Source organism: Chenopodium album, chromosome 6 (assembly GCF_948465745.1).
Source record: "Chenopodium album chromosome 6, dcCheAlbu1.1, whole genome shotgun sequence".
Taxonomy (NCBI): Eukaryota; Viridiplantae; Streptophyta; class Magnoliopsida; order Caryophyllales; family Amaranthaceae; genus Chenopodium; species Chenopodium album.
The window spans coordinates 18,850,517-18,994,695 of record NC_137839.1 but is presented as its reverse complement, the minus strand read 5'-3'; the positions used below and the strand labels follow the sequence as shown (position 1 = coordinate 18,994,695).

Sequence of the window (144,179 nt, the reverse complement as noted above, 5' to 3'; positions counted from 1 at the left end):
AAGTGATTAAAAGTGGCACAAAGGATTGTTTACACGAGGTACGTACATGTCTACTTCGTTGTAAGTAGTATCATGTTTAGGTACCAAAGAAAATAACTTAGTTTCATGATTAGAGAACACTTGGATGAAAATTGTTTGATTATACATTTAATTAATTCACGTGCTTATGTTTATGAGACATGTTTTGATGAATTGATTATGTTTGTATGAAATTATGGATGCAAACATGTTGAATTATATTGGATTAATTGTTTGTATGGAATGTTGATACAAGCATAATTTTATTGGATTGGTTTGTTAACCACATTTGGATTATTAAAGGATTGGAATTGAATGGTTTAAGTGGAATGAATTTATTAATTATTCCACAAGGTTGTTATTTATTTTATTTATTAATCAAGCATGACTTGTTAGTATGTTGAGTAAAAGTGGATTAAGCCGAAATGGCTAGGTGGGTTGACTATGTTCAACAGTTTGGATAATTTGGAAGTTTAATGAAATTAAAGGTCAATTTGTGATGTGATCACCATTGTCCTAAGATTAAAAGTAAATTGATAGATGTATGATTTTTATGTATGGTCTATTTGATTGAGTCGGCTATTAATTAAAATTGTAATCACGTAAAGTGAAACATGGATGAGCAATAAAACTCTAGAAAGCGTGCACTTCTAGAGTATTGACTATTATGGGTTGGGGTACACGGTGGTAGCCCGTGGCTTTTCGAGGCTTGTTTGATCAACATGTCCTCTTTTCTTTTGGTATTTACATTTTTATTTTATAATGAAAGTTAGATGGGATCCTAGACTAACTTTGGGAGAATGGAGTCGCGCCCATTCTTGCATTGCGCTAAACTTTTATTTTAAATGGTCATTTGGGACCAAAATGATTTGGTGGATTGGACAACCTCGTCTATTGCTTACTCTAAATTAAATTAATTAAATTAAATATAAAGAGTCAAGTGTTTGGAATTGATTAGCAAGTATGTTGAGTCGATTGAATTTTTTAAGTGTGGAGTCTTGATTAATGAATTCGTGTTGTATGTTTATTTACTTTAATTAGTTGAGTATGCTAGGTTTGGTACGTTGTAGCTTGTATGTACTCAGCTTTGCTGATTGCGTGCTTTTGTGTGTTTTCTTTTGGTCATGGCCTTCGCCTTTCAATGACCCTGTGATGATCCAATTATTACACTTGTATGATTGGGGAGCAGTATTGCACAGGTTAGCTTGATGATGTGAAGTTCGGGCATTTGACATACGCATTGTCAAGGGATTGGTGTGATTGAGAGTATTCGTTCTTTGTGTTGAACTTATTTATGCTTTAATATTTTAATTATGTTTTGGGATTTTGAATATTGGTTTGGTTTTAATAAGGGCCTTTATGGTTCCAATTTGTAAGCTTTGACTTATTGGTTTTCTAAATTATACTCCATTATTTTAAGATGTAAGTTGGATTTCCGCTGCAATACTTTGATAAAGCCTTAACGTTTTAACACGTGGCGGTAACATGCCAATGGTTCTTCTCTATTTTTATTTAAAGTAAGTGGTTTGGAAATGGGAGAATTATTGGGGTGTTACACCATTCGCCAAATGGGGCATGGACATTCTTGGGCCGTATACTCCGGCATCAGGTGGACGAAAGTACATCCTTGTTGCCGTGGATTATTTCACCAAATTGGTGGAGGCAGAGGTGGTAAAATATATCAAGGCAAAGGACGTCATCTCCTTCATTTGGAAGAACATCATCACCCGGTTTCGGGTGCTTATGGTTTTTTAAAATGGTCCTTAGTTTGAGACACCTCAACTCAAGACTTGGTTGGAGGATCAAGGGATCTCACACTGTTTTCCATCAATCGGCGGACCCCAATCAAACGGTCAGGTCGAAGCCTTCAATAAGCTAATCTCAGACAACATAAAAAATAAAATTAAAAGAGCTGGCGTCCTATGGGCGGATGAGTTACCTCACGTCCTATGGGCCATCAGAACAACAGCAAAAGGGGCAACTAGAGAGACCCAATTTCTCATGGTTTGCGACGCAGAGGCAGTCTTTCTCATTGAACACTTGAGCCGACTCTTCGAGTCATGCTATATGAAGAAGAGGCAAATTAAGAGGCCATGCGGCTAGCATTGGACTCCCTTCCCGAGCTTAGGGGAAACGCTGCCCTGCGGCATGAGATCTACCGTCTGAGAATGACTAGAGCCTACAACAAAAGAGTACACAAGAGGCCTTTAAAAGTAGAGGACTTTGTGTTACAAAAAATGGAGACAGTCGGTAGGGCGAATGAGCAAGGAAATATAATCCTTAATTAGGAAGGCCCCTACAAAATCTATGAAGAAGTAAAAGGCGGTACCTACTATTTGAAAACACCAGACGACAGACAGCTAGCCATAACTTGGAATGTAGATAACTTGAAAAAGTACTACTTCTAAAATTTTGTAAATTTTTGAATGAAAAACTTAATCAATGAAAAAGTTCCTTTTTATTTTTAATCCTGCTTATTTATTATATATGAGTACCGCATGCACAATGTGCAGGTGGCCTGCATTAACTTAACTAATACAGGTTGAGTTCAAAAACTCAATGGCTAAACCCTCGTTCAAAAAACGAGTTAATGAGGCTAATGGCCGAATATAATATAAAGACAATCAATTGTCTGCTCCAACATGAGTATGACTGTCTGCTCCAACATGAGTATGACAACCGGCGACACCCTTTCGGGTGAATTCATCGAAGAGAGCACCTCCTATTTGGGTGGTACATTGCTCTATAAACCAAAAAAAAACAAATGGACCTACCGACCATCTGGATTAAGATAACTGTAGGGAATATTTCAAGCATTACCCAAAACTTGAACCCCCACTGTGATCATACACTTGTGGTGGCGTCCAAAGGGAAAGAAGCTAGAGCAAAAGAGTCGCCAACAAGTTTTAGGAACTTGTAAGCCTTTCATAGGGTGAAGGTTACACCCCCTAACGATCCTCGAGATCTTTAACTCTAATAGGTTTGGAACCATGACTGGTGTTCGGGGATGAAGGTACAAATCCAATCTAAAAGAGAAAGAACCTGCCCTAATAATAGGCCTCTACTTTATTCTTCTCGTATTCATGTGCGCTTTCTGACTAACATGCAATCAATAGGTTTACCCTAAACCTGTTTATCTATGTTGGTTGAATATTAATGCACAAATAAATATATTATTGGCGATCACTTGAATCATAATCATATTAACCCTAAACTGGATTATTAATTATCTTATTAAATGTGACTACAAGTACAAATTCCCTGTAAACATGCATAAAAGGCGTGATAAAACAATAAAAATAATAATATCAAGCAACATAATAATAATCATAATCCAAATAATTATAATCGTCATCATAATAATAATCATAACAATTATAATTAAAACAATCATGTTAAAGCATAATATTAATAGCAAGATCCTAGACATGATACTAACATGATTAATAACGAACCCTAGCATGTCACTAAACATTAAAGATTTAGCCTTAACATGATACTAACATGAAATTAAGAAAGAAAATAGGAAGCATTCTTTTAATCATACTTGATATTAGGAATTTTTAGTTATTACCCTAAACATGATACTAGGAAGTAATAAAACATCCTAACATGATACTAGGAATCAAAATAATAATCTAAGCATGATTTATATATCATAATATCAATAAAGCAATTAAAGCACTTACTTGGATGCCTCGTACCTCTTTATAATAATAAAATACACACGTTAGTAACTTCAAGGAAAATATAATACAAACAATTAAATTAAACAATTAAAATAGAGATTTGGGACCAAACCCTCAGAAATACCAAACCTTTCACGTCTAGGGCGAAGGAAATTTCGAATTGGGCTAGGTGTATCTAGATCTTGTGAATGCGGAATTTTGTTTGTGAAAAGTTGGTTTAGAAAGAGAGAGAGAGAATATGAAGAATTTCTTGATGAGAGTTAGTGAGAATTCATGAGAAGAATTGATGATTAAAGACGGAGGTCTAAGGACGCTATTTATAATTAAAACAGTCTGGATTTGATAACAAAAGAATCGGAGTTTGAAGAGGAATAAAACACGCCTCTGTCGCCACAACATCCCCTGTCGCTAGGCGACAACCTGACGTTCGGCGCTGTAGGAGATTTTTCCACACATTTTCTATTTTTAATAAAATTAAATCGTAAAAGTCCGTATGAGGGGTAAAATCGTAATTTCATGTAAAACTCTTCTTTTATTCCAAATAAAGCTCAGAAAACTCAATTATCAATCATAATCCCATTAGGATTCAAAAGAACTTTCTAGAAGACTATAATCAATCCTTATTGCATTAGGAATGATAATTCATAATAGGCCCTCCTCTAGATCATTAGGCCACATATAAAGATCAAACCGGGCCTAGTTAAGTAATTTGGCCATAACTTCCTCATTATTCATCGGAATTGGGCTTATAATATATTGTTGGAAAGCTCTTTTTGAGCCCAATCCAACTACACCATTATTGGACCCTTATCCTGGATCAAACTAAACTGGATTGGCTATTTTTATAAAATAGGTTTTTGAAAACATAAAGGAGAGAATTTTAATAAAAACTAACCGTAACACTAGACTTTCCACACTTTTACTTCATTTGATTATGATTCGACGCGAAAGGTATTCATCACCGGGCTTGGTTTTGGGGAGACACAAATGGGTGTCTACAGAAGCCCCCACTTTGACTGAGTTTGGAGAAACGCAAGTTTCGAAAACAAAAGTCAAACAATTAATAAAGACGGAGAATGATTCAGAACATTCTGCGATCCCAAATCATTCTTGTAACACCGATACCTGCAAACTAGCGTTAGTTAAAACAGATAAAAGAGTTAAGAAACATGTATCTTGCACCGTCAAGCACACGTCTCTTGAGGTAACCGATTGTGTTGCATTTGCTGTTGTGACAACCCTCCACAAGCTAGGGAACGCCATTTTGCTGTTTTGATGTTCACTCATCTCTGAACAATGGAGCTTTTTTTATATGTCCACGCGTCTCTGAACAAAGAGCTTTGACGATCTTCCTCAAGCTAGGCGATACTGCCTGAAGACTGTTACGCTTGTAACTGCCTCCAATTTTCGCTGTGATAGTCTTCTGCAAGCTAGAGAACACTATCGAAGATTGCTTCGCTTGAAACGATCTTCTACCGCCTTATGACCATCTTCCGCAATCCCGGGAACATGATTGAAGATTGCTCCGCCTGAAGCCATCCTCAGTTTTTGCGATAATTTTCTAAAGAAAATTACTGAAGATCAACGCCCGTCGATCGTTAATGCTACTTGAATTTTGTTGTTGATGCTTTGGGTGATGACAATGCTCTTTTCTTCAGGAACAGTTGTCAACACAATTCTTGTATGATGTATGACAATCCGATTTAGGGAAAGTTGTCAATGCTTCGTAACAATCCATCCTTAGAAACGTTGCCACGATGAAGCGACAATCCGTATCTCGAAAAGTTTGCCAAAATCCAATTTTGGGAAAAGTTGCCAATGCTTCGTAACAATCTTTCATAAGAACTTTGCTATGATTGACAATCCACATCTTGGAGCATAACTCTTGAAAGCAATCCACCTTGGAATTTTTCTAATGCTATGTGACAATCCTTTTAGGAAAATATTGCCACAATTAACAATCCGTGTCTTGGAACATTTGCAAAAAAGAGTTGACCGACAATCCTCTTCGGGAAAATTTTCCACTCACTGAAATGAATGACAATCCAGGTTGAGGAACCTTTGGCGAAATTTATGATGAGTAGAAACCTACGACAATCCTTTGAGAAATTTTGCCATAGGGAACTGAGTGTATGACAATCCAATCTCAGAAAACTTGCCAATGAATCAATGAATGTATGACAATCCAAACATGGAAAAAATTTGCCAAACAGAGAAGGAGCACAACAATCCACGCTTGGAAACTTTGCCAGAAGTGACAATCCAATCTTGGAAAAATTGTCTTCGAAGAAGATGCGCGACAATCCACATTTGGAAATATTGTCAAATGGGGATGACAATCCAATCTTGGAAAAATTGTCGTATAAGTTCTTGCTTTTGAACCGATGCGTTGGTGCTTGTAATGAGCCAATGCTTAGGCGCTTAAGCTAAGTGAGACGATCGTCATCAGGTCAATCACTTACTGCGATTGTAATCGAGCCGACTACTAATCATGTCAATTTGCTTATAGGGGCTAATTGGGGTACCAAGGAACCCGAAATTGTTGTATAAAGTCCGCATAATCCAATAAGGGGCCATGTATCTCATCACCGCACCAACGCTTGCTGGAAGACTCTGTCGCCGCATCCTCGATCTGTCGCCAAGTGACAGATTTTGTCGCCAGGCGACAGCCTTGCCGTCTGACGCTGGAGTCAGGTTTTAATTTGCGATTTTTCAAAAATCCGGGAATGTTCTTGCTCGCTGGAATGTACTTGCAGTTATATTTTGGACTATAGGACTTTGCTTATCTTTCTTTAGGGTTGACCTAAGACTTAGTGTTGCTTAACTCATTGACTTGACATGACTCAAGGTATGACGACTCACTTCATATGACTTGTGTGTGCGTAGACTTAAGTCGATGTGATAACACGACATGACTCAATGTGTACATGACTCGAAATGCAAAAAACAAAATTTTCCGTCATTTTTGTGGAGGGTACCGACTTTCTCCCGAAAAAGAAAGACGCAAAAAAAGAAAGAAGCAAAGTTTTTAAAGGTGCATGTTGAATGAACTTTATCCGTTACCGTTGTCTCTCACAGTACAAGGATTATAACATCTTAACTATCCTAGTTGACTCGATAATGAAAGTATTTAGGTAACTCAGGCGCAGAGGCTAAGTACTTCATACTTTGTGATGCTATGATGATTGATCTTGATATGACAAGGCATGCTTCAGCGTTGTGTAAAGATTTCATGACAAAGGGTTCCTAAGGGAAGTATATTTGGTCATGTATTTGTGGTGTGTGTGAAAGTGACACTAAAGTTAGGCTGCAAGCCCGCAAGGGCTAAGTGTGTGGGAAAGTATATTGAAAAGAGTCAAATGATGGTGACTCTTAGGTTGGGTAGGATAATAATGTAAGGATCAAGCCCCCAAGTCTAGCTCTAAGTGAATAGGGATGAGAATTGGAGATCCTTTGATATGATCATGGTGTGAGTGTGTTAATGTGAATATGAATGCATGTTTATTACGGCCGAACCTCGAAGTGAGGTTGCCTACGTATTCGTTAGGAATCAGGCCGAACGTAGCTCTAACCGAACCTCGCACAAGTGTGTGTATATCTCAAAGAGGTCTTTTAAGGGTCGTAAAGTGGTTAGGCTAAAGTTTAAAGAAGAAAGGGATAAAGGCTCAAGAACCTCAAAAAGCCCCCAAGGTGTGCAACCTTGCTTTTAAATCTTTTTATGCTTGAGTTTTCTCACTTTTGAACTCTTTCTTTTGCATTTTGCTCTCTTTCTCTCTCTTTTTTTTTTCTTTTGCATTTTTTCATATTTGAATATTTTCTATAAGTGTGGGCAATCCCGATCATGCGGTCTATCACTCACTTGACATTCATGTTTCTCAGGCACGGTACTGAGCACTCGATAAGAGACGCAATCTGAGACGTGTTCATATCAAAGACATGTTCATGTCAAAGACATTGGAACACTTGCCTTTTTGTACGCTTTTATTTATTTTTTAGTGATTTTTTTTTTAAATCACTCAAGCTTTTGTTATTTGAAAATTGCATAAGTTACACACCATCCCATCCCAAGGTTAGGTAGATGTGGATCAAAAAATTAAAGGTATATCGTTAGACGAGGCTAAAAGTGTTTTATCAAAAAAGGATTGTATATTTGAAAATTGAAAGGATGATATAATGTGGCTACGAGGGGTGCCTCAAATAATTGGTATACCTGGTGCTGAATTCGGCGATTTTTTTTATGCAATGCAATGCAATGATCATATGTAAGGAAATAAATGCTCATTTTATTAAAAGGTAAAAAGGAAAAACCTACAAAATAAGATATAAGGAAAATAAAAAGTGCCTATGCTAGACTTTTTGGGGAAAGGAAAAAGAAAAAATAAAAAAAGAAGTCACAAAATCTTGTCGTTGAAGCCCGCCTCTTGTCTTGTGTTGTTTGCTTTATCATCACCCAGTCTTCTTGCTAGCTAGAGGCAATGGGATCTTGTTTGCCTCTATGAGATCTTGAATGAGATTTTGAAACCTGTAGCATTCATTAGTAGTATGACCATTTCCTTGATGGTACTTGCAATAAGAGTTGGGATTCCATCTCGAAGATCAATTTTCTGGTGTTGGATCTTTAGTAGGGCCAATAGGTTTGATTAATCCTTGATCATAGAGACGATAGAAAGAAACATCATAGGTCCTTCCAATGGGTGTGAATTCTCTTTTGGGTTTATTTTTAGATCCTTTATTATCCATAGCTAAGACACCGTTATGGTAAAAGGTACTAACATTATTACTAGAGTGGGTGTTTTCGGAAGAAGAAGGATTGTCGTTCTTCTTTCCTTTAATTTCCAGCCACTGTTATTACTATTGTTAGTAGCTTTTTGCTTTGCGAGGTCATCTTCGATTTCAATACCGATGTCATAGATGGCCTTGAAAGTATTCACATTATGTTAATATTTTAGATGCTTCAAATACTTCTCTTGGAGATTCTTGATAAACATCCTTACATATTCTTTTTCGGAGGGCACCTCAATCATCTTAGCGGAAGTTTCCCTCCACTTATTAAAGAAAGAAGTAAAGCCTTCATTTTCTTTTTGTCTTAGCATCTCAAGTTGTCTATAGTCAGTTTTGACTTGAATATTACACTTGTATCTTTCAATGAAAGCGTTTTTTTTATTCCATCCCAGCTAGAGTTTTTTTCTTTATCAAGAGAAAAGAACCAATGTTGACAAACGGTTTCTAAAGACATTGAGAATAAAGAGTGAAAAATATTCTTATCAATCCCCTTAATGTTCATTATAGTTTCAAAGGCCCTTGAGTGGAAGTAAGGATTATTTGTTGCCTTGAATTTAGGGATGTCATTGGCATTGAACTTCTGCGGAAGAAGCTCCTTGTCCACCGAGACCCCTTGTGAGCTTATGCCCTGGAACCTATAGTCATTGGATATTTTGCTCAAGCTTTCTTGCATGAGCTTCATTTGTTGTTGTTTCATAGGGTCATTGATTTGAAGGGTTAAATCCTTCAATACCTTAGTCACGTCAGCCATTTGCTTCTTAAGCTCATTGACTTCTTCTTGACTTGCCATTATCTTCTTAGCTTCTCTTTTTTGACCGACTGGTTTATCAAAAAGTTGAACTTGAACGAAGGTGTTGTCCTAGATTAATTGCCCTTCTCTCCTTGACCAAGTACTGTGGAATGGGAAATTAGGGATAAGGTTTTTTTTTATTATTTTTGGCTCAAGCTCAATTGAACATGAAATAGATTGAAAGCGGATATGGAAGAGAATAGAAATGGAGTGGACCCTCAACTCAAATGACGGAAAAATGACTCATACATGAACCTAAGACATGGTCATGGTGACATATACAAAGTGTGTGCTAAGACTAGTGAGTGTAGGTGACATGTTAAGACTTGTGTCAGGACCATGTGGCTAGACTATGTGACTAGACTCAATTAAGGACCAAATATAATTACAGCCATCAACAAAATAACCAAACTGATTAATAAACTGTTTAATTAGACTCGCCGTGATGACTCGAGCAAAAATCTGAAATGTCGCCAAAGAAACAGGACTGTCGCCGCACACTACAGTGCAGTATTAGATGAAAGAGTTGTCACACGGCGTTGCACAGTAGCGTTTGGCGCTGCAGCCCAGGTTTTTGAGCCATTACTGGAACATTAATCTGGCACTGCTTTTAGTATTTTTACTCTACGAGGACAGGCCTAAAGTCGTACTAAGTAAGTTTCGATTAATTTATTAACTTTAACTACTCAAATTAATTAATTAATTAATTAATTAGGCAAAGTCCTTTTAGTCATCAATCAGTTTATTTAGGCTTAAACACAAGTCAAACAAACAGTTAGGAAAAACACATAGAGTATGCACAACAAATAATGCACAAATAGTCAAGTAAGCACAATATGATGCACTGAGTTTGCAACCTAAACATGGCTCTAGTTCTCTAAAGTTCAGGATATGAGTTAGTCAAAGAGGGTCCATGGTTATGAGTCCGGATGTACCATGCGGAAGCCTTACCTTTGGAAGGTTTGGCGCGTCTGGATGGGACCCCACGAGTTAAACCTCGCTTCCATCGTTTGGGGAATTCAACATTCTCGGATGTACCCTTTGTTGCTCAGAGCGTTCAATCAGGTAGATGGAGCATGAATTCCCAGAGGGTTATGTCCATATGTAGAACACATATGGGCTTTAGAAAAGTGAGAAAAACTCAATCAAGAAGTAGAAACGAGCCAACAGTGCTAGATCTGGTCGAAACAAGAAGGCAGATTTCAGTCTCGGTATTGGAAGAACGAAGCGCCAGACAACAGAGTCTGTCGCCAGGATATAAGACTTATCGCCAAACGACAGAATTTTCTCCAGGCGACAGAGCCATATCATCGGCTACAAGCTCTGTTTTCTAGACGCTGGTTCCTACATGTTTTAGCAGCTTTTTGTGTTCTTAGAATTTTTCAGTTTTTGCAGTATTATTTCGATTCTAGTTGTGAAAGATATTCCCCAAATTTCCTACGTGTAAAAATCCTATGTTTTTGACTTATTACGGATGGTCTTTCCAACGAGAACCTTTTTTATGCATATGACAACAATGTTAATCAAAATTACTCATGTGAAATACTTAGAACTTTTTGAGTCTCATCCACTCATTCTAAATCATTGCCGAAATAAATTTCAAGAATTAAAATAGAAATCCTCCCCAGTGGAGTCGCCAAAAACTGTAGGGAATATTTCAAGCACTACCCCAAACTTGAACCCCACTGTGATCATACACTTAAGCATGGTGGCGTCCAAAGGAAAATAAGCTAGAGCAAAAGAGTCGCCAACAAGTTTTAAGAACTTGTAACCCGTTCACAGGGGGAAGGTTACACCCCTTAACTATCCAGGAGATCGTTAACTCCAATAGGTCTGGAACCATGACTGGTGTTCGTGGATGAAGGTACAAATCCAATCTAAAATAGAAAGAACCTGCCCTAATAATAGGTCTCTACTTTATTCTTCTCGTATTCATGTGCGCTTTCTGACTAACATGCAATCAATAGGTTTACCCTAAACCTGTTTATCCATGTTAGTTGAATATTAATGCACAAATAAATCTATTATTGGCAATCACTTGAATCATAATCATATTAACCCTAAACAAGATTATTAATTATCTTATTAAGCGTGACTACAAGTACAAATTCCCTTTAAACATGCATAAAAGGCGTGGTGAAGTAATAAATTAAATGTAATAATATCAAGCAACATAATAATAATTATAATCGTCATCATAATAATAATTATAACAATCATTATTAAAACAATCATGTTAAAGCATAATATTAATAGCAAGATCCTAGGCATGATACTAACAACATTAATAACGAACCCTAGCATGTCACTAAACATTAAAGATTTAGCCCTAACATGAAATTAAGAAAGAAAATAGGAAGCATTCTTTTAAGCATACTTGATATTAGGCATTTTTAGTTATTACCCTAAACATGATACTAGGAAGCAATAAAACATCCTAACATGATACTAGGAATCAAAATAATAATCTAAGCATGATTTATATATCATAATATCAATAAAGCAATTAAAGCACTTACTTGGATGCCTCGTACCTCTTTCTAATAACAAAATACATACGTTAGTAACTTCAAGGAAAATATAATACAAACAATTAAATTAAATAATTGAAATAGAGATTTGGGACCAAACCCTCAGAAATACCAAACCTTTCACGTTTAGGGCGAAGGCAACTTCGAATTGGGCTAGATGTGTTTAGATCTTGTGAATGCAGAATTTTGTTTGTGAAAAGTTGGTTTAGAAAGAGAGATAGAGAATAAGATTTAGCTTAGAGAGATAGAAGAATTAGAGAATTCTGGTTGAGAGTTGATGATAATTGATGATAAAAAATGGAGGTCTAAGGACGCTATTTATAGTGAAAATAGTCCGGATATGATAAAAACGAATCAGAGTTCGAAAAGAAAAAAAAAACACGCCGCTGTCGCCGTGTGACAGGGGCTGTCGCCGTGTGACAGGGTCTGTCGCGAGGCGAAAGAGTCTGTCGCTAGGTGACAACCTGGCGTTCGGCGCTGCAGGAGATTTTTCCACACGTTTTCAATTTTTTAATAAAATTAAATCGTAAAAGTCCGTACGAGGGGTAAAATTGTAATTTCATATAAAACACTTCTTTTATTCAAAATAAAACTCATAAACTTTAATTATCAATCCTAATCTCATTAGGATTCAAAAGAACCTTCTAGAAGATTCTAGAAAACTATAATCAATCTTGATTGCATTTGGAATCCAGTTTAGTAATTTGGCCATAACTTCCTCATTATTCATCGGAATTGGGCTTATAATATATCATTGGAAGGCTCTATTCGAGCCCAATCCAACTACACCATTATTGGACCCTTTTTATGGAACAAACTAAACTGGATTGACTATTTTCATGAAATAAGGTAGGTTTTCGAAAACAGAAAGAAGGATTTTTAATAAAAACATCCGCAACACTAGGCTTTCCACACTTTCACTTCATTCGATTATGATTCGACGTGAAAGGTACTCATCACCGGGTTTGGTTTTAGGGAGACACAAATGGGTGTTTATTGATGTTTAAAGGTTTTGATGATGAGGAACTTAAGTTACAGCAAACTCATCTCATAAAGACTTTTCAAGTGTTTGTGCAGCCTAGGTGAAATTGATCTTGGAGATGGAGGAAGTAACTAAAGCTGAGAAGACTTGAAGGAGTTCTTTATCAAGAAAGTTATTCAATATAAAAGAAAAGTTCCCTAATAGGAACTGAGTTCCCTCACAGGAACGTTCCTTCACAGGAACTTGAAGATTGCTAGCTAAGATCTTTGGAGGAACTTAGTAAGCGTGGAGTCCAAGTAAACCTACCAGAACAAGAGTACAGCGCAGCAATGTTTTAGTTAAGATTTTATCTTCTAGATTCATTGTTAAATATGTTAAGTAGGATATGCATGAAACTTATTAGAAGCATGACAGTTAGCTTGGCAAATAAATTAAAATCGGAAAAGATAAAAGATAGAAATCGGAAAAAGATTTTCTTTAAATATTTATCTTTTAAAATCAGTTTGTTAAAAAGATATTATGTTCAATATTTCTATCTTATTTTCTGAAAAGATTTTCTTCAAAGGATTTAATTAAAAAACCGTGTTTTAAGATAAGTTAAGTTTTACTTATTTATCTTTATGTAAACCTACTGTTTATACAGGTAATGCTCGTATAAATAGTAGAGAATAATATGAGCCTAGGTTTTTTGTGAGTTTTATGCGTGAAGAATTTACAGAGCTATAGTTGCGTAAGTTTGCCAAGCTTATAATACTGTCATATTAGTTTCGAGTTTCATGCATAGCTTGCCGATCATATACTAGGTGTTAATTCTTGTATTTGGTTTCGGGTTTATTAGGGTAAGAGTATTTTTTATCATTGCATACAGAGAGAGCTTCTGGTGAGAAGGGGGAAGATCTGTACTTAGGGAGTACGAGTGAGTTTGAGTGTGGGACTCAAACTGGGTAGAACAAGGTGTTGTTCTGTAGCAAGTTCATTCTGGAACTTGAGAGTAGTGGCTGAATTATAATAGGTTGTAACTTGGTGTTTGCCCTATTATAGTGGAATTATTTGTGTTTGAAATCCCTAAGGTAGGGTCGAGGTTTTACTTCTAGTTGGGCACTAGAAGGTTTCCTCGTAAACTCTGTGTGCATCGCAAGTTCCTATTTTGTTCTGTTTTATATTTGCAAAAATTACTAATAGGAACTCAACTACAATTCACCCCCCCCCCCTCTTGTAGTGTTCATCTCAATTAACAGTGTCTACAATAACGCTCATAGCTATTTGACTTAATATAATTTGAAACCTACAAAAGCTTAGCTTCTCAACTAATCTAATGCAGGCGGGAAACGACCACTATTTAATTTTAGAGGCTCCAACATATATACGTCACCGCCTTTTATTGCTCTGGGGCATTGCAGGCAGACATATTGTTCTTAAATAATTATAAGTCAAGTCCAAAGACTTAGCAGCTTAAAGTTTCATTATAAACAACTCATTAAGGCCTATGGCCGGATATTCCTAACACTTACCCGTCTACTCAAGATGACCGACTGTTCGCTTGGTTTGGGGCAAGCACCATAGTGATCAATTGACTTAGAAACCAATCATACTCTTTTAAGTAACAATAATTTCCAAGTCAATCAATCCACCCTTGAAACCAAGCGAACATCCGGCCAGGGGCAAAAACATCTAGTATTGCAAACAATCGCATAGCATACAGCAAAGTTAAATACTTAGCTTAAATCTATGCATACCTAGCAAATTCGAAAGCTTTAAAATTTTAAGGCAAAAAAAAAAAAAAAAAAATAATAAAACCTGGTTATATGACCAGGTGATTCATTAATTAAACTAGTCGTCCCTGCGGACGACTGCAAATGTTAACCGGTATAACCGACGATAATTATTGATTAACCCGACCCCTTGGTCGTTAAAGATACATAATTATATGGCACAGAGGCCGGCAGTGATTGAAAATGGTCATTCGGCCGTAGATAAATAGAAGAAAGCTTAAGTATTAGGAGTAGGGTTTTCAATGTTGGCAGCCACATCTTCCTTGTTGCCCTTAGGCGGCTGCTCATTATTTTCCTTTTCGTCCTCTTCCTCCAGACCATCATCCCCGGAGTTTGAGTCCTTTGTAGAGGCGGGCGCCTCAACATCATTGGCTGCCTCTTCCCCAGCTTGCTTCCGGAGATGGGCATTGAACTCATCGTTGGCCTCATCAAACTTGGCCTGGCAAGTTTTGTAGTCAGAGCCCGGATGAATAGCCTCCTAATTCATCCGCATGAGGGCATTGTAATCCTTCATCATTTGTTTAACCAGGGATTCCTTCTCTTCCTCAGCCTAGGACTTATATTTTGCCTTGAGCTAGGTCTCCTAGTTTTTTAGCCGGCCCTTGAGTTTGTCCACTTGCTCCTTTAGCCTATCAACCTTCTTATCCACCTCCTCGAGGGTCTCGAGTTTGGCCTTGAGGCCTTTGACCTCCTTTTAAAGCTCGGTTATCTGCCTCCTCGCTCCATCGAAGTCCTACTTGACCTGCAGATTAGCCGACACCTGGGAATACATAATATCAAGTGTCGGAAGCTCATTTTGAGCTATCTTAAAACTGGAAGTATCTAATGAGGAGGTGGCCCGAGCTTTCGCAGCCTTTACCTCTTTGGAATTCTCGTTAATGCGCAACATAGCCTATATTCGGCAAAAAGTGGGAACCGTTAGTATTAAGCGACCACACACATTAAGCAAGATAGAAATATTTTACAAGTATTGTACCAAGAAAAGAAGCGCCAAGATGGCGTCAAGATTGAGGGAGCTGACCCCTTGACGGATGCTTTGTCCTCCGGGGCAATCGCCCTCAGCATTGCCTTGGCCATGTGATGGACATTCGGCCTCTTAGGGGCATCTGCACATTCAACATTTTGTAAGTAGATGTTATAAATTCGGCCAAATGATCGGGTGTCTTCTGAGGTGCTAGACGACTATTTATTGAACTTTACTCTACAAGGATAGGGTAAAGGGTAAAAAACGGTTATACCTTCTGCAACCTTCTCAAGGGGAGCCTTGCTCCCACTCCCTGTTGGGCCAACAACAATGTTGAGTGGCTTGCCACTCTTCGATACTCCATGGGCGTCCGGCTTTGTTGGGGTCCTACCAGTTGTAGGGTGAGAGCCGTCTCCTGCCTTCTTCCTAGGCTTGTAGGGGATGTGTTTTCTAGACTTGCTAGACACATCACCCCTCGTCTTCTTTTGAAGCTTTGGGTCTGGCTTTGTAGAGGGGGAAGATTTGGACGAACTGCCCTGCACAAAACAGGCAAATTTAGAAAGCAAGCGGCAATAGAACTTCTATTCAAGTTGAAAAACCTTTTACCTTAGGTGATTTGCCTTCTTAGACTCCTCATTCTTCCGTTTTCCAAGAACAGACAAACGGTAATGCGTTGTTGAGCGGGCAATTGAGTTCTTAGAGGTCGAGAGCTTTTCCACGGCATTGTCTACACAAGGAAACAAGTGTTAGAAACAAATAAGTAAAGATCAAATTTCAGCAAGATTAAAAGAACAATCGGCCAGTTACCTCTTAACCTATCAGTGCTAAGACCGCAAGTGGCCAAATACATCCCGTCTGATAGCCACTCATGGAAGTGAATATAGCTTTATGAGGTAACCTTCTTCTCCCCATTCTTTTGTCGGATCGTACAACCACCGTGAATAGGACTCGATCTAATATTTTCTCTCTTGCCTTCCTCAGGACAGGCGATAAAGCCTCCTTACCAGAGTAAAGCATACAACTACTCCCTAAACTTAGCCAAATTTTGCACTTTACTCACTAAACTCTTAAAAGTTGCAATTTACTCACTACATAGGTGGCTGGAGGTCATTTTTCAGGTAGTCACCTGATATAGCAGGTTAACTCCCTAAACTTTGCCTAAACTATTATACTAATAGGTAAACTCCCTAAACTTTGATTTTTTTTTTTAAATATTATTTTAATTTAACAATCTAATTATACATTTGTAAGCTAATGGGAACTAACTAAATTTATGACTTGGAAAAAAAATATTTTTTCATTTTTTCCTTTGCACTAGTTTGGTTCGTTTTTTTTTAAAAAAAAAAGTAAAATTAGATGATCCAATTAACATCAGAGTACAAAGAATGATTTACCAAATCAAACAATTAGGAATCGTTGTTCTTCGAACAAAATGAGCATATTCATTGTGTGCCATTATATATCACATAATAATTACTTTGGTTGTCTTTTCTTCAAAAAAAAAATAAATTTGTTTGAATGTTTGATTTAATATACACATTATACTCAACAAAATTTATAATTAGCAGACTTGAGTAGAGAACCTAGTACTAAAAATCCCTTATCGCCTCCTTATAAAAAAAAAAAAAAACTCTCATTGTCGTATGAATTTGCAGTTGCGTGCGTTTATTAAAAAAAAATACTTAAAGTTCCAAATTTTTTGAAACAAACATGAACTAGAAAAAAAGTTTAAATTTTTTTGGAAAAATTGCTCCCATTAATCTGAACTTTGCCTCATCCGCCGAAAATAATCCCAACTTTCGTTTATTATCTATTGCACCGAACTTTGGGGGGTATTAATTTTCGTTGCACCCAACAAGTCATCCAACCTGATGTAGCAGGTTACCTAGACACGTGTCAACACGTGATAGGTCCAAAAAAAATAAAAACAAAAGAAAAAATAAATAAAAACAAAAATTAAAAAAAATAAAAATAACTCCCAAACCCAGCCACCACCCCCCATTCCCGGAAAACACTGCATCACCACCCCACCCCGCCGGAAATTCGCGCCCATCCTCGAAAACTCCTCCCCCGCTGCCGGAAACCACCGCCCAGCCACCCCTTCCCTTCCCCTACCCCCGAAAACCCCTCCCCAGCAGCCTAACCACCTCCTAAACCCCCTCCCCACCCCCGAAACCCCCTTTCCCAACAACGCCCAATCCTTACCCCTTCGACAATCAGCCACAAAATCGGCCACAAACGGCCGAAATCGGCCGGTGTAGGGTATTCAGCCCCAACATCAGCCAATTTCGGCCATTTGTGGCCAATCTACGTGGTCGATTTCAGGGAGGGGGTTGCGTTGTGGCCACTTTTGGTGCCCAATTTTGGTGGGGAAACGGCCGGTTAGGCCTTTGATGGGTTTTCCGGTAGTAATGGCTAGGAAGGGAGTGCGTCGGTGGTGGTGGTGTGGTGAGCAGGGCATTTGTCGATGGTAGTGGTGTGGTGGTGGTGTGGTGGTGGAGGTGCGGCAGCTGGGTTAGTTCTAGGATTTTTTTTTTTTTTACATTTTTCTTTTTTTTTTATTTTCTCTATTTTTTTCAACCAATTACATATTGACACGTGTGCAAAAAAAAATAATTCAGAAATGTTTACCTGATTGACCGGTTGCAAGTCATTTGGGTGCAACGAAAATTAATACCCCACAAAGTTCGGTGCAATAGATAATAAACGAAAGTTGGGATTATTTTCGGCGGATGAGGCAAAGTTCAGATTAATGGGAGCAATTTTTTCAAATTTTTTTGTGATGTTGAAATTAAGATTGCTTAATAGCGCGCGGTTGTTTACCTACATTAGTACGTGGCTATAAAATATTCAACTAAAACAAAAAAAAAAAAACAAATTAAGGAACCAAAAATATATATAAAAAAAAAACCAAAAATATTGAACTATAGTTGTTGGAGTATATATATAGCTGTTGTTAGAATTTTATTACATAATAATCGTTTTTTAATAACCTATTATTGACGGTCAAAACTCAAGTGAGTGAGTGATTTGCAACTTTTGAAAGTTTAGTGAGTGATCTGCAACTTTGTGCAAAGTTTGGGGAGTAGTTGTATAGCTTACTCCTCCTTACCAGCTAAGAGGGGGAGGGTTCCGGTTCCACCGGTTGTAATTTTTATTTCGCAGTCGGTCGGGGGAAGTAAATATGTAAAAATTCATCCTTCAGTCCTTCCATTTTGACTCTTTCCCAATAGTCATCATATACCCTGATGGCTAGTAAGGGTGAACCATCCTATCCCACTTGATTTTGGGGTTCGGCTGAGGTAGTGCATATAGGCAAACGCCTCAAAGCTCGGCTCTACCTCAAGAATTTCACAGGCGACAACATACCCCAGGATATTAACCTAGGAGTTTGGGGCAAGTTGCCATACACCTAGTTGGTATCCATCTAAGATCCTCTCCACAACCGGATGGAGAGGGAATCTGAGAACTACTTGAATAGATGCCTCATAGCAGCCAAAACATTCGTCTTGGTAGCTAGACCCTTCTGGCCAAAACTCCGTATCAATAGCGTCTGAGACGCTGAGAACAAAGCCATGTCCCATGACATGATCAAAGATAAATTTCCCAATGTTATCTTTCATCACCGTTTGTTTGCCTTTGGAACATGCTGATAGTAAGTGGTGAACTCCATTTGGCGTGAGGCAGATGGCTTGGCCCAGCCTTTGCCCCTGTCAACTGACAGGGACTCTCTTACTGCATCTAGCTTAGAGTGTGCCTCCTCGGAATCTTTGGAGGCGCTATCAAAATTAGACGACTCAGAGTCGCCGTCGGAACTCTCGGACTCCGAGTCTGAGTCAATGTCCTGATGGCTACGGCAAGTAATGTCCTCCCCATCTTCTTATCTGATGTTAGATCAATCAACTCGGAGACAGTTCGTTGAATCTCATCCTAAGACTCCTCCAAAATCGAAGAGCTCGGGGTACTAGGAGACTTAGGTAGATGGTTAAAAATTTCATCAACAGGAACCCTAATGGAGCCGTCTGAATAAACTGTAGAGCTTTTCGAATGGTACCAGGAACCATCCGAATTATACTTCCTACTTTTCTGCCTTGTTCTTGCCATGGTGTCCAGCACAAACACAGATACGGTCAGATTCGGAGAAACTCGCAAATGGGAGTCCAAGAATGAGCAATCGGCACTCCTAGTTCTAGATTCAGCCGTCCCCGGTACGGTGATCGGCAAATTGTTAACCTAAGTCGTGTCGTGCGTGTTTGGGAAACCATTTTTCAAAAGAAAATAAGACAAAAATAAAGTAAAAGAAAGGAAAACAGACGGTTACCTTACGAGTGAAGGTATGAGAGCCGCTTGAAAGGTATTGGACGTCTATTGACAGGCGGACTAGGTGACGAGCGGCGGATGCTTTCACAAAAAATGACAAACACTTAAAGTCAAAGATTCTCTCAATGATTTTTCACCAACATGTGAAAATGAATGAGGGGTCAACCACTATTTATAGAAGGGTGAAAACCTAGGGTAAAATCCTAATTTTAACCCCAGATAAACACTAAAAACATGCTCTAATGCATGTGTGACAAATCTCACATGTCCCACGGGACATGCCATGTCCTCCCTGTGAAGGGCAAATGATTTCTACTGGTCCACGTGTACCTATGAGAGACCAACACGTGTCACCCTAAGGAGAGCCCAAAGTGGATCAACTGGGAACGACACGTGGCAGACGGATATTTGGAGGGGAAATGGAGGCCTTCAAGGCCCAAATTCCTAGATAGTCGCAAAACGGCGCAGCCCAAATCCCTAGGTCATCAAACCCTAGGGAAGGGGCACACCTTTCAGGGACCCTATAAATAGGGAGATTCCCCTAATCATTGAGACACCTTACTGTAGGAGTCGTTCGAAGTGCGCCTACGTTAAAAGCATGTGATGAATATGCTTGGCACTCATAGGAAGAGGGATTTGACATTACAATTAGGGACAACGATTAGATACAAAGCAAAGTAGGGAGCCGCCAACAAGTTTTTAAGGAACTTGTAAACCGTTCACGGATCATAAAAAGGCAACCACGATTAAGGGACAACGATAGGCAACAACGATTGACCCGTGAAGGTTACACCCCATTCATAAACCATGAGATTACTAACTCCATATGGTTTGAAACGACGAAAGGAGGATCAGGGATGATGGTACGAAGTGAGTCATGGAGTCACATTCGCCCGTATTGACCTCTACTCGATTCTTATAGTGAAAAATGATTCCTGCGATCTCAAAGGCGTACAAACAGAATATTCAATTCGCTCTAGACTATTATTATGCTAATTTGGTTTAATATTAATGCAACATATAATTCTATAAAATTTGTGATCACTTGATTAAACAACAAGATTAAAAAGGAACCTAAACCGCTCGTCCAAATTATCTTATTAGGCGTGATTTTAAATTACATATTCCCTTTAAACATGCAATATGGTGATCAATAAAATATTATAGATTAAACACTAATATTTGAAGCAATTTAACAATAAATCCAACAATATAAAATCGTTAGAAAATTAATAGAAATAAAAGGAACATAATTCTTACTTTGATTCTGTTTGCTTGCAACTATATAAAATAATAAACGAGTTAGTAACTTCAAGGAAATAATAATAAAACAATAATTAAATTAAATAGATTTGATTTGGGGCCAAACCCTCAAACAGTTCTACCTTTCACGCCTTGGCTTAAGGACAGAACCACGAGTAAAGTATGGACTCCTTGGAGTGCTTGAAGAAGGAATTTTGAAAGAAGAAGGGTAAGGCTAGTGTTTATGCTATAGCATAAAGGAGATAAAAATAGATAATTAATTGATGCCCCGTACATCAGAAGTGAGGGGGTATTTATAGAAAAAAATGTGCTAAGGGAATACACGGAACCCTAAAAAGATAAAAACCCTAAAAAACTACACCACAACATGTAGGCGTCGTTCAAAGTGTGCCTATGTTAAAACATGTGGTGAATATGCTTGGCACTCATAGGAAGTGGGAATTGACATAATACGATTAGGGACAAGGAAAGTAGGGAGCCGCCAACAAGTTTTCAAGGAACTTGTAAACCGTTCACGGATCATAAAAGGTAACCACGAATAAAGGGACAACGAAGGCAACAACGATTGACCCGTAAAGGTTACACCCCATTCATAATCCATGAGATTACTAAATCGATATGGTTCGAAACCACGAAAGGAGGATCGGGGATGGTGGTACGAAGTGAGTCATGGAGTCACATTCGCCCGTATTGGCCTCTACTCGATTCTTATAGTGAAAAGTGATTCATGCGATCTCAAAAGCATGCAAACAAAGATTCAAGTTGCTCCAAGCTATTATTATGCTAAATTGGTTTAATATTAATGCAACATATAATTCTAAAATATTCGTTATCACTTGATTAAACAACAAGATTAAAAAGGATCCTAAACCGGTTGTCCAAATTATCTTATTAGGCGTGATTTTCAATTACATATTCCCTTTAAACATGCAATATGGTGATCAATAATAACAATAGAATAAACATTAAATTGGAAGCAATTTAACAATAATAGCGTTAGTCAAATCAAATATAAAATAACCCTAATCATGATACTAGCAACAAGAATAAAAATAAGAGTAATTAAGTGAGTCAATTACTCACTTTCCGCGTTTTCTTGAATTGCTACATCATGAATAAACCGTTAGTAACTTCAATAAAAATATATTAAATGGAAATTAAATTAAATAAATGTAGATTTTATTTGGTCCAAACCCTCAGTTAATTATACCTTACACGCCTTGGTTAAAGTATAGAACTTTGGGTATTGTATGAACTCCTTGGAGTGCTTAGGGGAAGTATTTTGAGAGAATAGGGTGGCTAGTGTTTAGGCTAAAGAGAGAGAAGAGAATGAATTGGATGATCAAGATTGTTAATGATTGAAAAAGGGGAGATATGACCTCTATGTATATGGAAAAAAGAGGGTCGAAGAATCAAGAAAAGATAAGAATTCGAATCGGATAAAACTCTTGCGATAGACAGCAGTTTTTGCGGTTTTTGTTTTAATCTTATCTTTTGATCCAGAAATTGGAATGAGATGAATAAGATATATTTGGAAAGATATTGAAGTCTACTTTCTAACCCAATTTTAATAAGATTAAAATATTATATATAATAAAAGATATGGCTGAAATAGTGAGACGGTGTCAGTTTTGGATAGAGTTTGACATTTTATTCATATCTTTTTCGTTATAGCTCGGCTATCCAACCATATAAGATTTGGATAAAAAAATATGAGGCACAAAAATAATATCTTTCTATCTTTGAATGTCTTTCAATTCGAATAGAATTAGGACTTTTAAAAAGAAAAGTTTTATTCAATTTCAAACTCTTTAATCTTATCTTTTCATAAAGGATAATTAAGATCTTTTTAAAAACTTATAGAAGCTTCCAATTAATCTTAATTGGTTTAGGAATGGGATTAAATCTTTTGGACCCTCCACATGATCATTGGGTCGTGGGTAAGGTGGGCTTAGGTTCGGTTTGGGCTCAGCTTAGTATTTGGCCATAACTTATTCATTATAACTTAGATTTGGGCTTATAATATATCGTTGGAAAAACTCTTTTAAATCCCAATCCAAATATTCAATCATTGAACCCAGATTATGGACCAAAATAAACTGGAGTAAACGTTTTTATAAAAAGGACACAAAATGAATTATTTTAAAGGACACGAAATGGATTATTTTGGATTTAAAGGCACGAAAAGAGGAAAATAATTTATGGTTTGGGAAAATGGGCTAGGAATTGGGTTGTTTTATGAAATGTATTGGGATTCAATGTGGATTTATGCACTCCAAAGATTAAATACTCAACCCGACCAATAATGGCGGTGAAAGGTTGTTCGTCATCGGGTTTAGTTTTGGGGATTCATTTTTTGGTGTCTACAGAAGCCCCCACTTTGACTGAGTTTGTAGAAACGTTAGTTCCAATATATATAGTCAAAGTAGTTGATAGGGACGGAGATTGATTTAAAACGTTCTGCGATCCTACATCATTCTATATACGCCGATACATGCAGAAAAGTGTTAGTTCTACAGATAAAAGAGTAAAGGGATAGAATGCTTATCTAACACCAGTGTATCGGTGGAAAATGAGCTTGGTAGCTTCCTATGCTTGAAGGAATCCACCGAATGACATTTTGTTGAAATACTTTCCATGCTCGACGAAAGTCGACTGTGGTAGCTTTCTAAGCCTCAAGAAATCTACCGGATGATACTTTCTATGCTTGAGGAAAGTCGACATATGAATTTGGTGTTTTTCTATGCTTAAAGAAACCCACCAATAATACTATCCATGCTTGAGGAAAGACTTGTCTGATGATGAGATTGCAAGTCTCTGTGTATCAAGAAACTTGCGCCTTGAACCGATGGTGGTTCGATTGTCCCCGAACATGGGCTGTAAATGGTTCGCTTGTGCACAAACGTGGGCTGTAGAGGGTCCGCTTGTCCCCGGACGTGGGTTGTAGATGGTTCGCTTGTCCCCGAACATGGGCTATAAATGGTTCGCTTATCCCCGAACGTGCGATGTAATTGGTTCGCTTGTCCCCAAATGTGGGTTGTAGATGGTACGCTTGTCCCCGGATGTGGGATGTAGATGGTCCGCTTGTCCCCGGACGTGGGCTGTAGATGGTTAGTTTGTCCCCGGACGTGGGCTGTAAATGATTCGTTTGTCCCCGGGCGTGGGCTATAGATGGTCCGCTTGTCCCTGGACGTGGACTGTAATTGAGACCTGCAAAATAAAATTTTCCAAGGGACTCGTATAGACTATGATTGACTTGACCAACTGACTTGACCAAGTTTGACTTGACACAACATGACATGACATGAGTATGACTTGTGATTGTGTGTGTATAGTTTGAGTGTGTGTGCACAGACACAAGCAGTCGAAAATGCAAAAGCAAAAAAATTCCGTGATTTGTTTCACGAGATGAGTGGAGGGTACCGACTCTCTCCTGAGAAAGACGTGAAATAAAAGTTTTATTTTCGAAATTCCCTCGATGAGAAAATTTTAAAAACGTTTTTTAAATTTCCCTAATAGAAAAGTTATGAGAAAGGGAAAAAGTTTTGAACTTCTTCATTGAGCAAGACGAAATGAATCGCATGGATTAAATTGCTTGTCTTGAAAATAATTTATGCATGATGCATGTTCTTAGGCCAGAAGGCTAAGGACAATTACATCATGTGACATGATAGATGAATGAACTTAGTTCATGTGGCTAAGCATCATATATGTGTAAAGAAGCGATCTTGAACGTCACTGAGGTTTAGAAGCTAAGCACGTATATAGATGAAGTGATTATTGCATTATAAACGCTGCTTAGGTTAAGGAGCTAAGCACGATATGCTTTGTATGATAAAAAAAATCATTGATGTTAAATGTTGTTCAACACATTATTCGATGTGTGAAACAATGAATATTGCTTAGGTCAGGAAGCTAAGCAAGTATACAATGTTTCTTTTAATGATTGTTGTCTTGAAAGATGATGAAGCATGCACAGTGTTGAAACAAGATTTCATGAAAAAGGGTTCTTAAAGGGAAAGATGATATGGCTATGTATGTGTGTAAGAAGTGTGTGAAAGTGATACTAAGGTAAGGCTGCAAAGGCTATGGTGAGGGAAATAGATGTGAGAAGAGTCGAGATGGTGACTCTTTAGGCTAGGTGGGCTAAATGATGTGGGTTCAAGCCCCCAAGTCTAGCTCTAGATGGATAGGGTCATAGGAATAAGCATTGGATATTCTTTGACTCGATCATGCATATGGATGTGGCCTCACCTCAATGTGAGGTTGCCTACGTATCCGTTAGGAGTCAGGCCAACATAGCTCTAGCCGAACTTTGCTTAAGTGTGTGTACACCTCAAAGAGGTCTTTCAAGGGTTGTAATGTGTTTAAGCTGAAGGTTTAAGGAAGAAATGGGTAAAATGCTCAAGACCCGAGAAAATCCCTAAGATGTATAATTGTGAATTTGAAAATTTTGAATTTTGCAAGTTTATTTTCATTCTTTTTTTTTTATTCTTTTGAATCAATGTAGGCAATTTGAGATCATGCGGTCCTTCACTCACTTAGCATTCATGTTTCTCAGGCACGGTACCAAGCACTCGATGAGAGACGCAATTTGAGACGTGTTCATATCAAAGACATTGGAAAACTTGCCTTTAGACATTGTTTTATTGTTGCTTTCCTGCCCTTTTTTTTTTTTTGCTTTCTTTTTTAATGTTATACAATTACACGTCTTCCAATCCCCAGGGTTGAGTGAATGTGGGTTGAAGAAATGAAGGCCAAACGTTAGACGAGGCTCAAAGTGGTTGATGAAGAAATGGAATGTGATTGAACGGTTAACAGGGAATGACAGGGTTGCAAAGGTGCCTCAAGTCATTGGTGTACCTTGTGTTTAGTTCGGCAATTGATTATTTTTTTCTTTTTTTTTTTTGGCGAATGACATGATTGAATACAAAGGAAAGAAATGTTCATTGATGGAAAAGGTAAGAAATATAAGGATAAGGAGAACCTATGCTAGACTTATTAGGGAAAAATGGTTGAAACGAAAGAAGAAAAAAACATGAAATCTTGATGAGAAGCTTGCATCGTGCTTTGTCTTCATGGCTGTTTATGAGTTACTTCTTGCCGCCTGGTGAGTAAAAAAGTTTGTTGTTGTTGATGCTTTGATTAGAAGGAAAGAAGGAAGGAGTGACGTTCCCCTTATTCTTCCAACTATTGCCTAGTGATTTTAGACACAAGTACTGTCTAATGACGAACTCATCTAATGCATTAACTCAATACTCGGGTTGGAAAGGAAGAGTGTATGAAACAATTTTGAAAACTTATGGGAAATACTCCACTCATTCTTATTACGACGGAAAGCGATGCATGCATGGTCCTAGTATACGATCATAAACAATATAGTGCATTACTTGAAGACAAAGTGTGTGCAATGACTCAACATGTGTATTAGGTGAGTTTATTAAGACTCATGGTATGATCGCATGGCTAGATATGAGGACGTTGTGAAAAAAAAGGACCTAATGACCAAATAGCACGGAAGACTAAAAGACAAACTAACTTGATTAATTTTGTCCAATTTTAATGTTTATGCTATTTACTAAGTGAAAACGGCCCATAGGCAATCGTTAGTCATAAATAAGATCAACCTTAATCAAAGTCAAAGAACACATGTTAAGTTTAGCACAAAAATCGATCACAAGAAACTAGGAAGATGACTAGAATTCTAGAAGAGTTAGGACTCAAGGGTATAAAAAAAATAAATAAAACTAAAAATCTATAATCCTATGTTTTATGAGTTCACACGGATTAAAGGACTTGGCTAAGACTAGCTTGACACAAAAAGATATAAAAAAAGAAAAAAGAAAAAAAAAAAAGAAAGTTGACGCTAAAAAGACACCTAAACTGGACAGGCTGTAGTATATCAGTTATAACTTTTGATCTGTGACTCTGATTGAGACGAAACTAACGCCAAATGAAAGATAAAACTCGGGGCTACAGATCCATAGGTGGCACGACACGTAACTTTTTATAGAACTCCGGATATGACCAAAACAATTTGACTCTTGTGCAGTATACGAGAATAAAAATCTGGGTTGACTCAAATTAAAAAAAAAAAAAAAAATCTATGACTCGACTCTAAAAATAAAAATAAAATAAAAATTCAAAAAATGTACATTTAAGCACATTGTCACAAATGATGCAATGAAGTTCGCAACCTAAAGTCAAGTTCTGTGTTCGACTATGGTCAAGCTTAAAAGGGTGTCAAAGGGTACCATGGTTAAGAGTTTGGACGCGTTATCAAGGCAGCCTCCCTTGAGGGTGTATGCCAACGGGCGGCTCCGCGAGTTCTTGATGAAATCGAACTCAACTCCATGGTTTGGGTGGATTTAAAAACTCGGATGAACCCTTATTGCCATGAGCGTTTTTGGGTTGATAGAGCTTAAATCCCCCGGGCTAGCCACATACGTAGAACACGTACTATTGTGGCAAAAAAAAAAGGTAACCTAAAAGACATATGCATGTGTGACAATGCCAATTAAATCGCAGGAATACAATTCAAGAATCTTTCAAGTCTCATCCACTCATCTCAAATAAATACCGATCACTAAAATCGATAAATAACCAAGAATCCTCCCCAGTGGAGTCGCCAAATTGTAGGCGTCGTTCGAAGTGCTCTTACGTTAAAGCATGTGGTGAATATGTTTGGCACTCATAGGAAGTGGGAATTGACATAATATGATTAGGGACAAGGAAAGTAGGGAGCCGCCAACAAGTTTTTAAGGAACTTGTAAACCGTTCACGGATAATAAAAGGTAACCACGAATAAAGGGACAACGAAGGCAACAACGATTTACCTGTGAAGGTTACACCCCATTCATAATCCATGAGATTACTAACTCCATATGGTTCAGAAACCCACGAAAGGAGGATCGAGGATGATGGTACGAAGTGAGTCATGGAGTCACATTCGCCCGTATTGGCCTCTACTCGATTCTTATATTGAAAAGTGATTCCTGCTATCTCAAAGGCATGCAAACAAAGATTCAATTTGCTCCAAGATATTATTATGCTAAATTGGTTTAATATTAATGCAACATATAATTCTAAAATATTTGTGATCACTTGATTAAACAACAAGATTAAAAAGGATCCTAAACCGGTTGTCCAAATTATCTTATTAGGCGTGATTTTCAATTACATATTCCCTTTAAACATGCAATATGGTGATCAATAATAACAATAGAATTAACATTAAATTGGAATCAATTTAACAATAATAGCGTTAGTCAAATAAAATATACAATAACCCTAATCATGATACTAACAACAAGAATAAAAATAAGAGTAATTAAGTGAATCAATTACTCACTTTCCGTGTTTCCTTGAGTTGCTACATCATGAATAGTAACTTCAATAAAAATGAATCAAATGGAAATTAAATCAAATAAATGTAGATTTTATTTGGTCCAAACCCTCAGTTAATTATACCTTACACGCCTTGGTTAAAGTATAGAACTTTGGGTATTGTATGAACTCCTTGGAGTGCTTAGGGGAAGTATTTTGAGAGAATAGGGTGGCTAGTGTTTAGGCTAAAGAGAGAGAAGAGAATGAATTTGATGATCAAGCTTGTTAATGATTGAAAAAGGGGAGATATGACCTCTATTTATAAGGAAAAAAGAGGGTCGAAGAATCAAGAAAAGATAAGAATTCGAATCGGATAAAACTCTTGCGATAGACAGCAGTTTTTGCGATTTTTGTTTTAATCATATCTTTTGATCCAGAAATCGGAATGAAATGAATAAGATATCTTTGGAAATATATTGAAGTCTAATTTCTAACCCAATTAGAATAAGATTAAAATATTTATAGAATAAAAGATATGGCCGAAATAGTGAGACGGTGTCAGTTTTGGATAAAGTTTGACATTTTATTCATATCTTTTTCGTTATAGCTCGGAATTGATATAATAATCAATCATTGGAAAGATAATTTTAAGGGATATCCAAACATATAATATTTGGATAAAAAATATGAGGCACAAAAATAATATCTCTCTATCTTTGATCGTCTTTCAATTCGAATAGAATTAGGACTTTCAAAAAGAAAAGTTTTATTCAATTTCAAACTCTTTAATCTTATCTTTTCATAAAGGATAATTAAGATCTTTTTACAAACTTATAGAAGCTTCCAATTAATCTTAATTGGTTTAGGAATGGGATTAAATCTTTTGGACCCTCCACATGATCATTGGGTCGTAGGTAAGGTGGGCTTAGGTTCGGTTTTGGCTCAGCTTAGTATTTTGGCCATAACTTATTCGTTATAACTCGGATTTGGGATTATAATATATCGTTGGAAAACTCTTTTAAAGCTCCATCCAAATATTCAATCATTGAACCCAGATAATGGACCAAAATAAAATGGACTAAACGTTTTTATAAAAAGGACACTAAATGAATGATTTTAAATGACACAAAATGAATTATTTTGGGTTTAAAGGCACGAAAAGAGGAAAATAAGTTATGGTTTTGGGGAAATGGGCTAGGAATTGGGTTGTTTTATGAAATGTATTGGGATTGAATGTGGATTTCAGCACTCCAAAGATTAAATACTCAACCCGACCAATAATGGCGGTGAAAGACTGTTCGCCATGGGGTTTTGTTTTGGGGAGACATTTTTAAGTGTCTACACAACACGACAAAGGGCACCGTGACATGTTGCCTGGCACCGTCAGACGGGAAAAGTCCCCATGACACGGTGGTCACTTGTGTGACGCAGGAAAGATTTAGGGTACGAGGAATAAAATGCGTGAAGGGTTTACACGGAAAGGACATGAAATTCCCTGTGTCACAGTAGGGCCACCGTGTCACGGGGAATCCCACCGTCAGACGGGGAAATTTCCCTTGAGACGGTGGACAAATGCCGTGACGCGGGGGTCTGTAGTCCGTTTTTCCGTCTAAATTCATTTTTAACCCTAATTTCGTTCAGCATTTTTAAGTGTCGATTGATAATTTTGGGCCATTTCTGATTTACTATTATTAATTGGGCTAAAATAAATAAATAAATAAATAAAATAAAATAAAATAAAAGATTTAGGCCAAAATAAATAATAAAAAAAATTAAAAAAGGTTTGGGCTGAAATTAAACTAAAAAAAAAGAACTATGCTTCGACTAAACATCAAGACTGATCCATGGACTATTCAAATATTGAATTTAATTAAATACAATTTATTTTTTTAAGCACTCTCGGGATTAAATATTGAACCCGGCCAATAGTGGCGGTGAAAGGTTGTTCATCATCGGGTTTGATTTTGGGGATACATTTTTAGGTGTCTACAGAAGCCCCCACTTTAACTGAGTTTGTAGAAACACCAGTTTCAAAAATGATAGTCAAAGTATTCGATAGGGACGGAGAATTATTTAAGACGTTCTGCGATTAGATTCGATTCCTCGACTTTATGGGATTATCACGAGGGATCCTGTTACGAACTCCTTGTGGGAATATGCTAGTTTAGTAGATTTTTATTCGGCGGTTGTAGGGTTTCGCAGCCCCCGGGGTTGTGGCCCGATAGTCGTTCGCGCGTTGTTGGAGTATTTTTGGGATACTACCAACACTTTTCACTTTGCTTGGGGGGAGATGACAGTGACCCCTTTGGATTTTAGCATGATTAGTGGTCTATGTTTCACCGACCAGGTCGTACAGCAGATGTCTGACCTTTCTTGGGGGCGGCTGAGGTAGCCGATTTGTGAGGTTCGATCGTTCAGTACATCAGGACTCACCCGGTGCCTCGAGGTGGTCCTAAGAGCGGGCGATCATAGTTGGCTTCTGTCCTGGCTCGTGGCTTTGATATGGATGAGACATCACCTGAGCAGCGAGTGCGGATCTTCATTTTGATTCTCATTTCCATGACTCTTTCTCCTGATAGGAATTCGCGTGCGCTCGTTTGCTACCTTCCTTCTTTGGTCAGGATCAGTGAGATAGGTTCCTTTAGTTGGGCCAGCCTTGGATATGCCGATCTTCTCTTGTCGCTACATCATGGCTGTAGGCAGCTGAATGACCAGGCCCCTGTCACTGTCTACGGTTTATGGAGAGTCGTAGAGGTGACGATCTTTCCTCTTCTTGTTTTGTTTTAATCTGTTTGACTCATGTGCTCAAAGATTACTTTTCATTGCAGCTATGGTTCTATGAGTACTTTCCGGGATTGGCCCCTTGAAGGCGTCGTGGAGCGGTTCATGACTTCCCTGTCGGAGCTAGCTGGCGTGACCGAGGCGAGTCACGAGTTGAGTCTGTCCCTACGCTACGCGGGCTGCTACGCCGAGGCACCTCTTCTGTTCGTGTAAGAATTAATTTTATATCCTGTTATTCTCTACCTTGACATCATTTTCGCCGTTTCATTGCAACTTTTTATGGTTTTCAGGTTGCTACTGATATCCAGTATCGGCCTTGGGCTGGGATGACTAATCTTCCCGAGGCCTTGCAGCTTTCGGCGCACCGCACTGTTTTTGTTGGTACCGGACGCTTTGTCTGGTATCTTGGAGAGCGTGTCGTTCGTCAGCACAGTGGTGATCGCTTTGTGGTGCCCTTGTCTCCAGCGGAGTCGATGCTGGACTCACGCTTGCTTAGGGAGTTGATAAACAGGGGAGAGCGCTACACTTTTCCTTAGCAGGAGCTTGTGCGTATGGAGGGCGATTATTCGTAGGACTTGCTTTCCTCCTTGGCTCCTCCACCCTGTCTTCCTGAGGTATGATTTCTTTTGAGAATTTTATTGCTAGTCTCTGTTTAAACCGTCGAATAACCTGATTATTCGATCGTATTTTCAGACGACTATTCGCCGTATGGGAAAGATTGAGATCCCGCCTCAATCCGTCCGCTACCCGGGGCCGATCGGTATTACTGAGGACCATATTGCTGACACGTGAGAGGGTTTCAGACAGGCGCAGGAGTCTTTGCCTGATGTGTTTGAGCCGGTAAGCTTTTTGATACATTATTCATCCTTTTTAATACCGCTTTTTACTGATTTTTTCTTTGCTTTGTTCTCAGCCTACTCACATGGAGATGATGGGCTTCATGAACCTTGTTGACGCTTTGAAGTACTGCATTATCAAGCTTCGGCGTGGTGCGAGTTGTCGGGGCGGTTCTGGCGATGTTCTTGAGGTATCACTAGTAGAAAATATAAAAAAGGCACCCCCTAATTGGCACCGGTTCAGTGCAAACCGGTGCCAAAAATGGCCTACAAAATTGGTGGGAAGCTGAACCAGAATAAAAGGCACCGGTTCACTTCAAACCGGTGCCTAAGTGAACCGGACCTTTTAATTATTAAAAAAAAACCGCCCTTACTCTCTCCCTTTAAATAAAACCCTAAAACTAAACCTTGCTCTCCTTCTCTCTCCTTTCACTCCGCCTCCTTCACTCTCTCCTCTCCCTTCTCGGATTTCTGCTCTCCCTTCTCTCTCCTCTAGCTCTCCTTCTCGATCTCTCCTTCCCAATCTCTTTTCTTTCTCTACAACAACAACAACAACACCGCAACAACAACAACACCGCAAAGCCACCACCACCATCGTAACATCACCACCACAAAGTTCGATTTCCTCATTTTTTTCGGCCATTTTTACCACCACCAGCGATTTCCTCATTGTTTTCGCACTTTCTCTCCCCCTCGTGATGAAATTAAAGGTTTTCAGGTCAAATTCGACCATGAAAACTCTAGATCTAGAGTTTTCATGGTCGAATTCGACCTTTATAACCCAAATTTAAGCTAATTTCGGGGGTTTTTGGTGTAATTCGAGGTAAATTCTCTTTTTTTCTCATTTTTATTTTTTGAGATTTTTGGTGGAATTCGAAGGTCTGAGGGTAGTATTTCTGGGTTATCTTTGCGTTTTGGGTTTAATTTGGTTGCCGGTGGTTGTGGTTTCATTTGGTTGCCGGTGGTTGTGAGTTTAATTTGAGGAGTTTTTTTTTTAATAGCCGAACACTATTTTTATTGGTTCCATATTACCAGATTTTTCGCTATTGTTTTTTGCTTTAATTTGGTTGCAATTGTTTTTTTTTAATTGTTCTATAATGTTTAAAAATTTCAGATTGTAGTTTATTGAGGATTTTTATTAATTTTGGTGTCTAAATTTGATGCAGGTTTTACACTCCACACAGAATAAGGATTCAAATATCAAGATGATATAGATTTTGGTGTTTTAATTTGATGTTGTAATGTAGTTTTTTTTTCTGAACTTTGATATATATATATATGTGTGTGTGTGTGTGTGTGTGTGCGCGTGCGTGCGTGCGTGCGTGCGTGCGTGCGTGCGTGCGTGTGTGTGTGTGTCATTATTAATATGTTTGATGAATGTGATTATTGTATGTATTTTGTTTTTAATATTATTTTCTGTTAATTTTTAAGTAAAAAAAAAATTATATTTTTTGGGAACTATTGGCAGCGGTTAACCGGTGCCAAAAACAAGCAAATAATTTTTTTTTGCCATTTTTGGCACCGGTTAACCGGTGCCAATTCTGAGTAAACCGGTGCCTTTTAAAACCACTTATTGGCACCCCCCACATTGGCACCGGTTCAAACCGGTGCCTTAGGCCGGGTTTGAACTGGTAACAAATTCATTAACACGTAGTGTATGTTCAATTTTTTCATTTTTACCATTTGTTCTATCTTTCACCATTGACATCTTTTGATTTTGTGTCTTTTAGGAGCGACGGAGGTCCCACTCGCGCTCGAGGCATAGAGGCTCGGACGAGGGGGAGCCCAGTCGTGGCAGACGATCTCCTGAGGTTCATCGGCATGCTTAGTCTCAGCGGGAGCCTCGGCTTTCTCACCCGTTTCAGGTGGCTCAATGGCAGCAGCCTCAGTCTTCCCAGCCATTCCAGCACTTTCAGGGTCACTGGCAGCGACATTCATTTTCACAGTCTGAGTTCAGGCCAGTCTACTCCTGTGGATCAAGGTTTATACTCAATTCCATTATCTGGGGCGCTTCCTCCACAGGTGCCTGGCTTGTTTTCAGTTCTAGTGTCTGGGACGATGCCTCCACCGACGCTTCCTACTTTCTGGAGTCAGTCTACGCCGTTTGCTAGTTGGACAGGTCCTGCTTTGAGCTTTACTACTATTGGAGCTACAGGGACTAGTAGGGATGCTACTCCTCGTACCCGGATGATGGCGGGACTCTTTGGCTCACCGCTCTCGTATTCACAAGCTGGAGATGACACTGATCCTCACTCTTCTAGTTCTATAGACTTTTGACCGAGGGTCTTTATTTGTACTTTGGTTGATGACACTTGACGTTGCTTATTTACTTCGTACATTATTCACAGTTTATGCATTTATTAGCGTGTATTAGTGTGTGCTTGAGAATCATTGTGTGTGATTGTGTATTTATTAATGACGCGAAAAAAAAAACGTAAGTGGAGGGTACCGACCTTCCCCAAAAGAAAAAAGAAATAAAAAGAAAAGAAAAAAGGGATAAGTTTTACAACTCCTCCAAAATAAGAAGGAAAAATAAAAATAAGCATGGAAATGGGACAAGTTTTACAACTTCCCCAAAGAAAAAAATACAATAATAATAAATAAATAATGGAAATAAAATAATAAATAATAGAAATAAGAATAAAGTAATAAAAAATAATAAAAAAAAAAATAATAAAGATAAAAATAACATAAAAAAAATTGAGAATTTTATTAGGAATGAAACTCTCGAAAACATAATTAAAAGATAAACGGCGAAGACAAAACAAAAAAAATCCGGATAAAAATAGGTAAAGGATAAAAAATGAAAACGCGTGGGCAGGCACCGCGACACGGCACAGTACACCGTGTCACGGCAAAAGCTGTCGTGTCGCGGCATAAATTCCCGTGTCACGGTGCGCGTATTATGCAACGGTGTGGTTTGCGCGTATAGAAAGATAGATTTTGAGTATTTCCAAGCGTTTTTGCCATAAAATAGGACCAGTATATTCGTGATATGCATAATTACGAAACACAAAATAATTAGAATTTCATATTTCAATAATAATGTTTCAGAATTTTGATAATACATTGCGCGACTGGTCTTATTCTTTGACCAATGATGACAAAAGAGAGCTGGAATTGTTCCATGTCAAAGGCTTATTAGCTTTGAGACATGTAGCGATTGAACATGACTTTCTTAGGGCAGCTCTAGATTATTGGAGTCCAGAAACACATTTTTTTAAATTTGATTACGATGAAATCTGTCCCCTGCCGGAGGAATTCGGTGCCATCTTTGGGTTTCCTGCCAGAAATCTCATTGCCATGCCTACCCTACGTGAGTATTATTACCAAGACTTTGAATGCCATCTGAATCTGACAGATCCTGATTTAAATAAAATTGTGTGGGGTAATGAGGTAGACTTAGAAAAACTTGCAAATTTGTATTTCAATCGCCCTGTCTTTGAGTCTCATCATGTATGCCGTAGAAGGGCTTATATTTTTTACACGTTTAGCAAGCTTTTATTTGCAAACGGTAGGGTAGGACATGCTTGTTTAGCGTTTGTGCTTGAACCTGTTGAATCTGGGAGATCTCCTATGCCTACGTGCCTTGGAGAAACTTTGTGCGGTCTTGACGAAGCAAAAGCTGACCGGAAAGACGTCGAGAAGGGCTCTCTAGTACTGTTGCAGGTAAAAACACTCTCTGAGAAGCCCTTGTGACACAAAACAAGCATCGTGTCATGGTGCACTTCTGCCGTGACACGGTACATTCTGCCGTGTCACGGTGGGTTCTGCAAAAAATTTATTTTATTTTTTTTTTTTTTTTGAAAATTCTTCGACTGATTTTTTATTTTTTTATTTTGCAGATTTGGTTGATGGAGCGTTTAGAACTTTTTGAAGCCCCCGACGATATTGAAAAATATGGTCCCAACGATCTAGTCCGCGGGAAGAAGAATTACTCTGTGAACATGTCGTATGAAGATTGGAAGAATTTCTTTGCAAAGAGAGAAATTTCCATTCGTTGGGTGGTGCCTTGGTGGAGGCTTACTAGGATGGTTGGTACGAATGATACTCCGTATTGTCGCGTTCCTAGTATCTCAAGGCTAACTTTTTATTGTCCTTCTCGATTGATCCGACAATATGGATTTGAACAAGTAGTTCCACGCTATAACGATAGTCCTCGTGACGTATCGTTGCATGAAAGTAACATTCACAAGTACGAGGCTTATTGGATTGGAAGACCTTTGTGGACCGTTTCTGCAAGTAACCAAGCTCCTCCTCCCTTATCTAGTGCATACAAGGAATAGTTGAATACTAGAAGTAGAAGGGATCGAATTGGATCACGCAACTTTGATGTGAAGGGCCGTCTTGGAAGTAAGAAAGCGCCTCCTAAAGATCGTCTAGGTTCGAGAACACCAGGAATTAAGTTTAAGACTCCCATAATGCCTAAAAAGAAGAATTATGTGAAAGAAAGGGTAAGGAGAAGATGGTTTATAGAGAGAAGCAATCAAAGAATTCTAAAAAAGGTGAAAGGGGTGAAAGTTCGACTAGGGGTGTGACGGTTCGGGCTACAAAAGACACATTATGGTGAAGGCCGACCTAATTGAAAAAGAGAAGGAGTTTCCTAAAGTGAAGAAGGATTAGATCAATATTGCTTTGCTTATATGGTTTATAATTTTTATTTTTAAAATAAGGCGCATGATGCCAATAATTGTAGTCACGTTTATTTCAATAATAAAAGCATATTTATGTTTGCCTTAAATAAAAATTACAATGACTTCTTTATATATATATATGTATATATATATCCAAGTCAAGAAGTCAGACGCAATGGAAGAAAAAAAACGTCGAACAATAGCAGAATTCGCAAAGTCTGCGTCACTGAAAAAAATCGCAAAGTCTGAGATTCCATTGTGCCACGGTGGAAAATGTCGTGACACGGTGGAGTTCCCCGTGGCGCGGCAATTTGTTTTTTTTTTTTGGAATTCCACCGTGCCACGGTGGAAACAGCCGTGACACAGTGCAGTTCCCCGTGGCGCGGCAACTTTTTTTTTGGTGCAATGCCACCGTGGCACGGTGGTAGCTGCCGTGACACGGTGGAACTGCCTGTGCCACGGTGGACCCTATATGCTGAACATGGCAAATATTCTTGATTTTAGCTCTATTTTGTCGTAGCGCAATGTTGAACAGACGCGTGTACTTACTCGACGGAGGAAGGATTTTTTTTTTTAAAGTGGTCGGGCCCCCTTGAGGGGTTGCCTACGTATCCTTAATAAGGAATCAGGCCAAACGTAGCTCTATTGGGTCATGAACCCATGCAACTAGGCATAAAATTTCTTGAGTTGATCCAAGTTGGTTAAATTGTGGAAACCGTTACCGTCCATGTCTACCAATTGTGCCGCTCCGCCAGACAAGATGGATTTAACAATGTACGGACCTGACCAATTTGGTCTAAATTTTCCTCTTCGATCCAACCCATTTTTGCGAAGTGCCTTAAGCACCAAGTCACCTTCCTTGATGTTCCTAGTCTTGACTTTTTTATTGAAATATCGCGCCATACGCCGTTGGTAGGTTTGGACATGATGCAAAGTTGCCAAGTGTTTTTCGTCAAGTAAGACTAGTTCATCATATCTTGCTCTAATCCAGTCGACTTCATCTAGTTGGCTTTCCAACGCGATTCGGAGAGAAGGGATTTCGAACTCTATTGGTTGTACAGCTTCAACTCCATAGACCAAAGAGAAAGGGGTAGCCCCCGTTGATGTACGAACAGAGATTTGATAACTCCAAAGGGAGAAATGTAGCTTACTTGGCCAATCTTTGTAATTTTCCGTCATCTTTTCGATGATAGTTTTCACATTTTTGTTGGCCGATTCGACTGCACCATTTGTTGGTGGCCTGTAGGGTGATGATCTGTGATGCTTGATATGATATTTCTCTAATAGTTCCGCGCACTCGTCTTGGAAATGCGTTCCATTATCACTGATCATCTCATAAGGTACCCTATAGCGGCATATGATATTTTTTTCAATGAATTGAGCTACATGTTTTGCTGTTAACTTAGCATATGAGGAAGCTTCGACCCATTTGATGAAATAGTCGATTGCTACGAGGATGAATTCATGCCCCCCTTGTCCTGGTGGTGTTATCTTTCCAATGATCTCGATACCCCAAGTAGAGAAAGGCCATGGAGAAGTATATGTATAGAGAAGCAAAGGTGGAACGTGCTGTAAATTTGCATAGATTTGACATTTCATACATTTCTTGACGTATTCATGACAATCTATCTCCATAGTAGTCCAATAATAACCTTGTCGTTGAATCTTCTAGACTAACATCTTAGCATTCATATGCGTTCCACATATGCCAGCATGAAGGTTTTCCATGGTTTTGTGTGCTTCTTTCTTGGCTATGCATAAGAGATTTCTCCCTAGTGCATTCCTCTTGTGGAGTTCTCCCCTGATGAGCACATACTGTGAGGCCAGGAGCCTGAAATCACGGCGTGCCCTTTTATCAGTATTAGGAGGGTATTCTCCCTTTGTCACATAATTAAGGATATCTGTATACCATGGTTCTTCATATTCTTCTTGTGTTTCTTGTTCATCATCAAGTGCATTAACATAAGCCGGCTCATATCTTCTTTCTATAGTCAATAGAATTCTGATTGTGTCTGTTGGGATTCGCACCATTGATGCTAATTTAGCCAGTGCGTCGGAAAACTGGTTTTCTTCTCTAGGCAAGTACGTATATTCCACTTCATCTATTTGCTCCGTGATAGTTTCCAGATGAGCTTGATACGTAGCGAGACTTTCACTTCTCACCTTCCATCTCTTAGAAATCTGGTTAATGATTAGTGATGAATCACTGTAGATTCTGAGCTTCTTAATTCCTAAGGCCACAGCTGTTTCTAATCCCAAGATGCATACCTCGTACTCTGCGGCATTTTTGGTGACATCAAAATTGAGCTTCATGGAAATTGGGATATGCTCTTCATTGGGTGATACGAGCAAGACCCCTACACCACAACCTTTTTGGTTTGAAGCTCCGTCAAAATAGAGCGTCCAACTATCATCCTCGGTCATGAGTAGATCTTCGTCAAGGAAATCATACTCATCTTCTTCTTTTTCAACTTCTTCTAGTGGAAAATCTGCTAGGAATTTAGAAACTGCAGAACCTTTGATGGCTTTTTGTGGTACAAATTTCAAGTCAAACTGAGCAAGGTTGACTATCCACCTTGATAATCTGCCATTGAGTGTTGCTTTTTCGAACAAGTACTTGAGAGGATCCATCTTGGACACGACATGCACTGTATGAGTGAACATGTAATGTCTTAATTTCTGTGCGGCCCACACAAGTGCGAGGCACAACTTTTCAAGCGGTGTGTATCGTGTCTCATATCCTTGAAGCTTCTTGCTCAAATAATAAATTGCATTCTCCTTTCTTTCTATCTCTTGTGCTAGCATTTCCCCCATCATTTCTCTTGCGACCGTAAGGTAGAGTCGAAGAGGAAAGTCAGGCATTGCCGGCGCTAGCACGGAAGGGTTTGCCAGGTACTCTTTGATTTTGTCGAAAGCTTTTTGGCAATCATAATCCCATGTGACTGGGACATTTTTCTTAAGCTTCTTGAATATAGGTTCACATATCGCCATGAGTTTTGATATGAACCTACTTATATATTGCATCCTTCCAATGAAGAATCGAATTTCTTTCTTATTCTTGGGTAGTGTCATGGCCATGATCGCTTTGACTTTTGTGGGATCTATTTCAATCCCTCGAGAACTGATCACATATCCAAGTAGTTTGCCTTACGTGACCTCAAATGCACACTTTGCTGGATTTAATCTCATGTTGTACTTGCGGAGTTCAAAGAACTTGCGAAGTGCAATGATGTGGCATGGGCAATCCTTTTGACTTGACGATCATATCATCAACATAGACCTCCACCTCCTTGTGCATAATATCATGTAACAATGTTGTGGCTGCTCTATGGTAGGTGGCACTCGCGTTTTTCAACCCGAATGGCATTACCGTGTAGCAATATGTACCCTATTGTGTGATGAATATGGTTTTCTCCATGTCTTCCTCAGCCATTAATACTTGATTATATTTGGCGTAACCATCCATGAACGATAGGAGTGCATGGTTTGGGCTTTGTTATCGACCAGAATGTCAATGTGAGGTAGAGGCAACCCATCTTTCGGGCTTACCTTATTGAGGTCCCTGTAATCAACCCACATTCTGACCCTTCCATCCTTCTTTGGAACTGGAACCACATTTGCTATCCACGCTGGATACTTTGATACTTTGATGAAACCTGCAGCCAATTGCTTTCTGATTTTTGCTTTGATTTTGAGAGCCACATCTTGTTTCATACGGCGCAACTTTTGTTTGACAGGCTTCATACCTGGAATGAGTGGTATCGTATGCTGAGCTATATCCCTGTCAATTCCTGGCATATCTTGGTATGACCAAGCAAATATATCAACAAATTCACTAAGCAATAATTATCTCTTTGCGTTCGTCTTGACTTAGTGTTAATCCAATTTTTACTTCTTTGATAGTCGTATCATTGGAAATATTAACTGTTTATGTATCTTTGATAATTGTTGTTTTATTTTCGTGTTCTTCCATTGCTTTTATTATTTCTTTGTCATTTTTATCATTAACAAAGCAATATTGATCATGGTTAGGGGAATGACACACATCGTAAGCAAAGGTAGTCATTTCATTGAATTCTTTGGTCATTACATCAAGGAGGGCAAGGTCAGCTGCGACCTCACCGGAATTATTTGGGATAGAAAGAGGAGACTCAACAAGAGACTCAGAATTGGACTCTATAACAGAAAGAGGGTCGGCCTCAGATCCTAAAGACTCGCCTACAGACTTAGACTCGAACTCGTACTCAGATCCAAACGACTCAGATTCATTAAACATAGGACCTTCGCCAGCGGTTACTTCCAACTTCTCTCCACTTGGCGTAGTGATTTTCACCGTCTTGCGCCATCCGTTTGAAACATTATCAGCCTGGACGATTAAGGCCGAAATCCTTGCTCGATATGACAGCTTGAATGAGCTCGGAATCACCATTGTAGACAGGCTTGGATTCATTCTTTTCTAGTCCAAAAAGAAGATTAATCTTCAAATCATTAGAGCTTGGACAAGCTCACTTGTGAAGATTTCATCACCTTCATCGACGAAGTCACAATCAAGGAACATCTCAAACCCTGGCTCACGCTTCCCATCGTGGACGAAAGGCTCGAGGAATTCATAGAATCGGAATTCTTCCCCTTCTTTGATATTCTGGCCATTGAGAATGAATGGATATGGGTCCATGGCCATTTTTGTCTTCATGATTCGAGAATTATTGCGAGCCTTCATTTTCAAGAGATCTTGTTTCACATCTTCCTTTGTTGGCTTGAATCCCAAGCCAAAGGTATCTTTCTTAAGTGCATCAGGATGGCCCCAAAGTTCAGCCATTTTCTTTTTGAGTCCGAGGGTCATTCCAGGGAAATGCCCTTGCTTCTTCATAATAGCATTAACATTGGTATTTGAATAAGTATCAAAGTCGAGGTGACACTTTTCCTCTTCTTCGATCATGAGAACATCATCCAGCGAAAACCCCCAGAGATCTTCATCTTCTTCGTCATGTTCGACATGGACGATGGGAGTATTGATAACTTGAATGCGCATGGAGGAGGCATCAATGGTGATTGGAACCCCTCCAACTATAGCTTTCACTTTTTGGTGCAATGACTATGGAATCGCCTTTAACTCATGAAGCCAAGGACGTTCTAACAACAGATTGAAAGAAGCCTTAATGTCCACCACCTGGAACTTGGTGCGTCGTTCAATGGCTCCAGTAGTTATGTTTAGCATGATAGTACCCACGGCTTGACGGCGAGTATTATCATAAGCACGAATCCCTTGAGTAGAGGGAGTCAATTTTTCATTTTTTATGCCCAACTTCTTTGCAGTGCGGAGTGGGCATACATTGATTACAGAGCCATTATCAACCAAGAACATAGGAACATTCATCTGCCTACACACCACAGTGAGATGTAAGGCCTTGTTATGTTGGTCCCCTTCCGGGGCAGATCCTTGTTAGAGAAGGAAATCAAATTGCTAGTACTTGGCAATTCAATAGTGAGAAAGTTGACCAGTCCTTGAGGAGTCATATTATCATCAACTCCTATTTTCACCAGAGCATTCATCACAGCCTTTCGATGCTCGTGAGAGGTGGCCAAAAGCTTCCATACATTCATTTTCACCTTGGTCTTTTGTAATTGTTTGACCACATCGTTGTTCACAGGGTCAATGGGATCAACTATTGGTTATGATTGCGGTGGAGGTGGAGGTGGACTAGGCTGTTGCAATCGTCCACTTCTGGTGAGAACCTTGACCTCAAGGTCTCCCCAAATATCTTCACTTGTGCCAAGAGACGAACAGGCTACATCTTTGAGATAGACATCTTCATCATCACTATCCCAAATTCCATTTACTTCTTCATAGTTCGAGATGAATACAACTTCTGGCAGAGGTTCATTCACAGGTTAAATGAGTATTGACAGATCAAAGGAGACTTCATCTCCCATGATAGCCAAAGCATCAGAAAGAGGACCTGTTTGAATGTTAAGCTTCTTGCCCCCTGGAGGGACAGCAAGTTGATTAGCATTAAGGTTATTTTAGAATTTAACACCTGCTAAAAACCCGAAAATGGTTTTTAACACCTCCAAAAAAAAAATTGATTTTAACACCACCCAAATTTCAAAAAATTGGGTATTACCACCACGTAACTGATTTCGTTTACAAATCCGTTAAGTAGGGCCATATAGACACGTGTCGCTTTGTTATTGGCCAAAAAAATAATAAAAAATAATAAAAAATTAAAAAACAAAAAATTAAAAATTAAAAAAAAAATTTAAAAAATAAAAAAACCTAAAAACTACCCCAGCCACCCCAGCCCCACCCACCGCGCCACCACCGGCGTCCCCAAACCCACCCCCTGCCGGCGTCCGGCGTCTCAGAGAATCGCCCGGCGCCGGCGACCCCACCCCCACCACCCTTTCCTCCACCTACGCACCCCACCCCTTCCCTTTCCCCATTTTCATTTCCCGACCACCACCCCGAAACCACCCTAAACGCCCCTCCCCCGGAAAACACCCCTCCTCCCCTTCCTCCTCCCCCGGAAACGCCCTCCCTCTCCTTTCCCCCTCCCTTAATCGATTCCCTACCACCCAAAACGAAACCCTAAAACCCGTGGTGGCGCGGTGGGTGGGGCTGGGGTAGTTTTAGGTTTTCAATTTTTTTTTTTAATTTTTTTTTATTTTTTTTAAACAAATAAAATAGTGACACGTGTCACTGTGGACCACATTTAACGGAATTTTTTAACGGAAACCGTTAAGTGGTGGTAATACCAATTTTTTGAAAATTTGTATGGTGTTAATACCCATTTTTTTTTTTTGGAGGTGTTAAAAACCATTTTTGTGTTTTTAGCAGGTGTTAAAATCTAAAAAACCTAGCATTAATCAAGTCTTGGATAACATCCTTCAACCTCCAACAGTTCTCAGTAGTATGACCCTTGCCTTAATGAAACTTGCAATGAGCATTGGGGTCATAGCTAGCAGTTATGTTCTCTGGTTGAGGTTCTGGAAAAGGTCCAATTGGCATAATCAGTCCTTGAATATGCAAACGATCAAAAGCAACATCATTAGTCATTCCCAAAGGCATGTAAACCCTCCTTTGCCTTTGGAATCTTTGAGGGGGAGCATTAAGAGCCAGCACATCATAGATATTGATATTGTTGGTAGCATTATTGGGCTTGGAAGACAAAGAAGAAGGAGTGTCGTTCTTCTTATTTTTCCAAGTGATGTTGTTATTATTGTTGCTACCAGCAGTCTTCATCAGTTCATCTTCCATATTGATTCCAATATCGTACACAGCTTCGAAGGTGCTCAAAGGCAGAAACTTCAAGTGTTGTTTGTACTTATGAGTCAAATTGGCAATAAACAGGCGAACCATCTCTTTCTCCTTGGGAGGATCCACTAGGAGCGCAACTGTTTCTCTCCACCTGCTTACGTAAGTAGTGAAGCCTTCATTCTCCTTCTGTTTGAGAATGGAAAGTTCCCGTTCAGAAGTCTTGGCCTGGATGTTACACTTGTAACGATTCATGAAGCTTTTAGTAACGTCCTCCTAGGTCGCAACATGTTTGGATTCCAGAGAGTAGAACCATTGTTGACAGGCATGCTCCAAGGAAAAAGGGAACACAATAGGGAAGAGTGTTACATCTACTCCCTTAAGAGCCATGGTCGCGGAAAAGGCCTTCAAGTGGAAAAGCGGTTTATCAGTAGGCTTGAACCTGGGAATGTCAGTAGTGGAAAACTTCTCAGAAAGTTTATCCCTTATGGACGAAGAGGTGACAGGTTGCTCCACATAAGTGAAATCTTCAGAGATCTTACTATTCTGTTCCTTGATCTTGTCCATTGCAGAGGCAGTGACATTGTTTTCATTGTCTTGTTTTACCGTGTTGACTCTAGTGGTGAGTGTTTGCATCATATTAGACAACATCTCAATTGTCTTGTTGATGTTCTCGGTATCTTCCTTAGTAGCCATTGGTTGAAATTAGACTGGAGATGGATCTTGTGGAGATGATTGCTGTGGTTTCCTTGTACGCCTCTTTGGTATAAGAGGTTGTTGAGGTATTGACTCGAACCGTAACAATCTACCCCTGCTTCTTGACCAAGTGTTGTGACACCGAAACAAACACACCTTTAATGACCAAACTTAACCTTAACCCATCCGAAAATAATTAAAAAAAATTATTTTGAATTTTGAAATTCACTATTTTTAAAAAAAATATATATATATATGGGAGGATACCATACGACTTAGGGGTGAACATGGTTTGGTATGGTGCGGTTTAGTCCAAACCAAACCAAACCGCAAAATACGGTTTGTGTAAATTTTTCAAACCAAACCAAACCATATTAGTATTAAAACATAACCAAACCGTAATAATATGGTTTGGTGCGGTTTGGTTTGCGGTTTATGATGAGATGACATTTTTTCCTAAAAATTGTCAAATAATACTTTATTAATTTATAATAAAGTTTAAATAATTAGCCTAAACGGACTAAATTGTACTACAAAGATAAAAAAAAAATAACAATCAAATAATCAAGTGCTAACATATAATAAAAATAATATATAACAATCATAAATTCATATACATTTGTCAAAAAAAAAATAATTCATATAGAGTACTACATTATACAAGTAGTCATTAATAATAGAGTATTGACCGTAAATTTTTCATTTTTTTATTTAATCTTTAATTTTTTTTAATATATAATAAATAATTTTTTTATTTAAAAATTATTAATATTAAAATACGGTTTATTGGTTTATGGTTTGGTTTATAATTTTTGCAAAACCAAACCAAACCATAAACCATATTTACAAAAAAATCGAAACCAAACCATAATTTTATAAATCGTAAACCAAACCAAACCGCTAAAATACGATTTGGTCTGGTTTGGTTACGGTCCAAACCAAACTGTGTACAGCCCTAATCCGACTTACCCCGAAAAAAAAACAAAAAAAACGACACTAGACTACCCTAAAATACGATCATGAAATGGTGCACGACTGACGGAAAAAGTGTGTGAACATGACATGTGAGTGATTAAGTTAAGGTTACGGACACGTGTTATGACCGTACAGCTAGACAGGACACCAAACCAGACATACGAACCACATAAGCATGCACGAAGACCAAAAAAAGCTGACTGGACAAACCTCCTGGGCACCGTGTCACGGTGCTGACTGTCCTGACACGGTACAGAGCACCGTCAGACGGGGCAATGCACCGTGCCACGGCATTGCACACTGTGGCGCGGCAGACTTGCCGTGACACGGTGCGCAATTCGAGGCCTAAATTCGGTCATGGGTTAAACAAAAAGAGCAAACACATGAGGGTTAGCACCAAATAAATCATGTAGCATTTAGTCACGATGAAGTAAAATAGTTCGCAACCTAAGGTCAAGATCTATGTTCAACTATTGGTCAAGATTTGGGTGTCAACGGAGTACCATGGTTAAAAGTTTGGACCCGTTAGCAAGGCATCCTCCCTTGAGGGTGTATGCCACCGGGCGGCTCCACTAGTTTGTGATGAAATCGAACTCGAATCCATGGTTTGGGTGGATTTAATAACTCGAATGAACCCTTATTGCCATGAGCGTTTTTGGGTTGATAGAGCTTAAATCCCCCGAGACTAAGACACATGTAGAACACATGCATTTTTTCATAAAAATCGAAGGAAGTTGACTGTGAGAAGAGAAAATAAGCCACCGGACTGATTTTAGGACTGTCGTCATACGGCAGATAGCACCGTAACACGGTGCAACCCACCGTCAGACGGTGGACTGCACCATGACACGGTTGATTCTGCCGTAGCACGGTAGTCAGAAAATCTGACTGGTGTCCTGTTTTCCTTCGTACGCAATCAACTTATTCAATTTTTCCTACGGGACATACCTAAATGCGACGTTAGAACGTCTATTGTAGACACATATTTGTGTCTCCCCAAAACCAAACCCAGTGATGAGTATCTTTCACGTCGAATCATAATCGAACGAAGTAAAAGTGTGGAAAGTTTAGTGTTGTGGATAGTTTTAATTTCTTTTCTCTTCTCTCTGTTTTTGAAAACCTATTTTAAGAAAACAGCCAATATAGTTTGGTTGGTCCATGATATGGGTCCAATAATAGTGTAGTTGGATAGGGCTTGAAAAGATTTTTCCGACGATATATTATAAGCCCAATTCCGATGAATATTGAGGAAGTTATGGCCAATTTACTGATCTGGGGCCGGTTTGAGCCTTATATGCGGCCCAATGATCTAGAGGAGGGCCTAACATGGATTTATCATTCCTAATGCAATTAGGAATGGTTTTAGTCTTCTAGATTCTTCTAGAAGGTTCTTTTCATTCCTAATTCAATTAGCATTGATAAATTGACTTTTGTTGACTTTTTAGAGTTTTAATCAGAATAAAAGAATGTTTTTGAGGAAAATACGATTTTATCCTCCTGTACGATTAAATTCTATCTGATTTTAGAAAACGCGTTAAAAACGGGATTAGCGCCTAACACCAGATATTAGCGTCTGGCGCTAATGTTAGCGTCTGGCGCCAATTGCCGGCGTCGGCGCTAATCAAGTTTTATCTGCGTCAGAACTCTGTTCTAATTTTTTTATCTTTTTGGTTGATTTTCTTTATAAATAGCGTTCTTAAAACTCAGTTTTAAATCATAAAAATATCATCAATTCTCCAATTCTCTCTATTCATTCACCAACTCTCATCAAGATTTTCTTGATTACTCTCTCTCTCTCTCTCTCTCTCTCTCTCTCTTTTCTAAACTAGCTTTTTCAAAAATATAAAAATTCCGCATTCATTAGAATTAGATACACCTAGCCAAATTCGAAGTTGCCTTCACCCTAGACATGAAACATTTTAATTTCTGAGGGTTTGGTCCCAAATCTATATTTCAATTATTTAATTTAATTGTTTTAATTATTATTTTCCTTGAAGTTACTAACGTGTGTATTTTGTTATTAGAAAGAGGTACGAGGCATCCAAGTAAGTACTTTAATGTTATGATGTAGAAATCATGCTTAGATTGTTATTTTGATTCCTAGTATCATGTCTAGGGTAACTTTAATACTTCCTCTGTTTTTATTTTATTGCACCATTAGGACTTTTACACTATTCACCTAATCTTCTTTGACCATCATTTGTGATTTATCCATTCGGAAAAATATAGTCATGCGGGATCTAGTTAGATTCGTCTCGAAATCTTCTTTTCAAATATAAATTTTTTATAATTTTTACAAAAGTATAATTGAAGATATTCATAGCTAAAAAAATGCATTGGCAAACGTGAAATCCCTCATGGTGCAATAAAAAAAGAACGGAGGAAGTATTAAGTATGATTAAAAGTATGATGCCTTTTATGTTCTTCCTAATATTTATGATCGTTAGTATCATGGTAGGGTTAAAGCTTTGATCTTTATTGTTTAGTGACATGCTAGGGTTTGTTATTAATCTTGTTAGTATCATGCCTAGGATTTTGCTATTATTATGCTTTATAATTATTATGATTATTTTTATGATTTATTATAATTGTTATAATTATTGTTATGATGATTATTTTTAAGTATGATTGTTATGGTTATAATTATTATTATGATGATTATGATTATTATTTTTATTTATTTTGATTATTATTATGTTGCTTGATTATATTTATTGTTATTGCTTGATCACACCTTTTATGCATGTTTAAAGGGAATTTGATACTTGTAATCACGCTTAATAAGATAATTTAATAATCTTGTTTAGGCTTAATGTGATTATAATTTAAGTGATCTCCAATAATAGATTTATTTGTGCATTAAAATTCAACCAACATAGATAAACAGGTTTAGGTTAACCTATTGATTGCATGTTAGTCAGAAAGCGCACATAAATACGATCAGAATAAAGTAGAGGTCTATTATTAGGGCAGGTTCAATCTCTTTTAGGTTGGATTTGTACCTTCATCCCCGAACACCAGTCATGGTTCAAGACCTATTGGAGTTGACGATCTCCTGGATCGTTAAGGGGTGTAACCTTCACCCTGTGAACGGTTTACAAGTTCTTAAAACTTGTTGGCGACTCTTTTGCTCTATCTTCTTTCCCTTTGGACGCCACCATACTTTAGTGTATGATCACAGTGGGGTTGAAGTTTGGGATAATGCTTGAAATATTCCCCACAGTTTTTAGCTACTCCACTGGGGAGGATTTCTATTTTAATTTCTGAAATTTATTTCGGCAATGATTTAGAATGAGTGGATGAGACTCGAAACGTTCTAAGTATTTCATGTGCGTAATTTTGATTACCATTATTGTCATATGCATAAAAAAGATCTCATTGGAAAGACCATCCGTAATGAGTTAAAACATAGGATTTTTACACGTAGGAAATTTGAGGAATATCTTTCACAACTAGGATCGAAATAATGTTGCACGAAACTGGAAAATTTTATCGAGCACAGAAAGCTGCTGAGGCATGTAGGAATTAGCGTCAGGGAACAAAGATTAGCGCTATAATTTTGACTGTAGCGCCAGATGACAGCTCTGTCGCCAGGCGCTACAGCCAAAAATCGGCGCCAACCTCTGTTTGTTGGCGCCAAATTCTTCCAATACCGAGCCAGAAATATGCGTTCTAATTTCGACCAGTTTTTAGCATTGTTTGCTCGATCCTACTTCCTGATTGAGTTTTTCTCACTTTTCTGAAACTCATATGTGTTCTACATATGGACATAACCCCCTGGGAATTCATGCTCCATCTACCTGATTGAACGCTCTGAGCAACAAAGGGTACATCCGAGAATGTTGAATTCACCAAACCATGAAAGCGAGTTTTTTCTAAAACTCGCGGTGTCCCATCCACTCGCGCCAACCCTTCACGGTTAGGCTTCCGCGCGGTGCATCCGGACAATTAACCATGGACCCTTTATTGACAAACCCATATCCCGAACTATAGAGAACTAGAGCCATGGTTAGGTTGCAAACTCATTGCATCATATTGTGCCTACTTGACTAATTGTGCATTATTTGTTGTGCATATGGTATATGTTTTTCTTAACCGTTTGTTTGACTTGTGCTAAGATTAAATAAATTAGTGACTAAAAGAACTTTGCCTAATTAATTAATTAATCAATTAATTTGAGTAAATCAAACCTAATATTTTAACCATAATTGACCTAGTACGACTTTAGGAATACCCCTGTTGATTAATAATACCGAAAACAGTTTCAGATCGAAGCTCCAGCAATGGCGCTAAGGTTTGAACTGTAGCGCCACTCTGTGGAGTGTGGCGCTTGGCGACAGTTCTGTCGTCTGGCGCTTGGCGACAGTTCTGTCGTCTGGCGCTACACTGCAAAGAGAGAACTAGAGTCATCACTTTGTGTCTAGTCACATAGGCTAGCCACATGGTCATGACACGAGTCTTAACATGTCACCTACACTCACTAGTCTTAGCACACACTTTGAGTATATATCACCATGAACATGTCTTAGGTTCATGCATGAGTCGGTTTTTTCCGTCATTTGAGTTGGGGGTACATTCTATTCCTAATTTTCCACATCCCTCCATCTACATCATCTTTCTTCACTTCCTCCATCCATTGCATTTTGAATAAAGTTTGAGTCAAATAATTAATAATGAATATCCCCAAATCCCTTTTCCACAGTACTTGGTCGAGGAGAGAAGGGCGATTAATCAAGGACAACCTCTTCATTCAAGTCTTACTTTTTGATAAACCAATTCGTCAAAAGAGGAAGGCTAAAAGGATAATGGCAAGTCAAGAAGAGGTCAATGAACTTAGGAATCAATTGACTGACGTGACTGAGACGTTAAAGGCTTTAACCCTCAAAATTGATGACCCTGTGAAGCAACAACAAATGAACCTCATGCAAGAAAGCTTGAGCAATCTATCTAGTGACTATAAATTTCAGGGCATTAGTTCACAAGGGGTCTCGCTGGACAAAGAACTTCTTCTTCACAAGTTCAATGCCACTGAAATCCCTAAATTCAAGGCAACAGATAACCCTTACTTTCATCTAAGAGCTTTTGAAACCATAATGAACATTAAGGGGATCGATAGGAAAGTCTTTCATTCCTTGTTTTCTTTATCTCTTGAGACCTTTTGTCAACAATGGCTCTTTTCCCTTGACAAAGAGAAAACCTCTTCTTGAGAGTCAATAACAAACTCTTTCATAAATAGATATAAGTGCAACATTCAAGACGAAACAGACCATACACAACTTGAGATGTTAAAACAAAAAGAAAACAAAGGGTTCACTTCTTTCTTCAACAAATGGAGGGAAACCTCCGCTAATATGGTCAAGGCTCCTACCGAAAAAGAATCTGTGAGGACATTTATCAAGAATCTCCAAGGGAAGTATTCGAAACACTTAAAATACCAACACAACTTGAATACTTTCAAGGCTGTGTATAATATAGGCATTGACATTGAAGATGACCTTCTGAAAGATAATAATGCGAGAGAAAATAAGAACGACCATTCGTTTTCTTCCTCTCCCATTAATGAGGTACATGCTACGAACGCCTCTAAATCGCGAATCCAAAGGTCAAAAAGAGTGTTCACTCCTCTTGGTATGAGTTATGAAACAACTTTTGAGAAGCTACATCACAAAGGACTAGTCATGCCCATAGGGCCCATCAAAGATCCAGTTCCAAAGGCCAGGCCACCCAAGTGGGACCCTAATAAGAACTGCAAATATCACCAAGGAAAGGATCACGATACTGAGGAGTGTTGGAAACTCAAAGAAGCTATCCAAGATTTGATCGATGACAATAAAACTTCCGAGGTTCTAGCCATTGAAGAAGATCAAACATCCTTCGATCCGTCACTTCTTATCACACCTGTAGGTGAGCCCATGATTGAGACAACTTATATAACCTCTCTCGATGAAGTGGCCATGATTGAGGAGGATGAAAGTCTTTTCCTAGATAATACCAGGGAAGACTCGTCAAGTCTAAAAGAGAACGTTCAAAAACTGCAAGATGTCGTTGCCCTGCTCTTGAATGTGGTAGAAGGACTAGCAAATCAGGTGATGGTTATCGAACAAAATTCTCGCCAAGGATTTAATGAAGAAATCAATGCTCCTAAGTTACGGGCAAAACGGACCATTAAAGAATACACACCAATAGGAATGCCTTACAATGAAACTTTTGAATGTCTTCACGATCAAGGTCTTATCCACCCCATTGGTCCCAGTCAAGACCCTCCACCTGAAAAACGGTTTTCCAATTGGGATCCAAATTTTTATTGTCGATACCATAGAGGTCGTGGTCACACCACCGAAGTATGTCTCGCCCTCAAAGATCGTGTTCAAGATCTCATTGATTCAAATCTCCTTCATGTTCCTCCGCGCAACAAGAAGGCCAAGATTAGTAACAATAAAAACAGTGGCTGTAAAGGAAAGAAGAACGACTATCCTTCTTCTTCCGAAAACACCTACTCTAGTAACGATGTTGGTACTTTCGACCTTGATGAAATCTTAGCCATGGATAATCGAAGATTTAGAAAGCAACCAAAAAAGGATTTCACCCCTATTGGGATTAGCTACGATGATGCTTTCAATCGAATCCATGCAAAGGGACTCATTACTCCTATTGGACCCATTCAAGATCCCCCACTTGAGAAGAGATTGCCTAGTTGGAACCCAAATGTACGCTGCAAGTACCATCAAGGGAGGGGTCATACTACTGAGAGCTGTTGGAAGCTAAAGGAAGCAATCCAATATTTGATCGACAATAACGGGCTTCCAATACCTCCAGTCGACAAGAACACCAAGTGATGATAAACACAAGGCAAGAGGTGAGCTGCAACGACAAGATTTCATGATCTCTCCTTTTTCTATTTCTTTTTCATTTTTTTTCCTCTCCCCAATAAGTCTAGCATAGTCACCCTTCTTTTCCCTTAGATTAATTTTGTAGATTCTTTCTTTTTCCCTATTAATAAAATGAGCATTTATTTCCTTGCATATAATCATTACATAGCGCAAAAAAAAAAAAAAAAAAAAAAAAATCCATGTCAAACTAAGCACAAGGTATACCAATGATTTGAGGCACCCTTTGTAGCCACATCATATCACCTTTCACCCTTCAAATATGCAATCCTTTTTTGATAAACCCCTTTGAGCCTCGTCTAACGATAGACCTTTCTTTCTTCAACCTACATCTACTAACCTTGGGATGGGATGGTGTGTAACTTATGCAATTTTCAATTTCATAAAAAGCTTGAGTAACTTCAAAAGATTAAAATAGCAAAATAAATAAATAATCAATAAAAAAATAATAAAAGTGTACAAAAGGGCAAGTGTTCCAATGTCTTTGACATGAAAATGTCTTTGATAAGAACACGTCTCGGATTGCGTTTCTTATCGAGTGCTCGGTACCGTGCCTGAGAAACATGAATGTCAAGTGAGTGATAGACCGCATGATCGGGATTGCCCACCTTGGGGGCTTATCGAGGGTTTTGAGCCTTTATCCCCTTCTTCTTCAAGCCTTTAGCCTGACCACGTTACAACCCTTAAAAAGACCTTTTTGAGGTATACATACACTTTTGCGAGGTTCGGCTAGAGCTACGTTCGGCCTGATTCCTAAAAGATACGTAGGTAACCTCACATCGAGGTGCGGCCATAATAAACATGCATTCATATTCACATTCACACACCATGATCATATCAAGGGATCTCCTATGCTCATCCCTATTTACTTAGAGCTAGACTTGGGGGCTTGATCCTTACATCATTAGCTTACCTAGCTTAAAGAGTCACCATCATTTGACTCTTCTAAAAAATAATATCTTTCTACACACTTAGCTCTTGCGGCCTAACTTTAGAATCACTTTCACACACATCACAGATACATGACCAAATATACTTCCCTTAGGAACCCTTTATCATGGAATCTTAACACAACGTTGAAGCATGCCTTGTCATATCAATATCACTCATCACTCATCATTGCATCACGAAGTATAAAGTACTTAGCCTCCGTGCCTAAGTTACCTAAATACTTTCATTATCGAGTCAACTAGAATAGTCTAAGACATTACAATCCTTGTACTGTGAGAAACAACATTTGACTAAGCTCATTCAACATGCACCTTCAAAAACTTTGATTCTTCTTCGCTTCTTTATTTTTCGGGAGAAAGTCGGTACCCTCCACAAAAATGATGGAAAATTTTTGCTTTTTTGGCATTTTCGAGTCGCACGATCACATTACAATGCACACACGAGTCATGTACACATTGAGTCATGTCGTGTCATATCACCTTGATTTGAGTCTAACACATGTGTCAAACACTTTGAGTCGAGTCAACCTCGAGTCAGTCAATCACAGCAGGTCAAGTTTATACCTTGAGTCGTGTCAAGTCAATGAGTCAAGCGACATTATACCTTAGGTCAACCCTAAGATAATTAAAGAAATTAGCAAAGTCCTATAGTAAAAAATAAATACAGGTGCAGCAGAATAGGGAAGACCCTACTCCAGCGCCAGACGAAAACATCTAGCTACCAAACTCATCTGTCGGCTTTCCTCACGCATGGAAAGCATTTCAACAAACGTCATCCGGTGGATTCCTTCAAGCATAGGAAGCTACCAAACTCATTTGTCACTGATACACTGGTGTCAAATAAGCGTTCTACCCCTTTACTCTTTTATCTGTGGAATTAAAATTTTTTGCAGGTATCGGCGTACACAGAGTGATTTAGGATCGCAGAACGTCTTAAATCATTCTCCGTCCCTATCGACTACTTTGACTATTGTTTTTGAAACTGACGTTACTAAAAAATCAGTCAAAGTGGGGGCTTCTGTAGACACCTAAAATGTCTCCCCAAAACCTTATGAACAACCTTTCACCGCCATTATTGGTCGGGTTGAGTATTTAATTTTTGGAGTGCTTAAATCCATATTCAATCCCAATACATTTCATAAAACCAACCTAATTCCTAGCCCATTTCCCCAAACCATAACTAATTTTCCTCTTTTCGTGCCTTTAAACCCAAAATAATTCATTTCGTATCCTTTAAAATCATTCATTTCGTGTCTTTTTATAAAACGTTTAATCCATTTTATTTTGGTCCAAAATCTAGGTCCAATGATTTAATAGTTGGATGGGGCTTTAAAAGCTATTTCCAATGATTTATAAGCCCAAATCCGAGTAATAACAAATAAGTTATGGCCAAAATATTAAACTGAGCCCAAACCGAACCTAGGCCCACCTTACCTACGACCCGATGATCATGTGGAGGGTCCAAATTATTTAATCCCATTCCTAAACCAATTAGGATTAATTAGAAGCTTCTATAAGTTTCTAAAAGATCCTAATTATCCTTTTTGAAAAGATAAGATTAAAGAGTTTAAAATTGAATAAAACTCCTTTTTTTGAAAGTCCTAATTTTATTTGAATTGAAAGACATTCAAAGATAGACAGATATTATTTTCGTGCCTCATATTTTTTATCCAAATTTTATATGGTTGGATAGCCCTTGAAATTATCTTTCCAATGATATATTATAATATCTATTTCGAGCTATAACAGAAAATATATGAATTAAATGTCAAACTCTATCTAAAACAGACACCGTCTCACTATTTCGGCCATATCTTTTATTATATAAAATATTTTAATCTGATTCTAATTGGGTTAGAAAGTAGAGTTCAATATCTTTCCAACTATATCTTATTCATCTTATTCCGATTTCTGGATCAAAAGATATGATAAAAACAAAAACCGCAAAAACTGTTGTCTATCGAGTTTTATTCCGATTTAATTCGGATCTTATCTTGTTTTTTCGACCTCTCTTTTTTCTCTATAAATAGAGGTTATATCACCCTTTTCCAATCATCAACAAGCTTGATCATAAAATAATTCTCTTCTCTCTCTTTAGCCTAAACACTAGCCACCCTATTCTCCCAAAATACTTCCCCTAAGCACTCCAAGGAGTTCATACAATACCCAAAGTTCTATACTTTAACCAAGGCGTGAAAGGTATAATTAACTGAGGGTTTGGACCAAATCCAATCTACATTTATTTAATTTAATTTCGATTTCATTTATTTTTATTGAAGTTACTAACTGTTTATTCATGATGTAGCAATTCAAGGAAACGCGGAATGTGAGTAATTAATCACTTAATTACTCTTATTTTTTTTTCTTATTGCTAGTATCATGATTAGGGTTATTATTATTATTTGATTTGACTAAAAATTTATTGTTAAATTGCTTCCAATATTAATGATAATTCTATTTTTATTTATTGATCACAACATTGCATGTTAAAGGGAATATGTAATTGAAAATCACGCCTAATAAGATAATTTGGACAACCGGTTTAGGATCCTTTTTAATCTTGTTGTTTAATCAAGTGATCACAATATTTTAGAATAATATGTTGCATTAATATTCAACCAATTTAGCTTAATAATAGTTTGGAGCAAATTGAATCTCTGTTTGTATGCCTTTGAGATTGTAGGAATGCTTTTCACTATAAGAATCGAGTAGAGGCCAATACGGGCGAATGTGACTCCATGACTCACTTCGTACCATCATCCCCGATCCTCCTTTCGTGGTTCCGAACCATATGAAGTTAGTAATCTCATGGATTATGAATGGGGTGTAACCTTCACGGGTCAATCGTTGTTGCCTTCGTTGTCCCTTTATCGTGGTTGCCTTAAATGATCCGTGAACGGTTTACAAGTTCCTTAAAAACTTGTTGGCGGCTCCCTACTTTCCTTGTCCCTAATCGTATATGTCAATTTTCTCACTTCCTATGAGTGCCAAGCATATTCACAACATGCTTTAACGTAGGCGCACATCGAGCGACGCCTACAATTTGGCGACTCCACTGGGGAGGATTCTTGGTTATTTATCTATTTGAGTGATCGGTATTTAATTAAGATAAGTGGATGAGACTTGAAAGATTCTTGAATTTTATTCCTGCGATTTAATTGGCATTGTCACATATGCATATGATTTTTTTAGGTTACCTATTTTGCCACAATAGTACGTGTTCTACGTATGTGGCTAGCCCGGGGGATTTTATGCTCTATCAACCCGAAAACGCTCATGGCAATAAGGGTTCATCCGAGTTTTTAAATCCACCCAAACCATGGAGTCGAGTTCGATTTCATCACAAACTCGCGGAGCCGCCCGTTGGCATACACCCTCAAGAGAGGCTGCCTTGCTAACGCGTCCAAACTCTTAACCATGGTACCCTTTGACACCCTTTTAAGCTTGACCATAGTCGAACATAGAACTTGACTTTAGGTTGCGAACTTCATTGCATCATTCGTGACAATGTGCTTATATGTGCCTTTTTTGACTTTTTATTTATTTATTTTTTTATCAAACCCTGTTTTATTATTAGAGTCGAGCCATAGATTTTTTTTAAAAAAATTTGAGTCACCCGAATTTTTATTCCCGTATATTGCACAAGAGTCAACATTTTTTGGTCATAGTCGGAGTTTTAGAAAGAGTTACGTGTCGTGCCACCTATGGATCTGTAGCCCTGAGTTTTATCTCTCATTTGGAGTTGGTTTCGTCCCAATCAGAGTCACAGATAAAAAGTTATAACTTATATACTACAGCCTGTCCAGCTTAGGTGTCTTTTTAGCGTCAACTTTCTTCTTCTTCTTCTTTTTTTTAATTTTTTTTTATCTTTTCGTGTCAAGCTAGTCTTAGCCAAGTCCTTTAATCCGTGTCAACTCGTATAACATAGGATTATAGAACTTTTTATTTATTTTTTTATTTTTTTATACCCATGAGTCATAACTCTTCTAGAATTCTAGTCCTCTTCCTAGTTTCTTGTGATCGATTTTTGTGTTAACCTTAACATGTGTTCTTTGTCTTTGATTGTGGTTGATCTTATTTGTGACTAACGATTGCCAATGGACCGTTTTCACCTAGTAATAGCATAAACATTAAAATTGGACAAAATTAATCAAGTTAGTTTGTCTTTTAGTCTTCCGTGCTATTTGGTCGTTGGGTCCTTTGTTTTTCACAACGTCCTCATGTCTAGCCATGCGATCATACCACGAGTCTTAATAAACTCACCTAATCACACATGTTGAGTCATTGCACACACTTTGTCTTCGAGTAATGCACTATATTGTTTATGATCGTATACTAGGACCATGCATGCATCGTTTTCTGTCGTAGTAAAAATGAGTGGAGATTTTTCTCACTTGTTTTCAAATGTCTATTTTTTCCCTTCCTTTCCTATCTTGAGCAATGAGTCGAACAATTAAGTGAATTATTTTATTTCACAGTTTTTGGTCAAGGAGCAGGTATAGATTAATACGGTTCGAGTCATTACCGCAACAATCTCTCGGATCTAATAGGCGTTCAAAGAGAACTTTGCCATCTCCACATTACTTATCACCTTTCAATGGCCACTAAAGAAGATATTGAGAACATGAACAAATCCATCGAGGCACAAACTGCCATGATGCAAACCCTTACCACTAGGGTCACTACCATGGAACAAAACAAGGTCACTGTTTCCACCCTTGAAAAATTAAAAGAGCAAATGAGCAAGATTTCTGAGGATTTCACCTATGTGGAACGGCCTCCCACTCCTTTGGATGTGAAGGACAGACTACCTGAAAAGTTCTCCACTGTTGATATTCCAAAGTTCAAGCCTACTGACAATCCAATATTCCATTTGAAGGCGTTCTCTACTACCATGGCTCTTAAGGGATTGGACGTAACACTCTTCCCTACGGTATTCCCTTTCTCCTTAAAACATGCTTGCCAACAATGGTTCTATTTCCTAGATGCCAAGCGTACTGCGACTTGGCAAGATGTCACCGAAAGTTTCATGAATCGTTACAAGTGTAAAATTCAAACTAAAACTTCTGAACGTGAACTCTCCATTCTCAAACAGAAAGAGAATGAAGGCTTCACCGCTTATCTGAACAGGTGGAGGGAAACGGCTTCACTCTTGGTAGATCCTCCCAAAGAAAGAGAGATGGTTTGCCTCTTTATTCAAAATCTGACTCACAAGTATAGGGAACATCTCAAATTTCTTCCAATGAACACTTTCGAAGCTGTATACGACATCAGCATCAATATTGAGGATGAGCTTATAAAGACTGCTGGTAGTAACAATAAGAACACTTGGAAAAATAAGAAGAACGACCATCCTTCTTCTTCGTCTTCTAAGCACGAAAATACTACCAACAATATAAGCTAAGTTAATCTCAATGAAGTGTTAGCTCTTGATGCTCCATTGCCCAAGAAGAAAAGAACTTACACTCCTTTAGGAATGACTTATGATGCGGCCTTTGATCGCCTCTACGGTCAAGGCTTGATCACACCTATTGGGCCATTTGCAGAGCCAAAACCTGAAGAAAGGAGCGCCAAATGGAATCCCAATGCCTATTGCAAGTACCATCAAGGAAGGGACCACACTACTGAGCAATGTTGGAATTTGAAGGACGTCATTCAAGACTTGGTGGATGCAAACAAACTTCTTGTCCCTCCAGGCGGCAAGAAGTAATGAACACAAGGCGCACATCAGATCCTTTGTGCAAGATTTCATGATTTCTTTTTTATCATTCATCTCCATTCCCCCATTCATGTCTAGCATAGGTTTTCCATTTCAAATTTTTATATGTCTCATGTATTTCGTTCACCTTTTTCACTAATAAAATTAGCAAATTTCCTTTACATCTCGATCATAGCATTTTTCATTCACTCATTCGCAAAAAAAATATAAAAAAAAAATCAATTACCGAACTAAACACAAGGTACACCAATGACTTGAGGCACCTTTGCAACCCTGTCATTCCCTGTTAACCATTCAATCACATTCCATTTCTTCATCAACCACTTTGAGCCTCGTCTAACGTTTGGCCTTCATTTCTTCAGCCCACATTCACTTAACCATGGGATTGGAAGATGTGTAATTGTATAACATTCAAAAAGCAAGTAAAAAAAAAAAAAAACAGCAAAGCAACAATAAAACAATGTCTAAGGGCAAGTGTTCCAATGTCTTTGATATGAACGCGTCTCAAATTGCGTCTCTCATCGAGTGCTTGGTACCGTGCCTGATAAACATGAATGCTAAGTGAGTGATGGACCGCATGATCTGAGATTGCCTACATTGATTCAAAAGAATGAAAAAAAAACGAAAAGCCAAAAAATAAAAAAAATAAAAAAAAATTGCAAAGTCCAAATTTTCAAATACACAATTACACATCTTGGGGGCTTCTCTTGGGTCTTGAGCCTTTTACCCCTTTCTTCCTTAAACCTTCAGCTTAATCACATTACAACCCTTAAAAGACCTCTTTGAGGTGTACACACACTTGTGAAAAGTTCGGTTAGATCTACGTTCGGCCTGATTCCTAACGGATACGTAGGCAACCTCACATCGAGGTGCGGCCACATTCATATTCATATCCATGCATGATCGAGCCAAAGAATATCCAATGCTTACCCCTACCCATTTAGAGCTAGAATTGGGGCTTGAACCCACATCATTTAGCCTACTTAGCCTAAAGAGTCATCATCTTTGACTCTTCTCACATCTCTTTCCATCGTCATAACCCTTGCAGCCAGCCTTAGTATCACATTCACACACTTCACTCACACACCCATATCCATATCATCCTTCCCTTTAGGAACCCTTTATCATGAAATCTTATTTTCTTACCGCACATGCTTCATCATCTTTCAAGATAACATTCATTAGAAGAAACGTTGTATACTTGCTTAGCTTCCTGACCTGAGCAATATTCATTGTTTCATGCATCGCATAATGTGCTGAGAAACATTTATATATCAATGATTTTTAATCATACAAAGCATATCGTGCTTAGCTCCTTAACCTAAGCAACGTTCATCATGCAATAATCACTTCATCTGTATGCGTGCTTAGCTTCCAGACCTAAGTGACGTTCAAGATCGTTTCTTTACACCATAAATGATGCTTAGCTCCAAGACCTAAGTTAATTCATTTATCGTGTCACATGATGTAATTTTCCTTAGCCTCCTAGCCTAAGAACATTCATCATGCATACATTATTTTCAAGGCAAGCAATTCAATCCATACGATTCATTTGGTCTTGCTTATGGAGGAAGTTCAAAACTTCCTCCCTTTGAAAATTTTTGCTTTTGCATCTTCGTTTGCTTGTGTCAGTGCACACACTCACTCAAGACACACACAATCACAAGTCATACACATGTCATGTCATGTCAAGTTAAACTTGGTCAAGTCTTTTGCTTTTGCATTTTTAATTGCTTGTGTCAGTGCACACACTCACTCAAGACACACATAATCACAAGTCATACACATGTCATGTCATGTCAAGTCAAACTTGGTCAAGTCAGTTGGTCAAGTCAATCACAGTATATACGAGTCCCTTGGCAAATTTTATTTTGCAGGTCTTATCTACAGCCCCCGTCCGGGGACAAACGGACCATTTATAGCCCACGTCCGGGGACAAGCGGACCATCTACAGCCCACGTCTGGGGACAAGCGGACCATCTACAGGGACAAGCGGACCATCTACAGCCCACGTTCGGGGACAAGCGAACCATCTACAGCCCACGTCCGGGGACAAGCAGACCATCTACAGCCCACGTCCGGGGATAAACGGACCATCTACAGCCCACGTCCGGGGACAAGCGGACCATCTACAGCCCACGTCCGGGGACAAGCGGACCATCTACAGCCCACATTCGGGGACAATCGAACCACCATCATTTCATGACGCAAGGTTCTCGATACACAGAGACTTGCAATCTCATCATTTGTCGACTTTCCTCAAGCATGGAAAGTATTATCCGGTGGATTTCTTCAAGCATAGAAAACCATCAAATTCCTTTGTCGGCTTTCCTCAAGCATGGAAAGTATTATCCGGTGGGTTTCTTCAAGCATAGAAAAACCGCCAAGTTCCTTTGTCGGCTTTCCTCAAGCATGGAAAGCATTATCGGTGGATTTCTTCAAGCATAGAAAAAACGCCAAAATCATATGTCAACTTTCCTCAAGCATGGAAAGTGTCATCCGGTAGGTTTCTTCAGGCTTAGAAAGCTACCAAACTCCTCTGTCGGCTTTCCTCAGGCATGGAAAGCATTTCAACAAACGTCATCCGGTGGATTCCTTCAAGCATAGGAAGCTACCAAATTCATTTGTCACCGATACACTGGTGTCAAATAAGCGTTCTACCCCTTTACTCTTTTACCTGTGGAATTAACATTTTTTGCAGGTATCGGCGTATACATAGTGATTTAGGATCGCAAAACGTCTTAAATAATTCTCCGTCCCTATCGACTACTTTGACTATCGTTTTTGAAACTGACGTTTCTACAAACTCAGTCAAAGTGGGGGCTTCTATAGACACCTAAAAATGTCTCCCCAAAACCAAACCCGATGATGAACAACCTTTCACCGCCATTATTGGTCGGGTTGAGTATTTAATTTTTGGATTGCTTAAATCCATATTCAATCCTAATACATTTAATAAAACCAACCTAATTCCCAGCCCATTTCCCCAAACCATAACTAATTTTCCTCTTTTCGTGCCTCTAAACCCAAAATAATTCATTTCGTATCCTTTAAAATCATTTATTTCGTGTCTTTTTATAAAACGTTTAATCCATTTTATTTTGGTCCATAATCTGGGTCCAATGATTTAATAGTTGGATGGGGCTTTAAAAGAGCTTTCCAACGATACATTATAAGCCCAAATCCAAGTTATAACGAATAAGTTATGGCCAAAATATTAAACTGAGCCCAAACCGAACCTAAGCCCACCTTACCTACGACCCAATGATCATGTGGAGGGTCCAAATTATTTAATCCCATTCCTAAACCAATTAGGATTAATTAGAAGCTTCTATAAGTTTCTAAAAGATCCTAATTATCCTTTTTGAAAAGATAAGATTAAAGAGTTTAAAATTGAATAAAACTCCTTTTTTTGAAAGTCCTAATTCTATTTGAATTGAAAGACATTCAAAGATAGACAGATATTATTTTCGTGCCTCATATTTTTTATCCAAATCTTATATGGTTGGATAGCCCTTGAAATTATCTTTCCAATGATATATTATAATATCCATTTCGAGCTATAACGGAAAAGATATGAATTAAATGTCAAACTCTATCCAAAACTGACACTGTCTCACTATTTCGGCCATATCTTTTATTATATAAAATATTTTAATCTGATTCTAATTGGGTTAGAAATTAGAGTTCAAGAGATTTCCAACGATATCTTATTCATCTTATTTTGATTTCTGGATCAAAAGATATGATAAAAACAAAAACCAAAAAAACTGCTGTCTATCGAGTTTTATTCCGATTTAATTCGGATCTTATCTTGTTTTTTCGACCTCTCTTTTTTCTCTATAAATAGAGGTCATATCATACTTTTCCAATCATCAACAAGCTTGATCATAAAATACTTCTCTTCTCTCTCTTTAGCCTAAACACTAGCCACCCTATTCTCCCAAAATACTTCCCCTAAGCACTCCAAGGAGTTCATACAATACCCAAAGTTCTATACTTTAACCAAGGCGTGAAAGGTATAATTAACTGAGGGTTTGGACCAAATCAAATCTACATTTATTTAATTTAATTTCCATTTGATTTCTTTTTATTGAAGTTACTAACAGTTTATTCATGATGTAGCAATTCAAGGAAACGCGGAATGTGAGTAATTAATCACTTAATTACTCTTATTTTTATTCTTATTTCTAGTATCATGATTAGGGTTATTATTATTATTTGATTTGACTAACAATTTATTGTTAAATTGCTTCCAATATTAATGATAGTTCTATTTTTATTTATTGATCACGACATTGCATGTTAAAGGGAATATGTAATTGAAAATCACGCCTAATAAGATAATTTGGACAACCGGTTTAGGATCCTTTTTAATCTTGTTGTTTAATCAAGTGATCACAATATTTTAGAATAATATGTTGCATTAATATTCAACGAATTTAGCTTAATAATATATAGTTTGGATCAAATTGAATCTCTGTTTGTATGCCTTTGAGATTGCAGGAATGCTTTTCACTATAAGAATCGAGTAGAGGCCAATACGGGCGAATGTGACTCCATGACTCACTTCGTACCATCATCCCCGATCCTCCTTTCGTGGTTCCGAACCATATGGAGTTAGTAATCTCATGGATTATGAATGGGGTGTAACCTTCACGGGTCAATCGTTGTTGCCTTCGTTGTCCCTTTATCGTGGTTGCCTTAAATGATCCGTGAACGGTTTACAAGTTCCTTAAAAACTTGTTGGCGGCTCCCTAATTTCCTTGTCCCTAATCGTATATGTCAATTCCCACTTCCTATGAGTGCCAAGCATATTCACAACATGCTTTAACGTAGGCGCACATCGAGCGACGCCTACAATTATGCTTTAAAATTATTATGATTATGTTTATGATTTATTATTATAATTGTTATAATTATTGTTATGATGATTATTTTTAAGTATGATTGTTATGGTTATAATTATTATTATGATGATTATGATTATGATTTTTATTTATTTTGATTATTATTATGTTGCTTGATTATATTTATTGTTATTGCTTGATCACACCTTTTATGCATGTTTAAAGTGAATTTGGTACTTGTAATCACGCTTAATAAGATAATTTAATAATCTTCTTTAGGGTTAATGTGATTATAATTTAAGTGATCTCCAATAATAGATTTATTTGTGCATTAAAATTCAACCAACATAGATAAACAGGTTTAGGTTAACCTATTGATTGCATGTTAGTCCGAAAGCGCACATGAATACGATCAGAATAAAGTAGAGGCCTATTATTAGGGCAGGTTCAATCTCTTTTAGGTTGGATTTGTACCTTCATCCCTGAACACCAGTCATGGTTCAAGACCTATTGGAGTTAACGATCTCCTGGATCGTTAAGGGGTGTAACCTTCACCCTGTGAACGGTTTACAAGTTCCTAAAACTTGTTGGCGACTCTTTTGCTCTATCTTCTTTCCCTTTGGACGCCACCATATTTTAGTGTATGATCACAGTGGGGTTCAAGTTTGGGATAATGCTTTAAATATTCCCCACATATATGCTTACGCAAAAATGCCAAATTAATCACAGGAATATTTTTCAAGAATCTTTCATGTCTCATCCACTCATCTTAATTAAATACCGATCACTCAAATCGATAAATAACCAAGAATCCTCCCCGGTGGAGTCGCCAAATTGTAGGCGTCGCTCGAAGTGCACCTACATTAAAAGCATGTGGTGAATATGCTTGGCACTCATAGGAAGTGGGAATTGACATTACGATTAGGGACAACGATTAGGGACAAAGAAAAGTAGGGATCCGCCAACAAGTTTTTAAGGAACTTGTAAACCGTTCACGGATCATAAAAAGGCAACCACGATTAAGGGACAACGATAGGCAATAATGATTGACCCGTGAAGGTTACACCCCATTCATAATCCATGAGATTACTAACTCCATATGGTTCAGAACCACGAAAGGAGGATCGGGGATGATGGTACGAAGTGAGTCATGGAGTCACATTCGCCCGTATTGGCCTCTACTCGATTCTTATAGTAAAAAATGATTCCTGCGATCTCAAAGGCATACAAACAGAATATTCAATTCGCTCCAGACTATTATTATGCTAAATTGGTTTAATATTAATGCAACATATAATTCTATAAAATTTGTGATCACTTGATTAAACAACAAGATTAAACAGGAACCTAAACCGGTCGTCCAAATTATCTTATTAGGCGTGATTTTCAATTACATATTCCCTTTAAACATGCAATATGGTGATCAATAAAATATAATAGATTAAACATTAATATTGGAAGCAATTTAACAATATATCCAACAATATAAAATCGTTAGAAAAATAATAGAAATAAAAGGAACATAATTCTTACTTTGATTATGTTTGCTTGCAACTATAAAATAATAAACGAGTTAGTAACTTCAAGGAAATAATAATAAAACAATAATTAAATTAAATAGAGTTGATTAGGGGCCAAACCCTCAAACAGTTCTACCTTTCACGCCTTGGCTTAAGGACAGAACCACGAGTAAAGTATGGACTCCTTGGAGTGCTTGAATAAGGAATTTTGAAAGAAGAAGGGTAAGGCTAGTGTTTAGGCTATAGCATAGAGGATAGAAAAATAGAGTATTAATTGATGCCCCTTACATCAGAAATGAGGGGGTATTCATAGAAAAAAAATGTGCCGAGGGAACACACGAAACCCTAAAAAGATAAAAACCCAAAAAAACTGCACCGCGACACGGCAAAGGGCACCGTGACATGGTGCCTGGCACCGTCAGACGGGACAAGTCCTCGCGACACGGTGGACAGTTGTGTGACGCGGGAAATATTTAGGGTACGGGGAATAAAACGCGTGAAGGGTTTACGCGGAAAGGACACGGAATTCCCCGTTTCACAGCAGGGGCACCGTGTCACGGGGAATCCCACCATCAGACGGGGCAGTTTCCCGTGATACGGTGGACAAATGCCGTGACGCGGGGGTCTGTAGTCCGTTTTTCCGTCTAAATTCATTTTTAACCCTAATTTCGTTCAGCATTTTTAAGTGTCAATTTATAATTTCGGGCCATTTCTGATTTACTATTATTAATTGGGCTAAAAATAAATAAATAAAATAAATAAAAGATTTGGGCCAAAATAAATAATAAAATAATAAAATAAAAAAAAGTTTGGGCTGAAATTAAACTAAAAAAAAGAACTATGCTTCGACTAAACATCAAGACTGATCCATGAACTATTCAAAAATTGAATTTATTTAAATACGATTTTTTTAAAGCACTCTCGAGATTAAATACTGAACCCGACTAATAATGGCGGTGAAAGGTTGTTCATCATCGGGTTTGGTTTTGGGGAGACATTTTTAGGTGTCTACACTTACAATCATTACATCATTTATTATTCTCGAAAATAAAGAAAACACCTAATCTCGGAATCCGAGAAGATATTAAATTTCTGCACGTTTTTACTCCGATCTCGTTCTAACTTGACCGTCGGAGGCGGACCTCTGAAGATCCGAAGTTCCATTGTTTTGCAGGTACATGAGGCTTGGATCTAGTCTGTGAGTAGTAACTCTCCCAAGGGACACAAAAAAACCCCAAAACATTCTTCATTATTTCACCCTTTGGGTACTCACTTTGTTTTTTCACCCTTTTGGGTACTTACTTCGTTTATTCACCCTTTGGGGTACTCAATCTAAAAATCCGACCAATTAACTCATGTAAAAAAATCTGACCAATTAACTCATGTCTAACTCACTGTTAACCTTAGGAAAATTAAAAATAATATTTAAAGCAAATTAGTGTAAAATCATTATATACTACCTATATGATCCTTATGCCTAGTGTCATCTATATTCAATTACTTAGTACTATAAATTTAATCAACGCTAGATATAAGGTAATTAACAAATCTCTTCATTACAAATTAGGTAAGGACATTTAACTCCATACTTCTTTTCTTATTATTATTTTTTTTTTAAATTAAACAACCATAAACAAGCTAGATTAGAAAATAAAAATTAAAAAAATAAAACTAAAAAGGAAAGATGACAAGTATCAAGCCATCCACAAACTATTGGGTGGGGCAGTTTGCACCCAATAGTTTTATGCGACATTCCTCCTTTCTCCATTTTTACGCCTTTTCCACTTTGCTCCTCTTTGAAAATTAAAAAAGTTGTTGAATATTATTCTCTCCTCTTTCTTCTTTCGTCCAACTTAAAAATGCCATCTTCATTGCAATTTACAATTGGCAGTGTGATTTGCAATTGAATCTAAGGCTTCTATTTGGTGGAGTTCAATCTTTTATGTTCGATTGGAGGTGCAATTTGGTGGTGCATTTTGGTGGAGAAATTTGGGTGCAATTTGGTGGATATTTAGTGGGGATTTGGTGCGATTTTGTGGTGGGCTGTTGGCGATTTGGTGGCTACTTGGTGCGATGCGGTGGTGGCGATTTGGGTGCTATTTGGTGGCTACTTAGTGCTATTTTGTGTGGAGATTTGGTGGTGATTTTGTAGCGTTTAAAGGTAACATGTCTGGTGTTTAGGGAAGGGGTGGTGGATGGACGGTGAAAAAATTGCACATTCTAGCTGCTGCCCTGCTGGCTATGTGGCCAAGCTTGCGACATGGCTACGCCAATTCCGCTCACAACAAGAAGAGGAAGTGGGATGCCCAAGTAACTTCAATGCTAAAGTTTGAAGGAGAGGAGTTTCTGCACCAAAATTTTCCCACCAACTCTTAGGTTCCATAGTGGCCATCTTTGACATGATGGTTAGATCCTCAAAAGGCCCACTTTTCATAGAAAAAAGTGTGTATTCATCCATTTCTTTGCTAAGATCATCAAGAGGAAATAACCTACGAAAGCACCGACCTCATTCTTTCACGAGATATTTCACCATCCGTATGAGGAGCAACTCTAGAAGAGTCCTTAACTAGCCATTCATCGCTGTAAAATCTTCAACACACAAAAAACAGGAAGTTATAGGAAATATTTACATCACAAAAATTTAATAGTTACTTACTTAAATAGTTAAGTGTAAGAACATATACCTTGGATTCAAAGAATGGGCTAGACAGTGAAGAGGAGTGTTGCTCTTTGTTCACCGAGCAATTAAGATTTTATATACCACATCAAAAAACTTACTAGTGCCCGTAAATGGTAATTCCTCATACTTGAAAATTGCAATCTTCACCTTCTCAATCATAGAATCCCACATCTCATATACTAAGTGGAGACATGGTTTATCGGTGTCACAATATCTAATCATGTCATAGATAGGATTTGTGAAATCAATGACATAATCTATCATATCCCACCACATATCCAACAAAATTACTTCCTTCAACTTGGCTGCCTTCCCCTGGTCATCTTCTTTGTAAGAAGACCAATCATCACTTATAACCATTGCTTGAAGACCTCGTCTGAGGAGTTATAATCTTTTAAACATCACAACCCAAGAAGCAAAATGAGTTTCTGACACAAAGAAATCGAAAAGGAGAGAACTTCTGGAAGATAGATAACCTCATGTTGTGATTCATAATAAAGTTCTTTATTAGAACAACATCCTCATACAGATTAGCAAGCTAAGAACAAGCATTATATGCTACTTCATTACCACTCACATTTTTTGCAGCAAAAATATTTTTCAATGCAAGGTTAAGAGTATGCACAACACATGGCATCCAATAGATGTGAGGAAACTCCATCTCAATAAGCTTTGATCTCCCAGCCCCTTTACAATTTGTTGCATTATCAGTTATCACTTGTACAACATTTTGGTGACCCACTTCGTGAATGACTTATTTCATCAGATTAGCAATGAAATATTTATCCTTCACTTCACCAAAGCAATTCACAGCTTTTAGAAACATAGGACCACATCCAGAAGTAGCCATGAAGTTAATGAGAGGCTTTCTTGTTGGATCACTCCACCCATCACATACATTTGTCACACCTTTTTCTTTCCAAGTTGCTTTAAGTGGCAAAAGTTGCCTTTCAACATTATTTAGCTCATTTACAAGGTAAGTTGTTCTCAATTGTTCATAGTTTGGGGGTTTAAAACCAGCTAAATTATGGGTAGCAGCAAAAGTGTAGGACCGAATATAGTGTGGATTTCGAGCAAGGTTAAATGGTAAGCCTCCCGTGTAAAACATTCTTGCAATTTCTTGACTTAATTGGTCCCTAGCTTCAACACCAAATGCTCTAGCAATAGGTGATGTTGTTGGCTTTCTTTTCTTAGAGGCTAAACCATCATCAGATGTAGTCCATGTAGATTCACAGGGAAGTGGAACTTCTATAGGGCCTGAATCATTTTTTCTAGCTTCAAACTCATCATCTACTCTTTGCATTTCAATTTTATCAGCTTGTGTTACTTTCTTACAAATTGCAATGCCTTGATTTTTAATCTGAAGTAAATGAGCTCAAACTCTAGAATAGCTTCCTGATTTGATGTCATTACAAAAATTACATTGAAATCTCCATGTTCCACCCAAAGCCCCCTTTTTGTCTAATTTTGTAACATAATTCCACAATTGAGCGACATTTTCAGTTGATTTTGTATTAACAGACCCACTACCCGTATATCAATATTTTGAGACTCCATTCAACTGCACAATGTCATGTCAAAAAAAAAAAAAAGAAAAAAAAAAAACCACCTACTGACATTCTCAATTAATGTCATCACTACAATTCACTATAATATCAACAACACATAAAAACAGTCAAAAAAGGAAACAAAGCAGTCCAAGTATCAAACAGATCGAACATAGAAGAAAGGGGAAAATTAAAATTACAACTCCTGAACAAAGAATGAAGAGACACACACTTACAGAAGAAGAAGGTGGGTCTCCGACGCCGCCTTGAACCAAATCACCTACTGGCGCCAGTGTCGACTGTCGCAGCCTCGCAGGAGGGTCTCCGGTCGCCGCCTTCAATCAAATCGCATAGTTGGAATAAGAAGATGAGAGTTCGAAATTTTAGGGTTTGTGAGAATTGGGGGAAGTCGACTTTCACGTAAGTTTGATTTGGGTTTTTTTTTTTTTTTTTTTTTGAAAATTAGGCTGGGCTTCATAGGGTACGGCAGAAATTGGGATTTCTAGTACATGAAATGTTTCCGATCATGACCTTAGCCGTCCCCTAAATGACGTGTCGTACCACTTTTGATAGGGACGGATTGGGGACGTATCCTAGCCGTCCCCGTACCGTACCCGTCCCCGATAAGTTTCGGGTACGGGAAACGGTAGTCAAGCGGTGTACCCGTGCATCATTGCATCGAACAAAGCCCAACATATATCATCATCATTGACAACTTTTGCATTTTTCTTTGTGACACTTATCAGAGGCAGTGGCGGTTCAGAGCCAGCGCGAGGTGGTCGACAGAACAGGGCCCCTAAATTTTGGATATAGGTTAATTAGTTTCATTATGATACCAGAAAATTAAATTGGAGCAGTGGTTAAGAGGTTGGTTCTTTGTGTATAGGTCTTGAGTTCAAATCCCAATAACTTCATTTTTTTAGCATGACACATGCATTGGAAACCAAAACTGCTCTTTTATCTCCATTTTTTGCCTCAATTTTCACATATTTCATTAACATCAAACTAATTTCCAAGAAAAAATTTATTCTCCTCAAAAAAAATTTATTACCATTGTCCATTGTCATCTGATTTATCTCCCAAATTCTTTATCTCCCAAAGTCGATTTCATTCCTATCAATTCATTTTCAACACTTAATCTTTTATTTTAACTCGTATAATGTAACAAAGTTTTTTGTTTAATAAAAATTTGTTATTTAATTCACGTACTCTCCCATTATTTTTTAATCACAATGTTGAAATTCATGTTTAACAACACATTCTATAACTTTACTTATGAAATTATGTTATACAGAATAGTAAAAATTTTACGGAGTTAAAACTAAAAAATCACAAAAGAACGGAAAAAGTATTAATCGAGGGCCTCATTTTGAGAATTGCATAGGGCCCCATGTTGTGATGACATTGTAGCCCCCAGCACTAATCAGAGGCTTCATGCTTTTACGGATCTTTAACCAAAATCGCAAATTAAATAAAAGTACATACTAAAATAACTATTTATAAATTTTAATTTCAAAATTAGCTAAATTATTAACTTGGAATATAAATTATTTATTTCTTTCTTTTCCTTTAAACCAGTTTGGCCTAGTTCAACTGTTGCGGTTCATCTTTTAATTTTTTTTGTTTGTATTTTTAAATAAGTTGGAAAATTTTTAAGCCATTTGTTGGTATATGTATAGTAAACAACCGCTAATAAGCAACACTAACTTCAAGATCGCAAAAAATTCTAAACTTTTGTCTTGATCATATCACAAAAAGTTGTAAATTCAAGTAGTATTTTCTGTAAATACAACTACAAATTCATACATGCATATGCTAATTATATGCTCTTTGTTAACTTATGCTAGTTTTGAATTTTGACGAGTTTAATGTGTATAATATATAAATGAATAAATAAAAGAATTTTCATAAAAAAAAATTTAAAAAAAAAAAAATCAAACCCAAATATACTTTTTTCTTTTTAACTATTTTTTACAATAATACCCAAAAAAAACTAACCAAATGAGTTCAAAGGAAAATAAAGAAATCGGTAATTTTCCTTCCAAGTCAATGATTAAGGTAGTTTTGAAATTAAAAGTATAAACATCTATTTTGGTAAATATTTATGTAAATTAGCCATATTGGTAAAAGATCCAGGCTTAATTATTAACGAAGCTAAAAAACTAGAATGATGAAAAAAATGTTAACCATTGTTGAAGTAAATGTGTTTATCCAACATAATCAAGATACAACTAGAATGATGAAGTGTAAATCGATGATATTGGTTGCATTGGATAATTAGTCTAATTATACTACAACAATGGAGTTACACTAACTATGTGTCATAAATGTTAACCAAGGGCCTTATCTTTTCAACCCAAGACCCTATCTTCTTTAGGAGAATTAATTAATTTTGGCCGAAATTCTCTCTTAAGTACCCGAAGGGTGAAAAAAAGAAGATAGTACTCACACGGTGAAAAAATAAAGACGTTATGGCCCTTTTGCATGTCTAACTCAACTTTTATATGAGTATGTGGTTGGCTACACGGTGTAGCTAGCCACTCATGAAAGTTACTTTGTTAGTGATATAGGAGTTACTTGGTTGGTATCATAGGGGTTATTCAGTCCATAATAGTTACTATAGGTATGAGGGATGAGTTTGGAATGACTAAAATTCATACTATATGTTTGGTTGTAAAAAATACTCCCTTTGTTTTTTTTAAAAGCATCACTTTAGTTTTTGCACTATTCACATATCATGGTTGACTTGATTTTTTCACCTCTATAAAATAAATAAATGTTATTGTATAATATATCATTAGATTGGTCATAATGTCTAGTTTCATAATATAATTTTGATATAATTTTAACTAATTAACAATTAGAGATATTAATGGTCAAAGTTGTGTCTCGGCAAATGTGTCGGTCAAACTGATGCAAATAAAAGAAAACAGAGGAAGTATGGATTTTAAACTCATACCTCAAACCCATGAGGTATGGGATTTAGAAACCTTGGAGGAGGTGGATTTGACACATTTCATTCCCTTAGGTATCAAATAAAAGGAAGAAATAGAGAGAGATTCCATTCTAAAAATTGAACCAAACACATTTTTTAAGTATCAAGTTCTAACGATACCACCTTAATCTCATTCCTGATTCCAAACTCATATCACTCTACAAATCAAACGCCCTCTTAAGAGTAAAGACCTGTTCACTTCACCTTAAAAATATAATATTAAGTAAAAATAATTTCAGCTTAGTAAAAATAAGTTCAATTAAATAAAATTAATTTCAGTTTAGTAAAAATAATTTCAGTTCGGTAAAAATAAATTTAGTTCAGTAAAATTCAGTTTTTTTAAAGAAGAATTATAATAGAAAATCAGTAAAAATCATTCAGTTCAGCAAAAATAATTTTAGTTCATTAAAATTAAATTAAGTTAATTAAAAATAATTTAAGTTTAGCAAATATAATTTTGTTTCATTAAAAATAATTTTAGTTTAACAAAAATAAGGTAAAGTAAACGGGGCTTCTATTAAAAAAAAACAAAAGTAAACGGGGCTTAACTCCGTCACTATTACATGGGTTACTCAAGTGTGCACCTAAAACACGAGTTGAATTTCAAATCAATTAAAAATTTTAATTTCAGATAACATAATTCAATTCAACAAAAAAATTTTAATTTTTAGTGAAAATCAAGCCTTAATTTTTAATCCAATCAACTTTTTTTTATTAAACAGTAATCAAATAGTATAGGCCTTTTTTTTCCAAGTATAGGCCTTTCTTTTTTTTTTTCTTTTTTTTTTTAAAAAACAAGTATAGGCCTTATTTAATTTCATAATTATTGTTTTTTTTTTTCAAGTACGCTTTTATATTTTATTTGGCAGTAAAATCTGAAATTAAATTCCTACAGAGAGAGCGTTGTAGACGACATCAACATGGCTGGGGAAGCTTGTTCTTCATCATCAACTGCCATTCCAGAGGTATAATTTCACTCTTGAACAATTAATCATGCTTAATTTCTTGATTTATTTTCTGGGTTTTGAAATTTTGATGCTTCTTTGGGTATAAAACAATCAGCAATTCGAAGATGAAGAAGAGTTGCTGTTATATGGAGGTGGTTCTGGTTGGGTGGAGCCAAGAACATGGTGTGAGCATCTTCCTTCTTTGACTTCTGATCTTTCTCACATTCCCACCCCTGATACTTCCTGCTTCAGGTCTTTTTCTCTCTCTTTCGATGAATTATTACTCTTTACTTTTAATTTTTGATTATTTTGAAAATTGCCCATCAATAAATTATTGGTGTTGTTATTGGTACTGGTTTAGGAATTTGGACAAAATCACGCGTAATTTGTGTTATGTACTGTATGTTTGGTTACTGTTTAATGTTTTTATTTATTTGAAATATTATTATACTCCGTATTTAGCTCTTAGGACTGCTTATATCATTAATAACGATGAGGCCTTAGGGATGGACAAGACGATACGATAGTAAAATTGGTAATTGAAAATGGTTGAGTTGATGTGTCATGGGTGATGTTTGTTATGTTAAGTTGGGATTGACAAGTTAATGAAGATTGTTTTGAATAGCCAATGGTACCCAATGAGCTAGGAGCTACTAGTGCTCTGACAGGTGTTAGATTGAAATCAAAACAGTTTTATTGTTGTAAAAGACTAATATTAGAAGAGATGGGTAGCCATTGTGCATCCAAACTGTTTGACTTTTACTAAGGTAAGAGTAATATGTCTATCTTACTCTTTAATAATGTGATGTTGAACAGATGTATAATTATTTTACTGTTATGTGACTGTGATTGACTAATTGTGGTGTATTCATATGGTTCTTCTATGCATACGTTTGTTGCCGGAAAGGACATGTTATTTACAAAGATGAACACTGGATTAACTAGTAATAATGTTGGATGAATGCAGAGAAAATATTAAGAAGCTCATTTTGATTATGGCGAAGGGTTACGGTAGGCCAGTGACAACTAGTGTGAAACTTTGTCACATCACATGACATGAGCCACAGTGATTGGGAGTAAAACTAGGATGGGTGATCTCCTAGAAAGTCCTCGTGTTGGTTCATGTAGCTGATCCTACTTATGGGATTAAGGTGTTTAATCAAGCAAACAATCATTTTGAAATATCATATACCATTCCTTACTGAACTTGCCTTTCAAGTACCAATTTTACCTTCATGATAGGATCATTTTAGAGGCACTGCACTGTTGTATTTCAAAATAAAATGTTGTTCAAATAAGTTTATAAGGTCAATTTTTTGACTTAGAATAACATTTTGTATTTGTTATGATGAGACACCCTAAACATAATGACCATTCACTATAGATGATTGTGCAACAATATAAGTAACAACATAAGTATGTTTAAATGAGAAAGTTAGTAGGGTAGGGAGAGTGAAAGATCAATATTCCTTGTTTGTATATGGAGTTGGGTAAGGGTGAGAAGAGAATGATTAAATACACTGTTAGGGTAATTATCTGTAACCTTACAAAGTATGATGTGGCAGTGAGCAAACACTTTTTTGTCACTTGTTAGTAAAGATAAAGTTCAGTCCTTTTGTGTTGTTTTTTTAATTTTATTTTCTATTATCTTCATGATTCTTTCATTTGATCATGAGAGTTGGGGTGTCTGTTCCACCTTCCTTGATTAGGTCCCTCTACCTCTTATTTCCCTTCCTGAAAGTGTGTAACTGCCTTAGCCAATTTTGTCTCCTATTCGCAGGTATCAATGCAATGTGAAATTATTTGTGATTGATAATTTTTTTTTTTGTGCGCTTTCCATTCTAAGTACATTGGGATTTTTAATGCTGTTACTACACTTTAGGGCTACTCTCTGCAGCGTCAGGACTTTAGGGGTGTTCGTTGCAGACTGCTCTTGTAATCCATTGCTAGGTTATATATCTATAATATATCAACCAGAGGCTTGTCCTTACCTTAAAGTCTTTAACTATACTCAGCTATTGTCATTCTTATTCTGTTTTCCACATTTCTTTACTGATACTTGTGGCGCATGCCACCTGCCCTTCTGCTATGCACAAATAAGCTTTTAACTCTATTTGTGCCTTGGTGTTTAGCAGACTCACCTAATGTGTCATGCTGCTTAGTAATTTGATTGGTCTCAACATAATTAACACCTCTGTAGGATAATTGATTGGAATCTGCAAGTTTTTTAAAGCGAACTTAGCATAACTTGAAACTTTAAAAATGTTTGTTTGTAGCAAATTTTTCCTTAGTATTTGTCTTTAGTGTGTTTGTGAGTTAATCATGAAAAGCAGACCACAAGAAAGAGCTGTAAGTACAAAAAGGCCTTAAACTATTTTTTTTAAGAAAGCTTTGAGTACTATACCTGCATAAAAATTAGATGTCAATGATGGAAGCTATTCTTTATTTGCTAGGTTCTCTATTTTGCTTTCTTTTCTAACTCCTTTCATTAACATCTTCCATCCGTTGGATTTTGGGAAGCTTGCTGTTTGAGTTCAATCCTATTCAGTCTGGCCTATGGTACTTCTGGCTAGCCTGATACCAAATAGGAAGTCCAATCCACAAGAAATTGATGCAACACTAGTGCCTAGAAGCATTCATTTACTTGAATCAGACCTAATTTATGCTGTTGTCTTCTGTGTTGTTTTACCTTTATCCCTTTCTAGACAAGTTTCTGTTAAGTTTACATTAATTTGATAATAGAAATTAATCTTACCCGTGCCTCTTCTATTGTTCTCTAGTTTGGTCTTGAGTCTATTTAATAGACATTTTGGTATTGAAGTGTATATATCAAGCTTTGTGCTGAAGTACAAATTTTCAGTTTGGTATTGAACCTTGTCCTAAAAATTCTTAGCTGCTGTTGACAGTTGTCGTTTCTGTTTTTAAGGTGTCATCACCCTGCTGAAAACTGGGTATGCTTGTTGTGTAAGGATGTCCTTTGTAGCCGATTCATAAATAAGCACATGCTTGAGCATTACGAGCAGAAAGGCCACTGTCTAGCCCTTAGCTACAGGTACTTCTTAGCATTTTCTCTATTCTTTTAGTCACCAAATTACTACATGTCAAATCATATGCATCAATGTCAACAAAATCTGCATAAACAAATATTTAAATTAAAACTGTAATTAAGATAACTTAAGTCTCACATTATTGCTTCTTGGAAGGCATTAATTCCTTTTCTTTTCCGTGTAAAATAATGTGATAATCTGGGCAGGCTGGGGATCAAGAGACAAAACATGGTTGAACTATTGGCAGCTAATTTTTCTGATTGTGTTTTTATTTTTTTGTCCGACAGTGACTTGTCAGTTTGGTGTTTCACTTGTGATGCATACTTGGATGCTCAAGTCATTCAACAGTTGCGCATTGCATATGAAACTGCTTACTTACTGAAATTTGGAGAAGCTCCACCAATTCGCACGATGGAATGCATGCTGTTGGAAGACACCGGGGCTGGCAGTTCATCCTAGGGTTTGGTTATACGTTATAATTCATAACATGGTAGAGTACTTTAAGCTAACAGAACACAGCAAGATTAGGGTGCTTCGTAGCTAGGTTGTGCTTAAATTGACCAGATGCTGAAACTTTCTAACTTAAAAATATTTAGGGATAGCTTGTTGTCAATGTTAACTTTGATATTCTCTATTTCTCATTGTTGAAACTTTCTAGCTTATAAATTGTCATTGTTCATTTTTGTTTATTTCATTTAAGCAGACTTACTTAAACCTAAAAAAAAGGATGGAATTTCGTTTATTTAATTTTAACATACTTATCTAAAGCCTAATTATTAAACATGGAATAATTTTGTTTTTCTTTTATGAATAACGGATAAATGGGGACCGCCATGATTTGTTTTTAGCATTTAGTTGTTTTGTAAGTTGAACTGTTTGTTAGGCAGTCATATATGACAGTTCGATGTTTCTTTCATTATGCTGTTCAATCAAATGCCAAACTGCCCCATGAATAACAGCATTGTGAATTGGTGCGAAAACTTGTGAATTACGATTAATCCTTTTCAGTAACAGTATACAACGGTGTATGTAATAGACTTTCAGAGTAGGGTGCACAAAAGTTTACCTAACATGAAAATAGCAGGTTTGCGTTGAGCTTTTTTTAACCGATTAATTAAATGTGCTAACCCGAAATTGAGCCCAAGCGAGTCTCAATTGTGATAGTCTAACTAAACAAGTTCACATCTTAAGCATATCTGCATATGTTATTACCCTCAAAGTCGAGTATCAAATATTAATTGATCAACCCAAAACAACCTGAATATTCTACTCTTGCTTTTTAAAAAAAACTCATGTACACCAAAATAATAAATGAATCACAATCAAGTCAAGTCAACCTAAACCCAAACTTATAACCAAGAGGCCAACTATGCCGGCTAGGTGTGTTAAGATCGAGCTAGATGGTTCATGGGTTGAGTAGGTGTGACACAAGATCTGCACAAGTAAGGGTCGAGGTGGGCCAAGTCCCGCGGCTGGGTCAAAAGAGGTGAATTCGACTTAGGACCTTCACATTTGGACTTCTAAATCCCCCCCCCCCCTCTCTCTAAAAATAAAAGTAACCACATGTACCCTGGATCTTGATTTATGAGAAATGGACGCTTGGCTTACCGTTTCTCCTTCCTCCTCTACCATGATCTACACCCTCAAAACACCATCGCCACCTCCTTACCCCTCGCCCGCCCTTGAAAGCCAGCCCCACCGACTTCAAAACCAACCCAGCATCCAACAACCCTCAAAAACCACCCATAAACCCCCCCCCCCCCCACCTCCTTATAAACCTATCCCCACACAAAAACCCAGCTGTTTTGGAGGTGGTTTTCCTGATTCAGGAAGTTTTAGAGGTGGTTGTGTGATATAGGGATGGTGTTTATGACAGTTTAGCAAAAGTGGTTGTGATTTTGTCGTTTAGTGGTGGTTTAAGAATGTGATAGAACTGATAGTGATGGATTCATGAGGTGATAGTGGTTGTTTTAAAGTTCAGATGTGGTTTAAGGAGGTGGTAGTAGTGGTTTAAATCTGGTGGTTGTGGCAATTTTTGGTTTTGGAGACGGTAGTGGCAGTTAGCCAGTAAGGGCAGCTTTACACAAAAACTAACGGATTCATTAACGTCTATATAACAGCAAGGGTGCCACATGGTTCCTATATGGACCTGAGGGTACCACATGGAACCAAGTTTGAAGGAATACAACATATTAAAGTAAATATCTCAAGGAATGTAGAAAAACCCTGCGGTTTTTTTAGTTATTTCCAAAACGAATAAGTTATTGGCACTTGTTTGCAAAATTTCCTTAGAATATAAAGTAACCCATTAAGTTGCATTTATGCAACTCAGAGGGACCAAATCGTTGTGTAGGGAAGAACTAGTTTCATCTCTTGTAACCTCAGAAATCCAAATAGTAAGTCATACAAGATAATCTTGATATTAACAAAAGAAGATTGAATAGTCTCAGATGTCATCCCCAAAGGTTGTAGTTCCCTGTAAATCACACAGACGTTGCTCACAGTCCAGCTTGCCCCATCTAGCATCAACTCGCTCGCAAGGGAATATGGGCTTGCTTAGGCTGTTGAACAAAATAAGATGAAAAGAATAGAATTAAAAGCATTTCTACAAAGTAATATGTCTTCTATTCAAAAGGATTATGATTACCGTCACAAAATTCTAAAATTAGACTTTGAGTTTTATATTAAATTGGTCTTGAATAGGAGTTTCACATACGCTGTGATAAAGATTATTTAGTCATAGGCTTATAGCTAGTCAGTAATTAGAAATGCAATCGATACATAAGATTCAGCAATTATGAAAAATAGTTTTTTGTGTCATATTCAAGATCAGATTATCAATCACCCTAATAGTATCAGAACCTGTAATCCTTTTAACAGCATATATCAGACGCTTAAAATTAGAAGTTTAGAACTACTCATAAGTTTACCAGCCTGCAAAAGAATATTTTGCCAAATCATAAAAACACGTTTCTTACCTTCTGTTAACAACATTATGAACATGACATAGCCATTGAGAGAACTCAGCTTGAGATCCAGCTTGAACAGGATTTGCTCTGTTTCATAAAAAATTTAAATTACTCTGATAAAAAGAGAGGAGAGAGAAAAATTGTTATACTTAGTTTGCTAGCAGAAGATGCAAATTGTAACCAGAATTTTACCACATATGATGTAATTGACAACAGATAACTAAATAAAATTGTCTGTATAAATGACAGTGAACGAGATTCTATAACCACATAATGTCTTAAGCAAGTAGGCAACCTTAAAACACAGTTGAAATTCAACACAAGGGGGTGGATATAACGGCAACAATAGCTGAAAATCAAGTTGAAGTTGTTAAATGTCTGGACCAGACACAGTTCTCTAAAGCTATAAACGAAACAGGTTAGTAAAAGGTCAGTTTGCAAACTCCCACAGTGAATTTTCAATTTAAAAGACATATACTACTTCGTATGAAATTATGATTTATAGCCTATAGGTCAATATTTAAATAAGAACCCTTGCAACAGATATAGCCTGCGGCTCACTGATATTCACAGTCCGGCCTTTTGTCATTACTAGTGCCAGTTTCTCTTTGCAATAACAATATGAACTCATATTAAGCTCAGAGCTTTAATACTCCCTAACCTCCCAAATAAAAGTACTGTTTTATCCAAAAAAAATATCCTTAAATAAGTCTTATTTTACCTTATCCATTTCTTTATTCACTTTTAGGGCCTGTTCACATTTACTGAGCTGAACTGAACTGATTGGAGCTAAACTGAACTGAACTGATTGGAGTTGAACTGAGCTGGAATGAATATTTTATGAGAGAAGACAATTAGGAGCTAAACTGAACTTGAACTGATTGGAGCTGAGCTGAACTGAATTGAAATTAAGCTGAAGTGAACAAAGCCTTAATCATGCAAACCCTACAATCTTATTTTTTTTTATTCACTTTTAATCAACCAAAATTCACTAACATTTATTCATCTTAAAAAAAAACAAGTACAAAAGGCATATTTAAGCACAGAGTAATTGATTTGACACTATACACCTCTAAGATCTTTAGAACTCTAGACAATATTTTTAAGATATATTAGTCATAATATATCTTCTGGTCGATGTAAATAATTCAGATACCATAGTTATAGCTTAGAATATTTTGTAATTATCTTAAGCCACTAATTATGCAACAAAATAGGCAAAAGCTAATTACAAAATATTCTAGGCTATAACTATGGCAACCGATATGTTTACATTGACCAAAAGATATATTATGACTAATATATCTTAACACACCCCCTTAGTCAAAGCGGGAGGCGGACGGACGCTTAGAATATCCTTAAAATACACGTGGTACGCATGGAATTAAAAAGCGGTCGTTCCGTTCTATAACGGCCGCTTTGTAACGGGTTTGGGACTTACCGTTCTGCAAAAAGCCGTTATATAACGGCGCATTGAAAATCACACCCAACTCGCCGCGACGGCCGTTACGTAACGGTAGAACGGCGTTATATAACCGTTCTATAATTGTAGCGGCCGTTAAATGTAGAAACTCGATCCATATTCAGCCTAATTTCCAGATCTAAGGTTCGAAAATAAAACCCTAGATCTACTGATTAACAACTAGACTAGCCATAAAAGAAAGAAAGATATTGGGGCTTTTAGTCGTGGGAATTAGGCGAGCTGAAAGCAGTTTGTACTCCGGCCAAATTTCTTTCCCTGCGATGACTATTTGCAGGTCCTATTTTCTCTCTCCTCTCTGATGCGAGCATGCGGCTGGCTTCCTTGCTTGTTTTCTCTTTTTTACTTTTCTTATCACGTGGCCTTTTCTCAATTCTTTCTTTCTTTTTCTTTTATTTTTTATTTTAATGTTTTATTTGCGGTTTGAAGGGTTAGACTTTTCTTTCTGTTTGGACTTTGGAGTATTACAGAGTATACACTACACTGAGCTGACTGTAGCTTTTATTTTATTTGAGTGTAACATAAAATAAAGCTCAAATAATGGTAAAATAAATTTATAAATGCCATATCTCATATATTGGGTTGTATGTAAAGTAGTTTTGGCAATAATATTGTTTAAATAAATAAAAATGTATTTAAAAGCTCAAAAAAAGACTTATGTGAAGTTTTTGGAAAAAAATCACACCGCGAAATCCGCGAATCGTTCTATTTGACCGTTACAAGCCGCTTCCGCGACAACGCGTCCATTTCTGCGACCGCGATTTTTTTCTATGCGTGGTAGTCCTTTCGTGAAAATGTCCGTAATTTGGTGCCTAGATGGAACATGTAGAACTCGAACTTCACCCCTAGCCACCTTCTCACGAACAAAAAAGTATGTCCATCTCGATATGTTTGGTGCATTGATGTTGTACCGGGTTACCCGAAAGGTAAATAGCACTCACATTGTTTCAATACACCAAAGTCGCCTTTTTAATCGGACAATGTAACTCTAACAAAAGATTTCGAATCCAACAAGCAAACGACATTGGCAACACCCCGATACTCTACCAGTGCACTAGACTTGGAAAGAGTAGCCTGGCGTTTAGATGACCAAGAGATCAAATTATCACCAAAAACTACACAATATCCAGAAGTAGACCGTCTCGTATCGGGACAACCACCCCAATCAGCATTAGTATAGGATATAAGTGTAGAAATAGATGATGGATAAAGATGCAAACCATGCTCAAGAGTACTTTGTATGTACCGAATTATCCGCTTAAGAGCAGACATATGACAATCTTTCGGATCATGCACGTGTAAGCATACCTGTTGCACGGCGTAGAAAATATCCAGTCTTGTAAAAGTGAGGTACTGTAGTGCCCCGACAATATATCTCTTCTGGTCAATGTAAATAATTCGATTACCATAGTTATAGCCTAAAATATTTTGTAATTAGCTTTTGCCTATTTTGTAGCATAATTAGTGGCTTAAGATAAGCTTTTGTATTTTGTATATATTGGCTGTGAAATGCAATGAGAAAGTTCACGGATTATATTCCTTTATGGTATCAAAGCAGTCTAGGGCGTTTTGCGCTGCACCCTAATTGTTCCGCCCCTCTCTATTCTTCCTCTTCTTCTCTCATCTTCCTGTGAACAGCAGCCATGGCAGACTCTAAGAGTTCTTTCCATCCCGCTATGACTGTCACTAACATCAAAACTAGCATTCCCATTACCCTTGAAATGGAGAATGTTCAATACTCTACATGGGCGGAGCTTTTCAAAATTCATGCTCGTTCCCACAGAGTTCTCTCCACCATATTATTTCCCCAAAGAAGAAGGTCCCTACCCCTTCCACTAACGAGGAAAAAGAACTATGGTCGGTCTTAGATGCGGTTGTCCTCTCGTGGATTTATTCCACGATTTCTCATGAATTGTTGCAAACTACTATTGAACCTGACTCTACAGCAATGGAGGCTCGGGATGGTTGAGGGATATATTCCAAGACAACCAAAACTCACGTGTCGTTACCCTTGAGCATGAATTTTCGAATACACAAATGGAGGACTTCCCGAATGCTTCAACGTACTGTGAGCGGCTTAAGAGCCTCTCCGAATCAGTTGAAAAATGAAGGGGCCTCGGTAATAATCGCCTTGTTCTTTAATTGGTCTCCGGTCTTACGAAACCATACAATGGTGTTGCTACCTTCATTAGACAAAACAACCCTCTCCCTCAATTTTACCAAGCCCGATCGATGCTTACCTTAGAGGAGGCGTGCTTGGCAAAGCGAGCTACAACAACCTTGGCATATGCTATGGTGGCTGGTTCTTCGCGAGACGTAGAAAATGGGCATGATGGTTCGGGTATTGCTCCTGGGAAAAATAAAAATCATAAGAAAAATGGTGGTCGGAAGCAGAACGGTGGCGGTGGGAACCGCGGTGGTTCTGGCGCCGGTGGTGGGCAGAGCACCGGCGATGCATGCCGTGGTGCCGGTCCAGGCAGCAGCAGCGGCAGTGGATGGCTCCTCCTTGGGGACAGCAGCAGCAGCAATGGTCGAGTCCTCCTTGGGGTTGGGTCAATGTTACAAGGGACGCGATTCGATTTGAAACGTGGTACGAAAACGAATACGCGTAACGCTACCCGTGATGAATCCGGTACGATTGAGTACGAAATAGTAAATTAATAAAAAAAAAATATAGGTGATTTTTGTTAATAGATTTTATATTAGAAATTAAAATAAATACAACTATATAACAACTCCTCCATAAAATATGTATTTAGGTGAGTGGATTGCTTAAAAATTAGAGTATATAAAATAAAAAGCCCAAGTTGCTCAATAAAAAAAAGGCCAAATAGAGGTTTAAGCCCATTCACCAATTGAAACAAAACCCTAGCCGTCACCCTAGTAAAATGTTACTGCTATATAAAACATGACAGAGAAGAGAGAAAAAAGTTAAAAAATTTCAGAAATTAAATAAGCAAATGCACGTGAAAGAAGAAAGAGAGAATATTGCACTGAAACAACCCATTAGAAGTTGCAGGGGAACAACTAGGAGTCGCCACCTTCAGCGTTCTGGTTCGCGACCACCAGCGACTCAGGCCGCGTTTGTTCTGCGTTCCGGTTTGCACGAATCAGTTCATGATTCGTGGCACCGTACCGCGTTCCTTGTAATGTTGGGTGGGGGCCTCAATGGGCTACTCCCCCTTGCCCTTACCTAACTCAAGGTTGGGCTCGTCTATAAGGCCCACCGAAACAGCAATATGGTATCCTTGGACAAAGGCCTCAACATGCTTATGCAGCTTCTCAACAATCGATGTCTTATGCTCCAACGGATATTGAATCGGCTATGCACACCATGACATTGAGCCAACCCGATCCCTCGTGGTACATGGACACCGGTGCCACTTCTCACATGACATCCTCCAATGGTAATCTCTCGTCTTATTTTAATTTGAGCAATCATCATAATAGTATTGTTGTTGGTAATGGTCATACAATTCCTATTCGTGGTTGTGGTCATACTACTTTACCGTCCCCTAACCCACCTTTGTCTCTCTCTAATGTCCTTCATGCCCCTAAACTCAGTAAGAATCTAATCTCTGTTAGAAAGTTTACTACTGATAACTGTGTCCGTTGAGTTTGACCCTTATGGTTTTTCTATGAAGGATTAAAGGATTATCGGACAGGGATGCCAATAATAAGATGTGATAGCCAAGGAGATCTTTACCCACCCACTACCACTGTCTCACATTATTCTCCTTCAACCTTTATCGCTTTAGCATCAACCTTTTGGCATGATCGGTTGAGACATCCGGGTTCTTCAATTTTAAAGGCTCTTTGTAGTAATAAAAGCATTGAATGTAATCAAACTCCTAGTTCTAGCGTTTGTCATTTTTGTGGACTTGGAAAACATGTCAAATTGCCTTTTATGTCTTCAAATTCTACTACTTATATGCCGTTTGATATTGTTCATAGTGATCTTTGGACATCTCCTATTTTGAGTTCATTGGGTCATCGTTATTATATGCTTGTATTAGATGATTTTTCTAAGTTTTTGTGGACATTCCCTTTAGCCAAAAAGTCGGATGTGTTTAATAAAATCTTAAATTTCCAAGCATTTATTCGTACCCAATTTGAATGGCCCATTAAAACGTTTCAATGTGACAATGGGAGGGAGTATGATAACGGTCCTTTTTGGGCATTATGTGAGTCTAATGGCATGTCTTTCATGTCCCCATACATCTCCACAAAATGGAAAGGCCAAGAGAAAAATTAGATTATTGAATAATATTATTCGCACCCTTCTTGCCCATGCATCTTTACCTCCGTCATTTTGGCACCATGCTTTACAAATGGCAACATATCTTCATGATATTCTTCCAAGTAAATTGCTTGAGTATAAGTCCACTCTCCAAGTCCTTTACCAAAAGGAACCATCTTACTCTCACTTACGTGCTTTTGGGTGCTTATGTTACCCCTTGATTCCATCCACTACCATTAACAAGCTACAACCTCGGTCTACACCTTATGTTTTTTTTTTGGGTATCCACCGAATCATAGGGGTTACAAATGTTATGATTTATCCTCCAATAAAATCATAATGAGCCGGCATGAGAGTATTTTTCAATTTGCTAAGTTGTATACCCCCCTTCCCATGCGTATGACTTCTTAGATGGACTTGGCCCATATGTCATTCACCATTTCAACTCCTCTGGCAGCCCTCAACCGAATCAGCCCATGTTTCCCTCCTCAAGTCAAGCTGGCCGCCACTTTCCCCTATCCCACTGGACTCCACTTTCCTCAAGTCAAGCGTCCAAGCCTTAGGCAGAATAGGACTCCACTGGACCGTTCAATCAGCCACGACCAGTTGAGACCTACCCAAACACTTGGCCCAACCGTAAATACGGTCCAGCAGTCCTCCCCTCCTCCAAACCCACATATTCAACATCCAAAACCCACTTCCTATACTGTAGTAACACGAAGAAGAAATGGTATAGTCAAGCCTAATCCGAAATATACAAATTTCTGTGGTGACTAAGGTTACGAAATCCCTTTTACCTCGTAACCCGAATTGGAAAATGGCCATGGATGATGAATTTAATGCTCTTATTAAAAATAAACGTGGGAGTTGGTGCCCCGTCCACCTGATGTTAATGTTATTCGTTCTATGTGGATTTTTACTCATAAGGTGAAATCTAACGGTGATTTTAAGAGGTAGGTGATGGCAAAACACAACAGGTTGGCATTGATTGTGGAGAGACTTTTAGTCCGGTGGTGAAACCGGCTACCGTTCATATTGTTCTTAGCTTGGCTTTGTTTAATGCTTGGGCGATTCATCGACTTGATGTTAAAAATGCTTTTCTACATGGTGAGCTGAATGAGACAGTTTACATGCATCAATCTTGGGATCTGTGATCGAACAAATCCTGATTATGTATTTATTGTGAAAGTCTTTATATGGTCTTAAACAGGCACCCCGAGCATGGTATAAGAGATTTGCAGATTTTGTTGCTTCTATTGGTTTTACTAATAGCAGTGGTGACAATTCTCTTTTTATCTATCGTATGGGGTCGAATGAGGCTTATTTGTTATTATATGTTTGATGACATAATTCTTACTGCTTCTAATGATGCTATGCGGTGTTCTATTATGTCTCTTCCTTGGCTCAGAGTTTGCTATGACGGACTTGAGTCCTTTAAATTATTTCCTCGACATTATTATGACTAGACACAAGGGTGGATTACTCTTGTCACAACAGAAATATGCAAAGGAGCGTGCAAACCTTCGGCCACTCCGGTGGAGGTTAAGCCGAAGGTCAGTTCTTCGGGTACACCGTATGCAGATTCGACCTTGTATCGTAGTCTTGTTGGGGCACTACAGTACCTCACTTTTACAACACCGGATATTTCCTACGCCGTGCAACAGGTATGCTTACACATGCATGATCAGAAAGATTGTCATATGTCTACTCTTAAGCGGATAATTCGGTACATACAAGGTACTCTTGAGCATGGTTTGCATCTTTATCCATCATCTATTTCTACATTTATATCCTATATTGATGCTGATTGGGGTGGTTGTCCCGATAGGAGACGGCCTTCTTCTGGATATTGAGTATTTTTGGGTGATAATTTAATCTCTTGGTCATCTAAACGCTCTTTCCAAGTCTAGTGCAAAGGCAGAATAACAGGGTGTTGCCAATGTCGTTTCAGAGTCTTGTTGGATTCGAAATCTTTTGTAAGGGTTACATTGTATGATTAAAAAGGCAACTTTGTTGCATTGTGACAATGCGAGTGCTATTTACCTTTCGGGTAACCCAGTACAACATCAACGTACCAAACATATTGAGATGGACAACACTTTTTGTTCGTGAGAAGGTGGCTAGGGGTGAAGTTCAATCCTACATGTTAAATTGCGGACATTTTCACGTAAGGACTACCATGTGTGCTCTTCGAAGATTTTAAGGATAGTCTAAGCGTCCGTCCGCCTCCCGCTTTGACTAAGGGGGTGTGTTAAGATATATTAGTCATAATATATCTTTTGGTCAATGTAAATAATTCGGTTAACGTAATTATAGCCTAGAATATTTTGTAATTAGCTTTTGCCTATTTTGTAGCATAATTAGTAGCTTAAGATAAGCTTTGTGTTTTTTATATAATGGCTGTGAAATGCAATGAGAAAGCTCACGGATTATATTCCTTCAAAAATATTTATAAAATAAAATTAAAAAAAAAAAAAACCATCCTTACCTTTGCATCAAGGGATGGAACTATAGCTACCCTTCTAGTGAAACATTTTTTTGCAGTTAAAATTGCAATACTACAATACTACAGTAGACACCTAAAAACGTCTTCCCAAATTCAAACCCAATGAGGAACAATCTTTTATCGTCGTTAGTGGATAGGTTGCGTATTGAATCTGCAGAGTTCTTAAAACCATAGCCTTAACCACTACATTTCATTTATTACGCCCAAACCAACCCAATATTCGCCCAAATATCCATTTACTAGCCCAAACCTTTTTAATCTTTTTTTCTTTAATTAAGCCCAAAGGATCACTCAGTTGCACCCTCTGCACCTCACAGTCTATCTTGGCCTTGTATAAACTCAGCCAATCCATCCCCAGAATTACATCTAAGTCCCCTAGGTTAAACTCAATAAAATCTTATGGAAAGATAGCTTCTCCTATTTTCAAAGGCAAGCCTTTGAATATTTTATTACAATGAACAAGTTTGCCCGTAGGCAGAGTGACTGACACATCAACATGACTCGATTCAGTTAAGTTTAACTTGCGCACAACAGAAGTAGAAATGAAAGAATAAGCTGCTCCAGAGTCAAATAGAGTGTTGACAGAGACAGATTGGATAGAAAAAGTACCAGTAACTACATCCGAGGACCTCTCTGCTCATCACAGACAAGCGGCCGGGAGTGTTGTTTCTTGCCTAGTAACCATTGTTGTTGTTTCATGAGTTGTTGTTGTTGCCGTTGCCAGACTTGTTGTTGTTGGTGCTACCATTCCCAAACTTCCCATTTCCCCTGGTTGACCTCTGCTGGGTGTTCCCACCATTTCCCTGTTGTTTCTGCTTGGTGTAACACTCATACTCCCTGTGCCCCCTTTTGTTGCAGAACCGGCAGGTCACCAAATTCCCATCACAGTCTCTCCCAGAGTGATTCCTCCTACACCTCTTACAGTGGTAGGTTCTCTCTCCATTGTTAGCATTGGAAGAACCGCTAACATTTTGGTTACCCCTATCAAATGAGTTCCCATTCCTAGGCCTCTTAAAGTTACTCTGGTTCTCAGATCTCCCAAAGTCCTTCCTTTTCTCCCCGGCCTTAGCACTCGCACTAGCACTCCTAGTATTTAGATGGTACAGATGTGCAACTCTCTCATAAACCTTGTCAAGGGTTTTAAAAACTTTTCCAGCTAGGCCCTGTTGTAACTCGTCAGTCAATCCATGCTCAAACCTCTGAGCCTTCAGTTCTTCCTCAGTTGGTACTACCTCAGGAGCAAACCTAAAAAGGTCATAAACTTATTATAATACTCAGAGATCGACATATCTCCCATTGCCAGGCTTAAACTCCTGAGCCTTCTGTTTCTTCGGGAACGGAGGGTAAAACTTTTCCCTCAAGGAGGTCTTAAACACTTCCCACCCAAAGTTAGGTTTGGCCCTAACGGTCACAACATTGTCTCTCCACCATATATCAGCTTCGTCCTTAAGGTACATAGCGGCCTGGTCCACTTTCATACCCTCAGGACAATTGAGTGCCACGAACAGCTTGTTAAACTCTTGAATCCAGTTTTCTAGGAAAGTAGGGTCAACAACTCCCTTAAAAACTGGTGGCCTAACCTAGGCCAGCTTCTTAAACATCTCTGCTTGGGGGTCGACTTGGTCTCCCCGATTTTGGTTCAGATTTTCAGCCAACAAACGAATAGCATCAGCTAAGGCAGCGTTCTCAGCCTTTCTAGCTCTACGTCTGAAATAGAATAAATTTGAGGGAAAAGTTTTACCCTCCGTTCCTGAAGAAACAGAAGGCTCAGCAGTTTATAAGCCTGGCAATGGGAGATATGTCGATCTCTGAGTATTATAATAAGTTTATGACCCTTTCTAGGTTTGCTCCTGAGGTAGTACCAACGAAGGAAGTACTGAAGGCTCGCATGGATTGACTGACGAGTTACAACAGGGCCTAGCCGGAAAAGTTTTTAAAACCCTTGACAAGGTTTATGAGAGAGTTGCACATCTGTACCATCTAAATACTAGGAGTGCTAATGCGAGTGCTAAGGCCGAGGAGAAAAGGAAGGACTTTGGGAGATCTGAGAACCAGAGTAACTTTAAGAGGCCTAGGAATGGGAACTCATTTGATAGGGGTAACCAAAATGTTAGCATGCTAACAATGGAGAGAGAACCTACCACTGTAAGAGGTGTAGGAGGAATCACCCTGGGAGAGGCTGTGATGGGAATTTGGTGACCTGCCGGTTCAGCAACAAAAGGGGGCACAGGGAGTATGAGTGTTACACCAAGCAGAAACAACAGGAAAATGGTGGGAATGGTGGGAACACCCAGCAGAGGTCTAACAACTTCAACAACCAGGGGAATAGGGGAAATGGTCATAATGGGAAGTTTGGGAATGGTAGCACCAACAACAAGTCTGGCAACGGCAACAACAACTCAGGAAACAACAACAATGGTTACCAACACTCCCGGCCGCTTGTCTATGATGATCAATGAGAGGTCCTCGGAGCAACTTATTCTTTCATTTCTACTTCCATTGTGCGCAAGTTAAACTTAACTGAATCGAGTCATGTTGATGTGTCAGTCAGTCTGCGTACGGGCAAACTTGTTCATTGTAATAAAATATTCAAAGGCTTGCCTTTGAAAATAGGAGAAGCTATCTTTCCATAAGATCTTATTGAGTTTAACCTAGGGGACTTAGATGTAATTCTGGGGATGGATTGGCTGAGTTTATACAAGGCCAAGATAGACTGTGAGATGCAGAGGGTGCAACTGAGTGATCCTTTGGGTAAGACAGTGTCTTATAGACGGTTAGGGAAGCGTAAGGGTTTTGGGATCATTTCTGCTATGAAGGTGAAGAAGTTAGTGAATAAGGGATGTCCATTGTACTTTTGCTGTGTTCAAGATTTGAGTATGAGAGTAGACGGATGGAGGATGTACCCATTGTGAATGAGTTTTTAGATGTCTTTCCAGAAGAGATTTCGGGAATGCCACCTAAGAGGGAAGTTGAGTTTACCATTGACTTAGTTCTAGGAGCTACAACTATCTCAAAAGCACCTTATAGAATGGCATGAGTGAACTAAAGGCTCAATTGCAGGAGTTGTTAGACAAGGGGTTCATTAGGCCCAGCGCATCACCTTAGGGAACACCTGTGTTATTTGTGAAAAAAGAAAGATGGAAGTTTGAGGCTATGTATTGATTACAGAGAGTTGAATAATGTGACTGTGAAGAATAAGTACCCTCTACCTAGGATAGATGACTTGTTTGACTAGCTGAAGAGGGCAAATGTGTTTTCGAAGATTGACTTGAGGTCGGGGTACCAATCAGTTGAAGGTTGCAAATAAAGACATTCCAAAAACAGCCTTTAGAACTCGGTATGGACATTACGAGTTTACGGTCATGCCTTTTGGGTTAACCAATGCACTTGATGAACTGAGTGTTTCATGAGTAGTACTTGGACAAGTTTGTAGTCGTGTTCATTGATGACATTTTGGTGTATTCGAGGAATGAGGAAGAACATGCTGAGCACTTGAGAACTACCCTTGAAACTCTTAGGAAGAATAAGTTGTATGCTAAGTTTTCTAAGTGTGAGTTCTGGTGGGAGAAAGTTGCATTTTTGGGGCATTACATTTCGAAGGAGGGTGTGTCCGTGGATCCTGCGAAGATCAAGGCGGTGAGTGAGTGGCCTACCACCTAAGAATGTGACTGATGTTCGTAGTTTCTTGGGGTTAGCTGGATATTATAGAAGGTTTGTTAAGGATTTTTCGAGAATAGCCACACCCATGACTACCCTTATGAAGAAGATGAGTGGAACGAGAGTTGTGAATCAGCTTTTCAAACCCTCAATGAGCGATTGACCACTGCACCGGTGCTTGATGGGAGGGAAGGATTCGAAGTGTATAGTGATGCCTCGAAGCATGGTCTGGGGTGTGTCCTACGGCAGAATGGAAAGGTGATCGCGTATGCATCGAGACAACTGAAGAAACATGAAGTCAACTACCCTACCCATGACTTGGAGCTTGCAGCTGTTGTGTTCGCTTTGAAGATTTGGAGGCACTACCTTTATGGTGTTTCTTGTAAGATCTTCACTGACCATAAAAGTCTAAAGTACATCTTCACCCAAGATCACTTGAATATGCGGCAATGTCGATGGTTAGAGTTTCTCACAGACTACCATGTCCACATCCAGTATCATGAGGGAAAAACAGATGCCCTTAGCAAAAGGTCAAGCCATGATGACAATGCTTTAATTGTGGCCAATGAGTTGTGTGAGGATATGAGAAGATTAAACCTTGAGGTTGTTAATCAAGGAGAGTTGGAGGGGTTGTTGAGTGCCCTGACAATCCAACCATCCATATTTGAGGAGATTATAGTGAAGCAGTCGGAAGATGAGTCATTGCAGAAAATCAGAGATCGAGTAACTAGTGGTGCAGAGACTGAATTCAAGATTCATGGAGACGGGAGTTTGAGATACAAGGAGAGATGGTGCATACCACAGAAGTGCGAAGAGATAAAAAGAAAAATCATGGAGGAGTGCCATAATACACCATATTCAGTTCACCCTGGGGGAGATAAGTTGTATAAGGATCTGAAAGAACTCTATTGGTTGCCGAATATGAAGAGAGAGGTTGCCGAATTTGTATCAAAGTGTCTGACGTGCCAAAAGGTGAAGATAGACCACAAAAGACCCATGGGAAAGGTCCAACCATTAGAAATACCAGGTTGGAAGTGGGATTCCATATCCATGGACTTTGTGACAGGCTTACCAAAAACTCGTACTGGGAATGACACGATTTGGGTGATTGTGGACAGACTTACTAAGTCAGCGATGTTCATTCCTATCAAAGAGACCTGGAAAAAGAAGCAGCTAGCAAGTGTTTATGTTAAGAATGTAGTTCGGTTGCACGGAGTTCCCAAGGACATAGTGTCAGATAGAGACTCGAGGTTTCTATCAAAGTTTTGGCAAAAAGTGCAAGAGAACCTTGGAACAGCATTGAAGATGAGTACTGCCTTTCACCACAGATGGTCAGAGAGAACAAACCAAACCATGGAAGATATGTTACGAGCTTGTGCTTTAGATTTCCAAGGGAATTGGGAGGATCGCCTACCTTTGATCGAATTCTCCTACAATAACAGTTACCATGCAAGCATCAAGATGGCACCATTTGAAGCATTGAATGGAAGGAAGTGCAGAAGCCCAGTTTGCTGGAATGACTACGGTGAACGAATAACCTTGGGAACAGATTTCATTGAGGATATGGTGAGCAAGGTGAAACTAATCCAGTCGCGTATTAAGGCAGCACAAGATAGACAGAAGAGTTATGCCGACTTGAAGAGGAGGGATAATGAGTTTAGTGTTGGGGACAAGGTCTTTCTAAAGGTTTCTCCAACAAAAGGTTTGATGCGATTCGGCAAGAAAAGGAAGCTTAGTGCAAAATATGTGGGTCCGTATGAAATTCTCCAGCGTGTGGGGAAAGTGGCTTACAAATTGGCTTTGCCAATGGAGTTCGAGAAAATGCATGATGTGTTCCACATTTCCCAATTGAAGAAGTATGTGCCTAGTGAAACCCATGTTTTGCAGCCAACTAGATGAGTCTCTAACTTATGAAGAAAGACCGGTCAAGATACTAGATCACAAGGTGCGTAGTACTAGAACCAAAGATGTGAAGATAGTGAAAGTACTTAGGTCGAACCAGGAGTACGAAGAGGCTACTTGGGAGGCCGAGGAAGAGATGAGAAACAAGTATCCCGAGTTGTTTGACGAGGTGAGTTACGAGGGCGTAACTCTTTTCTTTTGAGGGGGGTAGAATGCGATGTAATTTCGCGCTTTTACCTCAACTATACCATTTATTGCTTGAATTTTCGTGGTTTTGGTTATCATTATGCACTATTATTGCGTTTACATACAATAAAAGTATGTAAACTCTGGAAAGTATGAGTTCATTGAGTACAAAGTTCAGTTTGTTGAGTATACTTGTTAAGGAGCAAGCAATTTACAGCAATACAAAACATAAAAGTTTGAACAGTTTTGGGAGAAATTATGATTTTTGGGTTAAGTTTTGAGGGCGAAACTTCTTATAAGAGGGGTAGATTGTAATCCCCCATATTTTTCTAATATAATTATTTATTATTTTTACAATATTTTAATTTTAATTTTATGGTATAAATTATTTTGATGTAAAAGTAATAAGATTTTCATTATAAGTAAGCTAAAACTATTAAGTTTTAATTTAAATCATAAGTCTTTTTAAGTTAGTAGTCCAATGCTTAAATTCTACTCAAGCCCAAAACACACAATTCCTACTAATAAAATTAGGAAACTAAAGCCCAAATAAAAATACAAAAACCCTCACCTCCTTTCTCTTTCTCTGCTATTCACGACTTGACAAGCAAAAAAAAAAAAAGGGAGAAGCTTTGAATTGCGCAGCACCACCGAAACCACAGCCACCGCCGCCAGCCGCACCTCCGTCCACCGACGAACCAGCCGCCCCCCTGCAGTTCACACTCCTTCCTCCCTTGTTCTCACTTCTTTTATTTTGTTATTTTGATTTAAAGCTTCAATTTTTATTTGATTTCAATTCTAAATTATTGTTATTATGGTTTGATAGTATGTTTAAATTATACAAGATTATAAATTTATGAGTTTTAGCATGTTTAAATTATTATATAAAATTTCAGATTATATATGTTGTATAATTTAGGGTTTAAACATTCATTTTTCATGTTTTAGGGCTTGAAAACGTGCTAATCAAGTTATCAAATTATACTATGTTTAAATTTTGTTAAAGTATAATTATTTTGATCATATATAAATTTTCAGATTATTAAAGTTTCGATTTTTATGAGCAAGCTATGTTAATTTCATGTTTTTATGCTTCTAAGCCTACAAAATAATTATTAGGAAAAATACACTTTAATAATCCCAACTATGGGTGTTTCATGTTTTTATGCTTCTAAGCCTACAGTTTATTTTTTAACAATCCTAACTATGACCTGAGTTTGCCTCCAACAGACCCAACCGGTCAACACCAAGTCAACGACTTGTTATAGCAGGTAACCAATACACGTGTCAGCACGTGATTGGTCTAAAATAAAAAAAAATTAAAATAAAAAAAACCAAAAACCCTTAACAGCCACCACCGTGAAACCCAAGGGCCAAACCATAGCCCATCGGAAACAGCTGGCCGCCTCCCCTAACCCCTGAAAACGGTCGGGCGGCCTGCTCTAACCCCAGAAACCGGCGCTGGAGTTGGTTGCGGCGTTCGTGTTGATTATTGGGTGGTGGAGTTGCGGCGAACCTGTTAAATATCGGGTGGTGGAGGTTGCGCCGCAGAGGGAGGGGTTGGTTTCATGTTGCTGCTGCGATTGGTGGGTAGAAATTGATGTAAAATGTGGTTAGTGGAGGTCGAATTGATTTTTCGAGGATCGTGGTTTAGGGTTTGATGCGACTACTGCTGCTGTTGTTGCTACGATTGCTGCTGCTGTTGTTGCTACGATTGCTGCTGCTGTTGTTGCGGCGACCAGGCGGCGACGCGAGTCGTTTGGGGTTGGTGTTGGGTGGACTGTGGCTGGTGGTGTTGCGGGTTGGGAGGGACTGCTGGTGGTTTTGTTTAAATCGATTTTCCGGCGAAGGAGTTGGAAGGGAGGAGAGTGGTTTAGGGGGTTGGGGTCGATCGGGGTGTATGTTTCGAGGGTAGGGAGGGCCGACCGGCCATTTTCGGGAGGCTAGGGAGGTGGTCGGCCGGTTCCGATTGGCTTTGGGTGGCTGGGAACGGCGGCGATTGGCTGGGTTGGTTGCATTCAATTTCTATTTTTTTTTGTTTGTTTTTTGTTTTTTTTTTTTTTTGTTTGTTTTTTTTTTTTTAAATTAAGCCAATCATGTGTTAACATGTGGCATTTAAAAAACCAAAAATAAAAAAAAAATTACCCTTTTAACAGGTAGCCGGTTTTTAGGACTGCTGGAGGAAAACTGATCTAATAGTTAGGATTGTTAAAAAATAAACTTTAGTTGGGATTGTTATAGGTAAATCGCCCATATTTGGGATTATTAAAGTAAATTTTTCCTAATTATTATGGGTATTTTATGATTAAAAAAGCTTTGAACTTTAAATTCTAACATTAAAAATAATTTTCAGATTTCATACTTTTTATTTTGAAGCCTCTAATTACATTGAATTGATATATTTTTGGGTTTTTAACACACTAACTTGCTATATAATGATTATTTCAAGTAATTATGCTCATGGGGTTATTTTATATATTTAAACCAAATTTTCAGATTTATTTACTTACTTTAAAGTTGCTGTAATTTGATATTAAACACTATATTTTCATAATTTTAACATATAAACTTATAGTTGGGATGTTATATTATTAACTTTGACTATTGGGGACAATTTACAGGCTTTATTTTGATGATTTAAGAGGTTTTAAAGTAGTTTAGTATTGCTGTAAATTTATTTGCTTGGGTATTGATTTATTTCTCATTGTTTGGTTTAGGAGAGGACTTTGTAGAAGGCGACTTCTAGTTTTAAAGCGGCCAACCGGATTGTTTACACAAGGTACGTACAAGTTACGAAACCTTGCTTGTAGGTGCATGTTTAAGGACGGATTGAGAACTTAGTATCATGTATAGGATTGACTGGGTTAAATTGTTTGGTTATACATTGTGAATTTCAAATGATGTGCACTATTTTATAATGCAAGTATTATTTGTGCTCTAATTATGCAAGGTGCGCTTAGAGGCAAAGGTATGTGATTGGTGTAATGATTAATTTATTACTCATTCATGATTATGCAAACAGGATGAGTAAAGGAAGAATTTTAGTCTTATAAGACGAGGTTAAGGTTTTGGGGTGCCTTATGCACTCAAGGTGTTTATACACCGAGGTAGTAAAGGAATAAATAATAAATGTTGTTTGTCACTAATAAATCAAGAATTTAAATTGGGAATTTGCCTCGTTTGATTGAATTGTGCTATGTTACTTGGACTCGGATAGAGTGTCAAATTAGACACGGGTGTCCAAGCATCGGACTCGCCCATTTTCTTGAAAAAAGTTGTGTTTTTAGTTAAAAATGAAGTGTCCAAGTGTCGGTGTCGGTGTCCGACACGTGTCGTGTCGACACGGACACGTGAGGTAAATGAAAGTGTCCGAGTAACATAGGAATTGTGTTTGGAATGTTTGTATTGTAATGCATATGAGTCATCACCAAGTCTAAACCTGTAAATCACGTAAAGTGCAAGACGGATGAGCAATAAAACTCTGGATTGGTGCACATCTGGAGTAATGACAATCAAGGGTTGGGGTACATGGGGTATTAGCCATGTACTTTTATCGAGGTCGTCTGATCTACGAGTCTCCTATTTCAAATATTATTTTTTTTAAAACTAGGAGTTAGATGAGATCTCATACTAACTACGGTCACGGAGTCGCGCCCGTGGTCGTTGGATGTTTATTGATGTTTCCAAAAGGAGGCATGGGGTTTTTCTTTTATTGATGTTCCAAATGGGACATGGGTTGGACAACCTTGTCTATTGCTAAATCCAATGAAATAAATAAATAAGTTAGTTAATATCAACTAGTGAAGTCTTAATAAATTTGATAATTGAGTCATGTGTTCAGTCTGTATTTAATGATGCTTATGCTTGATTATTAGTAGCATGTTAGGTATTTTCTTAATTTTATTTAGCAGCTTGTAGGTACTCAGCTTTACTGATTGTGTGCTTTTGTGTGTGTCTTTCTTTGGTCATGGCCTTCGCCTTTCAATGACCTCGTGACGATCCAATTTTTACACTTGTAATATTGGGGAGCAGATTAACCACAGGTTCTTACACATGCAGCATCGATTTCTAGAAGGTGGGATCTTGAGTGGAGAGTTGGTTACTTTCTTATTTTATTCACTATTTACATTTAAAGTTATTTAAACTCAACTTTGCTTTCATACTATTTCTATTGGTTTCAGTTTTGAATAAGGGCCTTAAGGGTTCCAAGTTGTAAGATTTAATTTGGTTTTGGTTATTGGTTTTGAAACTTATATATATATGTTTTAGTTTTTCCGCTACTATTTTCTGAAAAAAGCCTTAACGTTTGAACACGTGGCGGTAGCACGCCAGTAATTCTCTTGGAATTGTTCATGTTATTCACAGGTTTTTAAGAGAGAATTATTGGGGTGTTACACCACATGTAATAGAGTATTCTTTACAGCCCACCAGGTATTGGAGCAACTATTAGCTCAAGATATCGTTCTTTATCCTCCACAAAAAAAATTGACGAAAGGGGAAAAAGGACACATTTTCTCAAAAAAAGTTATAAGGTGATACATACAAGTCTAGCCAATCCATAGAAAGATTTCTTATTTTCCATCATATGTGATGATATGCATGTTCCATATAGTAAATCCATCATTTACGATTTACACAAATGAGCTTTCTATATAATTCTGAAGACTCCCAAGGTTGTTTTATAAATAAATCATTATGATTCCACTATCTCAAGTCCAATGAGTTTAGACAATTGTTTTGAGCATGTAACTGGCCTATAAATGAGCAGTTTCTTAAATCCACACTCTAAGGATTTCCATGTTGATGAGTCAAATACAAATGAACCAAGTCACCAACCCACTACAAATTAGCGAAAACATGCACCACTATCACTTTATGGGCCTAGAAAGGAAATGAATGTGTACCTTAAAACTTCTTTAAAGTGATCTGCACATTCCTTGCATGGATACATCCGTGATAAAATTGTCATCTACAAGCAACATAGATTTTTATATTCTTAGGCCAATAGTCAGTGGGAGAACAAAAAATTACAATGGACAAGAAATAATATATAATTCATGCATAAATAACAGCCACATTTTTTTTTTTTTGGAATTGTTAATAAAAGTTATCACAAAACATTAAGTAGTAATATTTATTACTATGCCTAAGATATCCATCTAAAATGACTCATGGATGAGAGAAATCGGGAGGTAGAACTACCACCTATGATAATCTAGTGATATCATATTAAAAATTTATATAGTTGAATACTTTTGGACAATTTCAACAAGTGAGAATGGCATTGTTGTACCTAGAGTTGGCAATTCTTAACCTAATATGATCTCGAATTGAAATTACTAAATAGATCCTGAACCCCGCCTCGATTTAACCCAACAAGCTAAGAAACACACACAATGCATGCATGTGCAATATAAGAAACCTATTAAGCTCTCTCTCTCTCTCTCTCTCTCTCTCTCTCTTCCTCTCTCTCGGTGTAAATTAATTTTTTAAAATAAGATTGTTCTACAAAAAAATAATAAAAAAATTGAGAATAATAGGTTTTTTTATTAAAAAAATAAAAAAAAAATAAAAAAAAATTGAGAATAGTAGTTTTTTTAAAAAAGAAAATTGTTAAGAAAGGGCATTTTAGGAAAGAGAAATTTATCACCCAAAACCCCTATTCTCTTTATATACTATTATAGATTACGGCCTGTTCTCATTGACTGAACTCAGCTGAACTGAAGTGAGCTGAACTTAACTTATTAATTAGTGATTTTTTACTACTGATTAGTGATCTTTGATTTTTTTATTATTATACATATGTGTATATACAAATATACATATTTAAATATTTAAGAAAAATATATTATATAATTAAAATATTTATGGAAAATATAGTAATAACATAAAACCCCAAAACATTTTAAAAACATATACTATTTAATTAAAAAATAAAATTAGTTTAAGTTGTGTAGTACTCTCATTTTGTCAATGAGTTTAACAGTAAAAATGTGTATCAAAAAAATATAACCGTTTGAACAATGAATAGTATCAATATTATTATTATTATTATTATTAGGAAAAATTGCTTCCATTAATATGAATTTTGCCTCGTCCGTCCAAATTAATCCGTACTTTCGATTATTATCTATCACTCCCAACTTTAGGGGTAATTAATTTCTATTGCACCCAATCCAACCTTATATACCGATACACGTGTCAGCCTATAATTGGCTATAAAAAAAACAAAAACCAAACCACCCATGCACAGCCCGGAAAACACCACACCCCCACCCCTATCCCGCCGAAAAATCGGCCCTATCCCCGAAAACCCCTCCCCCGCTGCCGGAAACCGCCGCACAGCCACCCTTTCCCTTCCCCCACCCCCGAAAACCCCTCCCCCACCCTCGAAAACCCCTCTCCAGCCAGCCACCTGCGAAAACCCCTCCCCACCCTCGAAAACCCCTCCCCGGTAGCCCAGCCACCTGCGAAAACCCGTCCCCACCCTCGAAAACCCCTCCCCAGCAGCCAGCCACGAAATCGGCCATAAACCGCCGAAGTCGGCGACAATCAGCCACGACATCGGCGACATCCAGCCACGATATCAGCTGGTTTAGGGTATTCGGCCCCAACGTCGGCATAAATATCATTTTATTATGCAGCATATCATTACTCATTGTTTTCTAATTATATTCGCTCGGAAGATGGGAGGAGAGAGAGGTGTAGCAAATTTGGTGACATTGGTGCAGGCAAAATCATTTAGATACACAGCTAAATATTGCCAAAGTAGGAGCATATCATTACTCGTGTTCCTATTTGCTCAAGGGTGGGAGGGGGAGAGTGGTTTATCAAAAAGAACCTCAACAAGTAATCATGGAATCAAATCAGTCATAATTTTCCCTCATGCACAGTATTTAACATTTCACTGCCTTTTTGTTTGTTCACCTACTGTGCTCAGAAACACCATATAGAAGCCAAGGGAGCAAAATAATAAAGACATGAAAGTACTATGTGGGTGTGATGGGGTCCAAAAACCAATAATTCAACCTCCTACAAATTCTCTTGAGCGATTCATTCATTAACATTCAAACAAATTCCAAATAGAACATGTGGAAGGCAATGCAACTTACCAGTTCTTTCACATCCTTCTTTTGCTGCCTAGTTGGGTGCTCTGGATACTAGAGAAAAAAAAAAATTGGAATTCATGTCACTCTACAGTGAAAGTTATAAATTCAAAAAAGCATATTACCTATTAACAGTTGATTACAATTCTTTTATTTGCTTAAGTAAGGGAAAAGATAAAAATAAAATGTCACCTTCCTTAGAACCTGTGAATCATGAAGAGAAAGTACAAGTGCACAGATAAAGAATTAAAGATGCTTGTCATGACAAGAAGAAGAGTACCTGAGCCGCAAGAGTGTGAAGAAATGTCCAGGTGGACCTTCCAAGATCCTCCTTTGTCACTGGCTGAGAGGCTTTACCCTATATTAAAGGAGTCAAACCAAACCTAAGAGGAAAGCAATGGGCTTCAGCATTAAAATTAAGCAAACATTGCTTAACATGACCAATGCAATCCACCAAGTCTTAAGCATGCATATGCCTTAAGGTGTTCAAAGGATAAGCAACTTACAAAGAAAGTGACTGATAAAAATACATATAATGGCTTTTCTTTTTTTTTTTTAAATATTTGTTATCCGTTTTGAAAATGCAAGGAAATAAGAAGTCTATGATTGCCTTCTCTTAAGGTAGAAAGCTAGCTAATGTAAAAGTACATAATGATATGTTCATTCCCAAATGATATAGACCTTGATAAGGCAAGAAAATGGGACAAAAGATGAATCCACTTGGTTTCAGACTAGGTACAACACAAAGAAACTATTTTCTTTCGTTTTCACAACCAAATAAACTGTTCAGAAGGCCTACAAGAAGATCAAAAAACAAGGGATTGTATAAAAAAATTATGACAAAAAAAAAAAAAAAAAAAAAAACAAGAGCATCCTTGAGTGGCCCAAGGCATCCTAGGGGTGATCTCATAGTTCCTATGGGATGGAGAAGATGGGTCGGTCCATGGATTATCCTTCCTTTTGCCGCATTTACTCAAAGGGTTGAAAGGGAGATTGTTAAGCTAGGCTTATATTGTATTGTTAGCTTCCTATTGAGCTTATGTTTAGCCCCATCTTAGGTTGTATATATATACCCTTACACCGTAATACACAAACCAAGGATTCACATTCTTGACATGGTATCAGGCCAAAACCTCAAAAACCCTAATTTAAAAAAAAAAAAAAAAAAAAAAAAAAAAAAAAAAAAAAAAACAGAGCAGAACACTAGGCCTGAGCAAAACTATCTGATTATCCGATGATTCGATCCGCACCCGATCCGACAATTTAGGGTAACCGATCCGAAAACATTTTCGGATCGGATAACCGATCCGAAATTTTCGGATATCGGATCGGATATCGGATATCGAAAATTTGAATTTCGGTTATCCGAATATCCGAAAATAAAGTCGGATATCGGATTTCGGATCAGATATCCGATCCGATATCCGAAAATTACTTTTTTTTACCCATATTTAAAGTTCAAATATTATCCATATGCCCAACAGCCCAAGCCCAAGCCCAAGCCCAACAAAATCTCAACTTACCCTAATTTCAAATCCGCCTCTTTCCTCTTTCTTCTCACTTTCTCAGTTAGTCTTCTCAGTTTCTCACTACTCTCTTAGTCTTGTCTGAGTTCTTTCTCGATCTCTCCTCTCTACTCCTTTTCTCGATCTCCGACCACCTTCTCAGTGCCTCACTCATCCACCAGCGCCTCACTCATCCAGGCCACCAGAAGCAGCGGCGCCCTTCACTCCTTCACCAGAAGCGGCGACGCCCCTCACTCCTTCACCAGAAGCGGCGCCCCTCACTCCTCCACCAAGGTAATTAACCGTTTTCCTTTTCCTCTTCTGAATTTTTGATATAATTTATAATTTTAATTAGTTAATTTGGTTTTCAAAATTCTATTGTTCTGTTATTTTGCTTCTTCTTGATTTTTAGGTTCTATTAATCTATTGTTGTTGATTAAATTTGGGGAAAACGTTAGACATTAATTATTAATCTATTGTTGTTGAATTATAGATCAGATTTAGTATATTAATACCATTAGCTTTTAGCTAAGAATCTTAGTTATGAGATTCAAGTATAATAAAATCAAAGTATCTTCTTAGTTTGTTTTTATTCTTATTATTCCTTTTCTATATTTTTGTGTAGTGAATATGATAATTAATGACTAATATAGATAGAATTAGAAAAATGAACAGAAAGATTATACATAGATTATAGGAATTTAGGATTAGTATTTAGTAGATTACTTAATGTTTAATTGTTATGGTGTTGTTAAAATTTTCTGTTTTAAAAGTTTCATATTAATTGTTATGGTGTTGTTAAAATTTTCTGTTTTAAAAGTTTCATATTAATTGTTATGGTGTTGTTGAACTGTTAATTTTCTGCTGCTATGTTGGGAGAAAATTTCATTATGTTTCTGTTCCTGGCATCCTATGCTCGTACTTCTGCTGAATTGTTGATTTAGTGATTTAAATTAGTCTGTGAAAGAACTTGTGATTGAAAAAAAATAAGTAAATTCAGTTTTATTTTGTCAACTAGTTTACATTTTGATTTATGTGTTTTAGATGGATGATGCTACTGTAGAATCTGCTAACGTAGCAAATCAACCAACTGAAGAGGAGCCCTTGGCGTCAACCGCTGCCAATGAGGAGCATGCTGGAATTGAAAAACCACCACAGCCACCAAAAAAAGGCCTTCGATGCTGATGGAGCTGAAAAAAAAGGTAAAAAGAAAAGATCTTGGCTTTGGGATCATTTTGAGTTAATAGTAAAAGATGGGGATAAAAGATCAAAATGTGTGTATTGTTCTGTTGATGTTACTGGTGACTCTAAAAAGGGTACAAGTGCTATGAAAAATCATTTAGAAAGGTGTAAAGAATACCCCCCTAATGTGAGCAAATCCCAAATGCTTCTTGCTTTTCAAAGTGAGCAAAGTCAGCATCCATTAGGAGATGTTAGTGTAGGTGATAATGCAAGTGGGGAAAAAAAGGGTAAACTAGAATTTTGGAAGTTTAGGCAGGAGTAGGGTCGGAAAGCTTTTGCTAAAATGATAATAATGGATGAATTACCCTTTAGGTTTGCTGATCATGAGGGTTTTCGCTACTTTATGTCTGTTGTTCAGCCTAATTTCATTATCCCCTCTCGTTTTACAGTAGCTAGAGATTGCTATCGTGTGTTTTTAGATGAAAAAAAAAAACTGAAAAGTTATTTTAGCAAGTGTTCTTCTCGTATTTCTCTCACTACTGACACATGGACCTCTTGCCAAAATCTGTCATACATGTGTTTAACAGCCCATTTTATTGATCACAACTGGAACTTGCACAAAAAAATTTTAAATTTTTGTCCAATTAGTGGCCATTCAGGTGAGGCTATTGGTAAAGGGGTAGAAAAATGTTTGCTTGAGTGGGGCATCACTAAAGTAATGACCATTACCGTAGACAATGCAAGCTCAAATGATGTAGGGGTCCAATATTTAAGGAAGAGGTTACTAAGATGGAAAGATGGGACTGTTTTAGAGGGTAAATTTGTGCATATGCGGTGTGCAGCTCACATTCTTAATTTGACAGTAAGAGAAGGTTTGAAAGAATGTGATGAATCAATAAAAAAAATACGTAATGCTGTTCGGTTTGTTAGATCTTCACCTGCTAGATTGCAAAAATTCAGAAATTGTGTGAATCAAGAACAAATTGAATCAAAACGTCAGCTTTGTTTGGATGTTGAAACTAGGTGGAACTCCACCTATTTGATGTTGGAGTATGCTTTGATTTTTCGTAAGGCTTTTGATTTGCTTGAAAATTCTGATGGTGGGAAATATTTTTTAGAGTTAACAAAGATGTCAGGTGTTCCTACTGATATGGATTGGGATCGTGTTGCTTCTTTTATTCCCTTTCTTAAGATTTTTTATGATGCTACTTTGAGACTCTCGGGGTCTTTGTATGCTACTACTAATGTGTATTTGTTAGAACTTGTCACAATTGGCAAGATGATTAAAAAAAAAGTGTGAAAGTGTTGATGTTAAGGAAAGGTCAATGGCCAATGGGATGAAGAAAAAGCATGACAAATATTGGGAAAATGTGGATAACATTAACTTGATGTTGTATGTTGTTGTTGTGCTTGACCCTAGACGCAAAATGCATTATGTTAAGTGGGCTATTAATGATCAATATGATTCTGACAAGGCCACCCAGTTGTATGATATGGTGATGGAAACTTTGACTTCTTTGTATGAACATTATGCTGCTTTACAATCTCAAAATGTGTCAAGTGTTTCTGAAAATATTGATTTGACTTCAAAAGACTTCGAAAACTATAATGATTGGCATGATCAGGCTGATTTTGAGTTTGAGAGGGATATTGGTGGACAAACAGTTTTTGACAAAAAAACTGATTTGGACAAGTATTTGATGGATGATAGAGAACCTAATATTATCGGTAAGAGTTTTGATGCTTTGGGATGGTGGAAAAAAGGGGTGGATAGATATCCTATAGTTGGTCTAATGGCTAGGGATGTATTAGCCATTCCGGTCTCCACGGTTGCATCCGAATCTGCATTTAGCACCGGTGGAAGAGTACTTGATCCATTTCGTAGTTCACTTTCTTCACATATGGTTGAAGCTTTGGTTTGTGCACAAGATTGGATGCGCACTACACGTGGTCCACTTATGATTGAAGAAAGTATCGATGACATTCAACAAATTGAAGAGGGTAATACTTTTTCCCTTTTTTTTTTTTATTAAATATTTTGAATGATTATGACTGACTTCGGTTTATACTTTATTTGCTGTCTCTCTTTTTTTTTTTTTAATCATGTCAAATGGTCTGATGATTCTGATCAGTTTAATTTGTATGTTCATCTTTTAATCTCCTATTTTAGCATTTGTTTTGTTTTGTCTTTTGCTTAACAATGTATTTTCATCGTGTTTTTTGTAGAGTTGTCGTCTCTTGTTGATCCGCCTTCGGTTTCCGTCATTGATGATTACTTTTAGTATTAGAAGGTAATACTTTTTTAGTTTGAATATTTAAAAAATTATAGTTTAATTTCTGCATCCTTTTTGTTTTTATTTATCTTATGATTATCTAATATTTTGATCTCATATTTTGTAGAGTTGTTGACTTGCCGTATGCTCATACTTTGTAGATCCGCTATCGGTTTCCGGCGTTGATGACTTATTTTTTAGTATAAGATAAAATGCATGTATTGACTATTGACGTATTGTTAACTATTTGGACATTAATGTATTTGGACTTTAAATTTTCTTTGTCATATAATTTGTACTTTTGTAGCACTTATCCAATTAGTTTGCATTTTGGCAAATTGGCAGCCATGGCAGGTTATTTGTATTTTGTTATTTCATTATTTTTTTTTTTTTTTTCCCTGAAAATGACTAAATTAGCTGTAGACAGTATTTACAAGTCCATTTTTTTAATAGGATAATTATTTTTAATAGGATAATTACACATCTATTTTCTCTCTCTTTGTTCAGGTTGTGAGTAACATGAGGAGAAAATGGGTAAAAAAAAATTTCAATTTTGCCATTTAAAACAACTCGTAATCAAAGTAGTCAGATATAGGATATCCGATATATCCGATCCGAAAAATTCGGATATCCGGATTTTCGGATATTCGAACTTTTCGGATCGGATACAAATAGCAAATATAAGTATTCTCGGATACGGATATCCGATCCGAAATCCCCTTTCGGATCGGATATCCGATCCATGATCAGGCCTACACAGAACACTCTACCAATTTCACACTCGATCAACTTCATCAATGGAGCCCGGAAACTTGATTACTCACGTAATCTTGACAGGAGATAATTATTTGGCATGGTCGAGGGCTATAACTTTGTCTTTGCGATCTCGCCGGAAGTTTGTGTTTGTTGATGGAACCATCACCAAACCCACCGAGAAGAAGAAATTACTTGATTGGGAAACCGTCAATTCGATGCTTGTTTCCTGGCTATTGCGCTCAATGGACTCCAAAGTAGCTGCTTCAATCCCGTACTTTGAGGAGGCGAAGCGACTTTGGGATTACTTGGAGAAACGCTATTGTATCTCCAATGGACCTCGCTTGCAACAATTGCGAGCAAAAAAAACCGATTGCAAACAAACCAAAGGCATGACTGTTGAAGGCTATTACACTAAATTGATGGGCTTGTTTGATGAACTCACGCGAATTAAACCCCTTCACGGCTGTGATTGTGGGCATTGCACTTGTGATGTTGCTGGAAAATTCGCCTTGGACAGGGAAGAGGAGATTTTGCACCAATTTTTAATTGGTATTGATGATGACTTATATGCGGCTGTGAGAACAAATTTGCTCTCTCAAACAACCGGCTGCTGATTTGAATCGAGCTTACCAAGCGCTTCTTCAAGAGGAGTCAAGAGGAATTGCTAGGGGGAAGGCCGAGAAAGACAAAACCAATGATGCTCATGCGTTTTCTGTTCAATCAATTTGTGGGAAGGGGAGTATGGAGCGTCGAGACAAGTCGAAATTATTTTGTACGCATTGCCAAAAATCGGGTCATGATAATGATGGATGCTTTGAACTCCACGGACTTCCTGAGTGGTGGTTCGAATTGAAGCGCAAGGGGTCTGCTAGCTCTTCGAGGCAGCCCACCAAGGCCTCCCCTGCAGCGTCCACGTCCAAACCTGCTGCTGCTGCCACTCCCTCCCCTGCTCGTGCTGCCCCCTCCCCTGCTCGTGCGAATGCTGTGACAGGAAACCCGCAAGCCACTGATTTGTCCTTGGCAGACCTCAGATGTTGTTCAGGTTTTATTAAATATGGTTAATAACCATAAACAGGACCGAATGCAAGGTGAGCTTTTGTCTTCTTGGATAATTGATACGGGGGCGTCACATCATGTAACCGGTCTTGAATCTTGCCTCATGGATGTTTGTACGATCACGCCGTGTCCCGTGGGTCTTCCTAATGGTGAACAAGCAGTGGCACTTAAGGAGGGCCGTGTACAACTGGCTAATGATTTAATTTTGGAGCATGTGTTATTTGTTCCTAAATTAAAATGCAATTTAATTTCGGTGTCAAAGATGATTGATGACTCGCATTGTTTTGTTCGTTTCACTAATTCTTTATGTGCTATACAGGACCAACATTCGGGGAGCCTGATTGGAGCCGGTGAACGGAAGGACAGACTCTATTATTTTCGGCGTGTTCCTACAGTATGTGCGGTGCAAGTTCCGGAATTGACAAAGTTAGAGCTATGGCATAGAAGACTTAGGCATCCGTCGGATAGAGTTGTCAAGTTATTTCCTGCTATTCGTAATAGTACTACTAAGTCAATTTTGAATAAAGCTTGTGACGTGTGTCCTCAAGCTAAACAATCTAGGGACCCTTTTCCTAATAGTGATAGCAAAGCTAGTCGTATTTTTGAATTGATTCATTGTGATCTGTGGGGGTCATATAAAACTCCCTCTACTTGTGGTGCACATTATTTTTTGACTCTAGTTGATGATTTTTCAAGAGGTGTTTGGGTTTATTTGTTGAATTCCAAAACTAAAGTTTATTCCGCATTCCTGTCATTTTTTGCTATGATTGAACGTCAATTTGAAACAAATGTAAAATTGGTGAGGAGTGACAATGGAACCGAATTTAATTGCATGCTTCCATATTTCAATGAACATGGCATTATTTTTCAAACTTCTTGTGTTGGGACACCTCAACAAAATGGACGGGTAGAACGAAAACATCAACATATATTGAATGTGGGGCGTGCTTTGATGTTCCAAGGGAATTTGCCTATTGGTTTTTGGGGTGAGTGTGTTCTTGGGGCGGTTTATTTGATTAATCGTACACCATCTCGTTTATTACAAAATAAGACACCATATGAGGTTTTGTTTGGAAAAGAACCTAGTTTTGATGAGTTACGGGTTTTTGGTTCTCTTTGTTTTGCTCATAATCAAAAAGCAAAGGGGGACAAATTTGCACCTAGGAGTCGAAAATGTGTCTTTGTTGGCTATCCTAATGGTAAAAAGGGTTGGAAACTTTATGATCTTGAGACGGGTGAGATATTTGTGTCGCGTGATGTAAAGTTCTTTGAGAATGAGTTCCCGTTTGCTAATGATAAGTCCTTGAATGAGGGCTCTTCTAATGATTCGGCTGCTGCTATGTTGAATGAGGGAGAGATGGGAGTTGATTTTAACTTCTTGGATGACTTAGAGTCGGTTTTGGAGGTAAGAGAGGCCATGCAAGAGCCCCTTGATGCTGCTGCTCCTGCCACGCCTTTGGGTGAGGATGGCAGCCCACACCACGACCAGGCCGTGGCCAACAGCAACAGCCACAACCAGGCCGTTGGGTCTACTGCCGCTGCTGCTGCACATCCCCCTCCACAGCACAGCACGGCAGCAGGCAGCATGGGAGCAGGCAGCCCCCTTGATAATGCTGCCGCATCAGTTCATGAGCGTGGTACTCGACCCCGTCACCCCCCGGGTTGGCACAAAGATTACGTCGCACATACTGTACAAGCAACGAGTCCTCCTAGTTCACTCTCTCCATGCTCCTCAGGTACTCCCTATCCTATAGCACATTTTGTTAATTGTGAAAAATTTTCCATGCGACACCGTACTTTTCTTGCAGCTGTGTTAGCAGGCACAGAACCCCGTAACTTCAAGGAAGCAATAACTGATGCAGGGTGGAGAGAAGCAATGCAAAAAGAAATCACTGCCTTAGAAGATAATCAGACTTGGGTCATGGAAACTCTACCTCCGGGAAAGAAAGCTCTCCGATGTCGTTGGGTTTATAAAATCAAGTACAATTCTGATGGAACTGTCGAGAGGTTAAAGGCTCGTCTAGTCATATTTGGTAATCACCAAGTAGAAGGTATTGACTATAATGAGACATTTGCTCCGGTGGCAAAGATGGTTACAGTGCGTGCTTTCTTAGCCGTCGCAGCGGCGAAAAATTGGGAATTACATCAGATGGACGTTCATAATGCATTTCTCCACGGGGATCTTGATGAAGAAGTGTATATGAAACCTCCTCCCGGATTTCATGGTAACAAACCAGGGTTGGTGTGTCGGTTACAGAAATCGTTGTATGGCCTTCGACAAGCACCGCGGTGTTGGTTTGCTAAATTGACTTCCTCTCTCAAAAGGTACGGTTTCATCCAGTCGTACTCTGATTATTCCTTGTTTACTCTGCAACAAGGGAATATTCAACTCAGTGTTCTGGTGTATGTTGATGATTTGTTGATCTCAGGCAACTCTGTTTCTGCCATTTCTGATTTTAAATCTTATCTGTGTGATTGCTTTCATATGAAAGATTTGGGTGTGTTGAAGTATTTTCTTGGCATTGAGGTTGCACGGAGTCCCGAGGGGATTTTTCTCTGTCAACGCAAGTATACTCTTGATATTATTGCAGAAACAGGCTTATTAGGCGCCAAACCAGCCGGATTCACAGGGTGCTTTTCTTGATGATCCCGAGTAATATCGACGGCTTGTTGGTCGTCTGATTTATTTGTCTTTCACTCGTCCTGATTTGGCTTACACAGTTCACATTTTGGCTCAATTTATGCATCAACCTCGACAGGAGCATTGGGATGCTACTCTTCGTGCTGTTCGATACTTGAAGGGTTGCCCGGCCAGGGAATTATTTTGGGTTCAGACTGTGATTTGCATTTGACAGGTTGGTGCGATTCGGATTGGGCTAGTTGTCCTCTGACAAGGAGATCCATAACCGGCTGGTTAGTTTTTCTTGGTGGTTCTCCGATTTCTTGGAAAACCAAGAAACAACAGACTGTTGCTGCTAAATCTCTGCAGAGGCAGAGTTCCGTTCTATGTCCCTGTTACTGATGAGTTGAAGTGGTTGAAGGCTCTTCTTGGTAGTCTGGGTGTGGCTCACCCACGAGCGATGAGCCTATTTTGTGATAGTCAGTCGGCTTTGTACATCGCGCAAAATCCGGTGTTCCATGAGCGTACCAAACACATTGAGGTCGACTGCTATTATATTCGTGATGCAATACAAGATGGTACTATTAAAACTTCTCATGTGCGGACGACGGAACAACTAGCGGATATCTTTACGAAGGCTTTGGGTAAACGACAATTTTCGTATTTACTAGGCAAGTTGGGCATTTGTGATTTGCATGCTCCAACTTGAGGGGGGGTGTTAAGCTAGGCTTACATTGTATTGTTAGCTTCCTATTGGGCTTATGTTTAGCCCCATCTTAGGTTGTATATATATACCCTTACACCGTAATACACAAACCAAGGATTCACATTCTTGACAGAGATAGTGAAAATATTTGGTTGTGAATGAGCAAGATATTGAGGAATTGACTAAATCCCTATCAACGAATTCCTAGAATTTCAAAGGATGTCAGCAACCCAATCAGCTTCTTTATATACACGACGTATGCTGATTTACATTAAAAGGAGTCTGTGAGGTGACACAGTTTTTTCACATTGAATTAAAGATAGACAATTCAACCCTTTCTAAAATCTCACTAACCAAAACAATAGGCAATGCAACAGACCAAATGAACTTCGGCTACATGCAACTTTTTTGATGCCACTAACAATGTGGCCATGTGGGTTCATCCAGACTCCAAAGCATCTTCAAACTCTGAAATCAATCTGCTCATTGCTTCCAAGATGGCACAACACATCCATACCTTCCTAATGTAACACATACATAGCATAATTCAAATTCCAATTGATTTTCAGAATTTAGTTTCCTCAATACCTTAATTCCAAATAAATCCCAATACCAAAATTCACTAAAATTCGCAATGCACACAATAACCCCAGCTACTATATTCTCGAAATACAAATAGTAGATAAAGTTTAACACACAAAATTCGAAGTTAGGAGAGCATTTAACAAATGGGTAATTGAATTTGACAAAAGAGTATAACATAATCGTAAAAATCAAATCTTAAACAAAGTTTCAAATTGAAATAATAATCTAATAAAATAAAGGGAAAAATACCTTAGCGGAAATGTCAGTAGGGTATGATGAATTTGGCTTATTGGGAGGGGATAGAGAAAGAAGAGGCTTTTCATTGGAAGGTGAAGGGTGAATAGCTAAGCCAGTGAAGGAGAAAAGTTGGGTTTGAATAGAATTTGAAATTCTTTGGAAGGTTTTGAAGATGGGTTCTAATGGATTCTCTGACATGGGTGGAGAGACAGAGGAAGTGAGTGTGAAGACTGAAGAGGGTGAACCAAAATCAGAACTCTAGTCTTCTGTGGTTTAAGATCGAAACTGCATTTAATTATTTTGATAAACAAAATTTATTTCTCGAGAGTGATGGATATCTCAAATGGTTAGAGCTTCCCTCCCGGTTGTCAGGAGATCATGGGATTGAGCCCTTGTGGCTCTCTAAACACCAAAAAAAAAACAAAATTTATTTCTTAAATGACAAAATAGTAAATGAAAAAACCTAAATATTTAGAGATCTAGTCAACATGGCATTTTTGTAAATTTATTAAAGACAATGCGAGTATGCGACCTATACTTAATAAAGGGTTGTTAGCTTATTAAAAATTTTGTTATTTTTGTTTATCATAATGATAAACTTGTATTTTCTCTACACTTCATATATGATATGAATTTATGACCCATAAACAAATTATGTTTATCACTTTATCATAATGATAAACTTATATTTTCTCAACATTTCATATATGATATGAATTTATGACCCAACATCGCCTCATTCGAAGTTTTTTTTTTTTTTTATCTACTAGTTTGTTCCCCGTGCGATGCCCGGATTGTTTATAGACTTTTAAGATAGAATTATATTATAATTCAATTTGATTAAAAATAAAATTTTAAATTAACTTTTTTTGCTACAAAATCTATCTATATTTATCTAACGTGGTACGACACTTGGCGAAAAGTTAAAATGATATTGCGTATATTAATGTTTGAATAAGTATATGATGTTGGCTTGTGGCCTAATTATAAGTTTTTTATTATTTGGTATTTTATTGAAAATAAAATTCTAAACTAACCATCTTATTTTAAAATTCTATCCTAATTTGAAAGAAATTGAAATTTTTAACTAACTTTTTTATCTTATGAAGTTTATCCTAAATCTATCCAAGGTGACACGACACTTGGTAAAAAGTTGGAATGTCAAGTGTTGCTATTTCGTGACCTGGCTAAAAAAATTAGCTTTATATATTAGTTATATGATATATAAAATTATAAAAAAAAATTGAAATTGAATTCAAATTCCATAATTTTGTCATCACTATAAATATAGTTTACAACAAATTGATATAAAACCAAAGGTGTAGCAACCTATTTTAGGTGTTTCATTCACCTATATTTCACTTATCAAAACTTACATGAATTTATATAAACATAATAACCTTTTTAAAACTTATTCCCTCCATCTTGAATTGTTTTCCCTATAGAAATATCAAATATGTCACCTTATTAAGTTTTGGTTGAGTAGAATTAACGAGAGAGAAAAGTGGTGGGTACACTTTTGTCAGATTTAGTGTCACTTTTGTCAAATTTAGTGTCACTTTTGTCAAATTTATCAATGAAGCATAAATAACTTTTATATATGTCAGGGTAACTTTTGTGCGTTTTAGTGTAACTTCTGCACATTTTATTGTCACTTTATAACGGATGTTCAGTAATTTACTGAACATCCGTTTTATTTAAAAGTTTGTATTATACAATTCCCTTATGCATCACTGTAACGCAATCAGACTTCTCTGATTTTGACCCCCATTCAGCCATTCTGCATAATTTAAGTCGGCATAACATCCAAAAAAATTACAGCAAATTAACATACTACACAAGATATCAAAGACTTAAAATAGTAGTAACAAAATTTTCTAATAGTAGTATATAAATACTGAAATATATTACAAAAATTAACCAGCCAACCACGGTCAACTGAATAGTCAAGGAAGCTGGTTTAGTTACTATAAGAGATGGAAGGTAATGGACAGACTTGTAATCCATTATCAAATAGTTGATAAAATTGTTCCAGAAAGCCATCTAGCTCCTGAATGAAAATTGCATCATCAAGCCACACTCGGTTTTTCCAAACTTGCCATATATGTCATATAAATAGTCCACAGATAAGAAAATGAATTGCTCGCTAGCGGCTGCAAAAACAACACTAAATTAGAAACAGATAAAAACACAGCCTTAGTGGTCATGAACTTGCTTAATGAATTGCTTGAATTACCCTCCCCTACTGCCCCTTAGCCCCCCGTTGATATTCTAGATAATAAAAGATAAAGCACTGATTAAAGAACACTTTAACATCCATCACAAACAAGCTATGACTGTTACCTGTAAGTGAACAGGAACAAATCTGAATGTGATGAAATCACAAATTGGCCAATACATGACACCATTTAGCATTGTTGGAAGTAAATCCCGCTTCAATCTCGCAAAAATTTCCATGGCATCTTCACCTGAAATAATAGCGAGGAAGAATGTAAAGATTGTGAAGAGAGTAGTTCATATTCATCCCCAACACACTCAAAGAATCTGAGAGGAAATTTGTAGCACAATAAAAACCAGCCAATCAATGCATATTTCCATTGAATTCTCAGATAATTTCATCAAAGCAAAACTGTACAAGCATTAATTACCATGGAGCATACCCATTAAACACCAAAGACAAATACGGCAAGGATCACAACAAAGCACCAAACAAAAAGATAGGTAATTGACGATTTGTGCTTTAACTGATTTACTAGCTCCACAATCCAAATCTCTCCCTTTCACTATTAGTTCAATTTTTTAATGCAGCAGAGTAAAATTTCCATAGTAAAAATGGCAAACTAAATTTGCAGAAAGGAAATGACTTGAAAAGATAACCCTTCTCCAACAGTCCGACCTTTCCTCCAAATAGATAAGCTAGACACACAGTTGAAGCTGAAAAAGATTTTCCCCAGTCCATATATACATTCAGCAGCTATCCAGGTAATAGTCCCTCCAACATGACCAACAACATTTGTCCAAGGGCCTTTATTTAGCAACATTTTTATGCTTCACACAGATTAATATTACCTCCATAACCACTATAATGACAACAGTGGCTTCACGAGAATCAAAAAGTAGCTTTCTAATAATAATCAACATCCCAGACAACTTGAGATATGCATTTCCTCAAATTACAACTAAGTGTTTGTTTTGCAAACAACAAACATGGAGAAAGTGAAATTCATAGGAAATAACACAGATTGGGTAGTTATATATTGACCAAAATGAGTAAATTGGAGGATGTGGAAATTTATGGCAAAACATGAGAATTAGTCAACAAAGCCCCCACCACAATCAATCAAAATTGATGAGAATTTCAAATTCTCATGCTGTCAACCAAACAATATAAGGAAACTCCTAGAAATTTAATAAGAGAAATAATTACCCATGAAATCCATCCCATCAGAAATTGCATTTCATGGGAAGTTATTCCCTTAATAAATTACTAAGAACTTCTTAACTTATTTGGTTAACAACATGAGAACTTCAAAATTCCCATGTTGTCAACCAAACAAGTTGAGGAAACTCCTAGAAATTTAATTAGAGAAATAACTACCCGTGAAATACATCCCAAAAGAATTGCATTTCATGGGAAGTTATTCCCTAACTAAATTACTAAGAACTTCTTTAACTTATATGGTTAACAACATGAGACTTTGAAATTCCCATGAATTTAGATGGACGAGGAAGGGATAAGTAATTTATTCCCCATGTTTTGTAGGAAATTTTTTATAACCACTTGCTTCATTTTAATTTTTCTGTCAAGTGTCAACCACGCAGTTACCCAATCTATCAATTCCCATAAATTTTCATTGCTTCCATTTGTTATTGTCAACCAAACAAGAACTATTTCATATGTTAGTATCATATTGTGGTCCTTTCTTAGACACAATGTTACTTGGACAAGAGTACAAATCAGATACAGGTGTCTGAAACAAAGAATTTAGATAATTAGGATACGAACACTGCCCAAAATTCAGACACAAGATTGGATATACAAGAATACAACCATTTTTGAAAAATTTATACAAAGTATTTAACATTTATATTCATGTATTTCATTTACTAATTCATACACAGGTTTGTGTTTCAGTGTCTGCAAAGTAACTTAGTAAGAACTAAGAAGCAGAAAAAAAAGAGTTTGTTAGTCAAAAATATAGCTCAATAGGAAACCCAAATAATGGTGACTGACCTCAAACCCAAGCAGTAAATGAGCTGCAGTCAGCCCAAAAAAACAGAGATAATGCATGCAAAGAATGATCCATCAAAATAAATTAAAAAGAAAAAAAAGAAAAAAATCGAGCACATGCAACAAAGAAGACAACAAAAATTCCAGCCATCACAATCGGTTCCTCTCCCTGTCAGCCCCTCCAATATCTTTCTTCTTACAGTAACTTTCAACTTCAATTGTCAGCCTAGGGACATTTCCACCAATTCTAGATCTGAAAACTTTCAACCTTATCGTGTTATTGAAGTCTTGAAGACCAATTTTCACCCAGATATCACCCCTTAGTCCTTTTCTTTGATTCATGGTTAGAACAGAAAGCCATTTCTGAGTACAAAAGCCGCACCCACCCTGTCTTTTGTGCTTGGATCTCTGTTGGGTTGTATCAAAACCAATACTCTGGCAAATATCCCTTGTCCGAGTAACATAGCCTAGACTTCATTTCTGTGACTAATTTCATAAGGGGGTGTTTGGCAAGACATTTGGAATGGAGTAGAACCCATTTCAATGGTTTGTTAAACATTTTTTACCATGGTACCTCATATAATAAGTATCTAACTTCATTACAACCCCCTTCAATGGAGTTCAATCTCACACCCACCTTATCCCCTAAGTTTATAAATCCATTCCACTTTAGACACAAACCCTAACTAAATAAATATCTTTTAGTTTAAACCAAAAAATTTTGGCATGATGTTGGGTTCCCCATCTATACCACTTTGGTATGGGTTCCTAATCCATTCATTCTAGTTTGCTAACCAAACGACCCTAGTTTAAAAGAATAGTGATTGTGTTCTAACAAGTTACACCAAACAGCTGATAATATGTAGACAACTTAGTTATTAAAGAGGATACCATGCTACAGCCTGCACAATTTGAAATTAATGCTTTGATTGTGTGCAGTAATGAGAAGGCCACATTAATTACTTTGACATGGGTATCAAATGAAGTATGTCAATTAATGAACTTTCAAACTTAAAACTCATAGAATGCTCCAGCCACTGGCATGTCTTATCAACGTGGCAGAAGCATGAGTTGAAACTCACTTGAAAGACCTAAAATATAGTTTATAACTAAGTAAACAACAAGCTGCATACACAAAAGCTAAACAAAAAAGTCTCAACTCTTTCATGCACCAATACTGCTATTCAAATTGACACTATTTGTTTATCTCCTTCAGCTGTTGCTACAGCAAAATGCCATCAGAACTATGTTTTAATCTTAATATATATATCCTAAGTAAGCATGTAGCTCCAGCCCATACTAATCATGCTGTCTCTACCGCAAGTTTCAAGCAATTATTGAGTAATAAGATTGGCCATTAAGCTAGTACTCTCCCCTATTTCTTGACCTGCATTGCTTGCATGAAAGTGCAAAATATTTGACAGCATCACACAGTTATATATTGTAAAACAGTGGGATTTAAAAATTCCCTACCTTGCAGAGCAGCATTCATCGAGAAGAAAGTAACGGTCATAGTTGGTCCATAAACTGTCTGCCCCAATACCATTTTCTTCACTGTTGTCAGTAAACTTGTTCCTGGAAGAATTCTTGACATAAAATTGAACCAATAATGCAACGTTGGACCTAAAATCACCCCTCCATATCCAGCCATGCGTAGCGTCCTAATCAAGTCATACGACTCAGAAGATTGCAATGCAATAGTCTGTCATAAACCAGTCACGCCATATTAATATATACATGCCATGATATGGAGTGCAATTCAATAAGAAAAGAATTAAGGAAATCAAGGATAGATTAACTTTCTAATTGACTCACGAAATACATAAGAATAGGATATCAAAAGGTAATAGACTGACGTGGGGTATTTGTAAGGAGATGCAAGTCATGATGATCATGACATTTTCTTTTCATTTAGTATATATTTTTTATTCATGATAAATGTATGTTTTCTTCCTTTTTCTTTATTTTCAACTTTTTATTCATAGATTCTAGAGACAAAATATGTCAAGTGAGATATATTTCAGATATATCCTATAATTGTCCACAAAAATAAGATAAAGATATACTCCACCTGACATATCCAAGATGTATCAGGCAGATGTGTGTTGATGGCCAATAAGTGCCAGATGCGAGACATGCCACTTACATGGTTTGTATTGCAAACTAAGCTGGTAATCTACATAAAACCAAATAATCATCTAAGAAATTGCAAGCCATATGGAATTTTCAAACAAAATAGCATTCTGTACAGAGTTTGCATTTCCTAACCTTAGTCATGTTCATGAGTATACTCTAAAAACGCCTTGGTGCGCCTTGAGCCTTTTTATACAATGGGTCCATAATTTAATTTCTTTTAATCCACCCAAGACCCAACCCAGTCCACCAACTAACTTCACATCTTTCTTCGGCAAAGAAATTAGCACAGATTAAATCTTGACAAGCCATGTTCATACCATTTTTTCTTAATGGTACACACATGAACATGAATAAGGTTACAATTTCCCATCCTAACCCCGAAACAACTGTATATGACTTTATAAGATAACTAATAATCACCATTAGTTTGACAAAAACCTAAGATGTTCTACAAGTTAATGCGCATTGATATCGTCCAAATTTATAAGCTCAATTGCCTCAATATTCCTTTCTCCGTGTCCAAGTATGCATATTCTAAAAAACAAAGCAAAGATAACCTATTTTTCCCAAGCAAATTAACTCTTTAACCCATGTTAGCTAAAATATTGTATCTCAGCTAACTTTAGTTAGGTGAATTCTTGAAGGTTGGTCGCCAAAACCTGGGATAGAAATCCCGTCTACATTATTGTTCATTACAACACACAATACTCCAAATTCTCGCAATTTACTATAACAAGTTTCTAACTTCATAAAACCACTCATTTCCTAGAGTAATAATAATAGAATAAAAATCCCACTTTTTCAACAAAAAAACAGTCAAAATCTTTCATAGATTCTTTACTCTATAAAATAAAAACAATACCAAAAACTTCCCTAATTTATTTCAAACCCCCATTAATTTTCTTTAGAAGTTGACATTTTTCTAATACAATAACAATCAAATTCATACCATTTTCTTCCCAGCATAATCCCAAATCAGGCATGTCACAATTCAAAAACTCAATCAACCAAAAAATATTAAAATTAAAGAAAATGAAAGTAATACCTGAGAAGTCAAATCAGCAGCAATGTAAATAAGAGAAGAAGTAACACTTTTAGTAAGAACAGGGCGAGACTTAATCAACCCTAAATACCACCCAACAAACCCAAACTTCGATAAAACCGACGATTTTGTCGACGTTGACGAAGATACCGACGGCCTAAACAAAAATGGCGGCGCCGGAACCTCGACTTCTTTGACTGATTTTCTGAAAAAATTAGAGAATCTGGAATAATACTTTACATTCTGCTGTTGTTGCAACAATTGTTTCAATTGATTATGATTATAATTATGACAAATTTGAGAACCAATTTGTTTGGAATTATTGTAGAAATTATGATGTTTGATTAAATTAGAGTAATAATGGCGGAAATTAGCACTACTTTGACTGCGTAATAAAGCAATCGCCATTTTTCTGGGAAAAAAAGGGGGTTATTTGGTTGGTTAAGAAGGGTGTGAAATGAACTAATGAAGAGGAGAAAAGAGAAAAGGAGGGTTTTGGAAGGGTTTGGAGTTAGAAGGAATAATGAAGGTTTTTATTTTGGGTGGTTTTTGATTTTTTTTATTGTAATGAATGAATGAAGAGGAGGAAAGAAGGAAGGTGGGGCTAGTTTGTGGCAGAAAGGTGTGAATTTATGTGGTGACGAAGGTGGTTGATTGAGTTACAAGTGTGATTTGAGAAAAACGTAAGGGTTTTTGTTTAGGGGTTTGTCAGCAATTCCGGATTGTTTGGAGTTGGACCGACCTTCATGTTATTTTTTATTGAAGTCTTCATACCAGCCACTTAAGACCTGTTCTGTTTTATTCAGCTTTAGTTCAATTCCTATTTTTCTTCTCGCATAAACAATTTTGTTTAGTTCAATTTTTAATTTCCTTCTCTTATAAAAAATTCACTTGAACTCAAATCAACTCATTTCAGTAAATCAAAACATGTCCTTTAGATGACCGAGGGCCTTTTTCGCTCAGCTTAATTTCACTTCAGTTTAGTTCAATTCCTAATTTCTTTCTCTCATAAATAATTCATTTCAACTCTATTTAGTTCAGTTCAATTTAGTTGTTTTCAATAAATCGAAACAGGCCCTAAGTCTTGTATACAACGGGTGTATGTTACTTTGTTATATAACGGGTTAAAATTATGTTAAAATACTTAAAGTTACCCTTTATATTACAAAAGTTATTTATTTTTATTAATAAATTTTAGGAAATTTTGAATTTAAACACCACAAAATAACTAAAAATATGGTTTTTTTATTTTAAAAAAAAAAAACTTTATATTTTAACACCACAAAAAACACCAAAAAAAGGGCTTTTACCACCACTTAATCGATTCATGGATAGAATCCGTTAGTGGGACCTACAATGCCACGTGTCAGCATATAATTGGTCCAAAACATTTAAAAAAACCTTAAAACTACTCCAGCCACCCAACCCCCACCATCAACCCCACCGCCACCATCCTCTCACCTTGATAGCCCCGTTCCTAGCCCAAGCCACCTGAAAATCCGCTCACTCCCTTTCCCCGTCCCTAAACCGGCAGCCCTCCCCAACGACCACCAAAAAACAGCTGTTGTTGTCGCCGTTTTTCATAGCCCTTAAAAACGGCCACAATAAACGCCGCTAGTGGTCGAAATCGGCCGGATTAGGGTTGAAATGGTCGATTTCGACCTTAAACCTGTCGATTTCAACCGTAAGTAGTGGTTGTGGTCGTTCGTTTTTAGGTTGCTTGAAAAATAAACGGTTGTTTTTGGTGGTTGTTGGGAACTGACGGTTGAATCTAGGGAGTGAGAAAGAAAAGGCAGCGCTTTTCCGGTAGCTGGGGCTGGAAATAGGAGGGTTAGGGTGAGGATGTTGTGGTGGTGCGCCGTCGGCGGTGGGTCTGGGGTGGTTGGGTTAGTTTTAGGGATTTTTTTTTTCCTTTTTTTCTAAACTAATAATATAGCAACACGTGGCATATTGGACACCACTTAAAGAAAATTTAGACGACAATTGTTAAGTGGTGGTAAAAGCCAATTTTTTTAAAAAAATTTTGTGGTGTTATTTTTTTGTAGTGTTAAAAACCATTTTTTTCGTTTTTTTTGTGGTGTTAAAATCCAAAACTTTATTTTATAAAAGACTAATAGTGTATTTGATTAATCATATTAGTCTTTATAGTATGTAATTATGTATCTATAAGAAATTACACATGATTAAAAGTTACCCTTTAAGTTTGGTTACTGTAGACATCTGACCGTGTCTCCCCAAAAACCAAACCCAGTGATGAGTACCTTTCACGTTATTGATTATCGAACGAGGTGAAATGTGAAAGAGTCTCGTGATTTCTCTGTTTTTAATAAAAATAGTTCTTTCTGTTTTCGAAAATCTTTCTTTTCGTATCTTGTTTATGAAAACGTCCAGTCCAGTTTAGTTTAGTCTATTATATGGGTCCAATAATTGTGTAGTTGGATGGGGTTCGAAAAGATCTTTCTGACGATATATTATAAGCCCAATTTCGAGTTATAACGAGGAATTAATGTACACCCATTGTACACAAGACTTAGTCGACTCAAGATACATCTATACAAAAGAAGCAAATCGGGTATTCGGTCAAAATTTTAGGAACCATGCATAAAATTTGTTGGGATCAAGTCTTAAAATTCGGAATTGGAATTGGAACCACTTCAACCAAAACCTAAAATTTAGGAATTGGAATTGAAACCATCCGGTAATGGTTTCCCGTTCCGGGTACCCATTTATGTACATAATTATAAAAATTTAATACGAACTATAATACTAATTTTGATCCATTTTTATGTTTAGAATTTAATACATATATTTGTATATATGCATGAAGCTATTTTATTAGAGTTAGATATTAATAAAATATTTTTGGTGTAATGAAATATCTAAATGTGGATGACTATTATCCCATGTACCATCTAGAATACTCTAGAGTTGGGTATTTGATTTTATCCGTTGATGGAACTCTAGATATTATTCATGTATATATATCCCGTACTGGATGGAAGAATATACAGAACGAACTCTCTCTATATATTTCTCTTCTATATTTAACACGTTATCAGCACCATTGTTCTACCTAGTTGAATTAAGTTATCCTACTCTAAATTCAGGTACGTTTAATATAACGTAACTATTATACAATTACCACATACTTCATTCGTATTAGCCGTAGCCACAATATTATGTTGTATGTATTTCGTATTCTGATTTGCAAATAATCTTTTATATGAATCTTTTTTTGAATTGTTCATTAACTTTGTTTTAGTTACTACCAAACTAGTATGTTCTGCTATACCTTTTTATACTTTAATAATGTTTATTATACTTATACATGAAATTTGGAATTAGGATTGTTTGACTACGAGAATGGCTTTTGCAAAGTATATAATTTCATTGCTTTATTGACTTGTGTGCACACTACTAATTCTATTATTCATCATTTGATTCTATAGTTTCGTTTTAAATTATGTATAAGCATGATTTTGTTTAGGAATATATAATCACCGTCTTCAATTTTTATTAGATCATGTTGTTTATATTTAATAATTTTTTTATCGCAGTCAATTAAAATAGATCTCATTAACTATAAAAGGTTTGCATATATTGTATTATATGTGTGTTATCTCGATTGTATATAAATTAGTATGAATATTCTAGATGTTAATTATTACCGATAATTCACATTAGATTCTATGAGAACAATTACCGATTTAATTTTGTTTATGTTGTAACCTGATATTGTTTATCATGAAACAATCATTGATTTGTAACTATTTCATATGAAGAGTTTGGCCGATTAGGTGTCAGTTGGTTTAGATAACTTTATGTACATGTTTCACATAATTTGATTTTTTTTTTTTTTGCATGATAATTCTTTTTGCATGACATAACCGATTAGGTGTCAGTTTAATTATCTTTGCATGGTCTTTTTAGCATCATAATAATGATAATTCCTTTTGCATGTTTATCTTTAGCATTAATATTACATACTGTGGGTGTTTGATGGCATGTTCATGATTACTACTAGTATTATAAATTTTATATCTAATTAAATAGTATTCTATTTGTTCGGTTTGATCAATGTGACATGTATATTCTCCAAATATCATAGATAATCATTATGGTACAATGCAAGTATGTTATATTTTTTTTTAAATGTCCTCCTAATTTATAATATTGTTTTATATATCAGTGAATCATGTCAAACCTTGCAAAACTCGAATTTGTTACTCTTGATATTACTAGAAACAACTATCTGTCTTGGGTGTTAGATGCTGAAATACATTTGGATGCAAAAGTACTTGGTGACACTATCAAAGAAAATAATACAGCAACAAGCCAAGACAAAGCTAAAGCCATGATATTCCTTCTCCATCACCTTCATGAAGGCCTTAAGGCTGAGTACTTGAGTGTTAAAGAACCACAAATCCTTTGGAGTAATCTTAAGGAAAGGTATGACCACCAGAAAAAAGTGATATTACCAAAAGCTCGTTATGATTGGTTACATTTAAGATTACAAGACTTTAAGTCTGTGAGTGAATACAACTCAGTCATGTTTAGAATTACGTCACAATTGAAATTATGTGGAGAGAAAATCACGAATGCAGAAATGTTAGAAAAAACATACTTTACTTTTCATGCAAACAATGTTGTCCTGCAGACACAATACCGTGAAAAGGGTTTTACAAAATATTCAGAATTGATATCCTGTCTCCTTGTGGCTGAGCAAAATAATGAACTATTAATGAAAAATCATGAATCACGCCCAACTGGCTCTACTCCATTCCTTGAAGCGAATGCGACATCCCATAGTGGGAAAGAGCAAAAGGCTAAAGATCACGCCAGCAGCCGTGGTCAAGGTCGTGTTCGCGGCCGCGGACGTGGATATGGTCGTGCTCGAGGTGGTCATTTTAGGAACTCATACTCCCACCAGAAGTGGGACAACAAAGATGGAAATAAGAATGAGAAGGATAAAAATGAAAATATATGCTATCGTTGTGGAGGAAAAGGCCATTGGTCTCGTGTGTGTCGTACACCAAAACATCTAGTAGACCTTTATAAACTATCAATCAAACAGAAAGGAAAGAAAGTGGAAACAAATTTGGTGTTCGAGGATGGCGAAGGTGATTTTGATAACGGTGATTCAACTCACCTGGAAGCGACTGATTTCTTTCCTAATCCTGAAGAAAACAATTGAATAAATTAGGATCCATTGGCGAATAAACTCTATTAATTAGCTTGCATTTATTTTGTTTTTAGAATTTTATCGTAGTACTATGATTTTATGCTTTATGGGACATTTGTTTTTGGACAATTTTAAGTTTTGGGGCATTTTATGTTTTCGTATATTTCATTATTATCATTTATTAATTTAAGTTATTTGATATTGTGAATCTTATATTAGTTCCTTTAATTCTATTAGAAAATGAATTCCTTTGGAGCTCAATCATCAACCAATGGTGAAGATTTATGTCTAGTTGATAGTGCTACCACTCACACCATACTTAAGAATAAGAAATATTTTTCGCAATTGATGATGAAAGAAATTAATGTGAGTACTATATCAGGTAGTACAAAAATTATAGAAGGCTCCGGAAGAGCAAATGTTTTATTGCCAAGGGGAACAAAATTGGAAATTATTGATGCATTATATTCCCCTAAGTCTCAAATAAATTTACTAAGTTTTAAAGATATTCGAAAAAATGGATACCATATTGAGACAATTAGTGAAGGAAATAATGAGTTCCTTCAAATCACGAGTGTAACTCAAGGCAATAAACTTATTATGGAGAAATTACCTACATTCTCCACTGGTTCGTATTATACAAAAATCAATACAATAAAATCACATGCTATATTAAACCAGAAGTTTACTGATGACTTTAAAGTTTGGCATGACCGGTTATGCCATCCCGGTTCAATAATGATGCGAAAGATAATTGAAAATTCATGTGGACACTCATTGAAGAGCCAATAGATTCTTCATAATAGTTTTTCATGTGCTGCTTGCTCAATAGGCAAGTTAATACTTCGGCCATCACCAGCTAAGATAAATTTCGAATCTATTACTTTCCTAGAACGTATACAAGGGGATATATGTGGATCAATTCATCCCCCGTGTGGGCCACTTAGATATTTCATGGTTTTAATAGATGCATCAACTAGATGGTCACACGTATCATTGTTATCAACTCGCAACCTGGAGTTTGCGAGACTACTTGCTCAGTTGATCAGATTACGAGCACATTTTCCAGATTTTCCTATTAAGGCTATTCGTCTTGATAACGCTGGTGAAATCACATCCCAGGCATTTGATGAATATTGCATGTCAATTGGGATCAGTGTTGAACATCTTGTAGCACATGTTCACACACAAAATGGTCTTGCAGAATCATTAATTAAACGTTTGCAATTGATTGCTAGACCATTACTTATGAAATCTAAGCTCCCAATTTCTGCTTGGGGGCATGCTATATTACATGCAGTAGCACTAATTCGCATCAGGCCGACAAGTCATCATAAGTTCTCCCCATCACAATTGGTTTTTGGTCAGGAACCAAATGTATCCCATTTGAGAATATTTGGATGTGCAGTATATGTTCCAATTGCTCCACCACAACGCACTAAAATAATGGGCCCTCAAAGAAGACTAGGGATATATGTTGGATATGAATCTCCATCGATAATTAAGTACTTAGAGCCAACTACAGGAGATTTATTTACGGCTCGTTATGCAGATTGCCATTTTGATGAATCAGTTTTTCAAACATTAGGGGGAGAAAACAAATAGCTGGAAAAGGAAATTAGTTGGAATGAATTATCATTATCTCATCTAGATCCTCGTACTAAACAATGTGAGTTGGAAGTCCAAAAGATAATTCATTTACAGAACTTAGCAAATCAATTGCCAGACTCATTTACTGACCCAAAGAAAGTGACAAAGTCACATATACCAGCTAAAAATGCTCCTATTAAAATTGATGTCCCAGAAGGACAAGCCCAAGTTGCAAATGATTCTAAAGCACGCCTGAAGCGTGGTAGACCCATCGGTTCCAAAGATAAAAATCCTCGGAAGAGAAAAGGAACAACAATTGACAATGGCCAGACCTAGGAAGCTATTAATTTTGAAGGATCTCCAGAAGAGACCTTAGACATGAAGGAAAAGGATATTCAGGTACCTGACAATGAAGAAATTTCAACAAATTTTATCATGTCTGGAATTACATGGAACCAAAACCAAATCGACGTCGGTAATGTTTTTGCATGCAATGTGGCACTAGATGTTATGAATGATGATGAGGATCATGAGCCAAAATCCATTGATGAATGTGCACAAAGAAGCGATTGGCAAAAATGGAAAGAAGCAATTGAAACTGAATTGAAATCTCTCGAAAAAAAGAGGAGTATTCGGACCTGTAGTTCGTACACCTGAAGGTGTAATATCGGTGGGATATAAATAGGTCTTTGTACGAAAAAGAAATGAAAATGGTGATATTGTAAGGTATAAGGCCCGATTAGTTGCACAAGGATTCTCACAAAGACCCGGTATTGATTATGAGGAGACATACTCTCTTGTGGTGGATGTAACTACTTTTAGATTTCTAATCAGTCTGGCAATAAGAGAAGGACTTGATTTATGCTTGATGGATGTAGTCACAGCTTACTTATATGGCCCACTGGATAATGACATTTACATGAAACTCCCAGGAGGTTTTAAACTGCCAGATGCAGCAAATTCAGGTTCTCGAGAACAATACTCAATAAAATTGAATAGATCTCTTTATGGATTAAAACAATCAGGGCGCATGTGGTATAATCGACTAAGTGAGTACTTGTTGAAAGAAGGGTAAAAGAATGACCCTATATGCCCATGTATTTTTATAAAGAGATTTGTATCAGGATATGTCATAATTGCAGTATATGTTGATGATTTGAATATTATTGGAACTCCTGAAGAGATTTCAATAACAGTAGAGTGCTTAAAGAAAGAATTTGAAATGAAAGATCTTGGAAAAACTAAGTTTTGCCTAGGGTTACAAATTAAACACCTTAAGAATGGAATCCTTATGCACCAGTCAACATACATAGAAAATGTTCTTAAAAGATTTTCTATGGATACATCATATCCATAGAGTAGCTTTATGGTTGTTAGAGCACTTGATGTAGAAAAAGATCCCTTCTGACCTCAGGAGAATGACGAAGAAATTCTTGGTCCTGAAGTACCATATTTAAGTGCTATAGGGGCATTAATGTATCTTGTTAGTCATACACGACGTGACATATCATTTTCAGTAAATTTGTTGGCAAGATTTAGCTCATGCCCTACCCGAAGGCATTGGAATGGGGTTAAGCATGTACTTCGTTACCTTCAAGGTACGAAAGATATGGGTTTGTTTTTCTCTAATCTATCCAAAGAAGGTTTGATTGGTTTTGCAGATGCAGGGTACATGTCTGATCCTCATAATGCTAGATCACAAACTGGATATGTGTTTATGTGTGGAGGTACTTCTATTTCTTGGCGTTCTATGAAACAAACAATTGCAGCTACCTCTTCTAACCATGCAGAAATTCTGGCAATCCACGAGGCTAGTCGTGGATGTGTATGGTTAACGTCTGTAATTCAACATATTCAGACAGATTGTGGCATAAACTCCAAGAAAGAAGTTCCAACAATTTTATATGAGGATAATGCAACATGCATCGCCCAGCTTAAGGAAGGGTACATCAAAGGCGATAGAACGAAGCACATTTTACCAAAATTCTTCTACACTCATGATCTCCAGAAAAATGGCGATATAAAAGTCCTTAAGATCCGCTCAAGTGAAAACTTGGAAGATTTATTTACTAAGGCGCTCCCAACAGCAACATTCAAAAAGTTAGCTTATGGCTTTGGATTGCGTCGTCTTGAAGACCTCAAGTGATGTAGTCATGAGGGGGAGTTAATGCGCGCTGCACTCTTTTTCCCTTAACCATGGTTTTTTCCCACTGGGTTTTCCTGGTAAGGTTTTTAACGAGGCAGCATCTTATGCGCATTATAGTGTATTATTTTGTACGGGGTTTTCTAGTAAATGTTAGTTATTGTTTTATTTAATATATAGTCATCCAACGGGGAGTGTTATGAAATATCTAAATGTGGATGACTATTATCCCATGTATCATCTAGAATACTCTAGAGTTGGGTATTTGATTTTATCCGTTGATGGAACTCTATATATTATTCATGTATATATATCCCGTACTGGATGGAATTATATACAGAACGAAAAATATATTTCTCTCTCTCTATATTTCTCTTCTATATTTAACATTTGGGAATTTCTCTTTTTTTTTCTTTTTTCTTTTTTTGGTGTTAGAGAGTTATAAGGGCGGGGTGAGAATCTATCTTAGGATCTCTCGGAATAAGGAGGAAGCTTTAACCACATGAGCTATCCCTCATTCTCAATGGTAGCCATAAAGAATTGCACTTTCTCAATCGTAACAAAATCTTTTACAAATTCTCCAAAATAGCATTATTTTTGTTAAGTTTCCCTAACATGACAATATTTTTGTATTTAACAACTAATTAACGTTAATAAACAATAATTAACCTAATAATTAAAAAAATAAGTCACCCCACCCAAGCCCCCTGTAACACCCCAATAATTATCTCTTTAAACCTGTGAGGACCCTGAACAATACTCAAGAGAATTACTGGCGTGCTACCGCCACGTGTTCAAACGTTAAGGCATTTTCAGAAAATAGCAGGGGAAAAACTAAATCAATTATATATAAGTTTAAAAACCAATAACCAAAACCAAACTAAAACTTACAACTTGGAACCATTAAGGCCCTTATTCAAAACTCAAACCAATAGAAATAGTATGAAAGTAAAGTTGAGATTAAATAACTTTAAAAGTAAATAACAATAAAAATAAGAAAAGCAACCAACACTCCACTCAAGATCCCACCATCTAGTAACAGATGCTGCATGTGTAAGAACCTGTGGTTAATCTGCTCCCCAATATTACAAGTGTAAAAATTGGATCGTTACAGGGTCATTGAAAGGCGAAGGCCATGACCAAAGAAAGACACACAAAGCACGCAATCAACAAAGATGAGTACATACAAGCTGCAAAACATAAAAGAAATCCCTAACATGCTATTACTAATCAATCATCACGCATCATTAGTTTATAGACTCGACACATGACTTAACTATTTATATTACTAAGACTCCATTAATTAATAATGGGTAATTCATTATTTTTATTCATTGGATTACGCAATAGACAAGGTTGTCCAACCCATTCTCCATTTGGAACATCAATAAAAGAAAAACCCCATGCCTCCTTTCGGAAATACCAATAAACATCCAACGACCACGGGCGCGACTCCGTGACCGTAGTTAGTATGAGATCTCACCTAACTCCTAGTTTTTAAAAAATATTTGAAATAAGAGACTCGTAGATCAGACGACCTCGAGAAAAGTGCACGGCTAATACCCCGTGTACCCCAACCCCTGATTGTCATTACTCCAGATGTGCACAAATCCAGAGTTTTATTACTCATCCATCTTGCACTTTACGTGATTTACAAGTTTAGACTTGGTGATGACTCATATGCATAACAATACAAACATTCCAATAACAATTCAATCAAGCAAGGCAAGTTTCCAATTTCAATTCTTGATTTATTAGTGACAAACAACATTTATTATTTAATCCTTTAACTACCTCGGTATATAAACACCTTGAGTGCATAAGGCACCCCACAAACTTAACCTCGTCATATAAGACTTAAATTCTTCCTTTACTCATCCTGCTTGCATAATCATGAATGAGTAATAAATTAATCATTACACCAATCACATACCTTTGCCTCTAAGCGCACCTTGCATAATTGTAGCACAAATAATACTTGCAATATAAAATAGTGCACGTCATACGAAATTCACAATGTATAACCAAACAATTTAACCCAGTCATCCCTATACATGATACTAAGTTCTCGATCCGTCCTTAAACATGCACCTAAAAGCAAGGTTTCTTAACCTGTGCGTACCTTGTGTAAACAATTCGACTGGCCACTTTAAAACTAGAAGTTGCCTTCTACAAAGTCCTCTCCTAAACCAAACAATGAGAAATAAATCAATACCCAAGCAAATAAATTTACAGCAATACTAAACTACTTTAAAACCTCTTGAATCATCAAAATAAAGCTTTTAAATTGTTCCCCTTAGTCAATAATAATAATAATATAACATCCCAACTATTAGTTTATAAGTTAAAATCATGAAAATATAGCGTATAATACAAAATTACAGCAAGTTTAACTTACTAATATATGCTGAAAATTTGTTTTATTAATAGTTTTTGCAATTCAAATAATCTATACTTATCATATTGCATAAATAGTTGTTTAAAACATATAGAAGCATTCTAAAACTTTATTTTTGGTTCAAAACTAATAAAAATCAGATTATATAAAATCTAAAAATTAATTTAAATTATAAATTTCAAACTTTTGAAAATTTACATTCATAATTCAATAATTACAATAGTATATTACACATTAAACCTTCAAATTAAATAAAAAATATAAAACTCCAATTTCACCAAATACATAATCTGAAAATTAGTTTTAAGTATAAAATTGTGGGTTTTTTCATTATGAAATCATAGTATTGATAATTAACTTGCTTAACACGTTTTTAAATCCAAAACCATGAAAAATTAACATTTAAGCCCTAAATTATACATAACATAAAATCTAAAATTGTGTATCATAAATTAAACATACTAAAACTCATAAATTCATAATCTTTTATAATCTAAACATACTATTAAACCATAATAATATGTTGATCTTAAGTTTTGATGATGACTCAAGGAACCTAAGCAAACCCATAAGGGCTTTAACCTTTGTCTATTAGCTTTGATGTGTTTGACAGGTTCTTATTGGCAACGAAGTTCTAGAGTCAGAATGGAGCATGGAACAAGTCTTAAGATTGAGCTATGGACGAGCATAGAAGACAATCAGAAACCTAGTTCCTTGAGTGAGGAACTGAAGTTCCTTGAGTGAGGAACTGAAGCTCCAGAGTCGAAGCTTCACTGAGTTCCAAGAAGTCTATTGTATCTTTATTACTTATTTTAGGCTTCTTGTATATTTGTTAAGTACTTTGATTATTGATAGGATTTTAAGTGGATTTAATTTCAGTTTATAAAGATTTTATTTTCCTTGTTTAAAAAGATTCTATTTTATTTTCGGAAAATTATCTTTTAAAACTATTCTATTTTCTTAAAGATTTTCTTGTTTAAATTCTATCCAAATATTTTGAAAAATCTGACTTGGTAAAATCTCCTTTGAAAACTCTTTTTAAACGGATCTTTTACTTGGTCAAGGAAGTTGAGAAAATTAAGGAAACAGTAAACTACTTCCTCAAGTATACTTCAGCTTGTTGCCCAAGCCTCCACGAACTGCATTTCCTAGTTTCATGGGAGTTGTGGTAAAGTGGGAGTCAAGGCAGACGTGGGAGTTTTTCAACTGATCTCCTCTAGTATAAATAGGATTAGTTTTCTGTTTTGAAAAATAGACTTGAGCATTACAATTCTTAGCTTTTCTAAAAGAGTCAAAAATCCACTTAAGTCCTTGAGTGTCTTTGTACTTAGCATCTTAGAGTTTTAATTCGAGTTGTATTGGGGAAGAGTTTGGGTAAACTCTAGAGTGTGTAGATTGCTTTGAGTGAAGCAAGGAGAAAGAGAGATTTGAGAGCTCAACTGATTGAGGGATCAGTTGAGGGGGAACTTAAGTTCGTAGAGGAACTTGAGTTTAGAGTCTTAATTTGTAATAGGTTGTTTGCCCTATTATTATTAAGAATTGAGTTTAAAATCCCTTGTGGTCGTGGTTTTTCTTCTTGATTAGGGCCAAGAAGTTTTCCACGTAAAATCTCTCTTGCACTTTAAAGTTTTTGTTTAAGTTTCTTTTAGAATTTCGCAAAAATTACCCCAGTTCCTCCTCAATACAATTCACTCCCCTCTTGTATTGTTCGTTCGAGTCAACAATTGGTATCAGAGCTGGTTCCTCGAAGAAATCAGGAAACCCTGACGAGTTAAGTTCCTGGAATCAAGATGAACAATCACGAGAAACTGGAAGAAGGCTACTCTACGCAGCGTCCTCCTATGTTCAATGGAAAATTCTACACCTATTGGAAGAACAGGATGGAAATCTTTATCAAAGCTGACAACTACCAAGTTTGGAGAGTTATCGAAGTTGGTGATTTCGAAATTACCAAAACCAACAGTGAAAATGAGGTAGTACCTAAACCTATGTCTGAGTTTGATAAGGAAGATTTTGAAAAAATGGAAATTAATGCACTTGCTGTTAAATTACTTCATTGTGGTCTTGGACCCCATGAACACAATCGTGTTATGGGTTGTAAAAATGCTAAAGAAATTTGGGATTTACTTCAAGTAACTCATGAAGGAACTAACGAAGTGAAACGCTCTAAAATTGATATGCTTATGTCAAAATATGAACGGTTTGAAATGCAACCAAAAGAATCAATTCAGGAAATGTTAACTAGATTTACTAACATTATAAATGAGCTTGTTTCTCTTGGAAAGCAAATCCCTATTGATGAGCAGGTCAGAAAAGTTCTAAGAAGCCTCCCTCAAGATGAGAGATGGAGAGCCAAGGTAACAGCCTTACAAGAAACAAAGGACTTCACAAAGTTCAACATTGAGCAACTTGCTGGTTCCCTCATGACTCATGAGTTGCACCTGGGAACAAGCAACAGTGAAGGAAACCGAGGAAAAGGCTTGGCTCTCAAAGCTGGAGATCAAGAAGAATCTGAAGTAGATGAGGAAGAGGCTGCTATGCTAGTGAGAAGGTTCAAAAGAATGTTCAACAGAAACAACAGGTCAAGGAACTTCACCAAGAAACCCTCCACTTCAAAGGCTGACTCTGGTTGTCACAAATGTGGATCACTTGAACACTTCATTCGAGAGTGTCCACTTTGGGAAACAGAGAAAGGTAAAGGGAAGGCAAAGGAACAAGCTAAGAGCAACTACAACAAAACTCCTTTCAACAAAACAGACATTAGAAAGGCTATGATAGCTGCATGGGGAGATTCTGAAAGTGAGGATGAAGAGGAACAACCTGAAGAAGAAACAGCTCATTTGTGTTTGATGGCCAAACGTGATGACAAGGCTTACAATGATGAGCTTGCTAAAGAGGTATTCCTTGATCCTAATATAATTAAGATTTATACTAAAGATGCTCTCATTGATTTAGTGTTTGAATTAGAAGACGACTGGACTCACACTAGTATACGTCTAGGTGAATGTCAAAGAGCTCTCAAAGTCTGCAAGGAACACAGTACGTGGATTGAAAATCAACGAACTGATGTTCAGAGTAGATTTTTTGAACTCTTTGACAAGAATCTTCTCTTAAAAGAAATGAATGAGAAACTCAAGTTGGAAAATATCATGGTTAATATAGAATTGACTCAATACAGACTTGCTAATGCTGAAGTGTCTCCAAGTTCCTCCTCTGAATCCTTGCCAAAATTTAATGAGGATTTTGAAAAATTAAAATATAATTTTGATAAGTTAAGAATCGAAAAGGCAAAACTGGAGAAGGAACTTGAGCTTCGAAAAGAAAGAAACATTAGTCAGTTTGGAATTCCTAAGTGGATTGAGAATGCTCAAACCAAAAAAACTGAAGGTCTAGGATTCATACGGTCTAAGCATAAGGGCAAGAAAAAATACGTAGACCTGCCTAGTTATAAAGTATGTACCTTCTGTGGTAAGACAGGTCATCTTGTTGCCACTTGCAACAAGAAGGAACAGTCTGTTAGCAAGAATGTTAGGCAAGTTTGGGTAAAGAAATCTGATATTGCTTCAACGTCCAAGGAACCCAAGGAAACCCGGGTTCCTGAATCTAACCAATAAGTTCTTTTGCAGGTCCTAGTGAGGGGGAACAACACGTGGTACCTCGACAGTGGTTGTTCAAAGCATATGACAGGAGATAAATCAAAGTTTCTCTCACTAGAGGCCTATCCAGGAGGAACTGTGACCTTTGGAGACAACAAAAAGGGTGAAGTAATTGCTAAAGGAAAAGTAGGAAGGTCCAGTTCTCATTCAATAGAAAATGTACTTTTGGTCGAGGGTTTGATGCACAATTTGCTGAGCATATCACAATTTTGTGATAAAGGAAACTCTGTAAGTTTTACCTCTAATTCATGCAACATCATAAATGATAAAACAGGAAGGGTTGTCCTTGAAGGAACTAGAAAAGGGAACACATACATTGTGGATCTAAATTCTGTTCCAAGGAACAACCTTACCTGCTTGAGTGTCATTAATGATGATCCTTTATTATGGCATAAACGCTTTGGACATGCTAGCTTCTCACTCATGGATAAACTTAGAACAAGGAACTTGGTTACAGGGCTTCCCCCAGTCAAGTTCCTCATTCAACATATCTGTGATGCATGTGTGAGAGGCAAGCAAGTCAGATCTTCTTTTAAAAGCAAAAACATGGTCAGCACCACAATGCCATTGGAGCTAATCCATATGGATTTGTGTGGCCCCATGCGTGTTCAAAGTAGAAGTGGAAAGAAATATGTTTTAGTTATCATTGATGATTTTTCTAGATTTACTTGGGTGATCTTTTTTTCTAGCAAAGATGAAACTTTTGATGAATTTGTGTCCTTTGCCAAAAGAGTTCAAAAGTCAAGTGGAATTCAGATTATCCACATTCGATCAGATCATGGAACAGAGTTTGAGAATTCAAGATTCGATGACTTTTGCAAAGAAAATGGCATGGATCATAACTTTTCAGCTCCGAGAACTCCTCAACAGAACGGAGTTGTTGAAAGGAAGAACAGGACTCTAGAAGACATGGCAAGAACTATGCTCATAGCAAGTGGTCTTCCAAGGAACTTCTTGGCTGAAGCTATTAATACTGCTTGTTATATTATTAATAGAGTTATGATAAGACCAATCATCAATAAGACTCCTTATGAACTGTTTAAGGGGAGAAAACCCAATATTTCTCACTTTCGAGCTTTTGGATGCAGGTGTTTTGTCCATAATAATGGGAAAAGGAACATAGGAAAATTTGATGAAAGAAGTGATGAAGCTGTGTTCCTTGGCTATGCATCAAATAGCAAAGCCTACAGAGTTTACAATAAAAATACATTGTGTGTAGAGGAAAGCATTCATGTGATATTTGATGAATCTAATATGTTTATGAATGTGCAGGAACAAGACAATATTGATTATGAAATTGGTATGATTAGAGACAGGGAAGAAGATGAAGAAACCTCCAAGCAAACCAAGGATGTAAGTGAGGAACCAGAGCAAGAACATCAAGAAAATGCTGAAGTTCCTGATCAAGAAATCCCGAAGGAACAAGATCAGGGAGAATCAGGCAACGAGGAAAATTCAGAAGAAACCGAAGAAGAAGTGCCTCAAATTGGAGTTCCTGCTAGAGAGTTTCATCCAAAGCCATTCAAATATCAAGGCTCTCATCCAATAGATCTTATTATAGGTGATATTGGTAGAGGAACTCAGACCAGATCACAGATGAGGAACTTCTGTGCCTTTCAAGCCTTCTTATCCATAATTAAGCCAAGAAATCATGATGAAGCTCTGAAGGATGCTGACTGGATAATTGCCATGCAAGATGAACTCAATGAGTTTGAAAGGAACAAGGTCTGGCATCTTGAAGAGAAACTAGAACACAAAAAGGTTATAGGGCTCAAGTGGGTATTCAGGAACAAGCTGGATGAATATGGAACAATTGTGAGAAACAAAGCCAGACTTGTTGTAAAGGGCTACAATCAGCAAGAAGGTATTGATTTTGAAGAAACTTTTGCTCCGGTTGCTAGATTAGAAGCTATTAGAATATTAATTGCTTTTGCTTCTTTCATGGGTTTCAAACTGTATCAAATGGATGTTAAATGTGCTTTCCTAAATGGTTTTCTTGAAGAGGAGGTGTTCGTGGAACAACCTCCAGGTTTTGAAAATCCCCAATTTCCTAATCATGTCTTTAAGCTTGATAAAGCTCTTTATGGGCTGAAACAAGCACCTAGAGCTTGGTATGAAAGGCTCTCTAAGTTCCTTCTTCAAAATGATTTTAAAAGAGGTAAAGTAGATAAAACTTTGTTTTTAAAATCTGAAGGAACTAATTTACTAGTTGTTCAAATATATGTTGATGATATTATTTTTGGAGCAACTAAAGAAAACTTGTGCAAGTACTTTGCTGAGCTAATGAGTGGTGAATTTGAGATGAGCATGATGGGGGAACTCAACTTCTTTCTTGGATTACAAATCAAACAAACAGAAAGAGGTATTGCAATTCACCAACAAAAGTATGTCAAGGAACTACTGAAGAAATATAATCTTGACCAAGCAAAGACCAACCATACACCAATGGGAACAGACACAAGATTAGATGAAGATCTACAAGGAACTAGTGTAGATCAAACCAAATACAGAGGTATGATTGGATCCCTTTTATACTTAACTGCTAGCAGACCTGATATTGCATTTAGTGTTGGCTTATGTGCAAGATTCCAATCTAATCCTAAGGAGTCACATCTTACAGCAGTAAAAAGGATCCTACGATATCTCAAAGGAACTGACCATCTTTGTCTCTTCTATCCTAGAAGTGATACTTTTGATTTAAAAGGTTTTGCAGATGCTGACTATGCAGGAGATCTGGTGAATAGGAAAAGTACTTCAGGAATGGTTCAGTTTCTCGGACCATGCCTAGTTTCTTGGGGATCCAAGAAACAGAATACAGTGGCCTTGTCAACTGCTGAAGCTGAATATGTGGCAGCTGCTGCCTGTTGTTCTCAAGTACTATGGATAAAACAACAACTAAGAGACTATGGTATGAAGTTTAATTGCATTCCTATCTATTGTGATAATACTAGTGCCATATGCATTTCAAAAGATCCAGTTCATCATTCTCGTGTGAAACATATTCACATAAGGCATCATTTTCTTAAGGATAATGTGGAAAAAGGCTTAATTAAGCTAGATTTTTGTGAAACTGAAAATCAGATAGTTGACATTCTTACTAAGCCTTTGAGCAGGGACAAATTTGAAAAGATGCGCATGGAACTTGGTATGATACAATTGAGTTAGAAGACCTCAAGTTTCCCCAAGGTATAAGTCAATTGTGCATACATTATATGTATCTTACACAATGTGTATATGTGAAAACATAGTCCTGAGCATTAGAATGAATGGCAATACATATGGGATTGTGGCTGTATGTGAAGAAATCAAATTGCACTTGCTTATCTATATTACTAACAAGCTATGTTGATTTGTTCCAAGTTCCTCCTAATATTTTCATAAGATTTTGTTCTATCACTTCTTGAATTAATTAGCTAGTCAGTTAATTAATTTTTATACTCTAAAAAAATCTTATCCTATTATTTTTTGAATTAATCTCTCAAGTTTATCCTCTTAAATTCAAATCTATCTTCAATTAAATATCCTAGTCTTTTCAAATTCTAGTCAAGTTTCTGATCAAAAACTTCTCTATTTAATCAAGACTCTTCATGTCAAATCACATTAATTGAATCTTCCGTTTTAATCTGACCAAGTGAAAAGTAATTTCTTTATCCTTCTTCAAACGACACATACCTCATTAAATTCACCTTCTACACTATTCCACCGACCTAATTCACCTTTCAGAATTCACCCCACTATAAAATGAAACCAAACCCTAACCACTGTTCCTCACCACCCTACTCTGTAAAATACACACTTGTCTTCAGTGATTCTTCTCCAGTTCCCATGGAAATCTCACCAAAAATCCAAAATTCACCTCAAAAAGCATCACCCATGGAAGTTGAGACTGAAACCTCAACTCAAGCTATCACTGAAACCCCACAAAACAAATCCATGGATCGCAGTGATTCGAAGAAGAGGAAGATAGAGGTAGAAGAGGAATTGGACTACGAGGAACTTGGTGAACCGATTCAGGGGGAAAAATCAAAGTCACTTGCTGTCAAGAGGCTTGAAGCAAGCTCTGATCGATTCATCGCTGGTCTTTGCATTAATCTCAAGTGGTGTGAGATAAGTAAGTATACTGAACTTCTTGATATTCTTGAGGCTCAAAATTGGGTTAAGTTGTTTAGTGAATGTTATGACAATGTGATTGCTCATGCTCCGTTAAAAGAATTTTGTGCAAATTTTAAGAATGTGAATGGTGTGTGTACTAGCCGAGTTAAAAATAAGAAAATTAGTTTTGATGCTGATGATTTGGCTGCTGTGTTTGGAACTCCTAATGAGGGGTTTGATGAGTATTTCAAAGGAGAAACTGAATTAAGTGTTGATAATGTTTCTATTGAAAAGATTGTTGAGTCAATTGGGGGAAAAGCTTCCAAAGTAAAAACCAACCATAACCTATTCTCTCCTATCCAAAAATTGCTGTTTATCTTTGTCCATATGGCCATAATACCAAGAACTCAGCACAGGAACGAGGCTAATCACCTTGATGCTGTGCTCATGTACTGCCTTGAAAACAAACTACAAATAAACTTCCCTTCCCTAATGATCCAGCACCTCTCTCACTGCATCGCCAACCATTTGAAGGTTGGATATGCTAACTTGTTGATCACTCTCCTAGAAAGCTGTGGTGTCTCCATGACAAATTATGAACGCCTCAAACTAAAAACAAACCATTATGTGCAACCAAGAACCCTTGAGGCCAGAAACCTAACTGTTGTAAATGGAGTAACCCAATTCTTCTCCAAATCTCTTCCAAAAACCAAGCAGGATGAAGGAACTGTGAAGAAATTGGAGGAAGAGGAGTTAGATAGATGGCTGGAGGAGGAGGACAGTGAGGGTGAGGGAGAAAAGAAGACTAAGGAAGTGCTCATAATGCCTGCAAAGAGTGCTCCTAGTACTGGAAAGAGGAAGAGTACAAGGTTTGCTTTTAGGCCAAAAGGAAAAGACAAGGCTGAATCTACTGCTGTAGTAGATTTATGTGATGAAAAGGGAGAAGGGAGAACTTTGGTTCAAGGGGAACAGGGCACCTTTGTGCAAGAAACTGGAGGAAGTCAGTCTGTTCCAGCAGGAGAAGGTCTAGGGTTTACTGGATTTAACTTTGTCAGTGCTCCTTTGGAATTAAAGAATCTCAAGGATACAGTGCAAAAGCTGGTGGATGCACAACCTGCTCTAGTTCAGAGAATTGAGGCTCTAGAAAAGATGGTGTCAGACTTGGCAAAGGTTTCTACTGCGCTCACAACAGCAGTGCAGCAGAGCACCTCCACTATATCTCAAGGGCAGTCAGATCTTTTGAAGAAGCTGGAGGATCTGGTCATTGAAGAAGTTTCAGAAGAAGATGCAGGAGAAGAGCATCTATCCTCTGCCCCTGAAGCCTAATTCTGTTTCTCTTATGTTTTAGCTATCAAACTTTTTGATTCTTGAACTTGGTCTGGATTGAAAACTTTGTTTCTTTTTGCTTCTTTTGGTCTGTAAACACTTCAAACAGGGTATTTTCTGTTGTTCCGATGTTCTGGAGGAACATCAGTTTGTTTATATGGATGTTGCATGCTTGCTTTTTGACTATTTGCATACTATTTCTGCCTATATGTGCTTTGTTCTATGCTTTGGACACAAACCATTATCATGGTGCTGTGTTTAGATATATATATTTGTGTGCATTAATTTTGATGAACGCCAAAAGGGGGAAAAGAAGGCAAACTCAATTGTTGACAAGCTCTCCATCTATCTAAAACTAGAAGGTATACTTTTCATTCAGTTCCTTATCTAAAATTTTTTATACGTACTCTCCATCTATCTAAAACTAGAAGGTATACTTTTCATTCAGTTCCTTATCTAAAATTTTTTTATAAGTAGTGTTTTCTTTTTCTGATTATCTTTCAATTTTATTCATGAGTTTGCTTAGGTTTGTCATTCATCAAAAAGGGGGAATATTGTTGATCTTAAGTTTTGATGATGACTCAAGGAACCTAAGCAAACCCATAAGGGCTTTAACCTTTGTCTATTAGCTTTGATGTGTTTGACAGGTTCTTATTGGCAACGAAGTTCTAGAGTCAGAATGGAGCATGGAACAAGTCTTAAGATTGAGCTATGGACGAGCATAGAAGACAATCAGAAACCTAGTTCCTTGAGTGAGGAACTGAAGTTCCTTGAGTGAGGAACTGAAGCTCCAGAGTCGAAGCTTCACTGAGTTCCAAGAAGTCTATTGTATCTTTATTACTTATTTTAGGCTTCTTGTATATTTGTTAAGTACTTTGATTATTGATAGGATTTTAAGTGGATTTAATTTCAGTTTATAAAGATTTTATTTTCCTTGTTTAAAAAGATTCTATTTTATTTTCGGAAAATTATCTTTTAAAACTATTCTATTTTCTTAAAGATTTTCTTGTTTAAATTCTATCCAAATATTTTGAAAAATCTGACTTGGTAAAATCTCCTTTGAAAACTCTTTTTAAACGGATCTTTTACTTGGTCAAGGAAGTTGAGAAAATTAAGGAAACAGTAAACTACTTCCTCAAGTATACTTCAGCTTGTTGCCCAAGCCTCCACGAACTGCATTTCCTAGTTTCATGGGAGTTGTGGTAAAGTGGGAGTCAAGGCAGACGTGGGAGTTTTTCAACTGATCTCCTCTAGTATAAATAGGATTAGTTTTCTGTTTTGAAAAATAGACTTGAGCATTACAATTCTTAGCTTTTCTAAAAGAGTCAAAAATCCACTTAAGTCCTTGAGTGTCTTTGTACTTAGCATCTTAGAGTTTTAATTCGAGTTGTATTGGGGAAGAGTTTGGGTAAACTCTAGAGTGTGTAGATTGCTTTGAGTGAAGCAAGGAGAAAGAGAGATTTGAGAGCTCAACTGATTGAGGGATCAGTTGAGGGGGAACTTAAGTTCGTAGAGGAACTTGAGTTTAGAGTCTTAATTTGTAATAGGTTGTTTGCCCTATTATTATTAAGAATTGAGTTTAAAATCCCTTGTGGTCGTGGTTTTTCTTCTTGATTAGGGCCAAGAAGTTTTCCACGTAAAATCTCTCTTGCACTTTAAAGTTTTTGTTTAAGTTTCTTTTAGAATTTCGCAAAAATTACCCCAGTTCCTCCTCAATACAATTCACCCCCCCTCTTGTATTGTTCGTTCGAGTCAACATAATATAATTTAGAACAAAATTTTAATTAAAGGTTGAAATTTTAAACAATTTAATTAAGATAATAAAGCAATAAAAAGAAATAAAGGAAGAGAAGGAGAAGAGGGGCGAACGACAACAGCAAGGGGGGCGTCAGCTGGCGGCCGGCGGTGGTTGCAGGCGGCGGTGGTGCTACGGGTTTCGCTGGGCAGCAGCTTCAAGGTTCCTTTTTTTCCGTGTGAATTGAGGGAGAAGAAGGGAGTATAAGGGTTTTTTTTTCACGTGAAAGGAGAGGAGAGAAGTGAGGGGAAATAAGGTGGGTTTAAGGGTTTATGTTTTTGTAAAAGTATGGGCTTAATTTTCCTAATCCAAGTAGAATTAGGATTGTTGTTTGGGCTTGAGTAAGTTAGTGTGTTAGGCTACTAAACTTAAAAAGGGATTTTGATTTCAACCCAAAAAGTTAATAGTTTTAGTTTAATAATAATTAAAATCTTATTACTTTACATCAAAATAATTCATACTTATAAAATCAAAAATAAAAATATTTGTATAAATAATAAATAAATACATTATAATTAAGTTAAAAATATGGGGGATTACAATCTACCCCTTTTAAAAGAAGTTTCTCCCTCGAAACTTTACCTAAAAACCATGATTTCTCCAAAACTGTTCAAACTTTTTGGTTTTGTATTGCTATAAATTGCTTGATCCTCAACATGCATACTTAAAAACCTGAACTTTGTACTCAATGAACTCATACTTGGCAAGAGTTTACATACTTTTATTGTATGTAAACACAATAATAGTACATAATAATGATAAAAAACATGCAAAATCAAACAATAAATGGTATAGTTGAGGTAAAAGCGCGAAATTACATCGCATTCTACCCCCCTCAAAAGAAAAGAGTTACGCCCTCGTAATTCACCTCGTCAAATAAATCGGGATACTTGTTCCTCATCTCTTCCTCGGCCTCCCAAGTAGCCTCTTCGTTTTCTTGGTTCGACCAAAGGACTTTTACTATCTTCACATCTTTGGTTCTAGTACTACACACCTTGTGATCTAGTATCTTGACTGGTCTTTCTTCATAAGTGAGAGACTCATCTAGTTGAATAGTCTCCGGCTGCAAAACATGGGTTTCACTAGGCACATACTTCTTCAATTGGGAAATGTGGAACACATAATGCATTTTCTTGAACTCCATTGGCAAAACCAATTTGTTAGCCACTTTCCCCACACGTTGGAGAATTTCATACGGACCCACATATTTTGCACTAAGCTTCCTTTTCTTGCCGAATCGCATCACACCTTTTGTTGGAGAAACCTTTAGAAAGACCTTGTCCCCAACACTAAACTCATCATCCCTTCTCTTCAAGTCGGCATAACTCTTCTGTCTATCTTGTGCTGCCTTTATACGCGACTGGATCAGTCTCACCTTGCTCACTATCCTCAATGAACTCTGTTCCCAAAGTTACCCGTTCACTGTAGTCATTCCAGCAAACTGGGTTTCTGTACTTCCTTCCATAAAATGCTTCAAATGGTGCCATCTTGATGCTTGCATGGTAACTGTTATTGTAGGAGAATTCGATCAAAGGTAGGTGATCCTCCCAATTCCCTTGGAAATCTAAAGCACAAGCTCGTAGCATATCCTCCATGGTTTGATTTGTTCTCTCAGTCTGACCATCTATTGCAGGATAAAAGGCAGTACTCATCTTCAATGCTGTTCCAAGGTTCTCTTGCACTTTTTGCCAAAACTTTGATAGAAACCTCGAATCTCTATCTAATAATATGTCCTTGGGAACTCCATGCAACCGAACTACATTCTTCACATAGACACTTGCTAGCTGCTTCTTTTTCCAGGTCTCTTTGATAGGAATGAACATTGCTGACTTAGTAAGTCTGTCCACAATCACCCAAATCGTGTCATTCCCAGTGCGAGTCTTTGGTAAGCCTGTCACAAAGTCCATGGATATGGAATCCCACTTTCAACCTGGTATTTCTAATGGTTGCACCTTTCCCATGGGCTTTTGTGGTCTATCTTCATCTTCTGGCATGTCAGACACTTTGATACAAACTCAACAACCTCTCTCTTCATATTCGGCCACTAATAGAACTCTTTCAAATCCTTATACAACTTATCTCCCCCATGGTGAACTGAATATGGTGTATTATGACACTCCTCCATGAATTTTCTTTTTATCTCCTCACACTTCTGTGGTATGCACCATCTCTCCTTGTATCTCAGACTCCCGTCTTCATGAATCTTGAATTCAGTCTCTGCACCACTAGTCACTCGATCTCTGATTTTCTGCAATGACTCATCTTCCAACTGCTTCACTATAATCTCCTCAAATATGGATGGCTAGATTGTCAGGGAACTCAGTAATCCCTCTAACTCTCCTTGATTAACAACCTCAAGGTTTAATCTTCTCATATCCTCACACAACTCATTGGCCACAATTAAAGCATTGACATTATGGCTTGATTATCTGCTAAGAGCATCTGCAACAACATTCGCCTTTCCTTCATGATACTGGATGTGGACATAATAATCTGTGAGAAACTCTAGCCATCGACGTTGCCGCATATTCAAGTGATCTTGGGTGAAGATGTACTTTAGACTCTTATGGTTCGTGAAGATCTTACAAGAAACACCATAAAGGTAGCGCCTCCAAATCTTCAAAGCGAACACAACAGCTGCAAGCTCCAAGTCATGGGTAGGGTAGTTGACCTCATGTTTATTCAGTTGTCTCGATGCATACGCGATCACCTTTCCATTCTGCTGTAGGACATATCCCAGACCATGCTTCGAGGCATCACTATACAATTCGAATCCTTCTCTTCTATCAGTTAATACCAGCACTGGTGCAGTGGTCAATTGCTCTTTGAGGGTTTGAAAAGCTAATTCACAACTCTCGTTCCACTC

The 144,179-nt window shown here is 37.3% G+C and overlaps 3 protein-coding genes and 1 long non-coding RNA gene across 5 annotated transcripts; 2 read left to right on the top strand and 2 right to left on the bottom strand.

The window, feature by feature from the left end:
- The first annotated feature begins 73,610 nt into the window (after positions 1 to 73,610).
- Positions 73,611 to 77,450, top strand: LOC145634696 (uncharacterized). Its single transcript, XM_081686095.1, has 4 exons — positions 73,611 to 73,727; positions 73,825 to 73,961; positions 76,636 to 76,761; positions 77,044 to 77,450. Exons 1-4 carry the CDS (start codon positions 73,683 to 73,685, stop codon positions 77,213 to 77,215), a joined length of 480 nt encoding a protein of 159 aa, XP_081542221.1. The 5' UTR covers positions 73,611 to 73,682; the 3' UTR covers positions 77,216 to 77,450.
- A 1,525-nt stretch (positions 77,451 to 78,975) lies between these two features.
- Positions 78,976 to 111,983, bottom strand: LOC145635935 (FAD-linked sulfhydryl oxidase ERV1-like). Its single transcript, XM_081687320.1, has 6 exons — positions 111,735 to 111,983; positions 101,083 to 101,160; positions 100,809 to 100,856; positions 98,601 to 98,665; positions 79,735 to 79,812; positions 78,976 to 79,317 (listed from the first exon to the last, which is right to left on the bottom strand). The coding sequence occupies exons 1-6, from the start codon at positions 111,918 to 111,920 to the stop codon at positions 79,203 to 79,205; spliced, it is 570 nt and encodes a 189-aa protein (XP_081543446.1). The 5' UTR covers positions 111,921 to 111,983; the 3' UTR covers positions 78,976 to 79,202.
- On the top strand, positions 105,234 to 106,331 carry LOC145635936 (uncharacterized). The gene is made up of 3 exons (XR_014113946.1): positions 105,234 to 105,490; positions 105,716 to 105,780; positions 105,890 to 106,331. It is a non-coding gene; the product is annotated as an uncharacterized LOC145635936 (long non-coding RNA).
- A 1,584-nt stretch (positions 111,984 to 113,567) lies between the features above and the next one.
- On the bottom strand, positions 113,568 to 119,718 carry LOC145634695 (protein sym-1-like). Of its 2 annotated transcripts, XM_081686093.1 has the most exons (5): positions 119,135 to 119,718; positions 118,025 to 118,129; positions 117,427 to 117,655; positions 114,066 to 114,190; positions 113,568 to 113,875 (listed from the first exon to the last, which is right to left on the bottom strand). In XM_081686093.1, exons 1-5 carry the CDS (start codon positions 119,537 to 119,539, stop codon positions 113,792 to 113,794), a joined length of 948 nt encoding a protein of 315 aa, XP_081542219.1. In that variant the 5' UTR covers positions 119,540 to 119,718; the 3' UTR covers positions 113,568 to 113,791. The 2 variants fall into 2 exon arrangements, with proteins under 2 accessions (XP_081542219.1, XP_081542220.1); XM_081686094.1 differs by lacking the exon at positions 118,025 to 118,129 and having other exon boundaries at positions 119,135 to 119,708.
- Positions 119,719 to 144,179: the final 24,461 nt, after the last annotated feature.

Coding starts and splice junctions, on each gene's coding strand:
- LOC145634695 (XM_081686093.1), bottom strand. CDS start 119,539: ATGGCGATTGCTTTATTACGCAGTCAAAGTAGTGCTAATTTCCGCCAT. Junction 118,130..119,134: donor CTGCTGATTTGACTTCTCAG/GTATTACTTTCA, acceptor GGTTTTATGTAG/ATTACCAGCTTAGTTTGCAA. Junction 113,876..114,065: donor TTGTTCCTGTTCACTTACAG/GTAACAGTCATA, acceptor TTGTTTTTGCAG/CCGCTAGCGAGCAATTCATT.
- LOC145634696 (XM_081686095.1), top strand. CDS start 73,683: ATGGCTGGGGAAGCTTGTTCTTCATCATCAACTGCCATTCCAGAG. Junction 73,728..73,824: donor CATCAACTGCCATTCCAGAG/GTATAATTTCAC, acceptor TAAAACAATCAG/CAATTCGAAGATGAAGAAGA. Junction 76,762..77,043: donor TGTCTAGCCCTTAGCTACAG/GTACTTCTTAGC, acceptor TTTGTCCGACAG/TGACTTGTCAGTTTGGTGTT.
- LOC145635935 (XM_081687320.1), bottom strand. CDS start 111,920: ATGTCAGAGAATCCATTAGAACCCATCTTCAAAACCTTCCAAAGAATT. Junction 101,161..111,734: donor CTACTGACATTTCCGCTAAG/GTATTTTTCCCT, acceptor CCTTTAATATAG/GGTAAAGCCTCTCAGCCAGT. Junction 100,857..101,082: donor TTCACACTCTTGCGGCTCAG/GTACTCTTCTTC, acceptor TTTTTTCTCTAG/TATCCAGAGCACCCAACTAG.